Source organism: Neofelis nebulosa, chromosome X (genome assembly GCF_028018385.1).
Source record: "Neofelis nebulosa isolate mNeoNeb1 chromosome X, mNeoNeb1.pri, whole genome shotgun sequence".
NCBI classification, from domain to species: domain Eukaryota; kingdom Metazoa; phylum Chordata; class Mammalia; order Carnivora; family Felidae; genus Neofelis; species Neofelis nebulosa.
This window is the reverse complement of record NC_080800.1, coordinates 83,266,342-83,410,520: the sequence shown is the minus strand read 5'-3', so window position 1 is coordinate 83,410,520 and position 144,179 is coordinate 83,266,342. Positions and strand designations below refer to the sequence as shown.

General features: G+C 40.8%; 1 non-coding gene and 1 pseudogene across 1 annotated transcript; one reads left to right on the top strand and one right to left on the bottom strand.

Annotated features, from left to right (window-relative positions):
• Nucleotides 1-17,402: 17,402 nt before the first annotated feature.
• Nucleotides 17,403-17,509, bottom strand: LOC131503252 (U6 spliceosomal RNA). Its single transcript, XR_009257357.1, has one exon. It is a non-coding gene; the product is annotated as a U6 spliceosomal RNA (small nuclear RNA).
• Nucleotides 17,510-55,168: 37,659 nt separating this feature from the next.
• On the top strand, nt 55,169-134,093 carry LOC131502111 (NADH dehydrogenase [ubiquinone] 1 beta subcomplex subunit 5, mitochondrial-like; annotated as a pseudogene).
• Nucleotides 134,094-144,179: the final 10,086 nt, after the last annotated feature.

Sequence of the window (144,179 nt, the reverse complement as noted above, 5' to 3'; positions counted from 1 at the left end):
ATCTTGCACCCAACTTCAGCCCAAGGAACCAGAGATGTGTTTTCTGTTTCTATGGATTTGTCTATTTTTGATATTTTATATTAATGGAATTACAAAAAAAAAGTGGCCTTTTGCATATTTGGCTACTTCACATGTTTTTATGGTTCATTCATATTGTATCATGTGCCAGTAGTTCATTTTTTTATGAATGAATAATCTACTGTGGATATACTACATTTTGTTTTATCTATTCATCTACTGATAGTCATTTAGGTTACTTTTACTTTTTGGCTATTATGAATAATGATGATATGTGCATTTGTTTACAAGTTTTTATGTTGACATGTGTTTTCACTTCTCTTGGGTATATACTTTGGATTGGAATTTATTGGTCACATGGTAATTATGTTAAACTCTGAGGGACTGCCATACTATTTTCATGACCCTGACAGTCTTGGGGGGTGGGTACAGGCTTGGTTTGTTGCTTTTCCCATGATTAGACTAGGATTAAGGGTTTTCTGAAAGAATACCACAGAGTTGCAGGGCCTTTCTTGTCACAACCTACCTGGGAGGACATAATACCCACATGATGTCTCTGGAGATGTTCACATTCATTGCTAGTTTAAGGCGATGTTTGCTGAATTTCTCTATTGTACAGTAACTATTTTCCATTAGGGAAATTATTTCCATTTCCCTACTCTATTCTTTAGAAGTGAGGTATTAAGTTTGCCCTGCCCTATATATATGCATAAGGAATTAAAGAGGAAGGTGAGGAGGGAAGGAGAGAAGGGTGGAGAGAAAGAGAGAGAAAGAGAAAGATTGAGATTGGTTGATTATGAGGAATTAGCTCATGCCATAATGGACAATAAGAAGTCCCATGATCTGGTGACTCTTTGCTTGAGACCCAGCAAAGCTGATTATGTAGTTACAGTCCGAGTCCAAAGGCCTGAGAATCCAAGCACAGATGGTGTAAATCCAAGTCTGAGGGCAAGAGAAAACCAATGTCCAGTTCAGTGATTAAGGCAGAGAGAAGAAATCTTCCCTTCCTCCACGTTTTTGTTCCATTTAGGCCCTCAATGGATTGGATCATGCCCACCCACATTGGGAAAGGTGATCTGGTTTAATTAATTTACCAATTTTAATGCTAATTGCATCCAGAAACACCCTCACAGAATACCCAGAAATAATGTTTAACCAGATATCTGAGCATCCCAGGACCCAGTAAAGTTGGCACATAAAATAAAACATACACCTCATGGAGGGAGCATATCCACATATACTATTTGAAATTGTTAAATGAAGATAACTTGACACCTTTCAACCATCTTTTTATTAATTCAAGCATTTACTTAATTAGCATGGATATGTGTATATTTATTATATAGGCTGGGTTACTGAATGGACACATCCCCCAAAACGTCCAGCACTATGATTTATGTTGTGCAGTGTAAGTATTTTGGCTTAAGATCCCAGAACATGCAAAAGAGTTCCCTATCACCACCATTATTTTTCAGCACTGTCTTAGTCCATTCAGGCTGCTAGAACAAAAATAGCAGCCTGGGTGGCTTATAATGATAGGAATTTATTCTCATAGTTCTGGAGGCTAGAAGTTCAAGTCCATGATGACATCATGATTGGGTTATAGTGAAGACCCTCTTCTGGGTTGCAGACTGCCAACTTATGCTGTATCCACACATGATAGAAGGGACAAGCAAGCTTTCTGGAGCCTTTTTAATAAGGGAAGTAATCCCATTCATGAAGGCTCTGCCCTTGTGACCTGATCACCTTGTAAGGACTCCACTTCCTAATACCATCAGCTGGGGGTTATGGTATATGTATTTTGGGGAGGACACAATCGTTCAGATCATACTAAGCACTATTGCATTGTCTAAATATGGTATATTAAAGAAAGTTTTTAGATGGTGCATTTAGCCATGATATAATATAAAAACAACATTATAAATTCACTTCATTTCATTGCATACTTGGAAATCCCTTGAAAAAAGGGAAAAAAGACAAAGTTTATTGAAAGTATCATGAAAATTTATTGCTACCATTCAGTAAACCTATTAGCAAAATTCCTTATGATGGAGCCAAAGTATGTGAGGTAGAGAAAAATATTTCCTTTATTTGAAAGCCCATTGTCTTGGGCACAACCTTCCCCATTCTCTGACTCTGACTCTATGGAAAGTATTTTAAACTCTAGATATTAGGTAACTGATAGCATTGTAATATAATATTTGTTTATACACAAGCAAATGAATTCTGTCTTAGAAAGGAAATTTTTGTCTTCGTTTGAGTCTTCATTTCAACACTCATGATGTACAAATGTGACAAAGGTGGTTGCTGACCTTGTTAAGATTAATTTCAGTGGAAACATGGAGGGACACAGCCCTATTGGTTGAAGGATAAAAGGTGAGGCAAAGTTTTGAGATGGTATGTATTGTCAATGGGACAGACACAGTGCTGTACTAGACAAAGCCAGGTAGAGATGGATCCAATGAGGACAACCAGTCCAGTTACAAAGGCCCTCCATAGTTTTGTTCATCTGAGCTGAGTGCATGGTGAACAAACTTGGGCACTACTGTGCTAGTAAGTAATGGGACCAGAGCTCAAACCCAGATCTCCTTTACTCCAATGTACTTACCCCTAGCCACTGCGATTTGGTGCTTTCCTTTGTAAGTGAGGTCAGCATAAGGGAAGGGACTTTACACATCCAGAGGAAGGGGCTTCTTGTGTGTGTGTAAGGAAGTGGGAAGAGAGGCAGATTCTAGATTACCACAGCAAGTTAAGGCTGAGGCTCTGGTTGGGTTAAGTGAAGTGTGGCTGTCTGTGCTCATACAGGGCACTATCTCACACACTTGGAATTTGTACAGGGAAACATTTGTCATAAATCAAGCTTTCAACCCTTTTCTACTCAAGCTTAGTTTAGTGCTCAGTCCATTACAGAATGAGTGCATCATAGTTTTGTCGGTAGAAAGTTAATTTCCTTTCCACTGTGGATATTCACTTCTGCACTATCCCTAGCTCCTGAAAATGGAGTGGCCCACTGACAGGACAAGAACTGCTTTGTATCCAGCCACATTTGCTTTGAGAAAGTAATAGGTGGTACTTAAACTGGGTCTTGGTAGATCAATAATTTAGGCACGTTAAAGTTTTCTTTCGAGATTCCTTATGAATATGTCTGAAAGTCACTTAAGTTTTGGTTTAAATTTATATAGTCTGGCTTAAATTTAAATTTAAATTTTGGCATATATATATATATATATATATATATATGGCATTGCCTATAAGCAAACATGTCATTATATAGACTTCAATTGTAATTTGCTTTAAGAGGAAGCTCTTTAACTTGAGAAACAAGGAATTATGTTCTTTGAATGTTTCTGTTCAGGTTTTGCCTATCACACTCTTGCAATAGTTAATTCATTTTCCAAGATGAATTCAAAGATAGCTTGCTTTCTTTGTTAGAAACATCTGTGTGATACGCTTTAAAAGAGGAGAAATGAAGACAAAAGAGATGGTCCAAATAGTCACAGTAAACTGAAATTCGATTCTAAACAGTGTTCAAGTGTCAGGAAGGGAACGCCAAAAGTTAACTGTTCGTCAGTGGGCTGTGGAATTGCTGGTTATTTATGTTTTTCCCTCCATACTTGAATGTATTTTCCACACTGTCTAAACTGAGTGGGAATAGCTACGACAGTCAGAAACAAAGCCCATAATGGTATACTCAATGGGAAGAGTAAGAGAAAGACATGGGTTCTAGTCTGGGCTCTGACAATGGCAAATGGCAGGATGGGGCACTAAGTTCCCCAAGCCTCAGGCCCCCCTTCCAGGGGCTGAGCAGAGGACCCTCCCTCACAGGGTCCTTGTGGGCAATTGATGAAATCACAAAAGCAGCATAGGTCACAGAGGTGTTTTGGTCTCAGCCACGCCTGGGAGGTGAGGCTCAGCTTCTGCATCTGTAAAGAGGGGGAAACACCATGTGGACCCCTGCAGTTATGTCAAGAGATTCAACGTTATTATGTAGATTAAAAGATAAGTCAGTGTCGTATTATGCACTGTTAATAAGAATGTAGAGAATGATTATATGTAATGAGAATGTAATAGAGAATTTTGCTGGCTTCTTTAATTTTTCCTCTTTTCCAAATTCATTTATACATTTTGGAAATATATTTTCAACAGTATTCCACAAAGTAAATCGATTAAAACCTTTTAACTTGCAACTCTACCTCTAGAATATTCACGTGTTCTTTGCCATGGAAAACCGTGTGTGGTAAAAAGAAGAGTCACATCAGAGCTCTCATTGGATCTTTTAGAGGAGGAAGCATCAATCCGCAGCCTCCACAGGTTCTGTACAGTACGTGCCCCAGTTGTTCTCTATGGAACAGCTCTGCAGTTCCATTACTCAAATGGCCCGTGTCCTGGGCATCCTTCTCAAAAGTGGAAGAGGTGAATCCTGGGGCAAAGCTCCAAATAAGCCATTTGAAAGCTCTAGGGTTCTCAGCGCATTGTGTGAAGCCACAGCCCATGAGAAATTTTGAACTCACTCCCGTTGGATCCCTTGCAAATGAAAAAGCGTATCTGGCAATGGTGAGCTAGTGGAGTTACCAGATGACTAAGGATAATCAAACCACTAGGCTGAGGACACTTCCCACAAGAAGCAAGCTTTAAACTGAGACCTGAGGGGTAAGGGGGCACTAACCAGGGAAAGAGGGGAGCATGGAGCTAATCTGAGACCCTAACTGGGTATCACAGTCAGGAAATACTCTATGACTTGGTTTGTCCCTGAGGAAATCCCGTGTGGAGATCCACTACCCGGCTGTTGGGCATCTCTGGAAAACTGTGTGTCTCACAGCGCAGTGGTAGAGGTACCTGAACCCCTTCTCCCTTTGCCCTGACCCCAGGCCTGCAGTATCCACCAGTGTTCTCAGCAAGTGTGATACTAGTCCTGTGTTTTAACACCTGTGGAACCATAGAGAAGAAAACTACTGAGAAAAGGGATTTGATTATGATTTTCGTTTTACATACACTTTGACCACTCGCAATGCATTATTCCTCGCAATAACGTTTGATAGATATTTGTTTCATTTTCTCTAACAATTGTTTTGTTTGGAGGAAATTCAGAAATTGGTGGTCACTGCCATCAAGTGACCGGGTCGAGAATAGCGTCTTGGACATCATGTAGCAGGAGGCCTTGGAAGGAGGGAGAGGAGAGCCCCATCACGGAATTTTCTGGACGTTTATATGACAAACTCAGCATTAAAGGGTGACTCAGACAGAGCCCAAGGACAATAAACCCCATGTCAGGATTTTTTCGTCAGTCCCTCTCACCAATGATTCCCAGAAATCTGCACCTATGTGTCTGTGAGAATGTGAACTATAAAAATATGTGTACATACATACATATAGACATATAGACATACACACACACACACATACACATACATATGTAGTTGAGGTGCATTCAAACATTATTTTTGCAAAGAAATTTCCAACAAAGAATATACTACAATCTTCTGTAATTTTATCTGTTATTTTTCTGACTTCAAAATTAATATAAATGTCCTGAAAATAAATGCACTGCAGAATGTATATTTATTAGGGAATTTTTCTTGTATATTTGCCTATCCTTCATAATTAAATTTGTATTTTCCAGCTATGATTTTCCGTGTAGAGTCACAGGAATGTATATATTTCTTCAAAATTTGGATTGCATACTGTACTTCAATATGCTTTATACATACATACACAGACATATACATATACAATTTGTTTTATTTTTATTTTTATTTGAGAGAGAGAGAGGGAGAGCACATGAGCATACACTCACCCATGCGAGCAGAGGGAGAGAGCGAGAGCGAGAGCGAGAGCGAGAGAGAGAGAGATTCTTAAGCAGGCTCAGCACAGAGCCTGATGCGGGGCTCCATCCCATGTCCCTGGGATCATAACCTGAGCTGAAATCAAGAGTCGGAGGCTCTACCAACTGAGCCAGCCAGGCACCCCACGTTTTTATACTTTGATCTTTATATATGTGACTGTGATGGATAGTTTGAATTGCTTCACTATGGACTTTGAACAACACTTTCCTAGGTAATCAGATTTATTTACATATGATAATAATAAACATTTGTTTATAAAATATGTTTCAAATATTTTTCTAATAATTCACATTTCTTTATATGTAATGTTTTTGTTTGGGATAGACAAGGTTTTTTTTTTTTACTCCCCTTTAACTTGTCTAATTAAATTTGTAACGTAAAGTGTTTCCAGGGTTGCACATTTAGTTTTAAATTACTCTGGTGTGTATATCATGCCCACGGGGTTTTCAAACAACCCACCCTCTTGGTGCTGAAGATGACTGTGGAGGTGCAATGCTGGCCCTTCAGCCTAGAGGCCTGGATATAGGGCCCCTTTGATTGGTCTGTCTGAAGCCAGGCATGTGGCCTAGGCAGAAGCACAGGAAAAGCAAACCTCCACGGCAGGAATGAAATTATGATTGACAGAATTACTTTAATCCAGATGCACATTACATATCCCCCTTAAGCCACACAAGTGTTCAGATATCATCCCCATTTTCCGATATAAAGCTTTTTCCACTGTGCCCTGATGCCTTTATGGCTTTGAATGATTGAAACCCCAGGGGACTGGTATTTGATGAAACCCTGTGTATTATTCACTTTTGCTATATTATTTTTAAAACACAAAATCAATGAAACTGGAAAGCCAAGGTAGGCACTGTCAAAGTAAAAAAAAAAAAATAAAGTGTGAAAAGCTGGAAATAAATATGTGCAAACATTATTACAGACCTTGTGCTAATACGCATTAACCTAAAGGACTATTGGTAACCAGTCAATAGAGAAAAAGAGCCAAAAGATAGGAATAAATAATTCACCTAAAAAGGAAAATGTTTCTGTAATAAATGTTGGACAGATGCCAAACCATATTAGCTGAAGAAGTGAAAATCTGGAGAAGTCAAAACAAGTGAAAAATGCAGTTTGCATAAAACTACGTATGTGATTGATAATTTAAAAATAATGTGTGTGCATATAAAATACTTATATTTTAAGGTGCATGATCACAGTACCTAAAGAGAATACATCTGGAAAATGAGCACCAATCTACTTATAGTGGGTATTTGTGGGTCACAGTGAAGGGATCATTTAGTTGGAGGGTGCAGAGTGATTTCATTGTCTAAATGTATATTTGTAGGGTTTAATACTTTGACATTAGGTAAGATTGTTTAAACTCTTAAAGTATACAATAAATAATAGAGGGAAAAGTTCACATATATTTTTACAGTTTATAAACATGTTCACTTGACACTGTTTTATAAAATTCAAAAAACTTCCACTCTTCACTTGAAAAGTTTATCTGTGCAGGTGTGTTCACACGCTATCGTGTGCAAATTTCTTTTTAGCTCACTCAGGCTGGACTTGCCCTCTCAGGGCATAGAGACTTGGGAAAGAATTGCTGAAAGAAGGTGGGAAATTCCAGGGAGTTCTGGCTGATGCCCCAGAGCCCAGGCCCTCTCCTCCTCCTTTCCCTTTATGGTGCCCCTGATCCAAGACTTTCAGAGCTACGATTCTAGAGCTGACCACCAGAGGGCATTTGTCTACACTGACTATATTTTTATTTATTTATTTGTTGTTGCTGGTGCTTCATTTTTTAAAATTTATTTTTATTTTTTAATTTAAATTCAAGTTAGTTAACATACACTACAGTCTTGGCTTCAGGAGTAGAACTCAGTGATACATCCCTTACATATGACATCCAGTGCTCATCCCAAAAGGGCCCTCCTTAATGCCCATCACCCATATAACCCATCACCCACACCCGCCCCCCTCCAGCAACCCTCAGTTTGTTCCTATGTATATAAGAGTCACTTATGGTTTGCTTCCTTCTCTGTTTTTATCTTCTTTTTCTTTCCTTCCCCATATTCATCTATTGAGTTTCTCAAATTCCCATTATGAGTGAAATCATACGATATCTGTCTTTCTCTGACTGACTTATTTTGCTTCACATAATATCCTCTAGTTCCATCCACGTTGTTGCAACTGGCAAGATTTCAATCTTTTTCATAGCCGAGTAGTATTCCATTGAATATACATACCACATCTTCTCTATCCATTCATCAGACGATGGACATTTGGGCTCTTTTCATAATTTGGTTATTGTTGATAGCGCTGCTATAAACATTGGGGTGCATGTGCCCCTTCGAATCAACATTTTTGTATCCTGTGAATAAATTCCTAGTAGTGCAATTGCTTGGTCATAGGGTAGTTCCATTTTTAATTTTTTGAGGAATCTCCACACTGTTTTCCAGAGTGGCTGCACCAGTTTGCAGTCCCACCAACACTGCAAAAGAGTTCCCCTTTCTCCACATCCTCGCCAACCTCTGTTGTTTCCTGAGTTGTTAATTTTAACCATTCTGACAAGTGTGAGGTGGTGTCTTATTGTGTTTTGATTTGTACTTCCCTGATGATGAGTCATGTTCAGCATCTTTTCATGTGTCTGTTCGCCATCTGGATGTCTTCTGTGGAAAAGTTTCTATTCATGTCTTCTTCTCATTTCTTCACTGGATTATTATTTTTTTTTGGGTGTTGACTTCAGTAAGTTCTTTATAGATTTTGGATACTAACTCTTTATCTGATATGTCATTTTCAAATATCTTCTCCCATTCTGTTGGTTGCCTTTTAGTTTTGTTGACTGTTTCCTTTGCTGCACAGAAGCTTTTTATCTTGATGAGGTGCCAATAGTACATCTTTGCTTTTATTTCCCTTGCCTCCGGGGAGACATGTCAAGTAAGAAGTTGCTGTGGCTGAGGTGAAAGAGGTTGCTGCCTGCTTTCTCCTGTAGGATTTTGAAGGTTCCAATCTCACATGTAGGTCTTTCATCCATTTTGAATTTACTTTTCTGGATGGTGTAGGAAAGTGGTCCAGTTTCATTCTTCTGTATATCACCATCCGGTTCTCACAGTACCATCTGCTAAAGAGACTGTCTTTTTTCCATTGGATACTTTTTGCTGCTCTGTCAAAGATTAGTTGGCCATATATTTGTGTGTTCATTTCTGGGTTCTCTATAATATTCCATTGATCTATGTGTCTGTTTTTGTGCCAATACCATACTGTCTTCATGATTACAGCTTTGTAATACAGATTAAAGCCTGGAATTGTGATTCCTCCATCTTTGGTTTTCTTTTTCAACATTACTTTAGCTATTCAGAGTCTCTTCTGGATCCACGCAAATTTTAGGATGGTTTGTTCTAGCTCTGTGAAGAATACTAGTGCTATGTTGATAGGGATTGCACTGAATGTGTAGACCGCTTTGGGTAATATTGACATTTTAACAATATTTGTTCTTCCAATTCATGAGCCTAGAATGTTTTTCCTTTTCTTTGTGCCTTTTTCAGTTTCTTTCATAAGCCTTCTATAGTTTTCAATGTACACATCCTTTACGTCTTTGGTTGGGTTTCTTCCTAGGTATTTTATGGGTCTTGGTGCAATTGTAAATGGGTTTGATTCCTTGATATCTCTTTCTGCTGCTTCTTTATTGGTGTATACAAATACGACTGACTTCTGTACTTGATTTTATGTCTGCCGACTTTACTGAATTCATGTATCAGCTCTAGCAGTTTTTTGGTGGAGTTTTTAGGGTTTTCCACGTAGACTATCATGTCATCTGTGAAGAGTAAAAGCTTGACTTCTTCCTTGGCAATTTGGATGCCTTTTATTCCTTTTTGTTGTCTGATTGCTGAGGCTAGGATGTCAAGTACTATGTGAAACAGCAGTGGTGCAAATGGATATCCTTGTCGTGTTCCTGATCTTAGGGGGAAAGCTCTCAGTTTTCCCCATTGAGGATGATATTAGCTGTGGACCTTTAATAAATGGCTTTTATGATGTTAAGGTATGTTCCTTCTATCCCTAATTTCTTGAGGGTTTTTATTAAGAAACGATGCTGTATTTTGTCAAATGCTTATTCTGCGTCTATTGAAGGGATCATATGGTTCTTATCCTTTCTTTTATTAACATGGTGTAGCACGTTGGTTGATTTGTGAATATTGAACCAGCCCTTGTAGCCCAGGAATGATTCTGACTTGATCATGGTGAATAATTCATTTAATGTACCGTTGAATTCAATTTCCTAGTATCTTGTTGAGAATTTTTGCATCCAGGTTCATCTCAGATATTGACCTGTATTCTCCTTTTTAGTGGGGTCTTTGTCTGGTGTTGGAATCATGGTAATGCTGGCTTCATAGAATTAGTTTGGAAGCTTTCTTTCCTTCTTTCTTTCTTTTTTTCTTTCTTTCTTTCTTTCTTTCTTTCTTTCTTTCTTTCCTTCGTTCTTCTTTTTTTCTTTTCTTTTAACAGTTTGAGAAGAATAGGTATTAACTCTGCTTTAAATGTCTGGTAGAATTTCCCTGGGAAACCTTCCGGCCTAGGACTCTTATTTGTTGGGAGATTTTTGAGAACTGATTCAGTTTCTTTGCTGGTTTTGGGCCTGTTCAAATTTTCTATTTCTTCCCATTTGAGTTTTGGTAGTAGGTGAGTTTCTAGGAATTTGTCCATTTCTTTAAGATTGTCCAGTTTGTTGGACAATACTTTTCATAGTATTCTGGACTATATACTGTTTTCATAGTATTCTCTTATGATCGATTGTATTTCTGTGGTGTTGGTTGTGATCTCTCCTTGTTCATTCGTGATTTTATCTATTTGGGTCCTCTTTTCTTTTTGAGAAGTCTGGCTAGATGTTTATCAATTTTGTTTATTCCTCCAAAAAAATCAGCTCTTAGTTTCATCGATCTGTTCTGTTGTTTTTGTTCTTATTTTTTATTCTGTCTTTATTTCTGCTCTAATCTTTATTATTACCCTTCTTATGCTGGCTTTGGGCTTTATTTCCTGCTACTTCCCTAGCTCCTTTAGGTGTAAGGTTAGGTTGTGTATTTGGGACCTTTCTTGCTTCCTGAGATAGGCCTGAATTGCAATGCAATTTCCTTTTAGAACTGTCTTCACTGCATCCCAAAGAGTTTGAACTGTTATGTTTTCATTTTCATTTGCTTCCATGTATTTTTTAATTTCTTCTTTAATTTCATGTTTAACCCATTAATTTTTTAGTAAGATGTTCTTTAACCTCCATGTATTTGGGGATTTTCCAAATTTTTTCTTGTGGTTGATTTCAAGTTTTATAGTGTTGTGATCTGAAAAAATGCATGCTGTGATCTCATTCTTTTTGTACCTGTTGAGGGCTGTTCTGTGACCCAATATGTGATCTATTCTGGAGAATTTTCCATGTGCACTTGAGAAGAATGTTTATTCTGATGCTTTAGGAGGAAAAGTTATGAATATATCTGTTAAGTCCATCTGGTCCAATGTGTCTTTCAGAGCCATTCTTTCCTTGTTGATTTTCTGCTTAGATGATTTGCCCATTGTTGTAAGTGGAGTATTAAAGTCTGCTACAATTATGGTATTATTATCAATGAGTTTGTGATTATTATGTTTGTGATTAATTTGATTTATGTTTGGGTATTTCCAAACTAGAGGCATGAATGTTTCCAATTGTTAGATCTTCTTGACAGAGATACCCTTTAATTATGATTTAATGCTCTTCCTCATCTCTTGTTACATTATTTGTTTTATTTTATTTTCAAAAAAAAATAATGTTTATTTATTCTTGAGAAAGAGAGAGAGAGAGCATGAGCACGGGAGGGGCAGCGAGAGAGGGACACAGAATCCAAAGCAGGCTTTGGGGCTCGAACTCACAAGCTATGAGATCATGATCTCAGCTGAAGTCAGACGTTCAACCGACTGAGCCACCCAGGTGCCCCTCAGTCTTTGTTTTAAAATCTAGTTTGTCTGATATAAGTATGGATATTCCAGCTTTCTTTTGACATTCATTAGCATAATAGATGGCTCTCCATTCCTTCACTTTCAATCTGTAGGTGTCCTCAGGTCTAAAATGAGTCTCTTGTGGGCAGCATATAGATGGCTCTTATTTTTTTGTTTTTTTGTTTTTGTTTTTGTTTTTTCGTTTTTTTCTTTTCTCCACTCTGATACCCTATTTCTTTTGATTGGAGCATTTAGTCCATTTACATTCAGAGTGACTATTGAAAGATAAGAATTTAGTGCCATTGTGTTATCTATAGATCTCATGTTTGTAATGATATTCTCTCCTCCTTTGTAGCCTTTGCAGCTTTCCACTCACAGAGCTCCCCGTAGGATGTCTTTCATGGGTGGTTTAGTGGTCACAAATTCCTTTAGGTTTTGTTTGTCTAGGAAAGTCTTTATCTTTCCTTCTATTCTAAATGACCGCCTTGCTGGGTAAAGGATTCTTGGCTGCATATTTGTCCTGTTCAGCGCATGGAATATTTCCTGCCACTCCCTTCTGGACTGCAAGTTTCAGTGGAGAGGTCTGCCATTACCCTTATGTGTTCTACCCTTGTAGGTTAAGGCCTGTTGTCCCTAGCTGCTTTCAGAATTCTCTCTTTATCTTTGTATTTTGCCAGTTTTGTTATGATATGTTGTGGTGTTGAGCTATTTTTGTTGATTTTGAAGGGAGTTCTCTGTGCCTCTTTGACTTGGGTGCCTGTGTCCTTCCCCAGATTAAGGAAGTTCCCAGCTATAATTTGTTCAAATAAACCTTCTGTACCTCTTTCTTGCTCTTTTTCTTATGGGACTCCTGTGATATGAATATGGTTTTCTTTCCTGGAGTCTTAGTTCTCTAATTCTCCCCTTGTGATCTAGTAATTTCCTTTCCATCTTTTTTTTTAAACACTTCATTATTTATCATAATTTTATCTTCTATTTCACCTATTCTCTCCTCTGCTTCTTCAGTCCTCACTGTCACCGTATCTAGTTTATTTTGCATTTCAATTATAGTATTTTTTAATTCATCCTGACTAGTTCTTAGGTCTTTTATCTCTGAAGCAAGGGTTTCTCTGGTGTCTTCTATACTTTTCTCAAGCCCATAAGATGTTAGTCTTATGACTGTTATTCTAAATTCTATATATATTGTTTATATCTGTTTTGATCAATTCTCTGGCTGTGATTTTTTCTTGAACATTCTTTTTGGGATAATCCCTCCATTTGTCATTTTGGCTAAGTTTCTGCCTTTTTCGGGCTTTAAAACTTGTTATGTGTCTTGCACCTGAGGATGCTACTATATTATAAAGGGGTCATATCCTGTCCAGGGCATGGCACTTCAGGAAGTGTTTTCGGTGTATGTTGTGTGCACTCTGTTGCATTTTGGCTGCTCTATTCCACTTGTCTGTCCTCTGCAGACCTCCTCTTTTCTTGTAAGGGTGAAGTGTTTGGACCTTTAACTAGGTGTGCTTTGATTTGTTTGTTGAAGTGATATTAAACAAACAAACAAAAAATAAAAAAAAATGGGGGAAGCCTGACCCATAACAAGAGAAAAAAAAAAGAGGAAGAAAAAAACGCAGAGAATCAAAAACTTATAAAGCTAATTCCAGAGAAAGGCAAAGGAAAATAAAGAAGAAGAAAGAGAAAAGATGAAAAAAAAAACAGAATAAAAATGCCTGATGAAATATGTACATATATATATTTGACCAAAAACAAATCAGAAACTATGAGCCTGGTTCCAAAAGAAAAAAAGAAGAGGGAGGAAAGAAAAACAAACAAACATAAAAGTTCTCTGTTGGTGCGTAGGGCTGTTGTCTGTGCTGGTCCGGGAGAGAGCCTGGCTGTATTGGGTCAGTCTTGCTCTAGTAAATAAGCTGTTGTCAGGTATGGAGGGGAAGGGTTTGATATCAGTGTCTCCCACCTCCACTGGACACAGCTGTGCTACTCTCTGAAGTCCAACTGTGTTGTTGTGGAGGAAAATGGTGACATCCCAATCTCTCCTCCCTTGACTGGGTGTCTCAAACCATGCAGCCTTTTCAGGCAGGCCTCACAGAATAAAGAGGGCACTCAGCTTGCCCTGCTCTATAGTTCTCCTGTGCCTTCTTGGCGCTTGGCTTGGATTCAAAACCCAGTGTCTTAAAGGACCCAGCTCAGTGTGGCTCCTCTCCCCTGCTATGGATTAGCGCCTCTCCATCCTGCTGATAAAAGGCCTTTGGCCCCTGTAAGGTCTTTTGTCCTTGGAGAGGCAGTAAACCCTCTTCCCAATGTACTCCAGTAAGGGGATTATTCTCTCCCAGTGTGTCCCTGAGATCGCTACACCACAATATGCACTCTGGGGCTGGCTCCCTCTACCGCAGGAGCATGGCTCCTGGCTCCGCCCATGAGAAAGTCACACACTTAGGAAACCTCTGAGGTTTGGCTCCAAAGGCTGTTTGTAAACCAAACCAAACCAAACCAAACCAAAAAACCCCAAAAAACTGGCACTCTCTGTATTTCCCATTCCCTAGTCCGTGGTCCAGAGAGGTTTTCCTCTTGTGCTAACTAGATGCTGCACTTTCACAACTCCTCTCTCTTTCTCTCCCCTTTGTCCCTCCACACAAAGGGTTCCCTCCCTTCCATGGTTATGCCATTTTGTCTCCCCCAATTCACATACATGCACCTTGATCCGGCCAAACAGTCTTCCTTGAACAGTGGAGATCCTTCTGCCACTCTGCAGATCAATTTTCTGGGTGTCCCAAGTGATCTGAGCTCAATATGGCTGTGTTTGAGGGATGAGGAAAATCTCCGTCCCCCCACTTCTCTGCTATTTTTAAAGGGAAAAACTACATTTTTAAAAGGAAAAACCAATCTTATTTTCCTGTTCTCATCATAGTGACCCACCAAATGTTTGCTGTTTCCTTTACACCCTCCAGCTGTTTTGTGTGTAACCTCTTTGGAATGTGCTGGAGTTATTTCCTGCCACGTGGCTATTTCGAAATATTTCTGTTACTTTACACTTATTTCAGAAAACCTCATATACAGTTGTCCCTTGAACAATGTGGAAGTTAGGGGCTCTGACCCCCTTCCCCCCTAGAGTTGAAAATCTGTATAACTTTTACTCCCCCCAAAACTTAACTGCTAATAGCCTACTGCTGACTGGAAGCCTTACTGATAATATAACTAGTCGATCAACACATATTTTGTATATGTATTATATACTTTATTTAAAAAAAAATATTTATGGGGCGCTTGGGTGGCTCAGTCGGTTGAGCGTCCGGCTTCAGCTCAGGTCATGATCTCACAGTTCGTGAGTTCGAGCCTCGCATCGGGCTCTGTGCTGACAGCTCAGAGTCTGGAGCCTGCTTTGGATTCTGTGTGTCTCTCTCTCTGCCCCTTTCCCACTCATGCTCTGTCTCTCTCTGTCTCTCAAAAAATCAATGTGTTAAAAAATATTTAAAAAAATATGTATTATTTTCAGAGAGAGAGAGACAGAGAGACAGAGCACTGGGGAGGGGAAGGAGAGAGAGAGGGAGAGAATCGCAAGTAGGCTCTGTGCTGTCAGCACAGAGCTCAACACAGGGCTTGATCTCATGAACTGTGAGATCATGACCTGAGCTAAAATCAACTGTCAGACACTTAATTGACTGAGCTACTCAGGTGCCCCAGAAACTGTATTCTTATAAGAAAGTAAGATGGAGAAAAGAAAATGTTATGAAGAAAATCGTAAAGAAGAGAAAATACATTTACAGGACTGAAGTGTAAAAAAGAAATATTCTTATAAATGGACCTGTGCAGTTGAACCCTGTGTTCAAGGGTCAACTGTATTGCAGAAAGAGTTAGTTGCAGCTATGCATGGCAGCGTCATCGTATCTCATGGAGCTCAGTTCCGGTCTCGATTTCTCTATAGTATCTGAATGGCCCCAGAGAAACTCCTGTAACTAAAACTCAGCAACCTCAGCAAAGGCAAGGAGCTGGTGACTATGTGGTCAGAATCCCCTTTTGAGGAAAAATGAAGGAACATCATGTTATACAGTAGACCACAGAATCTCCTATATTTGCAGTTACAAGTACTTGGGTCTTAGGCTTCCTGGACTCTGGTTGGCCTCCTGTGTAAGAGTGGTGCAGTTGGAAATAGCTCCTGGGGCATTAGGCTGGTCACAAAACTCAGGGGGAAGTAAGAACTGGAAGGTGTGTGTGTGTGTGTGCGTGTGTGTGTGTGTGTGTGTGTGTGTGCATGTGTGTGTTTCTGGCTGCCAGCGCTCTCTTCCTTATGCCCCTGGGGAAGGGTTTTCCTATCAGGACTCCATCTTGTTTGTGTGGCCCTGACAAAGTGGTTTGGGGTCTGCTCTTGCCTTCCTCAGCAGCCCTCCTGGATCTTCTCCAAACCTCCAGCCTCAGACCCTCATAAGCGCCCTGTGAATACATTGGTGATGGGTCACCGCCTGCAGGTCACTCCATGGGTGGGTTGGTCAGTGCTGGTCCTCAGTCTCAGGACCCCACAGGCCAGGAGGGTTCTGGTCCCCCCCTCCAACTCCATCCAACAGGAACCCAGTAATCCCCCTTTAGATGGGAGGTGGCAAGTGCCCAGGCTGAGTGTTTTCCTTTCTTCTGAGGACATGACCCCAATGGGCCATGACACACCTATCCTAGTTCTACATGGAAAACCTCTCCTCCTATGGCTATGGTTATGACTGAGGTGAAATCTTACCCTCGGTGTATTCATCATGTTTTCTATTAACTATATTTTCTGATGGTTTGATACCACAAGAGCCTGTGGACCTGGTGAGTAACTGGGTCTCCTAGGGTGAGCTAATTCCTTGAGCTAGCAGTCAACTTGCCTATGAACATGATTTTGATATGTAAACCAGCAAATCCAGAGCCCACACCCCCAGCCACCTCCTTTATCGAACTCTCACACCCCAGTCCAATATTCTCCTTTCCCTAAATCACCCCAAGTCCAGACACTGGACAACTAGGGGCTACCCTTATCACTCAGAGCCCACCAAAATTATTCCAACTTTTCAATCCAAAGTTTTACTCAGCATACTGATCCTGCTTCTCCCGTTCGTTTCCATAAAACCAGAATAAAGACTCTGTTTCATGTTTTCCCCTCATTCTCTCTGCCACTTGACAGCTCCACCAGGAGCTTCCTCATGTGACCCTGAGTGTTATTGTATGTCCCCTCCTCCTGGGACCTGTAGGTAATAAACTCTTCTTTCAAGGACATTGGCTCCATGTCTGCCGTCTCACTGTACCTGATTACAGCAAATCTCAGGTATATTTTAAGACATCTAGTTGAGGGTAAAGGCCAGAGTCATGTGCTCCTCTCAGGTCCAGGGTTTGGTATGTGGAGAGGGTCTTTTGGAGCCAGGGGGGTGTTGGAGATTAATGTTCTTGCGATTGATGTAAAGGTAGGAGAGCGGCAGAGAACCCAACATTACCCTTGAATCTTCACACCAACCACTCAGGCTAGATTGCATTATGCTCTTGGAAGTTTCCCAAGGCTTCCTTTATGGCCCAGCATGTGGCTTATTCTGCCATGTTTCATGTCAGTTAAGTAAATAAATTGGTTAATAACATTTAAAAAAATATACAGAATGCTTCACAAATTTGAGTGTCATCCTTGTTCAGGGGCCATGCTAATCTTCTCTGTATCGTTTCAATTTTATTATATGTGCTGCTGAAGCAAGCACTTGTTACTAACATTGTTTAAATCTAATTCATCTAACTGAATTTTTGTTTCCCTGTTTTAGCTATCACTCAGTGAGATGTGTTAAAATTTCCAGTTGTGATAGTGGATTTGTCCATTTTTCCATTTACTTCTGTCAGTTTTAGGTGTTAATATACTGTACCCAAATCCAATGTGTGGGTTTCCCCCCACACATATTCAAGCAAGTCTCCTACACAAGCTGGGTGTCCTATAAGGTAACTCAACTCTGACACCATCTGCCTGGAGATGGCATCAGATTCCACAGGTTAAGGGCTCAGTCCCACAAGACTGCCCTCTACTTTAGATGCTAATCTCGAGTCCAAGTTGTTACCTGTGCTTCTGACACTCTGGCTATAAGTCAGAGGTTCCCACAACCCCTTCCTTGGGTTCGATTAATTAGCTAGAGTGGCTTACAGAACTCGGGAAACTTGTTTATTCACTACATCACTGGTTTATTACAAAGGATATTAAAGAATAGGAATCGACAGCCAGATGAAGGGATACATGGGGTGAGGCCCCAAACGCAGAGGCTTCTGTCCCCGTGAGGTTTGGGGCACGACACAGTGGCACATGGAGGCATTCCGGTTTACCAACCTGGAATCTCTGAACCTGGTCCTTTGGGGTGTTTCATGGAGGCTTAATTACATGGTCAGGATTAAATTATTGGCCATCGGTGATTGGACTCAGTCTCCAGCCCCTTGTCTTCCCTAGAGGTCAGGGAAGTAGGACTGAAAGTTCTAACCCTCTAATCTCTTGGTGGGTTCTTCTGGCAACCAACCCCCAACCTTAGGTGTTTTCCAAAAGTCATCTCACTAACATAAAAAAGACAGATTTATCATTTTCAACATAGAATATTCCAAGAATTTTCGGAGCTTTGTAGCAGGAGGGACAAAAAGACCAATTAAGATGGGTATAGTAGCATACCCAATTAAGATGGGTATACTAGATTTCTGTTGGTTAATGTTTAAGTTGCCATTTCCCCTAATTTTCTGTATCAATAAACTTTACATGTGTCTCTTTTAAGGTGCATTTGATGGAATTTTTATCTGGCCCGATGTTTGCCTTTCGATTTGGAATATTTCATCTGCTTACATGTAATGGCATTAACATACATAATTTGGCTTAAACATGTCATCCTAATATTTGCTTTATATTTATTTTTATTACATTTATTTCTGCTCTAATTTCCTTTTCCTTTCCTTTCTTTTGAGATAATCAATAAGGCCTAGGTTTGGTTTTCCTCATACCCCTGTAGGCTTGACAAACACAGAGCTTTGTGAATCTGTGACTTGATGTCTTTGGTCACTTTTTAAACTTCCCAACTATCATTTATTTAAATATATCTTCTGTACTGTTGCCTTTCCTTTTTATCTGGGACCAATTGAACATACGTTGTTATTTTCTACGACACCTTCAACTCTTGTCCTTTCTCTTTCAGGATCCTCCATCATTTTGTCTCACCAGGCTTAATGCTGGGTATTTCTTCAGACTAATTGTTTGTTTATAGAATTCTCCATCCAGGTGGGTAACTTGCCTTTGACTCTTGAAACATAGCACCACACAGTCAGGGTAGATTCTGTTATTGCTTTAGAGCTCAGGTTGGAGTAGGGGGGTTATAGACAGTAATTAACTTGTGCCAGGTCACCCAGCCTGGAAATGTCAGAGCAGGAACTAAGATCTCAGAATGGACCGTCTGCCCAACCCTTCTTTGTGTGCTTGTTCTCTCCCGGGCTGAGGATGCTCCCTACCTCTCATCTTCCAGGAAGCAGATCCACAGTGGAGGTTTCCAAACTTTAAGCATGTTGTTGTTATATTTCTTTTTAGATGAAAAAAGTCAACGATATTTCTTCATTACCCATAAAAGTTATCACAGGACTTTTCTCTGTTATTCAGGCCATTGATGTGTTTTCTACCTTGATTTGGTTTTTTTTTTTTTTTTTAGATAAAAAGTGTGTTGTGTTTATTTTTTTTTTTAATTATTTTTATTTATTTATTTATTTATTTATTTATTTTTTAATATATGAAATTTACTGTCAAATTGGTTTCCATACAACACCCAGTGCAGCCGCTCTGGAAAGCAGTGTGGAGGTTCCTCAAAAAATTAAAAATAGACCTACCCTATGACCCAGCAATAGCACTGCTAGGAATTTATCCAAGGGATACAGGAGTACTGATGCATAGGGGCACTTGTACCCCAATGTTTATAGCAGCACTCTCAACAATCGCCAAATTATGGAAAGAGCCTAAATGTCCATCAACTGATGAATGGATAAAGAAATTGTGGTTTATATACACAATGGAATACTACGTGGCAATGAGAAAGAATGAAATATGGCCTTTTGTAGCAACGTGGATGGAACTGGAGAGTGTGATACCTTGATTTGGTTTTAATTTTGTTGTTTTTATACCGTTCTTCCTGATTTCAGAGTACGTTGATAGACATAATTCCTTTCAAAGAGGACCTAGATACCTGGGTGTTTCCCAAGGAAGTATGAAAGCTGATATAAACATGGCATTTCTGGCATTCATCTTCATGAATCCATGAACAAGAGGGAGAAGCAGCAATGAATGATACTTATGTGCAACCCCAAATAAGATAGTGTTAAAAATAAATTCAAGTGAGTAAATTTTAAAGATATTATTGGATTTATTCAACAATCCATGAATTAGGCAGCATGCCATCTAGCAAATGGAAAGAAGTTCCTAAGAGCTGGTCAAAATGGAAGACCTTTATAGGCAGAGAGCAACAGGACAAGGAAATTACTAACAAATAGTGGATTGTTTCAGACAAGGTGACCTTCCTTTTGGGGGATGGCAGGGGCCTATTAAGCAGATTACCTCACTAGTACTGACCAGGAGATGCCAGACTAACTAGTTAAGATTACATTCCTGAGAGAGGCTGAAACTGCAATTAGGTTAGGTATTAAGTCAATAAGGTGACCTGTATTAAGTGTAATCACCTGAAATTAGGTGACACACGTTTATAGCATTAGTGACTCCATTTGGGGCCTGTTGTCTCTTCTTTAACAATGTTAAGTGATCAGTCATCATGGTTGACCTGTACTAGCCAGTGTAATACATAACCCTGTAGTTAACTATATCTTTTTTTTTTTCCTACAACATGACAGAGTGTAGGCATTAATTAATGGTTGAGCAATCTTAATGGTAGTCTTGGTATCCGTGGGGCTAAAGTGTAGAAATCTTTTTTAGAACTCATGGATTTCTTCTTTCTCTCCACTTCCCCACAGCATCCACTAGGCCAACGAACTGTACCATAGGAGGGGCCAGTGGCATTATTAAAGTTTTGTCCATGCTAATGTGGACATATGGAAAGAAAGAATTACTCTATGGAGATAAATGAAGGTGAATGGGCAAGATGGCACCATAGGAGTGGGTTCGAGATCACAGTTCTGGCAAGACGTATGGAATGTGCAGGAGAGACAGGTCAGGGCAGCTGTGATGGTCTTGTGTAGAGGTGCTAGATTATTTTGCTGGGAACAGGTGACATTTGTAATGTGTCCTTTCCTTTCTTTCTTCTTTCTTTCTTTCTTTCTTTCTTTCTTTCTTTCTTTCTTTCTTCTTCTTTCTTCTAGGAGTTATCTGCCTCGGTCACCTAAGGGTAGGTTCAGAGAAATGATGTAAAGGGATAAGAGTAGAGGATGGCTAAAAGCAAAGGTGAAAACTGCACCCAAGGTGATGGAGCAACTTTCCACTGGATGTCTCAGTTTGGCTCAAGATGAGTGCGGGAGATGGAGGTCGAGTCTCTGGAGACTTTATCTGAGGGGCAAGCAGGGTTTTCACGAGATAGAATCTCCTGGAAATGTATAAAAGGAAGATCACGTCTAATATCTTAAGTGTTTATTTGGAAGAGAGGTTTGAATGGAGAGAAAGGGCATTTAATAAATCCCTATTTGGGGGAGCACCTGGGTGGCTAATGTCAGTTGAGTGTCCAACTTTGGCTCAGGTCATGTTCTCACAGTTCACGAGTTCAAACCCTACGTCGGGCTTACTGCTGTCAGCACAGAGCCGGCTTTGGATCCTCTGTCCCCCTCTCTCTGCCCCTGCTCCACTTGAGCATGCTTTCTCTCTCTCTAAAAAAATAAATAAAACAATAAAAATAAAGAAATCCATATTTGGTACAAAATATGAAATTATGTCAATGATCCTTTTTTTAGCACTTTCTTTTCAAGCTCAGTAGGTGGTTGGAAAAGGATCTGTTCTCTAGTCTTAATTCCATGTTGCCACTCTTCTCTCCTATCCTCTCTTTTACCCCCTACATGCCCTATGGAAGAAAGTATGACAATACATGGCTACTGATTTCAATCCTGAGCCATTGCAGTGTACCCTTCACCCCTTTTGATGTATAAGAGAATGGTGAAGCCAGAGGAGTGGGCACAGGGAAGGGGGAGAGCTGGTTCTCCAACACTTTTTCTGTTGCTTCTGCCACCTGTAGTTCCACTATGTGAAAACACAGGCCTAGAACTTTGTCCAGGATGCTGACACTGCCTCTGCATTGAAGGGTGTCAGCTCTAAGATGTGTAACGAGGAGAACCAGAAGGTTTGTGTCGAGGACATTATCTGTACCTAGTCCTGGGGAAGGAGGACAGGTCAGGGGTTAGCTGTCTTCTTTAGAATGAGAGTTCCTAGTGCTTACCCCACCCCTCCTTTCTGTAGATATCTCTTTGTCAGTCATTCTTCTGTATCCTATTCTGTGCGGTATGAGTTGGAGCTAGAAGAAATGGAACATCTAAAGGTAATGCAGACTCAAGGCCCATTGTGTGTTCACACCCAGACCTACCTCTTCTTCCTCCAGCCCCCGATTTCCCTATCCCCACCAGAGCCTCACAGTGGCTCTCTCCATCTCTTTCTGAAGCTGACCATGAACAAACACTATGATGTCTCCCAGCAAATTCTTGACCTCCAGAGGCTCTGCTTTGACCCAGATACAGTTGACAGCAGTAATGCTAGGGCAGGGATCTGCCTGGGAGGGATACTTAAAGGATGACAATGTGGGGAGGGTTTGGTACTGGCCCTGGACCCCTCTCAGCCTTCCTATTGCCTCTTCTCAGATTGTTGAAGACTTGGTGGGCCATGATATTGATATAATCCTGAATTGAAGAAAATGCATGGCTGCTACCCTGAAGATCATTGAAAAGAGTTCCCCCTGATGTGAGGCCTTACGCCCAGTGCTGTTTTTATGGTAGAGGATGGTACGAATGGTGTGGAGGGAAGACTTGTTTCTGAGGCCCTAGATAGTAACTGTCACTCTAACTCCTTCTCACAAAAAGCTGTTGTCCTTGAACTGGAGCAACAACAAACTGTACAGGCTGGATGGCCTGTCTGACATTATACAGATGGTCCCCACAGTCAAGATCCTTCTGAAGCTCTCCAAGAATGAGGTGGGAAGAGGGAGGCAGATCAAAGTTGGGGTTGACGGTGGGTGGTAGTGTATATCAGTGATGACAGGAGGCAGGAGAAGGTACCTGTGTGGAAAAGTGGGGGCTGGAGGTGCAGGGGCCCACATGTCTCTCTTTCCCTGGGACTCGTTTCCAGCTTCCTCCCCATATTTTTCAGCAGATGTCAGCCTGAGAGTTGGACAAAGTGAGGGAGCTGTGGCTAGAAGAGAATCCGTGACACCTTTCCTGGGGACCTCTGCCCCTGGGAGCATGAGCTACCTGACAGTGCCCATCTGCAGGAGGCAGCAGCTATGAGGAGGACCATGTGCCCTGCCTTCTCTACTCTCTCTGTCTCTCACCTGTGCTTAGAGGTCTCCTTTCCTTCCTGTGACCTGCTTACCTGTTTTCCTGGTCTGGAGTCTGTTTCTTACCTTTCTGCACTTAGCTTTCCCTAACACACTGCTATGTTCTGACTGTTTGTGTCCCCCACCTCACCGCATTCATTTGTTGAAATCCTGACACCCAAAGATGATGGTATCAAGAGGTGGTTTTTTGGGAGGTGCTTAGGTCATGAGGGTGCAACCTTCCTGAATGGAATGAGTACCATTATATAAAAGGCTCCAGAGAGATCCCTAACACCTTGTACCATGTGAGGACACAGCAAAACGATGCCAGGAATGAACCAGGAAGAGGGCCCTCACAAGAAAGCGACCATGCTGGTGACTTGATCTAGACCTTCCAGCCTACAAAGTGGATAGCAGAAAATTACTGTCATTTATCAGATACCAACTTGGCAGTATTTTGTTATAGCAGACTGAGCAGACTAAGACACATGCCTTCCCATGAGTGTGTTCCAGGAAGCAGGGCTCCATCTCCTCTCCAGAACCAGAGTGACCACTTTGGGCCAGGTGCTGGTGCCTTGGACTGAGAAGGGCCCTCAACCCCCGGGCTTCATGCTGAGACAGGCCTTCCTACTCCCTGCTGAGATAGTGCTTCCCTCCCTTGTTCTGAGAGGGACCCTCTTTTCCTTGAACCAAATGTGTCCCCTCCTCCAATTCCAGGATGCCATGGTGGCTTTTCCTGCCCATGCTGAGGGCTGAGGTCCTGGGGGGCCGCCATCATGACATCCGTTCCTCTGACCCAATGCCAGGAGCTGGGCCCTCCTTGAGACAAACCAAGGTTCCCTGAGTCAGGGGGCCAGAAGTGGGAGACTGCCAGGGAGCAGAGGACTTCCTGAGGCAGGAATGGAAGTCAGAGAGCAGAGGTGTTTGAGGAGACAGATGGAGAAGCTTCTCAGAGGCACTGTTCCCTCCCCACCCCCACACATGTCACATCATCGAAACCGGCCCTTCAGAGGATCCATGGGTAGCCCGACAACGAATATAATCCCTCAGGCAAGGAACAGACTGAGACAGACACAGGTGCACTGGGGCCATCAGGAGGGAAGGCGGTGATCATAAGAGGGGACCGCAGACCCTCAGCTTCATGCTCACCTGGGACTTGACCCTCTACTCCTTCTGCGGATGGTTGCCTGCCCCTGTGGCTGCCTCGTTCCCCATGCCCAGCTCAGACTGAGTTCACACAGGTGACAAACCTTCAACCAGCACCCATCCAGTGGGCCCCCAGCCCAACACCTGCATGTTTTTCATTCCTACCTTGGGTGCCAGGGTGTTAGGGAAACAGGCTGTGGGGTTTGATGGCTCTCACCCTAAATCCTTACCTTTCAAACCTGGGCCTATTACCTAACCTCTCATTTTCCTCATTTGCAGAAGGGGCCCAATAATATCCATCTCTTGGGCAGCTGTGAAAATTGAATCAAATGAACTTGTGAAGTGGCTGTCACAGAGTCTGCACATAGTAACACTCCTGTCACTGAGGGCGGATCGCTCCTATTGTTGCTCTCCCAATTCCTGACACCTCGATTCCCAGGAACTTTTGTCCCCTTCAGCATGAGTATCATGTAAGATCCTGACTGGGGAATGCTGTGTGAGTGTGTCAAGCATGTGCAACTCTAAGGGGGTATTGTTGTTTGTTGTTGAAGTGGAAAGAAATTCTCAGGGTTCTGTTCATAACCTATTTTCCCTCTCCCCCCACCAAGTGTCATTGACATATAAGTGACATTCAACCACATTCACTTATTGTTCCTTGTATCTGTACCTTCACCCAGACTTTCACTGCCACCCCTGTCAGCAATTCCAGGTGAGTGCTGTGTTTTGGGTGGCACTCCCAGCCCAGCCTTGGTCCAGGGGTGTGGGAATGTGGTTGTGTAACCCTTGGGATTTTCTCAATATTGCAGAAAGCCAACAGGTAGATCCAAGGAGTCTAGCCTAGTGGTAAGGGCATGGGTTCTGGAATCAGAATATGGGTTTTCTTCCAGACCCCAACACCCACTAGCTTTGCGACCTTGGTCAAGTCATAGGACTCCTCTGTGACCCAGTGTCTTCCTCTGAAAGTGAGGATTATACAGTCCTCTCCTTGGGCTGTTTTACAGACTAAATGAGAGTATAAAACCATCTCTGAGGTGCGGTTAAGCCTCCTAATCTAGCGAAACTGGTAGATAATCTCTCCAAAGGTGGTCTCTGTGGCAGGGGTAGAGGTATCAGCCAAGCAATCTGGGGGGGGGGGAGCAGGCACAGTAGGGGTATGGAAGGAATGTAGTTGCTGAGTGGCAGTGGAAGCAGGGCCGTTGTTGAGGGAGTGGGGCTGCCTATGTGTCCAGCTGTGCCAGGGCTCATGTTCGCCCAGTGTATGCATCGTGAATGATAACTCTGCTTGTGAGGGACGTCAGCCCTAAGGAGACCCAGAATACATTCTCTATCCCAGTTCCCACACCTTCCTGAAGCTTCTTGACCACCTTCTCTCAGGAGCAGCAGGAATGATGCCCTTTTTCACCACCCAGTCTGGGATGAACCTCCAGTGGTCTAAGAAGTGAGTGGTCAGGCGGCATGTAGATAGGAGCTGGCAGGAGCCAAGAAGGGAATAATGGGAACTTGCAGGTAATTGTTTTGCTTGGTTATTTCACTCATTGTCACCCTGAATGTTCCTGTCTCCATACACACTAAATTACCTAGTTGTTTTGAACAGGTTTACATTACTGTTATGAATTCTGTGGGCCTCATTCCTTTATTGACAGATGTTTTGGTTTCAGGAGTTTTCCCAGTACACACTGACACAGGGCTCATTCTACTGCATATGTTGCAGTAAGTGTGGAGCCATATTTTCCTTGCATAGATTGGGAAATGGCAGCCCTAATGGATGTCATTTGACTTTTCTCTACCCCAGGGGACTTTGTGACAACCACTGGGACCACACTGGTTCTCACTTGGCCCAAGGTGAGGTCCAGGTATTCAGGCCAAGGGAGTGGAGACTGGGTGACCTGGGGATGAGACTCAGGGCTCATGGCTCTGCTGATCTCCCACCTTCCTCCCTTTACTTCCTCCAGGCCAAGCACACGATTCCAGAGGAGGCCCTCACCCAGGCTGATTCAGGATGCTGAGAACACAGCCCTGACAAGAAACTCTTGGATGTGGTCATCTTTGTTGTGTTTCTCCTCCAGTCTAAGTATAACCCTGTGAAGGAGCAGGAGGCCTGCTTGGGGTTGGGAAGCCAACAGTTAACTGACACTAATCCACCCAAAGGACTAGTTGTTCTGCATATTTGTCTCACTCAGAATTCCTGATTCTTTTGATAATAAAGAATGATGTTGCCTATTATGTCAAATCCCTGCAAAATCCATTTTGATGCAGGCATTTTTGTACTACAGGCCAAGGTAAAGTCAGAGAGGGTCAGAGACTCCTTGAGAACAGCAGGGTAGGGTCTCAAATCCTGGACCCCCTAAATCCCAGGCTGTGTGTGTGCTCCCCAGGGCCACGCAGCTGTCGAGGTGGGGAATGTTACCCTGGTAAACCTGGAGATGGTATTCTGTGCCCATAGCATATGACTAAAATGTTTTTATACAGGGAACAGTATAATTGCTTAGCCATACAAATGAACTTAGATACCTTTTGCGGGGCGGGAGGGAAATGGCATTAAAGAGCACATGAAAACCTGGGAACTACAAATTACCCATATACATGGATGACATAGGATAAATGTCCTTGATATCGAAAGAAATCAGTAAAGAGATCATAAATTGATATTAACCTAGAATTGTTATTAAAAGCAATAGAAGTCTCCAAACAATCTATGAAAAGCTATACAACCACAAACTATAAAAATGTAACTGCAAACATTAGATGAGATACTAAATGAGAAAAGAAAGCTGAAGATTGTTATTTTCAGGAAAATACACACACACACACACACACACACACACACACACACAGAGAGAGAGAGAGAAAGAGAGAGAGAGAGGAGTCTATATCGATAGGTTGTGTATAGGAAATGTATAAAGTCATTACTTATAAAAGTCAGGTCAGGTATACACATGTGGAGATGACCTATCTCTGAGAGGTAGGCATTTCTGTCTTTACCTCAGAGTCCCCTCCACTCCTTTGCTGGTGTGCAGGGCAACTTTCAGAGACTGCAGGGTTTGAAACTCATTTGTATGGGGAAAATTCTTCAGGGTTAGTTATGGGAGGTTCTACAGGTAGACCTTCCTTGATAACCCAGGAGAAAAGGGAAAAGAGATGGGTTTAGATGGAGGGTGAATGTTGGTGGCCCTTGAAGGGGGAGGGAGCTGATGAGGACTTAGCCCTTTAGCCCCATAGCTCCAGGGCAGCCCTCAGGTTGTGGCTGTCTTCAGTTGAAAACCAAGAGTGCTCTTGGGTCAGAACCTTCCCAGGGTCATGAGAGGATGGGCACAGGAAATGTTACTCAAAGAGCCTTGTGCTTCTCTACTTCACTTTTATTCTCTGTCTTGACTTTCTGTATTCCCCACCCTCAGCTGAGTTCATCTGTAACTTTGTACTGTCTGGCAGTTAATCCCCACTTCTATCATTCACACTTTGGCTGGGTGGTAGGAATAATTAAAGCAAGTATATTAACAACAATAATAAAAGATACCAACAATTATAGCACATATAGTAGATAAATTACTTGGTCAAGATCATGGAAATACTGGTTCCCAGCATCAAATCCAGGTCTTTCTGACCCAAAAGCCCCTGCCCTAACCCCTGTGTATACATTGAGTGTTCTTCTGTGTTAGGCTGGAGGCCAGCACAGGGGAGGGAAGTCACCTAAGGTCCTGTGGTCAGTGATGGGTCTGGCAACTGGGACACATGCTTGATGACTCCCATCTTCTATAGTTGACCTGTTACTATTATTATTTCTTCCATATTATTTCTTCTTCCTGAGGGCTCAGTAAAAAATTGTTTCATCCATGTCAAAGTAGAAGGAAACTAAGGAGACAGGAAAGCATGAAAGGAATAGGAAATGATGAAATGGGACCAAAGTTCACTTCTTGCTGCTACATTTCCAAATAATGTTTCAAATCTTCTACTTTATGGGCAGAGGAGGCAGTGTGGTCCAGAAGTAATATACCTCAAGTCCTGCTACATGCCAGACATTCTTTGAGGTTTTCTCCCTTTCTTCTTACAAGTCTGGAAGTAGGCACCCTTAGTCCCATTTTACAGATGACCAACCTCAGACTCGCAGAGCTGTGTAAATGTTCCAGAATCAAACATCTACCCTTTGCCATCTGCACAGGCCAACCAGAAGTCTCCCATTTGGGTGATGGATTTTGAGGGCTTAAGGACTGATAGTGGGAAACTCTCCTGATATAGAAACTGGGTGGTGTCACGTCCTCATTTGGCATGAAGATGATGGTGGGGATGAAATCCTGCACCATGAGTCATGAGCCAAGAGGCCTGGGTATGGGGGTCACATAGACCGGCTGATTCTTGGGGTGCTGAATTGGACCAGGAAGCAGCACAAATGGTTGCCTTTTGGAAAGGGAAACCCGAACTATAGGATATTAACATGGACAACTACTATATGAAAGGTGTTTTATAGTTCATCTCATTGAATCCCAACTACTCTATGCGAGACCAATACTTACCAATGATCAGGGAACAGACATTAAAAGTTAAGTAACAAAATCCAAGAAACAGTATTGTAATTAAATTCTTTAATACACAAAGATTAGGTTCTTCCCTGTTTGTCCTATGAGCCATCATTCCACATCTCGGAAGGCATTATTATTCACTTGTTCTTGTTCAAACAGTGCACGGAAATACTTTAAAATATGAAAACTCATTAAAAATAATCAAATGTTGTCTGCATAGCAAACATTAAAAGGCATGTGAAAAGCTGGGGGAGATCATTTCTAACCTACCTTCAGACACTTGTTTACGTATTCAATGTACAAAATATTCTTAAACAATAGAGATAGATCAATGATATCAAGAGTGGATGCACATAAGAAGGAACATAAATTCCTAATAATCACGTGAAAACATGCTACTCTAAATAAGTAAATAAATAGAAAATAAACCATATCAAGTGAAACAGGGATATCACAATGTATAAAGCAAAATATGACCCCATTTCTGCAAAAAGTATATATCAACATAGGTGAATAGGTATGAGTGTGATTAAATACATTAGTGCAATACATACAGAGAAAAATTTGGGAAATAGGCACCGCTAAGTTAACAGAGACTATCTTTGTGTTACAGTGGGCAAAAGGTAGGGACAGAAGGGAGCGACATAACAATTTCAGCTTTTAAATATGCATTTTATATGTTTCTCCTATGTGTCAGACAAACAGAAGTATTAATTGGCAATCTGACAAAGTATGGGGATGAAGTTTTGCGAAACAGGCATATCAGCAACGGAGTCACAAGATAATACTGTAGCTATATGTTTATTTAGCAACTTAGAAACCTGTTCATATCCTGTAGAATGCAAATAGTATGCTAAATAGATGTCTATGATAATTCACTGTGTATGCATTGTTGGGGAGAGAGATATGTTTATTTTATAAATTTTCATTTTTATAGTGTCTGAAATATGGAAACATTGAATAAAATATCAAAAGCATAAAATAATTGCGAGGTGATTACAAATATGATACATATTCATGGCCTTGGAAGCAGATCAAAACAATTTATTTGACAGTTTTCTGTATGCATATGTGTTTGTGTATGTTTCTTTGTTTCAAACTTCTTCACACCAATTATTCATACACTAAGTCATGCAACTTTCTACTTAGTTCACTGAGGGGCTGCATTTCCAGACCAGAGCTTGAGGATCCCAGGATGGGAATGAAAGTAGAAGGATTGGTGCCAGTGTGTAGAAAAGTCTAGAAATCTTGGCCTATGTTATGATATCTATTCACCTTCCTCCCTCACCACCAATACCACAGCCCTTTCCATCCCCTATCCTTTGCCAATCTCCATAGTTGAGACTTTCACACCTGCATTGCTGACTCCAGTCATCAGGTAGCACTGTTCTCCATTTTCTAAAGCTCCCCTCCCCTGCCACCCTGGGTCCTTTTTATAAACAGAAACAAAATGTTTCTTCAAAGCACATTACAGAATGACAAGTACAGTATGATACAAATTCTTTTTTTAATAATAAATTACCTCACTTTATTTATTTTTTCCCAATATATGAAATTTATTGTCAAATTGGGTTCCATACAACACCCAGTGCTCATCCCAAAAGGTGCCCTCCTCAATACCCATCCCCCACCCTCCCCTCCCTCCCACCCCCATCAACTCTCAGTTTGTTCTCAGTTTTTAACAGTCTCTTATGCTTTGACTCTCTCCCACTCTAACCTCTTTTTTTTTCCTTCCCCTCCCCCATGGGTTTCTGTTAAGTTTCTCAGGATCCACATAAGAGTGAAACCATATGGTATCTGTCTTTCTCTGTATGGCTTATTTCACTTAGCATCACACTCTCCACAAATTCTTTATGAAAACTTTATATGTGCATAAAAAGACCAAAAGGACACATGCATAGTTTCGCTTCCTGTTTATGCCTACATCTACATCTAATTAATTAATTAATTAACCAATTAATTAATTAATTAATTCTATATTGGGTGTCTACTATGTGCCAGACACTATCAGTCTAAGACTACATCTGCATCGCAACCTTACCTCTCTTCATCTCCAGACCTGCATTGTTGGAAATGCCCACAGGAAGCAGCATGGATGTTAGTGCCCACCACATAAGGTATGACCTCCATTCCAAGCAAGATCAGTACAAGCTTGACCCCCGAGTCCTAGAAACCAGCATCCAAATGGGAAATTATAGGGTTGAGTGGGAGAGGTTGTAACTTGACAAAAGTTGCCACCTTACAACTCACACATCTGTACTCTTGCATAGGACTAGCAGACTATTACTTTCTCCTGATTAAACCTCACTCATAGAGAGTAAAGGATGAGTTGGAGGGTTTACTTCCCCTTTAGTCCTTTGCTCTGTTAGAATGGTACATTTTGGAATTGGCTTTATGTCTGTCACATACCTAGGAGGGTGGTTCCACCCATTTAGTCATCTGACAGGTCGATCTGAGGTGACATGGAGTTTCTGCTTCATGTAAGACCTTCTCTGTCAGTTATGGGGGTCTGGATCCATATCCACGGAACACAGAAAATAATAGATACCAAGTTCTCAAAGACAAGCACAGGACAAAGATTCTGGTCTGAACGTCTAACTCTCCTGATTTAGTAAAATGGTTTTTACAGATTTCTCACATGATGGTTCCTCAGAGTTCCTCTTACACCTGACACTCATGTGACTCTTTTCCATCTCCTCTCCCTCCTGTCCACAAAGGCACACACACAGTGAAATTCCTCTATAAGCTAGCAGTGAAGAAAACTTTTTAAAATACGATTTCAAATCCAGAAGCAATAAGAGAAAACAGTGATACACTTGATTTCATTAAAAGTTGCACAGGAGAAAAAAAAGTTAGAGAGGGAGGGAGCCAAACCATAAGAGACTCTTAATAACTGAGAATAGGGGAGAAGGTGGTGGCACAGGAGGATACTGGGCTCACCACGTCCTGCTGATCACTTAGATTCCACCCACATCTGCCTAAATAACCCAGAAAACTGCCAGAAGACTAGCAGAAAGGACTCTCCAGAGCCAAGTGTACACAAGAGGCCCACAGAAGAGGGTAGGAAGGGCAGAGAGGTGTTGCGCGCTACACAGACTGGCGGGAGGGAGCCAGGGAGTGGAGGGGCAGCCCGCCAGGCAAGGCAGAGCCCCCAAAGTCTGGCTTGCAAAAGTGGAGGGGCCAGACTCTGTGAGTTCTTACGGCCAGCAGGGCTTAACATCTGGAATGTTAAAAGACAACAGCTCTGCTCGGAGAGCGGGAGGGTGAGAAGAAACCGGGAGGGAGAGGTGTTGAGCCCCAGAAGACAGAGCTCAGCTGGGCGGGGAACAAAGGCATTGGCCAGCACCATCTCCCTCTCTTATCCCCCTGCTGAAATCCCAAAGGGAACCAGTTCCTGTCACTGAACTTGGTTGCACCATGAAAACACCCAGCACTATGCCTCTGTGGATCCATCCCTCTGACGGATCTGCCTCCATCCTGGTGCTGAAGGGCCCCTCCCACAGGGGACCACTGATGGCAAAGTGAGCTAAGCCTGTCCCTCATGCCCCTGTGCACCTTTCGGATCCACCCTGGCTAATAGGCCAGACTGCACCAAAGCAGCACCACAAGCCTGGCAGTGTGCAAGTAGCCCAGATGGGGCCACATCATTACACAGTAATTCCTGCCCCTAGGAGAGGGGAAGTGAAGGTACACATCAGTCTGTGGCCCAGCAGTGGGCTGGGGACAGACATCTGGTGTGACTGCGGCCACACCCACCGACACAAGTTACTCCAGAGAGCACAGGGGAAGTGCCCCGCAGTTCTGAGACACTCCAAGGACTGTCCAAAGTGATGAAACGGAAGAATTCTCCTCAAAAGAAACTCCAGGAAGTAGTGACAGCTAACAAATTGATCAAAAATGATTTAAGCCCTATAACGAACCATGAATTTAGAAAAATAGTCACAAAATTAATCGCTGGGATTGAAATAAGTATATAGGACAGCAGAGTATCTATTACTACAGATATCAAGGGACTAGGAAACAGTCATGAGGAGCTGAAAAATGCTATAAATGAGGTGCAGAATAAAATTGAGGCGAGGGGAAGATGGGGTCGTAGGAGGACGCTGAGATCACAGCGTCCTGCGGATCACTTAGACTCCACCCACACCTGCCTAAATAACCCAGAAAATCACCAGAAGACTAGCAGAATGGATTCCCAGAGGCAAGCATAGATGAGAGGTCCAAGGAAGAAGGTAGGAAGGGTGGAGAGGCAGTGCACACTACACGGACTGGCGGGAGGGAGCTGAGGCAGACGGGCAGCCTGCCGGCCAAGCAGAGACCCCGAGTCTGGCTTGCAAAAGCGGAGGGGCCGGACAGAGTGTGTTCTGAGAGCAAGCGGGACTTAACATCTGGAAGGTTATAAGTTAACAGCTCTGCTCAGAGAACGGGAGGGCTGGAGGACAACGGGAGGGAGAGTTTTTGAGCCCCTGACGACAGAGCGCAGCTTGGCGGGGAACAAAGGCACTCGCCAGCTCCATCTCCCTCACCCATCCCCCAGCCAAAATCCCAAAGGGAACCAGTTCCTGCCGAGGAACTTGGTTGCACCACGCAAACACCGAACACTGTGCTTCTGTGGATCCATCCCTCCGACGGGTCTGACTCCCTCCCGGTGCCACAGGGCCGGCCCCTCCCGAAGCGGATCTCCGAAGGAAAAGCGAGCTGAGCCTGCCCCTCCCGCCCCCGTGCACCTTGCTGATCCACCCCAGCTAATACGCCAGATCCCCAGAACCACAAGCCTGGCAGTGTGCAAGTAGCCCAGACAGGCCACGCCACCCCACACTGAATCCCGCCCCTAGGAGAGGGGAAGAGAAGGCACACACCAGTCTGACTGTGGCCCCAGCTGTGGGCTGGGGGCAGACACCAGGTCTGACTGGGGCCCCGCCCACCAACAGAAGTTATTCAAGACAGCACAGGGGAAGTGCCATGCAGTCCCGCACCACTCCAGGGACTATCCAAAATGACAAAACAGGAGAATTCCCCTCAAAAAAACGTCCCGGAAATAATGACAGCTAATGAACTGATCAAAAACGACTTAAAGAATATAACAGAAAGTGATTTTAGAATAATAGTCATAAAATTAATCGCTGGGCCTGAAAACAGCATAAAGAACAGCAGAGAATCTATTGCTACAGAGATCAAGGGACTAAGGAACAGCCAGGAGGAGCTAAAAAATGCTATTAATGATCTGCAACATAAAATGGAGACAACCACGGCTCAGACTGAATAGGCAGAGGAGAGAATGGGTGAACTAGAAGATAAAATTATGGAAAAAGAAGAAGGTGAGAAAAAGAGAGATAAAATTCCAGGAGTATGAGGGGAAAATTAGAGAATTAAGTGATGCACTAAAGAGAATAATCTACGCATAATTGGTATTCCAGAGGAGAAAGAGAGAGGGAAAGGTGCTGAAGGTGTACTTGAAGAAATAATAGCTGAGAACTTCCCTGATCTGGGGAAAGAAAAAGACATTGAAGTCCAAGAGGCACAGAGAACTCCCTTCAGACGTAACTTGAATCGATCTGCACAACATATCATAGTGAAACTGGCAAAATACAAGGATAAAGAGAAAATTCTGAAAGCAGCTAGGGATAAACGTGCTCTAACATATACAGGGAGACCTATAAGACTCGTGACCGATCTCTCTACTGAAACTCAGCAGGCCAGAAAGGAATGGCAGGAGATCTTCAATGTGATGAACAGAAAAAAAAATATGCAGCCGAGAATCCTTTATCCAGCAAGTCTGTCATTTAGAATAGAAGGAGAGATAAACGTCTTCCCAAACACACAAAAACTGAAGGAATTCATCACCACTAAACCATCCCTACAAGAGATTCTAAGGGGGATCCTGTGAGACAAAGTACCGGAGACATTGCTACAAGCATGAAACCTACGGACATCACATTGACTCTAAACCCATATCTCTCTATAATAACACTGAATGTAAATGGACTAAATGCGCCAACCAAAAGACATAGGGTATCAGAATGGATAAAAAACAAGACCCAACTATTGGCTGTGCACAAGAGACTCATTATAGACCTGAGGACACCTTCAGATTGAGAGTGAGGGGATGGAGAACTATTTATCATGCTACTGGAAGACAAAAGAAAGCTGGAGTAGCCATACTTATATCAGACAAACTAGACTTTCAGTCAAAGACTGTAACAAGAGGTGAAGAAAGGCATTATATAATAATCACAGGGTCTATCCATCAGGAAGAGCTAACAATTATAAATGTCTGTGTGCTGAATATGGGAGCCCCCAAATACATAAAACAATTACTGACCAACATAAGCAGCCTTATTGATAAGAATGTGGTAATCACAGGGGAGTTTAACACTCCACTTACAGCAATGGATAGATCATCTAGACACTCGGTCAATAAAGAAACAAGGGCCCTGAATGATACATTGGATACGATGGACTTGACAGATATATTTAGAACTCTGCATCCCAAAGCAACAGAATATACTTTCTTCTCGAGTGCACACGGAACATTCTCCAAGATAGATCACCTACTGGGTCACAAAACAGTCCTTCATAAGTAGAAAAGAATTGATATCATACCATGCATACTTTCAGACCACAATGCTATGAAGCTTGAAGTCAACCACAGGAAAAAGTCTGGAAACCCTCCAAAAGCATGGAGGTTAAAGAACACCCTACTAAAGAATGAGTGGGTCAACCAGGCAATTAGAGAAGAAATTTAAAAATATATGGAAACAAACGAAAATGAAAATACAACAATCCAAACGCTTTGGGACGCAGCGAAGGCAGTCCTGAGAGGAAAATACATTGCAATCCAGGCCTATCTCAAGAAACAAGAAAAATCCCAAATACAAAATCTAACAGCACACCTAAAGGAAATAGAAGCAGAACAGCAAAGGCAGCCTAAACCCAGCAGAAGAAGAGAAATGATAAAGATCAGAGCAGAAATAAACAATATAGAATCTAAAAAAACTGTAGAGCAGATCAACGAAACCAAGAGTTGGTTTCTTGAAAAAAGAAACAGAATTGATACACCTCTATACAGGCTTCTCAGAAAGAAACAGGAGATGACCCAAATAGATAAACTCAAGAATGAAAATGGAATTATTACAACGAATCCCTCAGAGATAAAAGCAATTATCAGGGAATACTATGAAAAATTATATGCCAACAAACTGGACAACCTGGAAGAAATGGACAAATTCCTAAACACCCACACTCTTCCAAAACTCAATCAGGAGGAAATAGAAAGCTTGAACAGACCCATCACCAGCGAAGAAATTGAATCAGTCATCAAAAATCTCCCAACAAATAAGAGTCCAGGACCAGATGGCTTCCCAGGGGAGTTCTACCAGACGTTTAAAGCAGAGTTAATACCTATCCTTCTCAAGCTATTCCAAAAAAATAGAAAGGGAAGGAAAACTTCCAGACTCATTCTATGAAGCCAGTATTACTTTGATTCCTAAACCAGACAGAGACCCAGTAAAAAAAGAGAACTACAGGCCAATATCCCTGATGAATATGGATGCAAAAATTCTCAATAGGATACTAGCAAATCGAATTCAACAGCATATAAAAAGAATTATTCACCATGATCAAGTGGGGTTCATTCATGGGCTTCAGGGCTGGTTCAGTAGTCGCAAATCAATCAACGTGATACATCACATTAATAAAAGAAAAGATAAGAACTTTATAATACTGTCAATCGATGCAGAAAAGGCATTTGACAAAATTCAGCACGCTTTATTCATAAAAACCCTCGAGAAAGTCGGGATAGAAGGAACATACTTACACATCATAAAAGCCATTTATGAAAAGCCCACAGCTAACATCATCCTCAATGGGGAACAACTGAGAGCTTTCCCCCTGACATCAGGAACACGACAGGGATGTCCACTCCCACTGCTGTTGTTTCACATAGTTTTGGAAGTGCTAGCATCAGCAATCAGACAACAAAAGGAAATCAAAGGCATCAAAATTGGCAAAGATGAAGTCACGCTGTCACTTTTTTCAGATGACATGATATTATACATGGAAAATCCGATAGACTCCACCAAAAGTCTGCTAGAATGTATACATGAATTCAGGAAAGTCGCAAGATACAAAATCAATGTGCAGAAATCAGTTGCATTCTTATACACTAATAAAGAAGCAACAGAAAGACAAATGAAGAAACTGATCCCATTCACAATTGCACCAAGAAGTATAAAATACCTAGGAATAAACCTAACCAAATATGTAAAAGATCTGTATGCTGAAACTATAGGAAGCTCATGAAGGAAATTGAAGAAGATATAAAAAAATGGAAAAACATTCCATGCTCATGGATTGGAAGAATAAATATTGTTAAAATGTCAATACTACCCAAAGCTATCTACACATTCAGTGCAATCCCAATCAAAATTGCACCAGCATTCTTCTCAAAGCTAGAACAAGCAATCCTAAAATTTGTATGGAACCACAAAAGACTCCGAATACCCAAAGTAATTTTGACGAAGACGATCAAAGCAGGAGGCATCACAATCCCAGACATTAGCCTCTACTACAAAGCTGTAATCATCAAGGCAGCATGGTATTGGCATAAAAACAGGCACATAGACCAGTGGAAGAGAATAGAGACTCTGGAATTGGGCCCACAAAAGTATGGCCAACTAATCTTTGAAAGAGCAGGAAAGAATATCCAATGGAAAAAAGACAGTCTCTTTAACAAATGGTGCTGGGAGAACTTGACAGCAACATTCAGAAAGATGAAACTAGACCACTTTCTCACACCATTCACAAAATAAACTGAAAATGGATAAAGGACCTGAATGTGAGACAGGAAACCACCAAAATCCTAGAGGAGAAAGCAGGAAAAAACCTCTCTGACCTCAGCCGTAGCAATCTCTTACTTGACACATCCCCAAGGCAAGAGAATTAAAAGCAAACATGACCTATTGGGACCTCATGAAGATAAAAAGCTTCTGCACTGCAAAGGAAACAACCTACAAAACTAAAAGGCAACCAACGGAATGGGAAAATGTATTTGCAAATGACATATCGGACAAAGGGCTAGTATCCAAAATCCATAAAGAGCTCACCAAACTCCACACTCGAGAAACAAATAACCCAGTGAAGAAATGGGAAGAAAACATGAATAGACACTACTGTAAAGAAGACATCCAGGGGCGCCTGGGTGGCGCAGTCGGTTAAGCGTCCGACTTCAGCCAGGTCACGATCTCGCGGTCCGTGAGTTCGAGCCCCGCGTCAGGCTCTGGGCTGATGGCTCGGAGCCTGGAGCCTGTTTCCGATTCTGTGTCTCCCTCTCTCTCTGCCCCTCCCCCGTTCATGCTCTGTCTCTCTCTGTCCCAAAAATAAAAAAAAAAAAAAAAAAACGTTGAAAAAAAAGAAGACATCCAGATGGCCAACACGCACATGAAAAGATGTTCAACGTCGCTCCTCATCAGGGAAATACAAACCAAAACCACACTCAGATATCACCTCACGCCAGTCAGAGTGGCTAAAATGAACAAATCATGAGACTATAGATGCTGGTGAGGATGTGGAGAAATGGGAACCCTCTTTCACTGTTGGTGGGAATGCAAACTGGTGCAGCCGCTCTGGAAAGCAGTGTGGAGGTTCCTGAAAAAATTAAAAATAGATCTACGCTATGACCCAGCAATTATTGCACTGCTAGGAATTTACCCAAAGGATACAGGAGTGCTCATGCATAGGGGCACTTGTTTCCCAATGTTTATAGCAGCACTTTAAACAATGGCCATGCTATGGAAAGAGCCCAAATGTCCCTCAACTAAGGAATGGATAAAGAAATTGTGGTTTATATACACAATGGAATACTATGTGGTGGCAATGAGAAAGAATGAAATATGGCCTTTTGTAGCAATGTGGATGGAACTGGAGAGTGTTATGCTAGGTGAAATAAGTCATACAGAGAAAGACAGATATCATATGTTTTCACACTTATATGGATCCTGAGAAACTTAACAGAAGACCATGGGGGATGGGAAGAAAAAAACAAAAAAGAGGTTAAAGAGGGAGGGAGCCAAAACATAAGAGACTCTTAAAAACTGAGAACAAACTGAGGGTTGATGGGGGGGTGGGAGGGAGGAGAGTGTGGGTGATGGGCATTGAGGAGGGCACCTGTTGGGATGAGCACTGGGTGCTGTGTGGAAACCAATTTGGCAATACATTTCATATTAAAAAAATTGCACGGCAAAAAAAAAATCCCATGAGCAAACTAATGTGAAAAATTGCAAACTGGGCACAATACTTACAAGTTAGGTCAGAAGGTTTGCATACCTTGTAACAGAGATTATCGAAAAGCAAGGGCAAATCACAACATGTGAGGCAGCAAAGGCACTAGATACAAACAGGTATTTCACCAAGAAAATGTTTCTTAAACATATAAAAGAATGCTAAATCTTACTCTTTTTTTAAGTTTCTATTTTAATCACCCAGTGCTCATCAGGACAAGTATACTCCTTAATCTCCATCACCTATTTCACCCATCCCCTCCACCTCCCCTCTGGTAGCCATCAGTTTGTTCTCTATAGTTATGAGTCTGTTTCTTGGTTTATCTCTCCCTTTGTCTTTTTACCCTTTGCTTGTTTGTTTTGTTTCTTAAATTCCACATATGAATGAAATCATGGTACTTGTCTTTCTGTGATGACTTATTTCACTTAGCATTATACTCTAACTCCATCCATGTTATTGCCAATGGGAAGATTTCATTCTTGTTTTTATGGCTGAATAATATTCCATTGCATATATATCCCACTTCTTTACCCATTCATCAATTGATGAGCACTTGGGCTGCTTCCATAACTTAGCTATAGTAAGTAATGCTACAATAAACATAGGGGTGAATGTATCACTTTGAATTGGTTTTCTCATATTCTTTGGGTAAAAACCCAGTATTGCAATTACTGGATTGTAGGATAGTTCAATTTTTAACTTTTTGAGGAGCCTCCATACTGTCTTCCACAGTGATTGCATCATTTTGCATTCCCACCAACAGTGCATGAGTGTTGCTTTTTCTCCACATTGTCCCCAACACTTGTCATTTCTTCTTTGATTTTAGCCATTCTGACAGGTGTGAGGTGATATCTCATTGTGGTTTTGATTTGCACGTATCTGATGATAAGTGATGCTGAGAACATTTTCATGTGTCTGTTGGCCATCTCTCTGGATGTCTTCTTTGGAGAAAGGTCTGTTCATGTCTTCTGCCTATTTTTTAATTGGATTATTTGGTTTTTGGGTGCTGAGTTGTATGAGTTCTTTATAGATTTTGGGTACTAACCCTTTATTGGACATGCCATTTGTAAATATCTTCTCCCATTCAGTAGGTTGCCTTTTAGTTCTGGTGTTTCCTTCGCTGTGCAGAAGCTTCATAGTTTGTTTGATGTAGTCCAATAGTTTATTTTTGCTTTAGGTTCCATTGCCTCAGGTGACCTATTTAGAAACAAAAAGTTGCTACGCTGACCTCAGAGAAATTACTGCCTTCTAGGATTTTTATGGTTTCAGGTCTCACATTAAGTCTTTAACCCATTTTGAATTTATTTTGTGTATGGTGACAGAAAGTGGTTCCAGTTTCATTCTTTTGCATGTAGGTGACCAGTTTCACCAACACCATTTGTTGAAATGACTGTCTTTTTCCCATTGCATGTTCTTTCCTGCTTTGTTGGAGAGTAATTGACCTTATAATTGTGGGTTTATTTCTGGGTTTTCTATTCTGTTCCACTGATCTCTGTGTCTATTTTTGTGCCGGTACCATACTGTTTTAATCAACACAGCTTTGTTTCATAAGTTGAAGTCTGGAATTTTGATGCCTCCAGGTTTGCTTTTCTTCTTCAAGGTTGTTTTGGCTATTCAGGGTATTTTGTGGTTTCATATAAATTTTAGGATTGTTTTTTTCTTGTTCCGTGAAAAATGCTGTTGGTATTTTGATAAGGATTTCATTAAAGGTGTAAATTGCTTTGTGTAGTATAGACATTTTAACAATATTTGTTTTTTCCAATCCGTGAGCATGGAATGTCTTTCCATTTCTTTGTGTTGTCTTCAATTTCTTTTTTTTTAAATTTTGGTAATATTTATTTATTTTTGAGAGAAGGAGAGAGAGAGAGAGAGAGAGAGAGAGAGAGAATGAGTGGGGGAGGGGCAAAGAGAGAAGGAGACAGAGAATCTGAAGCAGACTCCAGGCTCCAAACTGTCACAACAGAGCCTGATGTAGGACTCGAACCCACAAATCGTGAGATCATTACCTGAGCCAAAGTCAGATGCTTAAATGACTGGGCCACCCAGGTGCCCCATCAATTTCTTTCATCAGTGTTTTGCAGTTTTCAGAGTACAGGTCTTTCACCTCTTTGTAAATCTTACTCTTGATAGGAGATGCAAAGAAAAATAAACTGTGATGCCTCTTTTCATTATTTACCTCGTCTGTGAAGAAAGAGGCAGTCTCAAGCATTGTTTGCAGTAATGGTACATGGTACAAGCCCCATTCAGGGGATTTGATATTATATTATAAAATTACTAGGGTACTTACACTTGGAACCAGCAATTTGTCTTCTATGAATTTATCCCCCCAAAAAATGCAAAAAAAAAAAAGGCATAAGCAGCCATTCCTGGCATAACAATCCAGAAAGAAGACAAGAAAAAGAGGCATGTCCACCAATAGGGGGCTGGTTGAATAAACCATGGTATATATACATCCTGGGGTACTATGCAGCCATAAAAACCAACGACTCTACCTATAGTGCTTTGAAGTAATCTCTAAGATGTATCGTTAAGTGAAAAAATCCAGGTGCAGAAAAGTGTGTAGAGCTGCTACTGTCCAGTATGGTAGCCACCAGTCACGAACAAGTATTTACATTAAATTAAATTAAAGTACACGGAATTTTGAAAATCAGTTACTCAGTCTCAGTTGTGACATTTTGGGTGCTAAATGTTTAATTCCCAAATAAAACATTCAGGTAGCTAGTTGCCACTGTGTTGGACAGTGCAGATACAGAATATTTCTCTCTGCGGAAATTTCTACTGCACAGCACTGGTGTACAATATAACAACTTTTACCTGTGAAAGGTATAGAAAATTAAAACACATGATGTATTTCCTTATATTAAAAAAAACCTGTATGGTTAAAACAAAAGATGATAAAAAATGCTTGCCTATAAAGGGACAGGGGGACAGCCCAGGGCGTAAGTTGATGATGTATATTCTCTAAAAAATATAACATAGATTCACAGGCTCCATGCCCTGGAAAAGGCAAGAAACAATGAGCAACCCAGTAGCAAAGAGCAATTCTAGTCCCCAGACTGAATCCTTTAAGCACATTTCCCACTAAATGACTGATTCCTGGTCTAAGTTGGGGTTGTACCAGGTGAGTCTGGACTGAACTCTCATGCCAGAAAGCATGTCAAAAAGAGTAAGAAGCCAATTTGAAGGGGCTCCCACCGGCCAAAGATACTAAAGCACATCAAATACAGAAACATCCCTGAACTCATGATAAGAATCTGAAAAAAAAGAAAAAAAAACCCAAAAATCCAACTCATTGCTCACCTTTGAGGATCCTAGGAAAATAACTCATCTTCTTAGATTGTGGAAATGTTGCAAAAGAACTAAGCATTCGCCTTACCCTCCTGTGGTTCCTATACGTAAGCTTAACCTAACAGTTGATGAGGGGAAGTTTCTTTTATAAAAGGATGTCAGCTAATAACATGCAGAAGAAATGAAAGAATTAGTACATCGTGCTTTTGTAACCTTACTGAAATGCAGTTCTAGGCCATAATCATTAGAAACGGTGAAAAACATGAGGTGAAAAGCAGGCGGAAGACTTTATACTGGCTGGATCAGGCTGACAGTTGAGCCCAGTGATCGATCTCATCATCGCAGGAGGAGATACCACCAGACACTACTAGGCTCCTGGTGTAAGGCTATGGGAAGTCCACCACCACATCTGAGGCACTCTTGCCAAAAGATACATATCTAAGCAAGGCTCTAAATCTAATTACTGATTTAAAGGAAAGAAGAAAGCCATAGGAGCATAATAAACACAATAAGGATACAATTGGCAAAAACCCAGAATGCAAACTCCACAGGAAAAAGATCTAGTTTCGTAAGTCAATAAATCGGGAGGTTAGAAAAAAAAGAGGGTGGAATTTCTTTAGAGTAAAAGAGACTAAAAACTTCAGAGAGAGTTAAGTTCAAGAGAAATTAAAACAGATAAATTAAAATTAACACCACAATGGGATACCACCAAAACAACAAAAATGAAAAAGATGGAAAATACCAAGCGTTGGTGAGGATGTGGAGCAGTGCAACTCTCACACACTGCTGGTGGGCATGCAGATTAGAACAAACATTTTGAAAAACTGCTTGGTAGTATCTTCTGAGCTCAATGTGAACACACTCTATGACTTGGAAATACCACACTTTGAGACATGCCCAAGAGAAAGAAATGTCCACCCGAAAGACATGTACAAGAATGTTCAGAGCCTCATTATGATAATAAGTCAAATATGGAAAATACCCAAATCCCCCTAACAAACATATAGGTTGTGAAATAGCCACACAATGCAATACTCTACTGTTGTGTCAGTCCCAGCCTAATGATAGTGATAGCGTCACTATCAATATCACAAGGGCCAGCCTATTGATAGTGGCTAGGAATGCCTGATGCACTCATCTACACCCATATTGCTCCTAGGAAGACCCCACAGACTTTTCCCCCACAGGGGCCAATGTTGTGGCTGGACTGGTCCTTGTGGTTCTTCCTTGTGGTTTATTATGATTGCATTATTATTGCAGGATGTGCTTCAGCAAAAAGCCATCAGGGAACTTTGAGGAACGAAATCTATTACAGATCCAGGAGGACACATGGAACACCTGAGGGCTACACAGCATGTTGTTGTGGGGGGCGAGGTAAAGGGGGGGGAAGTGAGCAGGGACCTGGGATTTGCCTTTATTAGGGTTGAAGACTGGCTTGTCTAGGGTTTTGTGTGTTCACTCTTTATTGGCTAATTTAAATCATGACAGCAGGAATTAAGACATAGGAAGGGAAAAGTGGGGTCATTCAAGGTCTCAGTTATCTAGGTTTACCCAGGCCTTTCTGAAAGAGGGATCTTCATGGGTGGAGGTAGCCCAGCTCCTTACCTGGTTGTTTTGCTAGTAGTTGTGTCATACAGCTGGAAACTGTTTATTTTAGATGGTTGGAGAAAGAGAAGAAAACAAGTACTCTGTTTCCTTTTATTTCAAGGTACTTAGAACATCTATGATGGTTAATTTTATGTGTCAGCTTGCCTTGGCCACACTACCCAGGTATTTGGTCAAACATTGTGGATGTTTCTGTCAGTGTTTTTGAATGGGAATAACATGCAAATTGGTGGCTTTACATAAATCATTATGTGAGTGGGCCTCATCCAATCAGTCGAAGGTCTGAATAGAACAAAAGATTCACCTCCCCCAAGCAAGGGTGAACTAGGCAGCAGATGGCCTTCAGCCTCCATAACCATGTGAGCCAATTCCTTCAAACCTATGTCTACCTATATCTATCTATCTACCTATCATCTATCTATCTATCTATCTATCTACTATCATCTATCTATCTATCTATCTCTACACACGTACAACACATCCTATGGGTTCTATTTCGCTGGGGAATGATGACTGATACAGTGTCTTCTTATATTACCTGCAGGGTAATCTCAAATATGTATCCTTTGAATCCTTGAAAAGTGACTTACTAAACATAGGAACAAAGTTAATGCTGTCTGATGGACAGGCAACTGGGTGCATGACAGGAGACATACCTGGCCACAGTGGCAGACCTAACCTACTACCTCTAGATGACACTCCATCTGACTTCATTTGCCAAAGAGGATCAGACCAGCCCTGCCTGCCAACCAGCAAGGTCTCAGAGATAGAGAAATGCGATCCCCATCTGGAAATTGGCACTCTGAGTTAATAACAGGGGGCAAAAAATTAGCCATGGGAGTCCAAAGAATTATCTTAATAGCCAAGTTGTGTAATGTGTAGTGACTGTGATTATTATTAACTTTTCTGTTTTTATGATTGTTACCTTTCTGTTTTATTAAATAATTACCACCTAGCACATGGCAAAATGCTTCCCAAATATAGTATCCACCCAAACGGACCCTGTGAGCCACCTCAGAGAGTTGGTTTTGTTTATTTATTTATTTGTTTGTTTGTTTGCTTTTTAGAGTACCAAGAGACCCCAGCCTAACATCAACCACCATGGGTTGACATAGTTCAGCACATGTCTTTTTCATCTTGCTAAGTGTACTAGTTAGGAATGTGGGCTCTGAAGATAGACTAGGTCTAAACCCTAGTTCTGCCACATATAAACTGCGTGAGTGTGAATACTTCATTTCTTCTTACAGTCACTGGATTGGCTCTTGTTTTCCTATTTGACTTCATCTCCTATCTTCATCTGTATTGTGTCTGACAAGCTCCAGCCCATTGAAGTTTTTCATGTGTCTATTTGTGTCTGCTCCTAGAAAACTTGTACTCACACACTTTGCTCATGCATACACAAAAAGGCCTGCCCAAGCCTGTTTTTTTTTTTTCTTGTTGTTCAGGATTCAATTCAAATGTACTTTCTGAGAAAGAGCTTCACTGACAGTCCCATTTATAGTTGTCTCTGACCGGTCATTTTCTACTCGATTCATGTGTTCATGTTTCTTAAAGCACAAATCCCCATATAGAATTCTCCCACTTATTGATTTTTCTGCTTATTTCAAGTGTTCCAAAACTAGACTGAAAGCTCCTGGGACCCTTTTTATCTTGTTCTCTGTGCTGTGTCCCCGATTCTGGTTCAGTGCCTCACATATGAATCACTGAATGAATATTACTTACAAGAAGGGATTGATTCTTATGGGACACACTGGAGAAGACACAGATATTTAGAACTGAATGGCAGGAGAAGTTGACAAGGAGATTAAACATCAAGGAATTCAAATTTTTAAATGAGTGTTTATTGCAAATCCTCAGCAGTGCTTTTTAAACTTGGATGGGTGCCAGAAACAGCTGTAGATATCACTCAAAATGTAGAGACTTCCCATGCCACCTCTCTGGTTTTGATTCAGGAGACCTAGGGTGGCCCCAGGAATTTGGAAATTTAACAAGCACTCCCTATTGATCAAAGAAGTGCTCTGAGAACTGCACTTGGAGAAATCCTGACCTAAACAGCTGAAATTTGTGTAGCATTAATGTGATGGCTACCATGCAGACGTCTGTGATATCGGGGGGGGGGGGTGTCTGAGTGTCTGCTAATATGATTACTAAAAGGGCACTGGTCTTTCCTTCCTACCTATGACCAAAGATTTCTTTTCCACATGGGATCACACTTAAAGTCTGCAATATTCCTGAGTGGTTGGATTGGGTATTGTTATCCCATCGTATAGATGAGGCTAGTGGAAGGATAGTGATTTAACTAAAGTGCACCAATGATGGGACCCTGATCTCTTCACTCTTGCTCCAGAAAATTGTCTAGGACACTGGAAATCACACCTTTTTCTTCTCTATCACCTCCTGTTTCTGGGGCTCAGAGTTCACACACTTTCTCTGATGTCCCACTAGAAGGGAGAGTCAAGAGATCAGACAGCACATAGAATAGAGGGAAGGGGAGAGGAAAGGAGAATGCGTGAAAGGCAGAGGAAAGGGGTGAGGACGTGCTTGCCTGTCTCCACTCAGGTCACTGGAAGCTGTGCAATGACACTGTGCCTCCTTGCCAGCTCCATTCCACAGCCTCTTCCTGCACACAGCAGTGGCACTGAAGTTCTCACATCATGGAAATGCGGGCTCATCTCTGCTTGCAGCTCCATATCCAAGTATTTTCCTTAGGAAGTCATGCTATGATGTTTATGTCAGAGGCATCACACTGACAGAATGAAGGAGCCAAAGCTTGAATGGGAAACTAATCATATTTGCTGAGGGCTTTCTAGATGCTACACATAGTGGGTTGTTATTTTCAGACTTTGTCACTTCAAGTCCTCAAAGTAGTCTGCTGAGGTGGCATCACTACTTCTTTTCTACACACGGAGAAATAGGCCCAGAGAACAAAGTACATATTCAAAGAAATCTAGGGAGGTGTCGAATGGATGCAGAGGCCAACTTGAAGAGCTAACACTGCCCAATTCTGGGACAATTCCAGAATCAAAGTAAATAGAGTAACAAATGCTAACAGTCTGGGACAAATAAGAATCTATGGGTCATTCTGACATAAATAAATACTTGAATGAACACATAACTAAATAAACCTTAGAGCAGAAGGGAAGGTCTCCCATACAGTCAGATGCCAACTAATAAATCCAGAAGGAATGACAGAATTAGAAAAACAACACTTGACCAGCTATCATAGTAACAAGTGATTCAGGCAAGAGCCCTGAATGGAAGCTCAGTCTTTGCCAAATCCCACAGCAGGCACAGTCACCATGGCAGCCATGCTCACCCAAGAATTCTGGAAAAACAACAAGCCACCACCACTCTCTTTTCGTTCCTAATATGTACTAAGATCTGTATAGCACAGACACGATGTGAAGCAATTAACACCACCTATTTCTCAAAATAAATACTCCTCGCAGTTTTACCGATTTAAGCATACATGCATGCAAACATACATAATTACAAACATGCATACAGACCCCAATATATGCATGCTTTGTCCCACTTTCTCTTTTACTATTCAAGTTTCCAGGAATTCACTGAAGTGGATTTACAGAAGGGTAATGAAGAAAAAAATCCACAATTCAACAAACTCAATTCTAATCACACCTACCAAGTGGAAAGTACCATAACAACTTTATTTTAGTGATTTATTTTTCTGTAGTAGATCTAAAGTCTATCTCTGGGACATTTTTCCATATCCTTGGGTTGGAAAGCTCACTATTGTTAAGACAAAAATTGTTAGGATGAGAAATCCCCACACTCATCTATGGATTCAATACAATCCAAATCAAAATCTTAGTGGGCCTTATCATCATCATCATCATTATTATTAATTATTATTATTATTATTGGAAATCAACAGCTGAATTTAAAATTCACGTATGGATAACAAAACGACCTAGACTATAAAAACAAATAGAAACTGTGATCCATATAATCACCCCATATAGAAGTCTAATGAGAATGGACCATAGACCTCAATATAAAACCTAAAGCTATGAAAACATAGGAGAAAACACAGGAGAGGAAAACATGGAAGAAAATCCTTCTGACCTTGGCTTAGGTGAAGATTTATTAGATACCACACCCAAAACACAATCCACAAATAAACGAATTGATAAATTGGACCACCTCTGTGGGGGGCCGGGCCCCGGTGCCAGGCTGAGACCGGGTCGAGCAATGTTCCCCGTTGACTCAAGCCAACCCGGTGGTTCCCCCTCCCATTCCCCCACTCTCAAGGGCATACGAAAGCCTCGTCAAGGCTGAGAAAGTTAATTCCTGAAGCCTGTGGTCTGCAGGTGTTGGCAGTAATGCTACCTCCCTTTTTCTACCCCGAGTCAGATAGACACAAACATGGGAACTGTGTTTTGCTAGCAATCTATCAACAAGGTCTTGTGACTTGTTCAGAAAGTTCACAAGGTACACAGAACTAAATGTTTTGGCTGGCAGTGATCATGGGAAACCTGTTTATTCTTAGAATGACCTGATCCATAAGAGTCTTATGTTATAAAAGATTGTGTATAGCAACAATAAAGTCGTCACTTGGGCCATCAGCCCAGGGGACCCTCCTGTTCCCAAACTTTCTCTTCTCTCTTTTTTTCTTGCATTCCCCTACCCTCAGGACCCTGACCTCGGTGTTTGTCGCGCCGGCTGTGACACACCTCAAAATGAAAAGAAAAAAAAAAAGTCTACTCTTCCAAAGACACTGCTGAGAGAATGAAAAGCAAGCCACTGACTGGGAGAAAAATATTTGCAAGTCATTTATCTGGTAAAGGACCTGTATCCAAAATATAGAAAATATAGACCTGAATCCAAAATATGGAAAATCCCTGGGGTGTTAAGTCAGTAATAGACATGCCAATAAATAAATGAGCAAACAATTAAAAAAACACTTCATCCAAGAGATTATACAAGTGACAAATAGGGTCATGAAAAGATGATCAACATCGTTAGTTAATAAGGAAATGTAAATTAAAACTACAATGAAATATCACTACACCCCTGTGAGAATGGGCAACATTAAAAATACTGACCATACTAAGCATTGTGGAGGATGGAACCCTCATAGACTGCTGGTGGGAATTAAAGATGATACAAACACTCTAGAACTAGTTTGGTAGCTTCTTACATTGTTCATCTAACATCTACCATATGATCCAGCCATTGAACTCTTATGTATTTACCCTACAGAAGAAATCTTGTCCATGTAAAGATTTGTATACAAATATTCACAACAGTTTTACTGAAAAGAGCTTCAAGCCGAAAACAATCCACATGTCCATCACCAGGTGAATGGCTAAAACAAATTGTCATATATACATATAATGGAATATTATTTAGCAATACTAAGGAACTATCCAACCATGCAACAAATGGATAGCTTGACACATAGTGAAGTTGAATGAAAGAAGCAAGAAAACAAAAGTGTATTCTGTACAGTTTTATTGACAGAAAGGTTTTTTTTTTTTAAGAGAAATTAATGGTGACAGAAGTTTAGTGGTTACCTGGGAACAGGGAGAGGTCCCAGGGGAGGCAGTCGGAGGCTACAGGAGGGTGGATGAAGAGATTACAAAAGAGCATGAGGAATCCAAGAATAGAGTCCAGGGCCTGGCCTGTGTGACATGACCTTAACATTACTACTTTCTTCACTGCTCTGTGGACTTTCTCATGTGGCTCCTCTTTGAGGGGACTATTCAGGAGCTATATTTCTGGATGTCGGTATGGTGGGACTTCTCAAAAGGCTACAGAGGTGTACATCCTTCACACCAACAATTTCCCTGATAGAAGTTTAACTTAAGGGCAGAGTTAAGGATGGAAGTAGGATTTGGCTCTAAGGATAGCCATCTTGATAATTCCCTACCAGTTTTTCTCATGAACTAGAACTCTCCCAAGACAGTGTGCTGTGCTCAAAGAGAACACATTTAGCTCACCAGTGCAAAAGCCACATGAACTGTGCTCTTCAGCACAGTCAGGTGCCATCCACGAAGTGTTGATAATTGGGAATATGAGAAACACTCTGAATTCCAAATAACATAGGGCTGTGACACTTGATTATGTCCCATTGAAAAGGTACAATTCAGGGCGCCTGGGTGGCTTGGTCGGTTAAGCGTCCGACTTCGGCTCAGGTCATGATCTCACGGTCTGTGAGTTCGAGCCCCGCGTCGGGCTCTGTGCTGACAGCTCAGAGCCTGGAGCCTGTTTCAGATTCTGTGTCTCCCTCTCTCTCTGCCCCTCCCCTGTTCATGCTCTGTCTCTCTCTGTCTCAAAAATAAATAAACGTTAAAAAAATTAAAAAGAAAAGAAAAGGTACAATTCTATGCAGGGAGCAAACATGAGTTGTAATGAAAACAACCAGGAGGGACGATTTGTTGCCTATCAGATTAGCAATGATTCACATTTGTAATGTGTGGGGAAACAGGCACTATCATACAGCATTGTTAGAAACATAAAATAGTTTCTCTCAAAGTTGTGTTCATATAAAATACAGTTTTCATGGTTTTGAGAAAAACACTTTCAAGAACTTATTAAGAGAAATGCTTACTAAAACATCTGAATGCCTATGAAGAAGAATGTTAAGAGACTCCCCGGGAAGATGGTGGAGTCAGAAAACTCTAAGCTCACCTTGGCTCATTGATACTACCAGATAGCATTCATATCAGTGTAAATAGCCCATAAGAAAACCCAAAGGCTTGCAGAAGAAACTCTCCACAGATAAATATAGAGAAGAAGCTGATGAAAGAAAGTAGGAAGAGTGAAGATGCAGTGGGGTACTAAATGGACCCACGAGACTGCCCTCAGGAGAGAGGGCTGCCCAAGGTGTGGAGAGGGGAGAGAAATAGACTCTCACACTATGTAGCCCGCACAGGAAAGACAAATTCTCATCACATTGGCTGCAAAAACCAGAAGGGCCAAATTTCACGAGTTTGTACAACCAGTGGGACTTAAACCCAACATGGTGAGGGGAAACTGAGTTCCCACCCTTAAAGAGACAGGACAACAAACAGCCCTGTGGAGATACAGCATAGAAGGGGCAGTTTGAAAATCACATGGGGACATGGGAGGGATATTTATTTACTGATCTTGGAGCATGTGTTGAAAGGGCAGGGATGTGTGGGGGACTTGCCCACAAACAAAGGAGCTGGTGGGAGCCAGTTTCCTCCCCCCAACCGCAGCATGAACACACAGCCACCTGGGGGAACAAACAAGGAACCAGTGAGGTGCTGACGTTCCCTACTTAACTTGCTGACAGGACACCCAGCCCTCGTGTTTCACTGTGGACATGCCCCCTCCAATCGGGCCTTGGCTCCAGGTCTTCTCCCACAGCAGACCCATGCAAACCTTGCTAACACTGCAAGTCCATTCTCCTCCCCAGCCCCCCACGCTTCCATGGATCCACCCCCTCCAATCCTCTCTTGGACGGACCTTATGTAAAGCAGTGTCACAAGCCTGGAAGTTTGCAAGCAGCCCCAAGAAGGGCCAGTGCCACCCCAAAGTGACTTCTGCCCTGGGGAGAGAGAAACATAACCACACACAACAATCAGACTGTGGCCCCAGCAGTGGGCTGTGGGCAGACAGGGGGTCTGACTGCAGGCCTTGCCCATCAAGGAAAGCTTCTCAGGGGACAAAACAGGGAAAGTACCCTGTAGTTCAGTGCTAGTGTATCCTTGGGAGATGCCTGGTCTGACTCAAATCAAGCCCAAGGTGGTCCCAGACTGGCCCACCAGCAACACAGGGACCAAACTCTGCCCACCACAGGCAAAGAGCGCCATTGTGGATGGCTGAACTGAAGGAAAAAGCAGCTCAGCCACAAGAGCAGGGTGCACACAACAAACATACGAGAAACCCCGAAGCGCTAAATTCTGGTAAATAGGGGACACTGCACTGCAGGCACTACAGGCTTGCTTCTTCATAAGGCCACTGGTTTTAAGAGCAGGGGATGTGGTTAACTTTCCTAACACATAGAAACAGGTGCAGAGAGTTAGACAAAATAAGGAGACAGAGGAATATGTCCCAAATGGAGGAACAAGACAAAATCACAGCAAGAGACCTAAGTGAAATGGGGATTGAGTAGTATGTCTGACAGAGAATTGACAGTAATGGTCATAAAGATACCATGAGATGCGAGAAAAGTTTGGAGGACCTCAGTGAGACCCTGAACAAAGAGATAGAAATCATAAAAAAGGAACAATCAGGGATGAAGAACCCAATAACTGAAATTAAAAATACACCAGATATAAAGAATAGTAGACTAGATGAAGCAGATCGTATCAGCAACCTGGGGGGCAGGGTAATGGAAAGCAACCAAGCTGGACGGTTGAGAGGAAACAAAACACAAAATGAAAACAGACTTTGGGACCTCAGTGACACCATCAAGCGTAATAATGTTCACATTATAGGGGCTCCAGAAGGAAAAGAGAGAGAAAAGGGGGCAGAAAATTAATTTGAAAAAATAATAGCTGAAGAAAACATCCCAAATCTAGGGAAGGAAAGAGAAATCCAGATCCAGGAAGCACAGGCGGCCCCCCCAAAAATCAACCTAAAGTGGTCAACACCAACACATAATACTTAAAATGGTAAAAAGCAGTGGCAATGAGATAATTTTAAAAGCAGCAAGAGGAAAGAAAACAATTCCATACAAGGTAAACCCCATAAAGCTATCAGTGGATTTTTCAACAGAAGCTTTGGAGGCCAGAAGGGAGTGGCATGATATATTCAAAGTGGCGAAACTAAAAAATCTGCAGCCAAGAATATTCTATCCAGGAAGGCTGCCATTCAGAATATAAGGACAGATAAAGAGTTTCCCAGACAAACAAAAGCTAAAGGAATCCATGATCACTAAACCATCCCTACAAGAGATGTTAAAGGGGATTCTTTGAGTGGAAAGGAAATACCATAAGCAGAAATAAGAAATGTAGGAAGCATCAAAGCGGTAAAAATAAGTACATCTATAAAAAACAGTCGAAGGGTCTCTCAAAACAAACAGATGTAAAGTATGGCAACATACACCTAAAACGTGGGGTGAGGGGAGAGGAGTAAAGAATGAGTTCAAACTTAAGCAACCATCAACTATTTGCACAAGATATTATATACAAGCTGAACGGTAAAAGAAAAAAAAAACAGTAACAGATAAGGAAAAACTAAAGAGAAAGGAATCCAAGTTTATCAATAAAAAAGCCAACTAACTGTGAAGAAAGAGAGCAAGAAAAGTAAGGAACAGAGAAAAACCACAAAAACCACCATAAATTGGGTAACAGAATGGTAATGATTACCTACCTATCTCTAATTTTAATGTAAATGGACCAACCGCTCTGATCAAAAGACATAGGGTGACAGAAATGTGAAAAAGCAAGACACATTTATATGTTGCTTGCAAGAGACTCACTACAGACCTAAAGACACATGCAGATTGCAAATGAAGTGATGGAGAAACATTTATCATGCAAATAGATATGAAAAGAAAGCCAAGGTAGCAATACTTATATTGGGCAAAAGAGATTTTAAACAAGAACTGTAAGAGGGGACAAAGAAGCACATTACATAATCATAAAGGGGACAATGCAACAAGAAGATATAACAATTGTAAATATTTATGCAGAGAGCATCCAAATACATAAAGCCGTTCATAACAAACATAAAGAAGGCAATTCATAATAATACGATAATAGTAGGGGGCTTTAACAGCCCACTGACATCAATGGGTGGATCTCCTAAACAGAAAATCAACAAGGAAGCAATGTCTTTGAATGACACTTTGGACCAGACGGATTTAACACATATATTCAGAACATTCCATCCAGAAACAGCAGAATACACATTTTTCTCCGAGTGCACATGGAACATTCTCCAGAATATATCACATATTAGGCCACAAGACAGTCTCAACAAATTCAAAAGGATCAAAGTCATACCACCATGCACCTTTTCTGACCACAATGCTGTGAAACAGGAAAAGAACCACAAGAGAAAAATCTGGAACTAGCACAAATACATAGAAGTTAAATAACATGCTACTAAACAATGAATGGGCTAACAAATAAATAAACGGGGAATTAAAATAAAAATACATGGAGATGAAAGAAGAAGAAAACACAGCAATCCAAAATCTTTGGGATGCAGCAAAAGGTGTCCTAAGGAGGAAGTTTACAGCAATGCAGTCCTACCTGAAGAAGCAAGAAAAATCTAAAAGTAAACAATCTAACCTTACACCTCCAGGAACTAGAAAAAGAACAAACAAAATCCAAAAACAATAGAAGGAAGGAAATAATAAAGATTAGAGAAGAGATAAATGAAAAAGAAACAAAACAAAACAAAACAAAAAACAAAAGAACAGATCAATGAACCTAGGAGTTGGTTCCTTGGAAAGATCAACAGAAGTGATCAATCATTAGCCAGACTCATCATAAAAAGAGAGAGGAGTCAAATAAACAAAATCACAAATGAAAGAAGATAAATAACAACTGACATCACAGAGATGCAAAGGATTATAAGAGAATAGTATGAAAAATTATATCCCAACAAACTGGGCAAACTGGAAGAGATGGATAAATACCTAGAAACATGTAACCTCCCCAAACTGAATCGGGAGAAATAGAAAATTTGAACAAAACAACTAACAGCAATGAAACAGAATCAGTAATGAAACGAAAGAAAACAAAACAAAAATATCCCAAGAAACAAAAGTCCAGGACCAGATGACTTCACAGGTGAATTCTACCAATCATTTAAAGAAGAGTTAATACCTAATCTTCTCAAACTATTCCAAAAAAGGAATAGAAGAGGAAGGAAATCTTCCAAATTCATTCTAGCAGGCCAGTAGTAGCCTGATACTAAAGCCAGATAAAGACATTACAGAGAGACAGAGAGAGAGAGAGGGAGAGAGAGAGAGAGAGAGAGAGAGAGAAGTACAGGCCAATCACTTTGATGAACATAGGTGTGAAAATCCTCAAGAAAATATTATCAAACCGAATCCAACAATACACTTAAAAAATAATTCACCACAATCAAGGGGGTTTAGTCATTGGATACAAGAGTGGTTCAATATTTGCAAATCAACCAACGTGATTTACCACTTTAATAAAAGAAAGGATAAGAACCATATGATCCGAATTGCTTGCAGTAGCCATGGTGGTCATGAGTTCATTACAGTGGGTTTCTGTCACTGCAGTGTCCGCTCTCTCTGGCCACTATCTCGGCACTCAGCTTGGATTCAGGGGCTTCCTCTTCCATGGCTTTCTGAAGACTGCAGCTCAGTGCGACACAGTGGAAACAATGAGAAAAGACTGTTTATCACCAAACCTTCTGGATTCTATGACAGGTGTTATTTGAGTTTAATGAAATTCTACATTTTTGTTGAGTGGGATTCCAGTAGCAATTGGCATAACTCTGGTGAATATATTCATTGGTGAAGCCTGAGTTAGCAGAAATTCCAGAAGGCCAAATCCTGGAACACTGGGAATGTTTCAAGCATCCTATATCAAGATGGATTTCCAGAACTTTCTTCGATGGCCCTGAAAAGAATTATGAAAAGACAATGGCTATTTTTCAAATTGAAGCTGAAAAGTCTGATTTATGGTTAAAGTAACTGGAAGTACCAAGGTTAGTTAATGTATCCCAGAGGCGATGGTCCCTTGTATCAGTATCCTTCCATTGATAAGGCGCTGATTGATCATTCTCCAAAAGCAACTCCCAACATCGAATCTCTTATTTATCTAAATACAAAGTATATTCTCTTTAGGTATAAGTATATTAATTTAAAATATATTCTGTATTTTTGCTCATGCGATGAATAAAAGGCCTTCTATTGCTCTATTTCTCAGCATTGGTTCAGATTAAGACTTTAGTGTGGGATTTCATTTTTTTCAGCTTTATTGTATTGGGGCATAGTGGACAATATTGTAAGATATTTAAAGTGTACATTATGATGATTTGGTACCCATTGTGAAGGGCAGATTAAAACTTTTGATTTGTGGGTTTTGGCTTCCTCCTATAAGAAGGTATATAGGTAAATATAGAAACTTGAACAAATAGGAATTTGTGAACTCCCAACGGTGTAACTTTGAAAGTTTAATGTTTTATTTGACTCATAATTGGAAGTTAGAGAAGTCCAATTATGTTAAATACCAAGAAATATAGTAGTTTACACAAATGTCTGTATTGTAGATATCTAGATTACTCACAGGTAATTCATAATTTTAAATTACATAAATATTGAACTAACTATATAAACCTTTAACCCCTGAATAAACAATTTTCCAGTGACAAAAAAAAAGAACCATGTCATCATTTAGAAAGATGCAGAGAAAGCATTTACAAAGTATAAGATCCATTTATGGTAAAAACGTTCAACAAAGTTGGTTCAGAGGAAACATACCTCAACATAATAAAAGCCATATACGAAAATCCCACAGTGAACATCATACTCAACGTGGAGAAACTGAAAGATTTCCCCTCCTAGTGTCAGCAACAAGACAAGGATGTCCACTCTCACCACTTTTATTCAACATAGTACCAGAAGTCCTAGGCGCAGCCATCAGACAAGAAAAAGGAATACAAGGCATCCAAATTGGTACGAAAGAAGTAAAACGTTCACTATTGGCAGAAAAACATGATACCATATATAGAAAACCCTAAAGACTCTACCCCAAAAACTATTAGTAATGATAAATGAATTCAGTAAGGTCTCAGGATACAAAATCAACGTACAGAAAGCTGTTGCATGTCTACACACTAATAATGAAGCAGCAGAAAGAGAAATTAAGAAAACAATCCCATTTACAATGGCATCAAAAATAATAAAATGCCTAGGAATAAACGTAACCAAGGATATAAAAGACCTGTACTCTGAAAACTATAAAACATTGATGAGAGAAATTGAAGACAGCACAAATGGAAAGACATCCCATGCTCATGGATAGGAAGAACAAACACTGTTAAAATGTCCATGCTATCCTGAAGAGTCTACAGATTTAATGGAATCGCTGTGAAAAAATACCAACAGCATTTTTCACAGAACGCGAACAAGCAATCCTAAAATTTGTATGGAACCATAAGAGACGCCGAACAGCCAAAGCAATATTGGAAAGGAAAACAAAGCTGGAGGTATCAAAATTACAGACTTCAACTTATATCACAAAACTGTAGTACTCAAAACAGTATGGCACTGGCACAAAAATGGACACACAGATCAGTGGCACAGAATAGAGATCCCAGAAATAAGCCCATGACTATTTGGTCAATTGATCTTTGACAAAGGAGGCAAGAATATCCAGTGGGAAATAGACTGTCTCTTCAACAAATGATGTTGGTAAAGCTGGACAGCTACATGCCAAAGAATAAAACCGGACCACAATCCTACACCACACACAAAAATGAACTTAAAATAGATTAAGGAACTAAATGTGAGTCCTGAAAATATAAAACATCTTAGAAAGGAGCACTGGCAGTAATTTCTCTGACACCGACTGTAACAACTCCTTTTTTTTTTTCTTTTTTGGATATGACTCCTGAGGCAAGAGAAACACAAGCAAAAATAAACTATTGGGACTACATCGAAATAACAAGTTTCTACACAGCAAAGGAAAAAATCGAAACTAAAGGACAAACTACTCAATGGGAGAAGATATTTCCAAACGATATATCTGATAAAGTCTTAGCATCCACAACCGACACATGAAAAAATGCACAACATCACTCATCATCAGGGATACACACACACACACACACACACACACACACACACACAATGGAGTATTACTCGGCACTCAAAAAGAATGAAATCTTGTCATTTGAAACTACGTGGATGGAACTAGAGGGTATTATGCTAAGCAAAATTAGTCAGAGAAAGACAAATATCATATGACTTCACACATATGAGGACTTTAAGATACAAGCCAGATGGACATAACGGAAGGGAGGGAAAAATAACATAAAAACAGGGAGGGGGACAAAACGTAAGAGACTCTTAAGTATGGAGAACAAACAGAGGGTTACTGGAGGCGTTGTGAGAGGGGGTATGAGCTAAATGGGTAAGGGGCATTAAGGTATCTACTCCTGAAATCATTGATGCACTATGTGCTAACTAACTTGAATGTAAATTTTAAAAGTAAATTAAATAATAAAAGGGTTTAGCATCCAAAATTTATGAAGAATGTATACAAATCAACACCCGAAAGACAAATAATCCAATTAAAAAATGGGCAGAAGACATGAACAGACATTTCTCCAAAGAAGACATCCAGATGGCCAAAAGACACATGAAAAGATGCTCAACATCACTCATCATCAGGGAAATGCAAATCAAAACCACAGTGAGATATCACCTCACACCTGTCGTAATGACCCCAGTCAAAAACACAAGAAACTACAAATGTTGGAGAGGATGTGCAGAAAAAGGAACCCCCTTGCACTGTTGATGGGAATACAAGCTGGCTCAGTCACTCTGGAAAACAGTATGGAGCTTCCTCAAGAAGTTAAAATGTAACTACCGTACGATCCAGTAATTTTACTGCTGGGTATTTACCCAAAGAATACAAAAACACTAATTCGAGAAGGTACATGCACCTCTCTGCTTATTGTGGTATTATTTACCATAGACAAATTATGGAGGCAGCCCAAGTTCCACCGATTGATTCATGGATAAAAAGTAGTATATATATACAATGGAATATCGCTCAGCCATAAAAAAAAAATGAAATCTTGCCATTTGTAGCAACATGGATGGAGCTAGAGAGTATAATGCCAAGCAAAATAAGTCAGTCAGACAAAGACAGATACCATACGATTTCACTCCTATGTGGAATTTGAGAAACAAAACAAATGAGCAAAGGAAAAGAGGGAGAGAGAGAAAGACCACAAAACACTATGAAATAGACTCTTTAGCTACAGAGAACTGATAGTACCAGGGAGGAGGTGGGTGATGTAGGTGAAGGGGATTAAGAGAAGACTTATCATGATAGGCACTAAGTAATGTATAGAATTGTTGAATCAGTATATTGTACACCTGAAACTAACAGAACACTGCATGTTAACTGTACTGGATTTAAAATTAAGACAAGAGAGGGCTGCCTGGGTGGCTCAGCCAGTTAAGGATCCGACTTCAGGTCAGGTCATGATCTTGCAGTCCATGCGTTACAGTCCCACACTGGGCTCTCTGCTGTCAGCACCCAGCCCGCTTTGGACTTTCTGACCCCCTCCCTTTCTGCCCCTTCCCCACTCGTTTTCTCTCTCTCTCTCTCTCAAAATAAATAAATAAACTTTAAGAAGAGAGAATGTTAGCATACTATTGTTTGTAATAGAAAATGTGGTAAAAGAACTATATTTACATTACTAGTATTGGAGAAATAAATGTTGGGCCATTCATATGATGCCACAACTGGTCTTTATTTAAAAAATAAGTGAAATTTTGTTGTAAAGTAATTGAAAATATTATCATTGAAATATGTGTTTATATAGAAAGATGGTAAAAAAAATGTGCTAAAACAGGTTACAATGATCATAAAGGGCACAGATCCATTTTTTGTTTATATAGGCATATACCTATTTATCCAGAGGTCTCAAGGCATAAAATCAAAGTGATCTTGTTGTTCCAGTGGCCTAGAGCTTTTATTCAGCATGGAAAGAGTCTGGACACCTCACACAGGCACCCTTGAGAATGTCTCTGTACCCTTGGGAATGTCCCCTTTCTACTCAGATGTCCTGAAAGCTGTCTGGTGGGTTTTCACCACAGCCCCTCCCTCCCACCTTCCTGCTCAGCCATGCTCAAACTGCAGCTCAGGCTCCTGTCACGAGGTGGCACCAACGTACTTCCACCATCAATTTCTCTACAGGAGGTTTGTTTATTCAAGGGGCAAAAACCAAAAACCAACCAAGCAACCAACCAAACAAACAAAAACACCTTCCCTTAAGACCTAGCATGTGAACCAATTGTATACAATAATTTATATAATTTAAATTCTGTCTGATAGAACTGATGGGTTAGATAGATAGATAGATAGATAGATATATGTATAGATATATGTATAGATGATATATATATATACCCCAGGACATTCTTAAAATGATACACAGGCGATAGTGTTGCACCATGGCAGTAGGAGGTAAGGCAGGTGGGCTTAGGGCAGGGCAGAACAGGACAGGTAGGAGGTGCCTGAGACAGAATGGGGCACTGGACTGAGACTGGGAAGCCTGTATGGGGGTGAGGTGGTGGAGGGAGAAAATTTGTCTCTGGGAGGGACATGCTACATTGTGGACATGGTCAACCTGCACTGAAGAGGGAAAAAAATATATCACTAAATGCGATATAGGTTTGGGGCCAACAGCAAATGGAACTGCTTTAATATACATATGAATTTTCCAAACATAATCTTAGTAAACAAATGATCCCAAGACTTTTCTTATTCTTTGCTTGGTTTATTTGAAAAAGAAAATGGAGATGGATGCCACTTGATAGCCAGAGCCAGAATTGCAGGTCTGGGGCACAGACCAGGAGGCTCAGCAAGGAAGAAGGAAAGGTGGAGTTTGTGATCTTGGTTGAATGGTTTCAGCCAGAGTTTTTGGGAATTTTTCACTTCATGGCAGTAATTCCTTGGTGTCCAACATTTTCTAGGATATCTAAATCTGAGTTCAGAATCCACCCCTTGTATGAACTGAATCTAGAGCTACACTTGAGATGGGGTGGTTGAGCCAGAGGAAACACACACACACACACACACACACACACAGAATCAATTCAATTTTGAAATCTACTTGGTTCTCCTATAAAATTGAATATAATGAGTGTTTATGAAATGAAGAATGTACATGTACATGAACATACATGTGCATTATTACCATCATTGTTAAAAGGGGCTTTTGGATGAATACCCATGGTGCCACAATATCAGGGGAGTGTGAAATGCTCATTTATCAAGGCTTAGAAACCCATCTTCTAAACACAAGCCTGCTCTGTGTCCTCAAGAGAGGGTGAAGGATGGAACCTCATTCCCATCCTGCCATTTAACTGGAGAGGTGAATTTGGTTTTGTGAGCATGAGCTTTGCCATCTGTGAAATGGGACTCAGGATACTTTTGCCACACAAGTGTCCCAAGGGAAAAATGAGAAAACCTACTCAGAATATATGGCATGTAGTGGGACTTCAAGGGCCCTTTAAAAGTTGAGACGCAGCAATAGAGGCTGGCTGAGCTTCAGGGCTAAGGCAGGCATAGTGAAAAGGTATTTCTCACTGTTTCTCCTAATGAAAATATAGATATCCTTATGAAAGAAGCATATATTTCTCTTATACACCTTGTGTTTAAAATCTTGTAGACAGAAGGATCCCTAGTTTCTTGGGTGAATCAGAAGCTTATAAGCAATGCTCAACATCATGCTTCTGAGCAGACCCTAATCCAGTTCCCCACCCTGGGCAGACAGGGCTGCTTATTCGTTTACTTTTTGTTTGCTTTTTTTTATTGAAGTGCAGGTGACACAGAATATTATATTAGTTTTAGGTGTACAAAGTGTGTTTCAACAATTATATACATTACAAAACGCTCACTACTATTAGCGTAGGCACCCTTTGTCACCACACAAAGTTATTAAAATATTATTGACTATGTTGTCTGTGGTGTATTTTTCATCCCCACGACTTATTTATCTTATAACTTCCGTTTTGTATCTCTTAATCCCCTCCATCTATTTCACCCATCCCCCCTTCATCTCCTACCATCTGGCAACCACGTTTGTTCTCTGTATTTATGAGCTTGTTTCTGTTATGTTTTGTTTGTTCATTTGTTTTGTTTACTAGATTCCAAAAATAAGTGAAATCATATGGTATTTGCCTGTTTGACTTGTTTTACTGAGTATAATGCCCTCTAAGTCCATCCATGTTATTGTGAATGGCAAGATTTCATTCTTTTTATGGCTGGGTAATATTCCACTGTGGTGTGTGTGTGTGTGTGTGTGTGTGTGTGTGTGTGTGTGTGTATCACATATTCTTTATCCATTTGCCTATTGATAGACACTTGGGTTGCTTCCATATCTTGTCTATTATAATTAATGATGCAATAAGACAGCTCTGTTTTTTTTTTTTCTTTTTCAAAATTCTATTTAAATTCTACTTAGCTAACATATAATGTAATATTGGTTTCAGGAGTAGAATTTAGTGATTCATCACTTACATATAACATTCAGTGCTCAACACAACAAGTGACCTCCTTAATACCCAATCATCCATTTAGTCCATCCCTGGCCTACCTCCCCTCCAGCAACCCTTAGTTTGTTATCTACAGTTAAGTGTCTCTGACGGTTTGCTTCCTTCTCTCTTTTTTTGCCCTTTCCCTATGTTCACCTGTTCTGGTTCTTAAATTCCACATATGGTTAAAAGGACGGGCCTGTTTTTAACTCACCTCAGTGATAGAGCACATCATGGTAGCAAGGTGTGGTACTTGCCTAACTGCTGCTCTTGGACTGCTCCATAGGTTAATACATTTACAGGAATATTCTAGACCAGTCCTGGAGTCACCATTGCAGGAGCCTTCAGACCATGCGTTATCCAACCATATCACACCAGAATTTCAGCCAACTGCTGTCTCCCTGAGATGCAGAAAACCAAGATTTACTAGCATTTCTTTGACATACAATTGTCAGTTCTTTCATTCACTAATAACTAAATATATATTGGCTTAAAACCCATACTGTCCATTGAAAGTGTTCCATTAATTATGTAGTGTAAATAAGAGGATAAGGAGGAAAATGAATATACTGGAAAATTCAACGGTTAAATCTGAGATGAAATAACTCTTAAACATTAACTTTTAAACTTGTTCAAACTTCAAGGTATCAAATATTTTTTTTAATTCCCTTTGGGAATGCAAGCTGGTGTAGCCACTCTGGAAAACAGTATGGAGGTTCCCCCCAAAAAACTAAAAATAGAACTACCCTACGACCCAGCAATTGCACTACTAGGCATCTATCCAAGGGATACAGGTGTGCTGTTTCGAAGGGACACATGCACCCCCATGTTTATAGCAGCACTATCAACAATAGCCAAAGTGTGGAAAGAGCCCAAATGTCCATCGATGGATGAATGGATAAAGAAGATGTGGTATCTATATACAATGGAGTATTACTCAGCAATAAAAAAGAATGAAATCTTGCCATGTGCAACTACGTGGATAGAACTGGAGGGTATTATGCTAAGTGAAACTAGTCAGTCAGAGAAAGACAAAAGTCATATGACTTCACTCATATGAGGACTTTAAGAGACAAAACAGATGAACATAAGGGAAGGGAAGCAAAAATAATATCAAAACAGGGAGGGGGACAAAACAGAAGAGACTCATAAATATGGAGAACAAACTGAGGGTTACGGGAGGGGTTGGGGGGGATGAGCTAAATGGGTAAGGGACACTAAGGAATCTACTCCTAAAATCATTGTAGCACACTATATGCTAACTAATTTGGATGTAAATTAAAAAGAATAAAAAATAAAACAAGTTAAAAAAAAACATAAAAAGAAAGAAAAAAATTCCCTTCTCTGACCCCTAATTCCCATGCAGGCATAAGCCTCTCACTCTGTCTCTCCGTCTTTCTGACCCCCCCTTCCCCTTCAAAATCAAAGTTCCAGAGATTTTGACCTTCACTTCCCACCAAATCTTTATCTAACTGCTTCTGTCTCCATGATTGCAATGATACATTCTCACCAAGGTCACAAGCCACTTTATTCTCACTAGGTTCAGATATTGTCTAAGAATTATTCACAGTGATATATGGAATATGTTGTAGTGAGTGTGTTAATTGCCTAGGATGCCATAACAAGTCTCCACAAATTCTGTCGTTTGAAATATCAAAAATGTATTCTTTCATAGTTCTGAATGTCAGAAGCCCAAAATCAAGGTGTCAGACAGGGCCATGCTTCCTCTGAAGGCTCTAGGGCAAAATTCATTCTTGACTCTTCCAGTGTCTGGTGGTTCCTGGTCTTCTGTGGTTTGTGCCAGCATAACTCTAACCTCTGCCCCATCTTCACATGGCCTTCTTCCTTGTGTGTGATGCCTCCTTTTGTTTCTCTTATAAGAACAACACTCATTAGATTTAGGGACTACCCTAGATCTCAAGGTCCTTAACTATGTGTGCATAGACCTTGTTTCCAAATAAGGTTCCATCACAAGTTCAGAGGTTGAGGTTTGGACATATCTTGTTCAGGACATAAATTAATCCATTACCATGACATTTAGGTTAGAAAACTAACACGAGATCTTACCTTCCCTATATAAATATACAACCATATGCATACATGAACAAGCATAAAATACCTGCATAAGCAAGAATGTAATGCATTCTTGAAGAATATAATGCAGATTAAAACTTTCAGGGGCCGTCTTTTGGTTGTATGTTTTGGGGTAATGCTTTTTTCCCTCTCTTCTATATTATCTATTTTACCTAAGAGAAATACATATTGCTTTTTTTAAATTTTTTAATTTTTTTTAAATTTTTTAATATATGATATTTATTGTCAAATTAGTTTCCATACAACACCCAGTGCTTATCCCAAAAGATGCCCTCTTCAATGCCCATCACCTACCCTCCCCTCCTTCCCACCCCCCATCAACCTTCAGTTTGTTTTCAGTTTTTAAGAGTCTCTTATGCTTTGGCTCTCTCTCCCACTCTAACTTCTTTTTGTTTTTTTTTTCCTTCCCCTCCCCCATGAGTTTCTGTCAAGTTTCTGAGGATCCACATAAGAGTGAAAACATATGGTATCTGTCTTTCTCTGTATGACTTACTTGACTTAGCAGAACACTCTCCAGTTCCATCCACGTTGCTACAAAGGGCCATATTTCATTCTTTCTCATTGCCACGTAGTACTCCATTGTGTATCTAAACCACAATTTCTTTATCCATTCATCAGTTGATGGACATTTAGGCTTTTTCCACAATTTGGCTGTTGTTGAGAGTGCTGCTATAAACATTGGGGTACAAGTGCCCCTATGCATCAGTACTCCTGTATCCCTTGGATAAATTCCTAGCAGCGCTACTGCTGGGTCATAGGGTAGCTCTATTTTTAATTTTTTGAGGAACCTCCACACTGTTTTCCAGAGTGGCTGCACCAGTTTGCATTCCCACCAACAGTGCAAGAGGGTTCCTGTTTCTCCACAACCTCTCCAGCATCTATAGTTTCCTGGTTTGTTCATTTTGGCCACTCTGACTGGCGTGAGGTGATATCTGAGTGTGGTTTTGATTTGTATTTCCCGGATGAAGAGCGATGCTGAGCATCTTTTCAACTAGACCCACAAAAGTATGGCCAACTAATCTTTGGCAAAGCAGGAAAGAATATCCAATGGAAAAAAGACAGTCTCTTTAACAAATGGTGCCGGGAGAACTGGACAGCAACATGCGGAAAAATGAAACTAGACCACTTTCTTACATGATTCACAAAAATAAACTCAAAGTGGATAAAGGACCTGAATGTGAGACAGGAAACCATCAAAACACTAGAGGAGAAAGCAGGAAAAGAACTCTCTGACCTCAGCCACAGCAATTTCTTACTTGACACATGCCCAAAGGCAAGGGAATTAAAAGCAAACATGACCTATTGGGACCTCATGAAGATAAAATGCTTCTGCACAGCAAAAGAAACAATCAAAAGTAAATGGCAACCAACGGAATTGGAAAAGATATTTGTAAATGACATACAGGACAAAGGGCTAGTATCCAAAATCTATAAAGAGCTCACCAAACTCCACACACAAAAAACGAATAATCCAGTGAAGAAATGGGCAGGAAACATGAATAGACACTTCTCTAAAGAAGACATCCAGATGACCTATTGCTTTTGAAACTACAGTTTAGATCTCAGGAGGGAAGATGGAGGTGTAGGAGGACGCTGGGCTCACTACGTCCTGTTGATCACTTAGATTCTACCTACACCTGCCTAAATAACCCAGAAAACCGCCAGAAGACTAGCAGAACGGATTCTCTGGAGCCAAGTGCAGACAAGAGGCCCACGGAACAGGGTAGGAAGGGCGGAGAGGAGGTGCGCCCTACACGGACTGGCAGGAGGGAGCCGGGATGGAGGGGCAGCCCGTCGGCAAAGCTGAGCCCCCGAGTCTGGCTTGCAAAAGCGGAGGGGCCAGACGGAGTGTGCTCTGACAGCAAGCAGGACTTAACACCTGGAAGGTATAAGTTAACAGCACTGTTCAGAGAGCAGGAAGGCTGGAGGACAACGGGAGGGAGAGTTGTTGAGGCCTGGATGACAGAACTCAGCTTGGAGGGGAACAAAGGTGCTTGCCAGTGCCATCTCCCTCATCCATCCCCCAGCCAAAATCCCAAAGGGAACCAGTTCCTGCCAAGGAACTTGCCTGCACCGAACAAACACCCAACGCTGTGCTTCTGAGGATCCATCCCTCCAGAGGAGGATCTGACTCCCTCCCAGTGCTGCAGGGCCCTTCCCGAAGCGGATCGGCAAAGGATAAGTGAGCTGAGCCTGCCCCTCCCGCCCCTGTGCACCTTGCTGATCCACCCCTGCTAATATGCCAGATCCCCAGCACCACAAGCCTGGCAGTGTGCAAGTACCCCAGATGGACCATGCCACCCCACAGTGAATCCCGCCCCTAGGGGAGGGGAAGAGAAGGTACACACAAATGTGACTGTGGCCCCAGCTGTGGGCTGGGAGCAGACATCATGTCTGACTGCGGCCCCGCCCACCAACTCCAGTTATTCAAGACAGCACAGAGGAAGTGCCCTGCAGTTCTGCACCACTCCAGGGACTATCCAAAATGACGAAACAGAAGAATTCCTCTCAAAAGAATCTCCAGGAAATAACAACAGCTAACAAACTGATCAAAAACGATTTAAACAATAAAACAGAAAATGAATTTAGAATAATAGTCATAAAATTAATTGCTGGGCTTGGAAACAGTATAGAGGACAGCAGAGAATCTATTGCTACAGAGATCAAGGGACTAAGGAACAGTCAGGAGGAGCTAAAAAATGCTATAAATGGAGGATTCCGAAGATGGCGGCTTAGGAGGACGCTGGGCTCGCCGCGCGCCCTGCTGATCACTTAGATTCCACCTACACCTGCCTAACTAACCCAGAAAACCACCAGAAGACTAGCAGAACGGAGTCTCTGGAGCCAAGCGCAGACGAGAGGCCCACGGAAGAGGGTAGGAAGGGCGACGAGGCAGTGCGTGCTCCACGGACTGGCGGGAGGGAGCCGGGGCGGAGGGGTGGCCCGCCGGCCAAGCAGAGCGCCCGAGTCTGGCTGGCAAAAGCAGAGGGGCCTGACGGACTGTGTTCCGACAGCAAGCGCGACTTAGCATCTGAGAGGTCATAAGTGAACAGCTCTGCTCAGAAAGCGGGAAGCCTGGAGGACAAAGAGAGGGAGAGATGCTGAGCCCCCGGACGACAGAGCTAAGGTGGTTGGGGAACAAAGGCGCTCGCCAGCGCCATCTCCCTCGCCCAACCCCCAGCCAAAATCCCAAAGGGAACCAGTTCCTGCCAGGGAATTTGCTTGCTACACGCAAACACCCAACGCTGTGCTTCTGTAGAGCCACCCCTCCGGCAGCGGGTCTGACTCCCTCCCGCTGCCACAGGGCCCCTCCTGAAGTGGATCACCTAAGGAGAAGTGAGCTAAGCCTGCCCCTCCTGCCCCCATGCACCTTGCCTACCCACCCCAGCTAATACGCCAGATCCCCAACACCACAAGCCTGGCAGTGTGCAAGTAGCCCAGACAGGCCACCCCACCTCGCGCCCCTAGGAGAGGGGAAGAGAAGGCACACACCAGTCTGACTGTGGCCACAGCGGTGGGCTGGGGGCAGACACCAGGTCTGACTGCTGCCCCGCCCACCAACTCCAGTTATACACCACAGCACAGGGGAAGTGCCCTGCAGGTCCACACCACTCCAGGGACTATCCAAAATGACCAAACGGAAGAATTCCCCTCAGAAGAATCTCCAGGAAATAACAACAGCCAATGAACTGATCAAAAAGGATTTAAATAATATAACAGAAAGTGAATTTAGAATAATACTCATAAAATTAATCGCTGGGCTTGAAAACAGTATAGAGGACAGCAGAGAATCTCTTGCCACGGAGATCAAGGGACTAAGGAGCAGTCACGAGGAGCTGAAAAACGCTTTAAACGAAATGGAAAACAAAATGGAAACAACGACAGCTCGGACTGAAGAAACAGTGGAGAGAATAGGTGAAACCAGAAGATAAAGTTATGGAAAAAGAGGAAGCTGAGAAAAAGAGAGATAAAAAAATCCAGGAGTATAAGGGGAAAATTAGAGAACTAAGTGATACACTAAAAAGAAATAATATACATATAATTGGTATCCCAGAGGAAGAAGAGAGAGGGAAAGGTGGTGAAGGTGTACTTGAAGAAATAATAGCTGAGAACTTCCCTGAACTGGGGAAGGAAAAAGGCATTGAAATCCAAGAGGCACAGAGAACTCCCTTCAGACGTAACTTGAATCGATCCTCTGCACGACATATCATAGTGAAACTGGCAAAATACAAGGATAAAGAGAAAATTCTGAAAGCAACAAGGGATAAACTTGCCCTAACTTATAAAGGGAGACCTATAAGACTCGTGACCGATCTCTCTACTGAAACTTGGCAGGCCAGAAAAGATTGGCAAGAGATCTTCAATGTATTGAACAGAAAAAATATGCAGCCGAGAATCCTTTATCCAGCAAGTCTGTCATTTAGAATAGAAGGAGAGATAAAGGTCTTCCCAAACAAACAGAAACTGAAGGAATTCATCACCACTAAATTAGCGCTACAAGAGATCCTAAGGGGGATCCTGTGAGAAGAAGTACCAGAGAAATCGCTACAAGCATGAAACCTACAGACATCACAATGACTCTAAACCCATATCTTTCTATAATGACACTGAACGTAAATGGACTAAATACTCCAACCAAAAGACACAGGGTATCAGAATGGATGAAAAAATAAGACCCATCTATTTGCTGTCTACAAGAGACTCATTTTAGACTTGAGGACACCTTCAGATTGAGAGTGAGGGGATGGAGAACTATTTATCATGCCACTGGAAGTCAAAAGAAAGCTGGAGTATCCATACTTATAGCAGACAAACTAGACTTTCAGTCAAAGGCTGTAACAAGAGATGAAGAAGGACATTATATAATAATCGCAGGGTCTATCCATCAGGAAGAGCTAACAATTATAAATGTCTATGCGCTGAATACGGGAGCCCCCAAATGTATAAAACAATTACTCACAAACATAAGCAACCTTATTGATAAGAATGTGGTAATCACAGGGGACTTTAACACTCCACTTACAGAAATGGATAGATCATCCAAACACACAGTCAATAAAGAAACAAGGGCCCTGAATGACACATTGGATCAGATGGACTTGACAGATATATTTAGAACTCTGCATCCCAAAGCAACAGAATATACTTTCTTCTCGAGTGCACATGGAACATTCTCCAAGATAGATCACATACTGCGTCACACAACAGCCCTTCATAAGTATACAAGAATTGAGATCATACCATGCATGCTTTCGGACCACAATGTTATGAAGCTTGAAATCAACCACAGGAAAAAGTCTGGAAAACCTCCAAAAACATGGAGGTTAAAGAACACCCTACTAAAGAATGAGTGGGTCAACCAGGCAATTAGAGAAGAAATTTAAAAAATATATGGAAACAAACGAAAATGAAAATACAACAATCCAAACGCTTTAGGATACAGCAAAGGCAGGTCTGAGAGGGAAATACATTGCAATCCAGGCCTATCTCAAGAAACAAGAAAAATCCCAAATACAAAATCTAACAGCACACCTAAAGGAAATAGAAGCAGAACAGCAAAGGCAGACTAAACCCAGCAGAAGAAGAGAAATAATAAAGATCAGAGCAGAAATAAACAATATGGAATCTAAGAAAACTGTAGAGCAGATCAACGAAACCAAGAGTTGGTTTTTTGAAAAAATACACAAAATTGACAAACCTCTAGCCAGGCTTCTCAAAAAGAAACGGGAGATGACCCAAATAGATAAAATCATGAATGAAAATGGAATGATGAAAACCAATCCCTCAGAGATACAAACAATTATCAGGGAATACTATGAAAAATTATATGCCAACAAATTGGACAACCTGGAAGAAATGGACAAATTCCTAAACACCCACACTCTTCCAAAACTCAATCAGGAGGAAATAGAAAGCTTGAACAGACCCATCACCAGCGAAGAAATTGAATCGGTCATCAAAAATCTCCCAACAAATAAGAGTCCAGGACCAGATGGCTTCCCAGGGGAGTTCTACCAGATGTTTAAAGCAGAGATAATACCTATCCTTCTCAAGCTATTGCAAGAAATAGAAAGGGAAGGAAAACTTCCAGACTCATTCTAGGAAGCCAGTATGACTTTGATTCCTAAACCAGACAGAGACCCAGTAAAAAAAGAGAACTACAGGCCAATATCCCTGATGAATATGGATGCAAAAATTCTCAATAGGATACTAGCCAATCGAATTCAACAACATATAAAGAGCATTATTCACCATGATCAAGTGGGGTTCATTCCTGGGATTCAAGGCTGGTTCAACATTCAGAAATCAATGAACGTGCTGCATCACATTAATAGAAGAAAATATAAGAACCATATGACCCTGTCAATCAATACAGAAAAGGCATTTGACAAAATTCAGCATCGTTCCTTAATACAAACCCTCGAGAAAGTCAGGATAGAAAGAACATACTTATACATCATAAAAGCCATGTATGAAAAGCCCACAGCCAACATTATCCTCAATGGGGAAAAACTGAGAGCTTTTCCCCTGACATCAGGAACACGACAGGGATGCCCACTCTCACCGCTGTTGTTTAACATAGTGTTGGAAGTGCTACCATCAGCAATCAGACAACAAAAGGAAATCAAAGGCATCAAAACTGGCAAAGCTGAAGTCAAGCTGTCACTTTTTGCAGATGACATGATAGTATACGTGGAAAATCCGATAGACTCCACCAAAAGTCTTCTAGAACTGATACATGAATTCAGCAAAGTCGCAGGATACAAAATTAATGTACAGAAATCAGTTGCATTCTTATACACTAATAATGAAGCAACATAAAGACAAATAAAGAAACTGATCCAATTCACGATTGCACCAGGAGGCATTAAATACCAAAGATAAATCTAACCAAAGATGTAAAAGATCTGTATGCTGAAAACTATAGAAAGCTTATGAAGGAAATTGAAGAGGATATAAAGAAAAGGAAAAACATTCCGTGCTCGTGGATTGTAAGAATAAATATTGTCAAAATGTCAATACTACCCAAAGCTATCTACACATTCCATGCAATCCGAATGAAAATTGCACCAGCATTCTTCTCGAAACTAGAACACGCAATTCTAAAATTCATATGGAACCACAAAAGGCCCCGAATAGCCAAAGTAATTTTGAAGAAGACCAAAGCAGGAGGCATCACAATTCCAGACTTTAGCCTCTACTACAAAGCTGTAATCATCAAGACAGCATTGTAGTGGCACAAAAACAGACACATAGACCAATGGAATAGAATAGAAACCCCAGAACTAGACCCACAAACGTATGGCCAACTAATCTTTGACAAAGCAGGAAAGAATAGCCAATGGAAAAAGACAGCCTTTTTAACAAATGGTGCTGGGAGAACTGGACAGCAACATGCAGAAGGTTGAAACTAGACCACTTTCCCCCACGATTCACAAAAGTAAACTCAAAATGGATAAAGGACCTGAATGTGAGACAGGAAACCATCAAAACCTTAGAGGAGAAAGCAGGAAAAGACCTCTCTGACCTCAGCCGCAGCAATTTCTTACTTGACACATGCCCAAAGGCAAGGGAATTAAAAGCAAAAATGAATTACTGGGGCCTTATGAAGATAAAAAGCTTCTGTACAGCAAAGGAAACAACCAACAAAACTAAAAGGCAAGCAACGGAATGGGAAAAGATATTTGCAAATGACATATCAGACCAAGGGCTAGTATCCAAAATCTATAAAGAGCTCACCAAACTCCACACCCAAAAACAAATAACCCAGTGAAGAAATGGGCAGAAAACATGAATAGACACTTCTCTAAAGAAGACATCCAGATGGCCAACAGGCACATGAAAAGATGCTCAACGTCGCTCCTCATCAGGGAAAGACAAATCATAACCTCACTCAGATATCACCTCACGCCAGTCAGAGTGGCCAAAATGAAGAAATCAGGAGACTATAGATGCTGGTGAGGATCTGGAGAAATGGGAACCCTCTTGCACTGTTGGTGGGAATGCAAATTGGTGCAGCCACTCTGGAAAACAGTGTGGAGGTTCCTCAAAAAATTAAAAATAGACCTACCCTATGAGCCAGCAGTAGCACTGCTAGGAGTTTATCCAAGGGATACAGGAGTACTGATGCATAGGGACACTTGTACCCCAATGTTTATAGCAGCACTCTCAACAATAGCCAAAATATGGAAAGAACCTACGTGTCCATCAGCTGATGAATGGATAAAGAAATTGTGGTTAAATACACAATGGAGTACTACGTGGCAATGAGAAAGAATTAAATATGGCCCTTTGTAGCAACGTGGATGGAACTGGAGAGTGATGCTAAGTGAAATAAGCCATACAGAGAAAGACAGATACCATACGGTTTCACTTTTATGTGGATCCTGAGAAACTTAACAGAAACCCATGGGGGAGGGTAAGGAAAAAAAAAAAGGTTACAGTGGGAGAGAGCCAAAGCATAGGAGACTCTTAAAAACTGAAGACAAACTGAGGGTTGATAGGCGTTGAGAGGGAGGGGAGGGTGGGTGATGGGTATTGAGGAGGGCACCTTTTGGGATGAGCACTGGGTGTTGTATGGAAACCAATTTGACAATAAATTTCATGTATTGAAAAAAAAGAAACTGCATTTTAAAAAATAATAATAAGTGACAGGGAAGAAAGTGTATTCTTAGACCATCCACAGGAAAGCCTTTAGAATGGGAACGTACTTACGGGACAGGAAAGAAGACAAGATGTGAAGGAAACCCTTTCCTCAATATAACAAGATAATTTCCCTCCATATTGCAGACCACAGCGATTGTTGTCAATATTTTAAATTCCTGCCTATTAAACTGTGGGAAAAAAGTTGTAATTCAGTTTTTCTTTCTTTTATTTTCTTGTGTTTTGAGGGCCTTATCAGATGAGAAGCAATAGTGTACACTGGAGAGATATGGGGCTCAGCAGCCACACAGAATCTGTTCAAATCTGTCTTGTGACTTGCTAGCTCTGCCTTCACTGTGCCTCAGTTTCCTGGTGTTTAAATTCAGGGAACAATAGCTCTTCCTCATAGGCTCTGCTGAGGATGAAATGAGTAAGTTTAGCCTTAGCACATACAACACGGTGGGGCACAGCAATATTAACTATTCTTATGATTAGCATCATGCCAGAATGCACCATTAGTGTTTCTACTTGTGAGTCACCACCTTGGATATTTAGCAGGGGCGATTTCTAGGCAAAATTTTGAAGTGTGGGCTGGTTTCCCCTTACTACTGATAATAAAATGTGAGAGGAGAGATAAATCCAATGAACTAGCAAGCAAAAAAGAAATGGGCCTTGAAGGTATGGAACATTCTGAGCCTACGTATAGTATAAAAATGTGAGAAAGCTTGTTCAGGAGAAAACACCAACGATATGGCTGGGAAATCACTCCAGGAAGAGATTACCTCTGGATTTAATCAGCCATCTCAGCTGAATTCAGAAATAGAGATGGGATTCTACCAGCAGAGACACTGCCACCTGGGATTGAAATGGACAGAAAAAAAATGGGGATAGAAGGGGAAAAAGGCTGTGGGAATTGTGGGGACTTTGGGGGAGGGAGCGGAGTGCAGTTATTTTTTTGCAAACATGTTCTATCCTTCAGGAAAAGGGAAGAATCACCCTCCAAAGACTATTCCAAGACATCAGTGCTTCTATCTCCTCCCACTACAAGTCAACGGGGGCAAGTCTGTGGGTTTATCCTGGGTTTCACTGGTGGGGCCACCTCCTCAGTTTCAGAGGCCAGTGCCTCAGGGACCACACTGCCTTGTAGGGCTATTTTATGCGGGTGGGGATGCTGTCTCGGCTCTTAGAGTGAAACTGCTGTCCCAGTGAGTCTTGAGAGATCATCCAGCGTAAGAGCATTATTCTTGAGCTCAAAGAATAATGGAATTTGCCTTGCTGTGTATTTGACTTGTTTGGAATCTGTTTATCCATGTTTTCCCTCTGATATCTCTTTTCTTCAAATGAGAGTGTCTTTTCTATGCCTGCCCCCCTCATTTTGTATTTTGGAAGCACACAGCTTGTCTGGTTTCACAGGTTCACAGCTGGGAGGAATTATGGCTCAGGTTGATTCATACCTCCAAGTCATCCATATGCCATTTAGATGATATTTACATGAGGCTTTACACTTGGAATTCATGCTGGAGTGAGTTAAGGCTCTTGGCGCTGTTGAGATGGCAGTGGATGTATTTTTGCATGCGAGAACATGCATTTTGGGGGTTCAGAGGGCAGAACATTATGGAATTAATTTTATGCTCACATTCACATATTAAAGTCCTGATCCTCAACGTGGCTCTCTTTGGATATAGGGACTTTAAGGAGGTAGTTGAGGTTAAATGTGGTCATAAGGATGGAACCCTAGTCCTATAGGACTGGTGTCCTCATAAGAAGAGGAAGAAAAACTAGAACTGATTCTCTCCCTGCACACACGCAGAGAGGAAGGGCTATGTAAGGACCCAGTGAGAATGTGGCCATTTGCAAACCAGGGAGACAGGTCTCACCAGAAATCAACCTTGCCAGAACCTTGATCTTCGACTTCTAGCCTCCAAAACTTCAACAAGTCAATTTGTGCTGTTTAAGCCATCCAGTCTGGTAATTTGTTAAGACTAACACAGTTGGGAAGGAAACAAACACTGGCATTGACGATGGGTCAAACACGGTTTTGGGATCTTGAAAAAGGGTTCACCTTGATTTGTTTACAAAGCTCTCTCTCTCTCTCTTGCACACTCCCTCTTACACACACACACACACACACACACAGTTAAATAAATTAGCAAGATGGGGGATAAGGGTGCCTGCCGTGTGTGTGTTGTGAATGTGTGTGTGTGTGTGTGTGTGTGAGTGTGCAGTGAGAATGTGAACAACAATACTGTATTTTGTTTAAGTACGTTCTTATATGGCATAAAAGGATAAAGCGATGTGTTAACATGACACTTATTTCACTCTGGATAGTGATTATCTCTAGAGGAAGACAAAGAAGATGTAATTACAGAGGAACAAAATTTTTCCTTAACCTCAATTAAATTTATAGCTTTCTATGCTTTTTACTTGAACTGTTGTTCATAAGTAGTAGAGCTTGTAAGAGCTACACTTTTTATCATAAATAAAAGCCATACTCATCTTAGCAAATGTTTCATACTGAGACAAAGGCAGAGGTTAAACATCTCAGTTCATACCAATCCCATCATCTTTGAAATTCACATTTTGCTATTTTGTTCCATCATTTTTTTTTCCGTGCATACGAATGTAACATGTATATGTTTCATAGAACTATTATCATACCAAATATAGAGGTAAGTATTCTGGGTGGTTTTTTATTTGCTTTCCTTTTTATCTTAATTTGTACCTTAAGTACCAGCAAGTAGAAGAGTTCTGATTAAATGTCAGGGTATAAGAGGTGATCTAATTGTATTTATTAATGAACACTTAGTGAAGTGACAGAGATCCAAACCTCGAGCACTGAATTTGATTGGAAATGCCAAATTCATTATATATTAAATAATGTTGTACATCCTGGTCTGTTCATGAGCTTCCTAAAGTTCTTTTACATTGTACACCAACCACTTTATCCAACAGTGATAAAATAATAGATTCTTGGGAAATTGTAACAGCTGGCAAGGGAATCCTTACCCCTCTTTATTCACCCTTTGGACTGATGGTGGGAATAATAAGAATCAACAATCACAAAAGACATCGATAGTCATAGAGCAGATAGTAGATTAACAGATAAAACTCTTGGTTAGCATCATACGACCAACAAGTAATGATTCCCAGGGTCAAATCCTGGTCATTTCTGATCCCACATTTGATGCCTCTAACCCCTGTTTGTATATTGAATGTTCTTCTGTGTTAGGCTGGAGGCCAGCACAGGGAAAGGGACTTGCCCAATATCCTGTGGTCAGTTAATGAGTCTGGCAACTGAGATGCATGTTTGATGACTCCCATCTTCTGTGTAGCTGACCTGTTCCTATTCTATGCTCTTCCATACTATTTCTCCTTCCTGGAGCACAATAAGAAATTGCTTCTAGTCAAGCTAGAAAGAAAATGGAGAGATAGGAAAGTACTTGGAAAAAAGGAAATGGTGAGATGGGACCAAAGTTTACTTCTTGCTGCTACATTTCCAGATGTGGTCTTGTTTCAAATCTTCTATCTTGTGGGACAGAAGAGGTGGGGTGGGCTGAGAGTAACATTTATCAAAGTCCTGCTATGTACCAGACATTCTTTGAGAGTTTCTCTGTTTTTTTTTCTTACAACAAATCTGTGAGGAAGGCACCATTCTTAGTCCCATTTTTAGAGATGACCAAACTCACATTTACAGAGCTGTATAAATTTTCCAGAGTCAAACAGGCCAACCGGCAGCCTCCTGTTTAGGTGATTGATTTCCTGGGCTTAAGACCCAATTGTGGGAAACTCCTTCAAATGTAAACTGGGTTGTGTCATGCCTCCATTGGGCATGAAGATGATGGTGGGCATGAAATCCTGCCCCATGGGTCAATAGGCCTCGGTATGGGGACACATAGAGTGGCTGATTCCTGAGATGTTTTAATGGACCCAAGGAAGAAGCACTGACTGTTGACTTTTGGAAAGGGAACCTGAATGGTAAGATATTTACAGGTACAAAAGTATCTTATGCAGGTTTTTTTTCTTTTTCTGTTCAATCTCATGTAATACTAATAGCTCCATTCAAGAACAATAATTATCCCTATTACTCAGACAATGGAACTGAAGTTAAAAGAATAAGTAACATGACCTAAGAAAACACCTTATAAATTAATGCTCCGGGACTCAAAACCTGAAATTGCACAAAAGACTAAGCTTTTTGCTACTCTGTCCTATAAGCTGACATTTGATATACCTCAACGCATTATTAGTCAGTTGTTCTTTTTAAAACAATGTGCGGGATAAAGAAATTGTGGTTTAGATACACAATGGAATACTACGTGGCAATGAGAAAGAATGAAATATGGCCTTTTATAGCAACGTGGATGGGACTGGAGTGTGTTATGCTAAGTGAAATAAGTCATACAGAGAAAGATAGATACCATATGTTTTCACTCTTATGTGGATCCTGAGAAACTTAAAAGAGGTCCATGGGGGAGCGGAAGAAAAAAAAAATGAGAGGTTAGAGAGGGAGAGAGCCAAAGCATAAGAGACTCTTAAAAACTGAGAACAAACTGAGGGTTGATGGGGGTGGGGGGGAGGGTGGGCGATGGGTATTGAGGGCACCTTTTGGGATGAGCACTGGGTGTTGTATGGAAACCAATTTGGCAAGAAATTTCATATTATAAATAAATAAATAAATAAATAAATAAATACAAACAATGTGCTGAGGTACTTTCTAAATGCTAAACATCATTATAAAGTGTAGAATGCCATCCATGTACCAAAAATTAAAAATCAAAAGGCATGTGAAAAGTGATGAGAAATTATTTACAACTTCTATTCAGCTACAGTGTTTATATCCTTGATGTATGAAATACTCAACAGTAGAGATGAGTCAATAATATCAAGGAAGAATGTACATATAGAGAAGTATAAACCTCCAATAAACACTTGGACATATGCCCCCAAACACAAATTAATTAAAATGAAAATGAATCATATTATGCAAAACAGAAGTTGTTGAATATTATGAAGACTATGATTGCATTATGCAAAATAATATATACCAACATGAGTGTACAAGAGTGTGCGTGATTGTTAAGAGGTGCATTACACACAGAGGAAAATTCCAGGAAACAGGCACAAATAAATTAACAGAGACTGTCTTTGTATTACGGGGAGCAGAAAGTGGGAGAGTAGGGAAGGATAGAATAATTTCAGTTTCTAAATAAACATTTATATATTGTTTCATACTCGATAAACAATGAAAGGTATTAATTGGTAATCTGACAATGGTAAAGAGGTAAAGTTTAGTAAAATGGGAAAATCTGTAAATTGAGTCACAAAATGGTAATGCAAGAATACATTTATTGACTTCGACATATGTTCATATACTGTTGCAAAAAAATAACACAGTAAAAGTTTCATTTGAAAATAATTCGATGTGTGCATGCTGGTGAGAGAGGATATTTTTTATTTTAAATTTCAATTTCTGTAGGGTTTAAAATACGAAAATTTTATTGAATAAAAGGTTGGAAATATAGGATGATTTTGAACTGATAATGAATATGATGCTTTTATATTCATTGCTTTGGAAAAATATTCCCAGTATAGGTTTTATGGGTAAAGGAGCAGATTAGAACAATTTATTTGATAGCGTTTGCATGCATGTATGTATGCACACATGCATGTCAGTGTGCATGTGGGCGTATGTGTGTTTCTAAGTCTCAAGCATCTTCACAATAATTGTACATGCTAACTCATGCAGCTTTCTCTTCAGTTTGCTTAGAAGCAGGACTTCCAGGCCCCAGACTTGAAGATCCCATGATGGACATATATATATATAGAAGGAAGGATAAGTGCTTCTGTGTGGAAAAGTGCAGAACGCTTTGGCTTACACAATGGAATCAGTGTATTTCCCACACTCCCCCCACATGCCCTATGATCATTTGGTGACATCTATGTCCATTTTCTAGGAGTCTTCCCCCCCCCCCCCACTGAAAAGGCATAGTTTTTTTTAGAAGCAGAAGCAAAATATTTCCTTCAAAGGAGATTATGAAACAGTAAGTACAGTCTGGTCCTAATTCTCTTTGAAAAAGTCATATGTGTATGAAAAGTTTGAGAGGACAGATACGTAGTAGTTTTGTTTCCTGCTTGCTCCTGCATCTACGTTTCATTATTTTGTTAATTTGTATTGGGTGTTTACTGTCTGTCAGGCACTGTTGTCCATTCCTTGTCTGCATTCCAACCCTCCCTCTCTTGATCTCTAAATCTGCATAACTGGAAATGTTCACAGGGAGCAAGATAGATGTTAGTGCCCACCCCATAGGATAGTGAACTATGATCTCAAGTGGACGCCATTCCAAGCAAGTTTAGTCCAAGCTTGACCTTGACTCTTGGAATCCTAGCATCAAAGCACAAAACGGTACAATTGAGTGGGGGAGAAGTTGCGAGCTTGGGAAACTGAGGCAACTTGTAACCCAAACATTTGTCTTCTTGCATAGAGCTAACAGACTATTACCTTTTCCTGATAGAATCTCTCTTAATAGAGACTGAAGGACAAGGCAACCATTGTGTAGTTTCAATGTTGGTTCTTCTCCTGGGCCTGTATTACAGGTTTTACTTTCTCCATTACCTCTTTGTTATTCAAAGTGGTAGATTTTTGATCTGTCTGCCTTATTCCCAGGAGGGTGGTCTCTCCGATGTAGTCTATGAAAGGGTCCATCTGAGATGACAGGAGGCTTCTGCTACATGTAAGGCCTTCTCTCCCAGTTAAGGGGGCCTGCCTATGCCTGCCTTCTTCTTCTGTTCAGGACTCATTTAACATGTCACTTCCTGAGAAAGAGCTTCACTGAAAACCCCATCCATAATAATCTCCGTTCCAGTCATTTTCTACTCAGGTGTTTATTTTCTTCAAAGCACAATTCCTCATATGACATTAATATGCTTATTAATTTCTTTGCCTACTAACTTCCAGTGTTCCCAAACCAGAATGAAAACTCCAGGGAGCCTGCCTGTCACATTCTCTGTGCTGTGTGCCCAGCGACATATAAATCACTAGAAAAATATTACTTAAATGAAAGAAGTGTTACTGATCTAACACGCTGGAGCAGATAGGCATTTAAAGTTGAGTAGCAGGAGTAGTTGACAACGAAATTAGACATCAGAGGATTCAAAAAATTTTAAGTTTTTGTTGTAAATCTAACAGCAATGCTTTTCATTTTTTTTTAAATTTTTTTAACGTTTATTTGTTTTTGAGACAGAGAGAGATAGAGCATGAACGGGGGAGGGTCAGAGAGAGGGAGACACAGAATCTGAAACAGGCTCCAGGCTCTGAGCTGTCAGCACAGAGCCCAACGCGGGGCTCGAACCCACGAACTGCGAGATCATGACCTGAGCTGAAGTCGGACGCTTAGCCGACTGAGCCACCCAGGCGCCCCCTATTTTACCAATCACTTAAAGGAGAATTTACATCAGTCTTTCCAAAACTCTTTCCAAAAATTGAAGGAGAAAGGACGCATCAAAACTCATTTTTTAAAAAAAAATTAGTTTTCTTAAAATTTACATCAAATTAGTTAGCATGTAGTGTAACAATGATTTCATGAGTAGATTCCTTAATGTCCCTTCCCTGTTTAGCTGACCCCCCTCCCACAACCCCTCCAGCAACCCTCTGTTTGTTCTCCATATTTGAGTCTCTTAAGTTTTGTCCCTATCCCTGTTTTTATATTATTTTTGCTTCCCTTCCCTTATGTTCATCTGTTCTCTGTCTTAAAGTCCTCATATGAGTGAAGTCATATGATATTTTTCTTTCTCTGACTAATTTCACTTAGCATTATACCCTCTCATTCCATCCACATAGTCGCAAGTGACAAGATTTCATTCTTTTTGATTGCCGAGTAATACTCCACTGTGTGTGTGTGTGTGTGTATATGTATATATATATATATATATATATATATATATATATATATATGCGACATCTTCTATATCCATTAATCCATACATGGACATTGGGGCTCTTTCCATACTTTGGCTATTGTTGATAGTGCTGCTATAAACATGTGTTCCTTCGAAACAGCATACCTGTATCCCTTGGACAAATGCCTACTAGTGCAATTGCTGGGTCGTAGGGTAGTTCTATTTTTAATTTTTTGAGGAACCTCCTTACTGTTTTCCAGAAGGGCTGCACCAGCTTACATTCTCACCAAAAATGCAAAAGAGATCCTTTTTTCTCCGCATCCTCGCCACCACCTGTTGTTGCCTGAGTTGTTAATGTTAGCCATTCTGACAGGTGTAAGGTGGTATCTCATTGTGGTTTTGATTTGTATTTCCCTGATGATGAGTGATGTTGAGCATTTTTTCATGTGTCCATTGGCCATCTGGGTGTTTTCTTTGGAGAAGTGTCTATTCATGTCTTTTTCCCATTCCTTCATTGGATTATTTGTTTTTTGGGTGTTGAGTTCGATAAGTTCTTTATAGATTTTGGATACTAACCCTTTATCTGATATGTCGTTTGCAAATATCTTCTCCCATTCCATCGATTGCCTTTAAGTTTTTCTGATTGTTCCCTATGCCATGCAGCAGTTTATTAATTTATTTTTTTAATCTTGATGAGGTCCCAATAGTTCATTTTTGCTTTTGCTTCCCTTGCCTCGGAGACATGTTAAGTAAGAAGTTGCTGTGGCCAAGATCAAAGAGATTTTTGCCTGCTTTCTCCTCGAGGCTTTTGATGGCTTCCTGTCTTATATTTAGGTCTTCCATCCATTTTTTTTAATTTTTTTAATTTTTTTTAATTTACATCCAAATGAATTAGCATACAGTGTAACAATGATTTCAGGTGTAGATTCCTTAAGGCCCCTTACCCATTTAGCCCATCCCCCCTCCCACAAACCTTTCAGTAACCCTCTGATTGTTCTCCATAGTTAAGAGTCTCTTATCTTTTCTCCCCCTCCCTGTTTTTATATTATTTTTGTTTTCTTTCCCTTATGTTCATCTGTTTTGGGTCTTTCCCCCATTTTGAGTTTATTTTTGTGTATGATGTAAGAAAGTGGTCCCGGTTCATTTTTCTGCATGTCACTGTCCAGTTTTCCCAACACCACTTGCTGAAGAGACTGTCTTTATTCCACTGGGTATTCTTTCCTGCCTTGTCAAAGATTAGTTGGACATACGTTTGTGAGCCCATTTCTGTGTTCTCTATTCTGTTCCATTGATCTAAGTGTCTCTTTTTGTGCCAGTACCATACTGTCTTGATGATTACAGCTTTGTAGTATAGCTTGAAGTCCGGGCTTGTGATGCCTCCTGCTTTGGTTTTCGTTTTTGAGATTGCTTTGGCTATTCGGGGTCTTTTCTAGATCCATACAAATTTTAGGATTATTTGTTGTAGTTCTGTGAAGAAAGCGGTTGTTATTTTGACAGGGATTGCATTGAATATGTCGATTGTTTTGGGTAGTATTGACATTATAACAATATTTTTTCTTCCCATCCAGGAGCATGGCATCTTTTTCCATTTTTTTGTGTCTTCTTCAATTTCTTTCATCAGCTTTCTATAGTTTTCAGTGTATTGATTTTTCTCCCCTTTGGTTAGATTTATTCCAGGCTTTTTTTGTGTGTGGTTTTTGGTGCAATTGAAAATGGGATCAATTCCTTGATTTCTCTTTCTGTTGCTTCATTGTTGGTGTATAAGAATGCAACCGATTTCTGTGTGTTGATTTTATATCCTGCAACTTTGCTGAATTCATTAATCAGCTCTAGTAGTTTTCCAGTGGAATCTTTTGGGTTTTCCATATAGAGTATCATGTCATCTGTGAAGAGTGAAAGTTTGGCCTCCTCCTGGCCCATTTGGATGCCTTTTATTTCTTTGTGTTGTCTGATTGCAGAGGCTAAGACTTCCAATACTATGTTGAATAACAGTGGCGAGAGTAGACATCCCTGTCTTCTTCTTGACCTTAAGGGGAAAGCTTTCAGTTTTTCCCCATTGAGAATGATATTAGCGTTGGGTCTTTCATATACAGCTTTTATGATCTTGAGGTATGATCCTTCTATCCTTACTTTCTTGAGGGTTTTTATCAAGAAAGAATGCTGTAGTTTGTCAAATGCTTTCTCTGCCTCTACTGAGAGGATCCTATGGTTCTTGTCCTTTCTTTTATTGATGTGATAAATCACGCTAATTGTTTTGCGGATATTGACCCAGCCCTGCATCCCAGGTATAAATCCCACTTGGTTGTGTGAATAATGTTTTTAATGTACTGATGGAGCCGGTTGGCTAGTATCTTGTTGAGGATTTTTGCATCCATATTCATCAGGGAAATTGGTCTATAATTCTCTTTTTTAGTGGGGTCTCTGTCTGGTTTTGGAATCAAGGTAATGCTGGCTTCATAGAAAGAGTTTGGAAGTTTTCCTTCCTTTTCAATTCTTTTTTTTTGGAACAACTTCAAGAGAATAGGTGTTAACTCTTCCTTAAATGTTTGGTAGAAATCCCCGGTAAAGCCGTCTGACCCTGGACTTCTTGTCTTTTGGGGGGACTTTTGAATACTAATTCGACTTCATTACTGGTAATGGGTCTGTTCAAATTGTCTTTTTATTCCTGTTTCAGTTTTGGTAGTGTATATGTTTCTAGGAATCTGTCCATTTCTTCCAGATTGCCCATTTAATTTCCATATAATTGCTCATAATATTCCCTTATTGTTTTTATTTCTGTTGTGTTGGTTGTGATCTCTCCTCTCTCATTCTCGATTTTATTTATTTGGGTCTTTTCCTTTTTCCTTTTGATCAAACTAGCTAGTGGTTTATCAATTTTGTTAATTCTTTCAAAGAACCAGTTTCTGGTTTTATTGGTCTGTTCTAGTGTGTTTTTGGTTTCGATAGCATTGATTTATGCTGTAATCTTTATTATTTCCTGTCTTCTGCTGTTTTTGCGTTTTGTTTGCTGTTCTTTTTCCAGCTGTTTAAGGTGTAAGGTTAGGTTGTATATCTGAGATCTTTCTTCCTTCTTCAGGAAGGCCTGGATTGGTATATATTTCCCTCTTATGACCACCTTTGCTGCCTCCCAGAGATTTTGGACTGTGGTGTTATCATTTTCATTGGCTCCTATATACTTTTCAATTTCCTCTTTAACTTCATGGTTAGCCCATTCATTCTTTGGTAGGATGTTCTTCAGTCTCCAAGTATTTGTTATCTTTCCACATTTTTTCTTGTGGTTGATTTAGAGTTTCATAGCATTATGGTCTGAAAATATGCATGGTATGATCTTGAACTTTTTGTACTTGTTGAGGGCTGATTTGTGTCCCAGTGTGTGGTCTATTCTGGAGAACGTGCCATGTGCACTGGAGAAGAATGTATATTCCATTGCTTTTGGATGAAATTTCCTGAATATATCTGTTAAGTCCATCTGGTCCAGTGTGTCATTCAAAGCCATTGTTTTCTTGTTGATTTTTTTTTTTTAAATTTTTTTTTTCAACGTTTTTTATTTATTTTTGGGACAGAGAGAGACAGAGCATGAACGGGGGAGGGGCAGAGAGAGAGGGAGACACAGAATCGGAAACAGGCTCCAGGCTCCGAGCCATCAGCCCAGAGCCTGACGCGGGGCTCGAACTCACGGACCGTACCGCGAGATCGTGACCTGGCTGAAGTCGGCCGCTTAACCGACTGCGCCACCCAGGCGCCCCATCTTGTTGATTTTTTGATTAGATGATCTGTCCGCTGCTGTGAGTGGGGTGTTGAAGTCTCCTACTATTATGATATTACTATCGATGAGTTTCTTGATGTTTGTGATTAATTGATTTATATATTTGGGTGTCTTCACATTTGGCACATAAATGTTTACAATTGTTAGGTCTTCTTGGTGGATAGACCCCTTGATTATGATATAATGCCCTTCTGCATCTCTTGATACAATCTTTATTTTAAAGCCTAGATTGTCTGATATAAGTATGTCTACTATGGCTTTCTTTTGTTGACCATTAGCATGATAGATAGTTATCCATCCCCTTACTTTCGATCTCAAAGTGTCTTTAGGTCTAAAGTGGGTCTCTTGTAAACAGCATATAGATGGATCTTGTTTTCTGTTCCATTCTGTTACCCTATGTCTTCTGATTGGAGCACTGAGTCGACTGACATTTAGAGTGAGTACTGAAAGATATGAATTTATTACCATTATGTTGCTTGTAGATTTGGAGTTTCTGGTGGTGTTCTCTGGTCCTTTGTAATCTTTGTTGTTTTTGGTGTCTTTCTTTCTTTCTTTCTTTCTCTCTTTCTTTCTACTTTCATCTTTTCTCCCCTCAGAGAGTTCCCCTTAAAATTTCTTCCAGGACTGGTTTATTGCTCACAAACTCCTTTAAGTTTTGTTTGTCTGGGAAACTTTTTATTTCTCCTTCTATTTTGTTTTTTTTTTTAATTTTTTTAACGTTTATTTATTTTTGAGACAGAGAGAGACAGAACATGAACAGGGGAGGGGCAGAGAGAGAGGGAGACACAGAATCTGAAACAGGCTCCAGGCTCTGAGCTGTCAGCACAGAGCCTGACGCGGGGCTCGAACTCACGGACCATGAGATCATGACCTGAGCCGAAGTCAGACGCTTAATCGACCAAGCCACCCAGGTGCCCCTCTCCTTCTATTTTGAATGACAGCCTTGCTGGCTAAAGAGTTCTTGGCCGTATATTTTTCTGATTCAGCACATGGAATATATCCTGCCACTCCTTTCTGGCCTGCCAGCTTTCTGTGGATAGGTCTCCTGCAAACCTGCTCTGTCTTTCCTTGTAGGTTAGGGACTTTTTTTTCCCTTGCTGCTTTCATGATTCTCTCCTTGCCTGAATATTTTGTGAATTTGACTATGGTATGGCTTGTTGATGGTCTAATGGTTTTTGTTGCATCTAATGGGAGTCCTCTGTGCTTCCTAGGTTTTGATGTCTGTGTCTTTCCCCAGATTAGGGACGTTTTCCACTATGATTTGCTCACATAACCCTTCTACCCCTATTTGTCTCTCTTCCTTTTCTGGGACCCCCCCTATGATTCTGATGTTGTTCCTTTTTAATTAGTCACTGATTTTTCCAATTCTTAAATTGTGCTCTTTTGCCTTAATCTCCCTGTTTTTTCTGCTTCATTATTCTCCATAAGTTTGTCCTCTATATCGCTGATTCTCTGTTCTGCCTCTCCATTCCTTGCCACTGTGGCATCCGTTAGAGAGTGCAGCTCATATATAGCATTTTTATTTCATCCTGACAAGATTTACTTCTTTTATCTCCGCAGAAAGGGATTCTAATCTATTTTCGACTCCAGCTAGTATTCTTATTATCGTGATTCTAAATTCTGGTTCAGACATCTTGCTTGTATCTGTGTTGGTTAAGTCCATGGCTGTCGTTTCTTCCTGCTTTTGTCTTCATGTCGCCATTTTGAAGGGAGAAAAGGAATTAATGAGGTAAGGAAATTAAAATGAACAATGTTAAAATTAAAAAAACATATGAAAATTAAAAAAAAAAGAGCAAACACATGCACACACACACACACACACAAATGGAATAAATGATGCTAGATACTAGGTGTGTTTTGGTCTGGGTGTTGAAAGGTGCTTGATAGATTAGAGAAAAAGGGGGAAAGGAAAAAAAAAGAAAGAAAAAGGAAATTGTTTGAAAATTTGAAAAAAAAAATGAATACATGAAGTAGACTAAAATGAAATGATGGAAGTAAAATAGAATTTGAAAAAATTTGCACAAAAGCAGAAAATGTAGTTGAAAAATATATTTTTAATAAAAACTGAAAGTAAAAATGAATTGCTTCTCTTTATGTATTCATGAAAAAGACAAGAAACAAAAAAGAGAAAAAAGAAAAAAAGAAAATGAAAAAGAAAGAAAGAAAATTGAATAGATGGTCCGGTGAACAGACTGAAATACGAATGAAGTTACTTCGTTTTCCCCTAGAAGTCAAACTATGAAGAATTTTATAGTCCATAAAGTAAGCAGGTGGAGAGATTTGTGTTCCTAAAGATCGAAGTTGGCCAAGTTGGGTGGGGCTTAGTGTAATGGCTCAATTCTCCACTAGACGGCGCTGCTTAGCCTACTGGGGTGGATTGTTGTGGCACTTGTAGGTGTATATGAACGTGCACGGAAGCGGTGAAAATGGCATCACCCAGCTACCCAGTCTCTAGTATAGGAACTCTGCTCTCCCTGATCAGCAGTTGCACACCCATCCTTTGTCTTCAGCTTCTGTCCACTCCCTGCTTTTACACTGTCCGTGACCAAGCCCCAGGCAGCACCTCCCTCCTGAGCTTTGTCTCAGATGGGGCTGCTTTTCCTGACCCCTTCTGAGGGACTGCGGCTTTGACTTTTTCTGCCCCTCTGCGGAGTGTCTTACTGAGCAATGGCCAGGTGCTGGCTGCACCCAGAAACGTTTGCGGGTCTGCACTGCTGCTGCTGCCCAGAGACTGCGGCCGGGTGCCAACCCACCTCAGAAAAAGTTCACGAGATAATGTAGCAGCAGCGCTTCAGGGCTTATGAAAAATCACAACACACATCTGGCACCAGGCTTCACCCTTAATGACCTTGTTCCAGCCCCAGTGAATGTGGTTGTTCTCCTGGGTCCATTGGGGCCTTGCTTTCGGAGGACTCACACAGCCTCTACCAGGTGTCTTCCCAGATGGGGAACCACCTCTCCCCATGTGGCCTGAAGAACCCTGGACTCCACTCTGCTCCTGGGGATTTGCCCTTCCCACCAGAGCACCGCCTGGTATCGAGCTGTGGAGTTTCAGACTCTGCACTCCCTCTGTTTATATTCTTAATGTAACTTAAACCCTCCCCTTTCTCCTTTCTCCCTTTTTAGTTCTGTCCCTGTGGCTGTTTCCACTTTTCCACTTTCTCCCCAGCTGTTTTGTGGGGGGCGTTTTTCCTGTATTCTCCCCCACACACCTTCTCCGTCCTCTCTCCACACGCAAAAGTGGCTCCTTGCCCTACGCTGCTTCCCTCTCCCCCAGTTCACCTCTCTGTGCCACGTACCTGCTGAATTCTTTGGTTCAGGTTGTGCATATTGTTGTGTTAATCCTCAGATCAGTTTTCTAGGTGTGCAGGATGGTTTAGTGTTGGTCTGGCTGTATTTCATGGATGCAAGACACAAAAAAAAATTCCATGCTTTTCTGCCATCTTGGCTCCTCTCTCAAAACTCATTTTTATGAGGTTGGCATGATCTTGATGCCAAAATTAGACAAAGATTCTACAAGAAAAGAAAACTAGAGACCAATATACCTGAGGAATTTTGATGGGATAATCCTCAACAAAATATTAGGAAACTCAATTCAACAACCCACTAAAAGTATTATATTGTATGACAAAGTAGGATTTATTCCTGGAATGCAGTGATAGTTTAAGGTAGGGAAACCAATCAGTGTAATACATCATATTAAACTGAATGAGGGACAAAAATCACATGATCTTCTGGAGGCAGGAAAAGCATTTTCAAAACTCAACACACTTTCATGTCAAAAACACTGCACACTAAAATTGTGAATAGAAGGAAGTTACAGAAATATAACAAAGACCATGTATGAAATGACCATAGCTAACATTATTCTCAACAGTGAAAAACTCAAAGTGTTCCCTAGGAACAAAGACAGGATACCCTCTTTTGTTACTTCTATTCAACAGAGGACTGGAAGTCCTAGCCAAAGCAATTAGGAAGGAAAATGAAATAAAATACATCCAATTTGGAAAGGAAGTAGTGAAATTATCTGTGTTCACAGATGACAGTATCTTGTATGTAGAAAACCCTAAACATTCCACAACTACCAAATACATTCAGCTAAGTTGCCCAACACAAAAGCAACACTGTTGTGTTTCTATGTACTAACAGTGAACAATTCAAAGAGTAATCCCATGTTATATAGCATCAAAAAGAATAAGATCCTTAGAATTAAACTTAACCAAGTGGTCAAAAGACTCGTACAGTGAAAACTTCTAAACCATGCTGAAAAGAATTAAAGAAAACATAAACAAATGGAAAGACATCCATGTTCGTGGATTGGAAGCTATGAATTGCTGAAATGTCCTTTCTACCTAACATGATCTACAGATTCAGTGCAATCCGTATCAAAAGACTTATGCCATACTGTTTTGATTACTGCAGCTTTGTAGCATACCTTGATATCTGGAATTGTGATACCTCCAACTTTGTTCTTTGCCAAAATTGTTTTGGCTATTTGGGGTCTTTTGTGGTTCTATACTAATTTTAGGATTGATTTTTCTGGTTCTGTAAAAAATGTTGTTGATATTTTGATAGGGATTGCATTAAGTCTATAGATTGCTTTGGGTAGTATGGACGTTTTAACAATATTGATTCTTCCAATATATGTGCATGAAAAGATGCTCAACATCAGTAATCATCATGGAAATGAAACTTAAAACCCGAATGGGATATCCACTTTATACCTGTCAGAATGGCTAAAATCAAGAACACAAGAAACAACAAGCGCTGGTGAGGATGTGGAGAAAAAGGAACCACTGTGGCAGGAACGCAAACTGGTGCAGCCACTGTGCAAAACAGTATGGACATTGCTCAAAAAAATTAAAAATAGAATTGCTATATGACCCAGAAATTCCACTACTGGGTATTTACCCAGAGAATACAAAAAACACTAACTGGAAAAGATATATGCATGTGTATATTTGTTGCAGCATTATGTACAATAGCCAAGATATGAAAGCAAGTCAAGTGTCCATTGATAGATGTATGGATAAAGAAGAGCTACACTATGAGAAAGAATGAAATATGGCCCTTTGTAGCAACGTGGATGGAACTGGAGAGTGTGATGTAAAGTGAAATAAGCCATACAGAGAAAGACAGATACCATATGGTTTCACTCTTATGTGGATCCTGAGAAACTTAACAGAAACCCATGGGGGAGGGGAAGGAAAAAAAAAGAGGTTAGAGTGGGAGAGAGTCAAAGCATAAGACACTCTTAAAAACTGAGAACAAACTGGGGGTTGATAGGGGGTGGGAGGGAGGGGAGGGTGGGTGATGGGTAGTGAAGAGGGCACCTTTTGGGATGAGCACTGAGTGTTGTATGGAAACCAATTTGACAATAAATTTCATATATTGATAAACAAAGAAGTGCTACACACACACACACACACACACACACACACACCATGCAAAGGAATACTATTCAGCCATAAAAAAGAATGAAGTCTTGCCATTTCCAGTGACATGGGTGGACCTAGAGGGTATAATGCTAATCGAAATAAGCTAGTCCAGAGAAAGAAAAATAACATGATTTCACTCATAGGTGGAATTTAAGAAGCAAAACAAAGGAACAAACAAATAAAAAAAGAGACAAACAAACAAACAACAGACCCTTAAATAGAGAGAAAAAACAGATGGTTGCTCTAGGGGAGGTGGGAGGGGGGATGGGTGAAATAGGTCATGGGGATTAAGAGTACACTTGTCTTGATGAGCACTGAGAAACATACAGAATTGTTAAATCATTACATTGTATAGCGGATACTGTATAACACTGCATGATAATTGTATGTCAGTTTTTAATATGGCATTTTTTTGCAGAAATAGAAAAAATATTTTCCTAAGACTCATATGGAATTTCAAAGACTCCTCTCTGATAGTGAAAACAGTCTTGAAACAGGTGTACAAAGCTGTAGGCCTCACACTTCCTGCTTACAAATATATGACAAAGGCACAGTAATCAAAATAGTATGGTAATGGCATGAAGACAAATATATAAACCAATAGAACAGATTAGATAACCCAGAAATAAACCCTCATGTGTATGATTAAATGATCTCTGACAAGGTTGCCAAGGCTATGGAAAGCAGAAAGTATAGTCTCTTCGATATATGGTGTTGAGCAAACTGGGTATCCGCATGCAAAAGACTGAAGTTGGAGCTGTATCGTCCTTCCACCATATACAAAAGGTAATTTAAAATGGACTAAAGATTGAAATCTAAGATTTGAAACTATAAAAATCTTAGAAGAATACATGGGGGAGAATCTTCATGACATTTGATTTGGTAATGATTTCTTGAGTATGACGCCAAAATCATTGGCAACAAAAGCAAAAGTAGTCAAATATGACTACATCAAAATTTAAAACTTCTGCACAGCAAAAGAAACACTGAAGGGGTTGAAGAGGCAAGCTATGGAATAGGAGAAAATATTGGCAGAAAATATTGGTAGACCATTTATAAAAGGTAAATATCTAGTATATCTGATATATATATATATATATATATATATTATATGTACTATGCTATATATACTATATATATATATATATATATATATATATATATATATATATATACACAGATGTCCTACCAGTCAACGACAGGAACAGCAGCAACAAAAACTCTAAATGATCCAATTAAAGCATGGGAAAAAGATTTGTATAGACTTTTCTCTTAAGCAGATATACAAATGGATAGCAAGTATATGAAAATATGTGCAACATCTCTGACAACCAGGGAGATGCAAATCAAAACTGAATGTGATGTTACTTCACAACCGTTAGGATGGCCAATCTCAAATAAAACAGAAAACAACAGGTGTAGGCTAGGATGTAAAGAAAATGGAACCTCTGTGCACTGTCGATGGAAATGTAAACTGGTGAAGCCGCTATGGAAAACCTCATTGAGGCACCTCAGCAAACTAAAAATAGAATGATCACGTGATCCAGCAATCCCACTTCTGGTATATATCCAAAAGAACTGAAAATGGGTTCTCAAAGAGATACTTGCAAACTCATATTCATCACGGCATTGTTCCCAGTAACAAAGAGGTGGAAGCAACCCAAAATGTCCATCATAGAATGAATGGATTTCAAAAGCGGTATATACCTACAATGGATTATTATTCAGCCTTAAAACAAAAGGAAGTTCTGTCATATGCTACAACATGGATGGACCTTGAGGACATTATTTAAGTTAAACATGTCAGTCACAAAAAGGCACATGCATGATCCCAGTAGTATGATATATCTAGAGTAGTCAAACTCGTAGAAACAGAAAGTAGAATGGCAGTTGCCAGGGGCTTAGGGAGGGAGAAAAGAGAAATTGTTGTTCAATGGCCATATAGTTGTAGTTTTGCAAGTTGAAACATTTAAGAGGCCTTCTGCACAACAAGATTCATAAGGAAACAGTATTGTAAAGCTAAAAGGATAAGATACTAAATTTTAAGTTATGTTTTTATACCACAATTTAAAAAAGAAATGTCTATAAGAAAGACGCAGTCCAATAAATAAACAGGCAAAAGATTTGAACATAACTCCATCAAAGAAGACATGAGAATAGCAAATAAGCACACAAAAATATACTCAATACCATCAATCATTAGGGAAATGTAAATTAAAACTGCAGTGAGGTACCTTTGCAACCTCTTGTAAATAGCCACAATTGAAAAGCCTGACCATAGCAAACATCAGCAAAGTTGTGGAGGGTGGACCTCTCATACGCTACTGGTAGGACAAAAATGGTAGAACCACTTTGAAAAACTGTTGGGCAGTTTCTTACAATGTTAACCTTACATCTACCATATCATCAAGCCATTGCAGTTCTAGCATTTGTCCTAGAGAAAGAAAGTATGTGTCCATGTAAAGACCCACACACAAGCGTTCCTAGTAGCTTTTTTTACCAGAGCCCCCAAATGGAAACCACCAAATATCTATCAACAAGTGAATGGATATAACATTTTGTGGTATATTCATATACCAGAATACTACTCAGCTATAAAAGTGAAGGAACTCCTGACATATACAATAATATGGAAAAATCTATAAATAAATAGGCTGAAGGAAAGTAGGAAGACCTCCCCTAATAACATAATACAACCTTTATGGTTCCATTGACTCCATTTAAACAGAATTCTAGGAAATAAAAAATAATCTATAGTGGCAGAATATCAGTGGTTGCCTGGGGACAGAGCAAGTTGTGAGTTGTGGCAGAGGAGTAAGGAGAGAAAGCCTTACAGTACAGAACTGAAAATGTTATATCCTGGGAAAATAACCATAGTGCTCTTTAAGAATGCCTGGTTGTTTTAGGGAATGTGGCTGGGTATTACTACAGCAGCGAAAATTCTATGGTAATTATTATTTTAGAAATTATCATATTCTCATAACTGACAATTTCTAAGTAACACTTGCAAGCTTTCTGGATTTAAAAAGTTGATTGCAAAATGGATAAAATGTGGCTGTCAGGGAGAAATCCATGCTAAAATCTCCACTTGCCATGCAGAGCTTCTAACCAACTGCATATATCAAATCCATCTGAGAGAAACATAGGAATCTCTGAATAATATTTATAAAATGAGGACAATGTAGGTACATTCATTCCAAATGCATATTGAAGATCAAATTCCTTCTTCAAGTAGGACAATTCATTCCTTTCAGCAAAAGCTGGAATCTCTAAGATGGGGCTCAAGGGCTGCTACACAGCACATAGCTGCTGGTGGAATGAAATTTCACCTGCTAAACTTCTTCTCCATGATGAGATTAAAGTACCTTCTCTACTTTAAGGCTCATGTGTGAACCTCACAGGAGAAATTCCACAACATGCTTTTTTTTTTCAGATCTATGAACTCATTTGATCCAGGCATCATATCCTAATAAAAATGTGAGGACCGCTGCCCTTGAATCTGGAGAAGCTTCAGCAGCCATCAGGACACAGAAACTCAGGACCTGTCTCCATCAGGCTCTTTATATGAGCTCTTCCACTGGCATGAAGAGATGTACATGGAGGGAGAGAGAGAGAGACAGAGAGAGAGAGAGAGAGAGAGAGAGAGAGAGAGAGAGAGATCCAGCAATCACCACGCTTTGCTGATGTAACTTGGTACTGGGAGCTGTGTGAGGCACTGGATTAGTGACAATGATACAATGATACAACATAACAGGGACATGTTATAATGGACTTCTCACGAGGCCTTTTTCTTCATCTTCCCTCATCTACCTCCTAACTACAAAGTTGAAAAGGAATAGGGAGTGGCCTAAATTCATACAGGCATTCATGATCCTGCAATAACCACAAGGGCAGAAGCTTGCTCATGTGTATCACTGAACGTTCTCAGCGATCGTGTGGGTGCAGCATTCTCATCCCTGTTTTGCAGAAGGAGAAGCTGAGGTTCATAAAGAGTCAGTCACCCTGCCTTTTAAAAAAGAAAATAGTTCCAGGACACCCCTGTAATTGGACACTACACTTACTGGAGCCAGGTGGGACCCCAAAAGCCATTTCATCTCCCTAAGAGATGGCCAGGACATTGAGTCCCAAAGGAAGAAAGAGGTGAATGGATCTAAGATCCCTTTGTCTCCCCACACCCCAAGTCGACTCATCCACCACAGTAAGACACTCACAGTTTCTTCTGAGACCCAAATAACTGAAGACAGGACCTGCTCTTCTCCATGGCCATGTCTGTCTGTAAAGTCATGATGAAAAGTCCTCATGTTCACCATAATAACATTAGGTTTCTATGGCAACCATGATTCACTGACTTGTTCTCTGTATCAGAAGTATCTTGGCATTGCCCTAGGTCCCTAACCCTTTGCTGAAAACACAACACCTTGGCTCTTCACACCACTGACTGCAAGAGCATACTAGAGGCACTAGATTTGGACCCAGGCAATTGGCAGAACTCTGCTCAGTGTTGTGAAGCAAAACATTTCCCTGTTGTCAAGGATTTTGTGTGGTTTAAAAAAACAGACACTATGATATGCTAAATGAAATAAGTCAAATAAGACAAATACCATATGATTTTACTTACATGTGGCATCTAAAACAAACAAACAAACAAACACTTGAACTCCTAAGTATGAAGGACAGATTAGTGGTTAGCAAAAGCAGTGGTGGTACAGGGGGAGGGGAAGGAGGAGTTGGGTGAAAATGGTCAAAAAAATACAAACTTCCAGCTATAAAATAAAGAAGTCTTGGGATGTAATGTATAGCATCGTGACTATAGTTTACAATGCTGTATGATATATATGAAAGTTGCTAAGACAGTAAATCCTAAAGGTTTTCATCACACGGAAAAAATTTTTTGTAACTATGTGAGTTGATGGATGTTAACTTTATGTGATGATCATTTTGAAGTATATTTGTATGTTAAGTCGCTATGCTGCATGCTGTAAACTTATACAGTGTTGTGTGAAAAAAAAACCCCAAAAAACAAAAAAGAGACACTATGAGAGTATTATCAGTACACAGAGACCCAGTGAGGTAATCTACGGTTTTTGCCCTCTGACAGCAAACTTGAACTTCCTATGGAGTTGCACCAGAAGGTTCATTGTGTCTTGTCTCTTCTCTGACGTTAAAGTTGATGGCTGGGTTTGAGTGTTCTCAGCCTGATACATCTAGTATAACATTTCCATCTCCTTTTTACCACATGATTTTTGCAGTCTGAAGATAGTTGCCAGAACTGCATTTCATTAAAGGTTGCAAAAGGGCGCTATTCTAGTTCTATAATTACCTCTTCATTTATTAGCTGGAATCCATATATACAAGAAACTTCCTTTCATCGGCTATTAGATCACGCTGCATATGGTATGCACAAGAAGGGTAAGATGACTGCTTAATTCTCTGGCAACATTTCCACTTTTCACAATAATGAGTTGTTTCTCTAGGAGCCTCTAAAGATGAGCAATGAGCTTGTTTTGTTTTGTTTTGTTTTGCTTTGCTTTTAGACTGTCATGCGGAGTTCGTAAATATTTGTATGTGTGTTGTGTTTTGATCCATTGTAGTCATTATTTTATTTGATGCTCAAATTGTTCTATGTTTGGCCAGTGGGAGCCTCTTTAGGTTGGCCTCTGATTGGTTTTGACATGTTTTCAGGAATGATAGTTTGGTCCAGACTCTCCTGTGAAAAACTCTACCCCAGACCTGGAACCCACCATTTCTCCAAGGAATCCTGGCTTTCTTTCAGTGGGAAATTATTTTAGAGGAATCAGCCTGGGTACTAGAATTGCTCAGTACTACTGGATTGATCACTGTTTCTGACCTTCTCAGTTCATGGAGCCAGTAAATATGTATTATATTTTTCAGAAAATATACATCATAAGCTTCCATCTTTGCTATTCCTCTAACCCTGGAATAACTAAATTTTGAGTGTCTTTTAAATTTAATAAATTTAAATATAAATAGCCATGCATGACTAGTAGATACCGTATTGGAATGCAGCATCTCTACACACATTTCTGCACCTTTCTTTTTTCACTTAACAGTATAACCTAGAGAACACTGCATAACAGTAAAGAGATGGAGTCTCTATTGTTTTCATAGTGACATAGTACTCTCTAGTATGGATGTATGTTGGATTATTCAACTATCTACCTATTGGTGGACATTAGTCTTGTTTCTAGTCTTCTGCTGTCAGGAATTGTTCTATGTGGAATGGCCTTATGCTTATGGGCATCAAGTTATCACAATACCATTTTGTAAATAATCTGTGATATATCTGCTGATTGGAAATACTGTCTTAATTATATTTTAAATTCTCAAATGTAGTTGGTTGTAAGTATTCTTTGTACTGTTTTATTAATCTTTCTGTCTATTCATGGAAAATGCCACACTCTTTTATAGTGCATATTCTATGCTTTAGTATCTGTTAGGACTACCTGTTATCCCCTCCCATGATACTTCTTTTCCAGAATGTATTGATTATGCTTGATGCTTATTCTGCCCAATGTATTTGGTAATTAACTTGTCTAAACCCATTTCAAAAAACAAAAACAAAAACAAAAACAAAAACAAAAACAAAAACTAATGAATGCTAAAGTTTATATGGAGAAGCAAAAGCCCAGAATAGCCAACACAATATTGAAGGAGAACTACAAAGTTAGAGGGCTGAAGATACCCAACTTCAAGACTTACTATAAATCTACAGCAATCTAGACAGTGTAATTTTGACAAAGTCATAGAAAATTATATCAAATGGAGGGGCACAGAAGTAGACCTACATGAATGTAGTCAACCAATCTTTGACAAAGGAGCAAAGGCAATACAATGGGTAAAAATTGTCTCTTCAAAAATAGTGCAGGAACAAAAAGACATCCACATACAAAACAATAAAAATCTAGATACAGACCTTATGCTCTTCATAAAAGTTAACTTAAAATGGATCACAGACATAAATGTAAAATGCAAAACTATAAGCCTTCTTGAAGATAACATAGGAGAATAACTAGATGACCTTAGGTATGGTGATGGCTTTTCAGATAAAATTCAGAAGTCACTATTCATGAAATAAATAACCGATATGTTGGACTTTATTAAAATGAAAACGTCCGCTCTGTGAAAAACAATGTCAAGAAAATTAGAAAACATGCCACCGTCTGGGAGAAAGTATTTGCAAAAGACACATGTGACAAAGGACTGCTATCAAAAATATACAAAGAACTCTTAAAGCTCAACCATAAGAAACAAATAGCCTGATTACAAAAATGGGCCAAAGATCTTAACAGACACCTCATCAAAGAAGATAGGTAGATGGTAGATGAGCCTATGAAAGATGAGTCACATCATATGTCATCAGGAAAATGCAAATTAAGACAACAGTGAAGTACCACTATGCACTTACTAGAATGGCCAAAATCCGGAACACCGAAAACACCAAACGTTGGCAAGGATGTAGAGCAAAAATAACTCTTCTTCATTGCTGGTGGGAATGCAAAATAGTACAGCCACTTTGTAAGACAGTTTGGTGGTTTCTTACAAAACTAGACATCCTCTAACCATACTACCTAACGATCATGTACCTTGTTTATTTATCCAAAGAAGTTAAAAACTTATGTCTACGCAAAAACCTGTACACAGATGTTTGTAGAATTTTTATTCACAATTGCCAAAACTTGGAAGCAATCAAGTTTCTGAAGATGTCCTTCAGTTTGTGAGTAGATAAACTATGATACATCCAGACAATGGCATATTTATTTATTCGGTGCTAAAAAGAAATGAGATATCAAGCCATGAAAAATCATGGAAGAACCTTAAATATATATTACTAAGTGAAAGTAGCCATCTGAAAAGTGTAGGATTACAATTATGTGACAGTGTGGAAAAGGCAAAACTATGGACTCAATGTAAAGGCTGACAGTGTGTGTGTGGAGGGAGTGAGAAATGAATAGACAGAGCACAGAGGACTTTTACAGCAATAAAAATTCTGTGTGTGATATTATAGTGATAGAAATGTGTCATTATATATTAGTCTAAATCCACGTAATGTACAACACCAATGGTGAGCCTGAGGTCAAATTATGGGTACTGGGTGATTATGGTGTGCCAATGTAGGTTCATCAGTGGTTAAAAAAAAAAGTATCATTCTGGTGAAAGATGATAATGAGGGTGATTATGCATGTGTGAGGGCAGAAAGTATTTGGAAAATCTCTACCTTCCTCCAGATTTTGTTGTAAGCCTAAAATTACTTTTTTTAAAAAAAATATGCGTTTAAAAAATGAAGTCAAGAAATTTCTCAGGGAGGAGAGCTTGTGTTTTTACTAACTAAAGTAATACCCCCCCCCCGATAAAATAAATAAATAAAACAAAATAAGTGCAGATTTATGTGTGGAAGCTGGCCTTGTAGGGAGTGCAGTCTTTCTTACGAGTTGAAGTCATGAACACCAGTTGCAATATTTATTTCAGGTTTTGACCTTCGGCCAACACATTACCTATAAGCAGGGGAGGTCAGGGGTTTTTCTTACTGGGATTATAAACAAGGGCCTGGGAATGTGTAAAGCTTTCCTCATAAGTCCCCATCTCCTTACAAGCCACTGATGGTTGGTGTCTATTAAATCAAAATACATATGCTGTTTTAATGAGGACTTGAGGCAACTCTTACTCAATAAGAGGTCAGAGTGTACAGCTGCTTCCACTGCCACCTTTGTAGGCTGAGTCATCACTAGAGCATGAGGAGGAAAGCAGTAGCCACAGTGGAGTGCCCAGACCCAAAGCTGACATCACAAAGTGTTTCTCTATCTTGGGAGCTCAGAGAGGAGCCAACAAGAGCAATGTTACAATTGTTTTTTATTTATTTATTTATTTTTTAATATATGAAATTTACTGTCAAATTGGTTTCCATACAACACCCAGTGCTCATCCCAAAAGGTGCCCTCCTCAATACCCATCACCCACCCTGCCCTCCCTCCCACCCCCCATCAACCCTCAGTTTGTTCTCAGTTTTTAACAGTCTCTTATGCTTTGGCTCTCTCCCACTCTAACCTCTTTTTTTTTTTTTTCCCTTCCCCTCCCTCATGGGTTTTTGTTACGTTTCTCAGGATCCACATAAGAGTGAAACCATATGGTATCTGTCTTTCTCTGTATGGCTTATTTCACTTAGCATCACACTCTCCAGTTCCATCCACGTTGCTACAAAAGGCCATATTTCATTCTTTCTCATTGCCACGTAGTATTCCATTGTGTATATAAACCACAATTTCTTTATCCATTCATCAGTTGATGGACATTTAGGCTCTTTCCATAATTTGGCGATTGTTGAGAGTGCTGCTATAAACATTGGGGTACAAGTGCCCCTATGCATCAGTACTCCTGTATCCCTTGGATAAATTCCTAGCAGTGCTATTGCTGGGTCATAGGGTAGGTCTATTTTTAATTTTCTGAGGAACCTCCACCAAAACCTTAGAGGAGAAAGCAGGAAAAGACCTCTCTGATCTCAGCCGTAGCAATCTCTTACTCGGCACATCCCCAAAGGCAAGGGAATTAAAAGCAAAAGTGAATTACTGGGACCTTATGAAGATAAAAAGCTTCTGCACAGCAAAGGAAACAACCAACAAAACTAAAAGGCAACCAACGGAATGGGAAAAGATATTTGCAAATGACACATCGGACAAAGGGCTAGTATCCAAAATCTATAAAGAGCTCATCAAACTCCACACCCGAAAAACAAATAACCCAGTGAAGAAATGGGCAGAAAACATGAATAGACACTTCTCTAAAGCAATGTTACAATTGTGAAAGAAGGTCGGGCTCAGAAAAAGGAGGAGGATTTCTGGCTATGGCCACTGAGAGGACTGGCAGCTCCTGTCTCCAAAAAAGCAACTATGATGCTGGACAACATTTTATTAACCAGCCATTTCCATGCCTTGGAAAGTGACCAGAGGTGTACAATAATCTGAATGCTTTGAAAACTGCTGAACTTTACATAAAATAGTGGGATTCTGTGATGTTTGGGTGGGGCTGCTCCCATTCCATCTCATTCCATCCTCCAGCTTGATAGGTATGGAATTCTACAGTGTGGCAGGTCAGGAGGAACAGGAGGTTTTCTGCTGTGCTTAAAGGGATTGGCTGAATTTGGGAAGCTGTTGGTGGCATTGATTATCTCTGAAGTGGATAGGTGGGACCTGTAATGACTCTGCTAGCCTGAGCTTCTGGTCATGGTTGCAGTGAGCATATTCCTGGCTGCAGCTACATGAATGCATAGCAGAGATAAGAAAGGGCCCAGTTATCCAAACACTCCTGACTAGTGGTGAGTTGACCTTGATGTTTCCAGGGCCTGAATGGAGCCTCAGAGGAGGATCTGGGGCCCAAACTTGAGCATCGGACACACAATCGGTCGTCCATTGCCCCAAACCCTATGCCTGTCCCACACCCTAACAGACTCCCTCAACTCAGCCCTCCAGTCACTGGACTGGTGTCGGTTCAGCTCCTGAACCTTCCTGGGATCTAACCATATCCCTAGCCAAGGCTCTTTCCTTATGGGGGCCCAATTCCTAGGTCTGAGAACAGAATGGATTTGGAGCCCAGAACCGGTGCAAGATTATTGAGCTGGAACCTGGAAAGTCATCATGCCATCTCTAAAGCAGGGATGGAGCTGCACAAGGGGGATGCTGAGGTCAAAGCTAAGCTTGGCCCACACCAGAGGCTGGCACTTGAACCCAAATACTGAGCCTGACCTGCATCCTAACCTGAACCCAAAGACTGAGCCTGACCCGCATCCTAACCTGTGCCCTCAACTCAGCCCTCTGGGGAGACCACTGCACTGCTGGGGGTCCAGGTCATGTCCCCTCTTGAGACCTAACCCAAACCTTAGCCATGGCCCCAGCCCTGAGAGCGCCAAGCATTCACAGACAGAGGAGATGTGACAAGAACCCAGAAATTTGAATGTGCTCCCCTACCCACACACAGATATAATGACAGAGCACAGAAGCCTTACTGGCTGGAGTTGTTGGAGCACATACTCTATCCAATCATTTATTCATCCTTAGACTACACAGAACCAGTGGATGCCCTTAATAAGACAGACCTATAAATAGAAGCAAGAACAAAACTGAGCAAGACATGCTCTTATATGTGCACAAAAGTACACACACACACACACACACACACACACACACACACTAAACAAGGCATCATCTGCTGTATTTAACAAAGGAGGAAGCAAATTTCAAAGGTTTCTTCCAGACATATGGCTAAACAAACAAACGATATAGATCTAGCAACAGCAAAATTGTTGAAAAATATCAGAAGCCAGAGTTGCAAACATGTATTATGTAGAAGGTCTAGTTTTCAAAAATATTGCAAGACATACAAATGAGGAAAAGGTGAACACATTAATCAGCTTGGGCACTCATCACAACATACCATAGGCTGGGTGACTTAAACAACAAACATGCATTTTTTTTTTTTGCAGTTATGGAGGCTGGAAGTCCAAGACCAGGATTCCAGCACAGTTGGTATGTGGGGAGAGCTCTCTTCCTGGCTTATACATGGCTGTCTTCTTGTTGAGCCCTCAGTTGGCAGAGAGGGAGAGAGAGAGAGAGGGCAAGATCTCTAGTATTTCCTCTTCTAAAGACACTAATCCCATCATAAGGGTCATACCCCTATGACCTCATTCAATCCTAATGAGCTCCTGAAAGCCCCACTCCAAATTCCATCATCTTAGGGGATAGAACTTACACATGAATTTGGCGAGGGTGTGGGGGCATGGGGGCATGGGGGCATGGGGAGGTGAACAGAAGCATTCAGTCCATAACCGTGACCCACACTCAGTTATAAAAAATAATAATCGGGGCGCCTGGGTGGCTCAGTCGGTTAAGCATCCAGTCTTAGCGTTGGGCTGAGGTCATGGTCTTGGGGTCAGCGTGTTTGAGACTCGTGTCGGGCTCTGTGCTGACAGCTTAGAGCCTGGAGCCTGCTTCAGATTCTGTGTCTCCCTCTCTCTCTGTCCCTCCCCAGCTCATGGTTCTCTCTCTCTCTCTCTCTCTCTCTCTCTCTCTCTCTCTTTCTCTCTCTCTGTCAAAAATAAACATTAAAAAAAATAAGTCAATAAAATTGCCTTTGAGTGCCCTTGATATTGGGCACTCAATATATAGTAGAGGGAAGGTTCTCTACTTTCTTCAGTGACTCAGAAGCCCCAAAGGGCTGTTTAATACCATCCTGCCTCTGAGCAGAACCTAATGCAGTTCCCCACGCTGGGAAGACAGGCTCGTTTTTGACTCACCTGATGAGCTCAGTGAGAAATGACACCAGGGAAGCAGTGTGGTACTAGCTTAACTGCTGCTCCTGGACTGCTCAGAATGCTAATACATTTATAGGAAAAATTTGGACCTTTTGTGCAGTCATCAGTATAGGGGTCTTCAGAGCATATGTTATCTCACCACATCCACCAGGATTTCAGCTGTCTGATGCCTCCCTGAGAGGCAAAAACCTACAAATTGCTAACATTTCTTTGATACACAATTATCCATTTATTTCATTCACTGATAATTAAATATATGTGGTACTCAACTTAAAACTCATACTGTTCCATTAGAGTCATTTCATTAACTCTATAATTAAAACAAGAGACTAAGAAGAGAAATAAATATGTGGGCAAAATCTGAGATGAGATGGCTCCTTCACACGAACTTTTAAATTAGCCCTTTCAAGCCATTAAAGATTAAAAACAAGAAAAATAGTCTCTCCTTGGACCCCTCATCTCCTTTAAGCCAGAGGTGGTGCGCTCTCCCTCTCTCTCTCTCTCTCCCTCTCTCTCTCTCTCTCTCTCTCTCTCTCTCTCTCTTCTTTTCTTTCTCTCTCTCTCACCTTTCCTCTCTCTTTCTCCCTTTCTCTCTCTCTCTCCCTCTCTCTGTCTCTTCCTCTCTCCTTGATTCCTTCAAAGACAAAGTTACAGAAGTTATTTCCTGCATTTCCTGTTATCATTCTTCACTTCCCATTGACTCCTTACCTCACTGCACTGTGTCTTCCTTCCCCATAATTGCAATGAATGTGCTTTCACCAAGATCACAAGCCATCTTTTGTCACCAGGTCCAACTTTTTTCATGTAAGTATATTGACACATACTGAATATTCATTTAAATAACCTCCTAAAATAATAATATTTGTGCACACTGCTTCTGTTAATGAACAGCAAATCTTTGACAGTTTCCTAGGCATGGGGCATGCTCTGGAGCATGAAGTACTGGGTACAAACCCAAGCTGTCCTGCTCCTTAAATGTGCAGTCCTGGCCAAGTCCTTGTTCTTTGTGTCCCTCAACTTTTTGCCTACAAAATAGGAATTGGCAGCAGTATCTACCTCATAGGAGTGCTGTGACCATTAAATGAGACAATCCATAAAATATTAGCACATAAGAAATTTTCAGCCATATCTATTTTTATATATCATAATTTATATTACCATTCCCACAGGAATTTAAAAAAAAGTATATAGACTGACATGAATTCACAACCGATGACACTGAAGTATGTTGCTAATAGGTGTATTAGTTTCCTAGGGCTTCAGTTAAAAAAATATGAAAAAAATTGTGACCTAAAACAAGGGGAATTTAGTGGCTCACAGTTATGGAGACAAGAAGTCTAAAATAAGGTGTTGGCAAGGCCGCACTCTCCCTGAAGCCTCAAGAAGAGAATCTTTCCTTACCTCTTCCAACTTCGGGTAGCTCCTGGCTTTCCTTGGTTTGTGGCAGTGCGACTGATCTTCTTCCCTGTGTGTGTGCAATCTCTCTTTTGTTTCTCTTAGGAGGACAGCAGTCATTGAATCTAGGAACCACCTTAAATTCAGGGTAATCTCATCTCGGGATGTTTAACTTAATTACATTTGCAAAGACTCTATTTTGAAATGAGGTCATGTTGACAGATATGGGGGTTAGGATTTCGACATACCTTTTGTGGGACACAAATAAATCCACTAGAGTGATATAAGTTTATAAGACTACATGAAACCTGAGACCTCATCTTTTGAATATAAACATATAAATACATGCATGCAGAAATATCTAAATACCTGAATAAGAAAACTTTTGGAAGAATACAATGCAGGTGAAAACATTAGCAGGAATGATCTATGAGTGGCATATTTGTGGCAAGTAGGATAACACACATCAAATAAAAAGTAGTTAGGGGATGATTTGCTTCCTCTCCCACACCATGTGTAGGTATCTCCTCCTACAAAGAAATGACAGCAAAGCTCATTTATCACATAAGTGTGTATACATTTTATTTCTTGCTGCCTCTGATCCAAGTACCTCTATGAGATATCCATGCTTAAGTGAGCCCTTTTGTGAGAGGAAGAACACAGGGGAGAACAAACTTTAATTTGTTGAAGCATTATGGGTCACACATTTTCTATAGGTTTTCTCTTCTCTACTCATAACAGCTTTGTGAGGTAAGTATTACTATGACCATTTTACAGACAACTGAGGTCAGTCAGGCTTATGAAAGGAACTCAGGAACTCAGTACTCACGATCCCATACATCTACCTACTTAGAGATGTGTGTGTGTGTGTGTGTGTGTGTGTACACATTCACCTACTTAGAGATGTGTGTGTATGCATGTGTGTTGAAATACACAAAACATATTCACATACATATATGCTTTTGCAAAATTGAGATAGCATTATATATTTTTTTCAGCAACGTGCCTGTTGCACTTAGCATGATAGCCCAGGGTACTAATTTGTATTTCTCTAATTATTTTAATTAAGCATATGTTAAAAGGGCAGTGGGTATGCAGTTGGTTTTTTCCTCAGCCGTATTGAAGTATAATTGAGAAATTAAAATTGTATATATTTTGAAGTGTACAATTTGATGATTCGATATACGTACACATTGCAAAATGATTGCCACAATCAAGCTAATTAACACATCCATTACGTCACATGGTTGCTTTTCTTTAATGAGAACTCTTGAGATCTAGCCTCTTAACAAATTTCAAGTATGCGATATAATACTATTAACTATGGTCACCATGCTGTACACTAGATCTCCAGAACTAATTCAATCATATAACTGACAGTTTGTATGTGTATTGTTTTTATGTGAATTGTGTATTGATATCCTTTGCCCACCTATTTATTTACAAATAAGTGTCCATTCCATATCAAGAATATTAGGTAGGCTATTAAGGAGTAATGGAAGTAACTACTGGAAAACAAATAATAACCATTCTGAACACCAACAAAAAGGAGAGAGTGAAGTGGACAACCTAGTGAAAGACCTACTGAGGTTACATATATAGTTTATATGTGTGTATAAACATTATAACAGATCAGAGCCAAATGACCAAACATAGTGATCCCATCAAAAAGTGTAAATGGTAGAAATATTTCAAGGTTGCCATTGAAGCAACATCCAAAACCATTCTCTTTCAAGAGATACACCTAAAACAATGTCATTCACATGGTTAAGGCAATTGCAAATAAAAAAAGAAAGCAGGGTTTACAATCCTGATATTCAAGAAGATAGAATTGACATCAAAATGATTTAGATGAGAAAAAAGAGCACCATTGATAAAGCTAAAGGATAAAATTTACAAGGAAGATGTGAGTTATGAATAATTATGTACCCAGTCACACAGCAAAACTATTCATAGAGCAAAAGCTGTAGGAAGTATAAGGAGAAATAGGAAGAAAGACACTGATGATCAATGATTTTAACACAAGTCCCTCATTCCAAGAATGACCAATTTGCCCCCCAAAAATGTAATAATCATACAGAAGATCTAAACATCAGAATGCAAAAGACAAACCTTATAGATAGACATCTGAATTCTGAAGCTTTACATTAGGTAATACATCTACTCTTCAGACAAACATGGAACATTCGTGAAAACTGACTCTTTCTGAGGCTGTTAAACAAATCTTAGAAATAAGTGGAAAATTCAGGTTAAAACTACAGAATTTGATGGGAGTAATGATAATGAAAATGCAATATATCAGAATTGGAAGCTAGAACAATTGTCAGAGTAAATTTTATGGTAAAAATACCTGTGTCAATAAAAATAAGCATAAGTAAATAAAACATTCAGTCAAAAAGCCAGATAAAGGACCACAATGGAAACTAAAAGAATGTAGACAGAGAGAATCATTAAAAGTAAAATTAGAAATAAAAGGGTTAGAAAACAAAACTACAATAGAACTTATGCATAAAGATATTGGCAGGCTTGTTCAGGAGGGATCAACAAGATGCACAAATCAATGGTATAGTAATCAAGAAAACAGGCAGGAAAGGACAGACACAGAACATTTCAAGTAACAAGTGGGAAATTGTCATCAAAACAAAGGAAGATCTCAAGACTCTCAAGTGAAGAACTTGCACAACTCTATTCAACTACACTTGAACACATAGATGAAATGGACGTATTTCTAGAAAATTACAACTTAACCCAGTTGACCCCAGTTGAGACAGAAGGTCTAAACAAACCCATTACTTGGAAGAAATAGAGGAACTGGCTCAAGACTTCTCCCGTAGAAAAGCGACTGGATTCCCACCAACAGGGCAGGAGGGTTCCCGTTTCTCCACATCCTTGCCAGCATCTGTAGTTTCCTGAGTTGTTCATTTTAGCCACTCTGACTGGTGTGAGGTGGTAGCTCAGTGTGGTTTTGATTTGTATTTCCCTGATGATGAGTGATGTTGAGCATCTTTTCATGTGTCTGTTGGGGGAAGAGGGGAAAATGGGTGATGGGCATTGAGGAGGGCACTTGATGGGATGAACACTGGGTATTGTATGTAAGCGATGAACCACGGGAATCTACCCCCAAAACCAAGAGCACACTTTACACACTCTATGTAAGCCAATTTGACAATAAATTATATTAAACAAAAAGAAAGAAAGAAAAGTGGCTGGAGTGGTACTTTCCTCAGGCAAATTCTACCAAACTTTTAATGATAAGATGATGAAACAAGTACATAACTGATTCCAAAATCTAGCAAATTTTCACCAAAAATGAAAATTACAGTCTAATTGCACAGAAGAATATGACGAAGGGAGTTTCTTAAATATCATCAAACACAATCCTATGGCACAAGCATACACACACACACACACACACACACACACACACACACCAGTTCATGACACGGTGCAGTTTATCCTAAGACTGCAAAGGTGTAATGTCATGAAATCTAATAATATGACTGTTGTATTAATAGAGCTGAAGAGAAAAATTACATGACCACCTCCACAGATGCAGAAAAGGCATTTGACAGCATCAATACCCATTCACATTCATCCATTGATCCATCCATGTTATAGAACTCAAGAAGATAGAAAGCAGAGGATAATATGTATATATATTTGTGTATATACATATATACATACATACACATACACACATACACACAAAGCCCCAGCATCCTGCTTAATGGAGAATCACTAGAGGCTTTCCTTATGAAGCCAAAAGCAAGACACAATGCCTACTTTTCTCCTCCAATATTCGACACCGTGTGAGAGGTGTTATGAATACAACTGACAAGGGCAAGCAATTAGAAGCAAAGGACGAGGTAAAATTCTCTGTATTTGTTGATAATATGATTACATGTTGGAAACCCCCCCCCCCCCAATGCTAGGAAAAGTACAACAAACAAAAAGAGAATCTAGGAAAGTAGCAGGTTATGCTGTCAACATCAAAACTCAATAACCTTCATATGTACAAACAAACAAACAAACAAACAAAAGTATTATACGGTATAATGGGCGAGAAGGAAAGGATTGGTCATAAACTCAGCTAGCAATGGACAATGCATAAAGAAAAACCCCACAAAATTAAACTTGAGGCAGTAGAAACACATATAATATTCTTAGGTAAGAACTCAATATCATAATGGTCCCAATGACCCTAAGTTAATTTACTAACTTAATGCAATCCCATTAAAATGCCATTAGCTGTTTTGATAGGCTTAGATAAGTTGATTGTCAGATTGTTTGGTAGAATAAACAGCAATTGTCAAATAAATCTGGAAAATAAGTGTAATGGGAGGATGTGACATTTGGTCCTATCAGATACTAAAGCACACAATACATAGTGTACAATATAAGAAGATGATGTTGACTCTTGAATTGACAGCATGACTAATGAAACAGAAAATATGATACTAATACAACCTAATTATATTTTCAAGATTAGGATGTGATTAAAGCAGCATTTCAAATCATTGGAGATGTGACTGATGATTTAGAAGTGCTGTTGTGACATTCAAAAGTCAAATAATCCAATTTAAAAATGGGGAGAGGACACGAACAGACATTTACCCACGGAAGACATACAGATGTCCAACAGACAGAGCCTGGAGCCTGCTTCGGATTCTGTGTCTCCCTCTCTCTCTGCACTTCCCCTGCTCACTCTCTGTCTCTTCCTCTCTCTGTCTCTCAAAAATAAATAAACATTAAAAAATTAAAAAAAGAAAAGGTGCCCAACATCACTTATCATCAGGGAAATACAAATCAAAACCACAATGAGGTATCGCCTCACCCCTATGAGAATGGGTACAATCCAAACCACAAGAAATGACAAGTGTTGCCGACAATGTGGAGAAAAAGGAAACTTCTTGCACTGTTGGTGGGAATGCAAACGGGTGCAGCCACTGTAAAAAACAGTATGGAGTTTCCTCAGAAAGTTAAAAATGGAACTACCCTACAATCCAGTAATCGCACTACTGGGTATTTATGCAAAAATACAAGAACACTAATTCAAAAGGATACATGCACCCCTATGCTTATTGCAGCATTATTTACAATAGTCAAATTATGGAAGCAGTCCAAGTGCCCACTGGGAGATGAATAGATAAAGAAGAAGTGATACACACACACACACACACACACGCGCGCGCGCGTACACAGGAATATCATTCAGCCATAAAAAGGATGAAACCTTGCCATTTGAAACAACATGAATGGAGCTAGAGAGCATAATGTTAAGTGAAATAAGTCAGTCAGAGAAAGACAAATATCATATCACCTCACTCATATGTGGCATTTAAGAAACAAATGAGGCTCACAACATGGCAGAGAAGTAGGGGGTCTGTATTTCCCATGTCTCCCAAACAAAGAAGGACTGAAGCGAAAGGACTCTGAACCACAAGAGTCTGGGAGGAAAAGAAACTGAGTCTACAAGGGAGAAACTGGGACAGCTTGAGAGACCATAGGTGGGTGATTGCAAACTGGGGGAGATAAAATGGGCTGTGTAGGCACGGAGGGGAGGGATGCCCTTCTGCCGAGAGACAAAGAGCAGCTGGGGAAGTGTAGGACTGTATCTGGACAAGAGGAAGAACCTCGGACCAGGACGGAGAGGGATCCCATCTCTAACTGCAGATCCCATCTTTGGGCTGGGGTCCGCTGCCCTGTTAGCACACCTGGGGAGGAGGGGAGCCACCCCCGGGTTCACTGGGAGATCAGGGGCGCTGTCCACAGTAGGAGAAACCGGTCCCCTCCCCTGAAGGGCTGTGGCACAGGACAAAAGCAGCCGGGACTTCATATGGGGAGGCGCTTCCCCAGTACTGGGGCACACGGAGGCTGAGTTTAACTCCCAGCCAAGCCTCCAGGGCAAAAGAGTTGGAGGAGCAAGACAGACAGCCTTGTCTGCGCCTGCAGCACAGGGAGGATGGCTCCAAAGGAGTGATTCGGGACACTGGGTCATGGAGAAGAGACTGGGGGTTTGCCATTTTTCTCCCCACCACCACCACCAAGGTGGGGCCTCAGGGATCGGTCTGCAGGGCCCACAGTGGAGGCGGGACCAGCCTACGCCAAACCAGGTCCTTCCACGCTGGGTAACTGTGTATCTACTGGAGCTGGGTAGACACTGTAGGACCAGACAGACCCCTCCTCCTGATCAGTGCTGCTGCATTACCAGGATTAATTCTGGGACACTTCTTGCTATATAGATATATTCCCCCCCCCTCCCGTCCATTTCTCCCTCTTATCTCTTCCCTCCTCTAGGCTGATTCCTCTGGTTATTGGTTGGTTTACACAGACATATTTAATCCATTCTCTTGATACATGTTCTACACCTCGTTCTTTACATTCCTTTCTCTCTCTCTGGAATAATCAAGCCATATAGTTTCTTTGTCTGAGTAATTTTATTCTCATTTCTTTTCCCCGCCTCCTTCCTTATTTTCCTTGCTCTTTCTCTGGATTAAGTTTTTTAGTCTCTCTGCCTGGTTAACGTTTATTTTTTTTCTTTTTCCCCGCCCCTGTCCTTTCTCTCTTTGTATGTGCTCTTCCATCAGCACTGCCTCCACCCTGTTCTTTACTTTTAGCTGGTGTTTCTGGGCTTTTGCTGTTGGATTGTGTTTTTTTTTGTTTGTTTGTTTGTTTTATATGTTTGTGTGTTTGCATGTTTTTGTCTCCTGTTTGACTGTCTGTTTGTTTTCCTTTACAGGGGTATGTCAAGGAAAAAATCAAAGCACACCTGGTGGAGGGTCCAAGACATGACTATGAGTAGGGAACTAAACTAACCAAAGTCACAACAGAGAGCAAGTAACACTTTCCAAAAAAATACCTCCTGAGGGGCCAGGCCCTGGACAGTGTATGACCACCCTTTAATATAGCAGTGCTCACAGGTGCAGAGCACACAACAAATTTTAAAACTCATAAGGGACAGAAAACTAGCTAAAACGATGAAACGAAAGAATTCACCTGAAAAGAAATTCCAGGGAGTAGCGACTGCTAAAGAATTGATCAAAACAGATTTAAGCAACATAACTGAACAATAATTTAGAATAATAATCATAAAATTAATTGCTGGGCTTGAAAAAAGCATACAGGACAGCAGAGAATCTATTGCTACAGAGATCAAGGGACTAAGAAATAGTCATGATGAATTAAAAAATGCTATAAATGAGGTGCAAAATAAAATGGAGGCGGCCACAGTGCAGATTGAAGAGGCAGCGGGGAGAATAGGTAGATTAGAAGATAAAATTATGTAAAAACAGGAAGCTGAGAAAAATAGAGGTTAAAAAAATCCAGGATTACGAGGGGAGAATTAGAAAATTAAGTGATTCAATCAAACGGAACAATATCCGTATCATAGGAATTCCAGAAGCAGAAGAAGAAGAGAGAGAGAGAGAGAAAGGGGCTGAAGGTGTACTTGAACAAATCATAGCTGAGAACTTCCCCAATCTGGGGAAGGAAACAGTCATTGAAATCCAAGAGGCACAGAGAACTCCCTTCAGGCATAACTTGAATCGATCCTCTGCACAACATATCATAGTGAAACTGGCAAAATACAAGGATAAAGAGAAAACTCTGAAAGAAGCTAGGGATAAATGGGACTTAACCTACAAGGGTAGACAAATGAGGGTAGTAGCAGACCTATCTACTGAACCTTGGCAGGCCAGAAAGGAATGGCAGGAAATCTTCAATGTGATGAACAGGAGAAATATGCCCCCAAGGATCCTTTATCCAGCAAGCCTGCCATTGAGACTAGAAGGAGAGATAAAGCTGTTCTCGAACACACAAAAACGGAAAGAATTCATCACCAGTAAACCAGCCCAACAAGAGATCCTAAGGAGGACTCTGTGAGTGAAAAGTTGCAAGGACCAAAATGTACCAGAGACATCACTACAAGCATGAAACCTACAGATAACACAACAAGTCTAAACTCGTATATTTCAATAATAACACTGAATGTAAACGGACTAACTGGCCCCATCAAAAGACATAAGGTATCAGAATGGATAAAAAACAAGACTTATCTATTTGCTGTCCACAAGAGACTCATTTTAGACCCCAGGTCACCTTCAGATTGAAAGTGAGGGGATGGAGAACCATCGATCATGCTCCTGGAAGTCAAAATAAAGCTGGAGTAGCCATACTTATATCGGACAAACTAGACTTTATTTTTTTTATTTTTTTTTTTTTAAATTTTTTTTTTATTATTTTTTTTTTAATTTATTTTTTAATATATGAAATTTACTGTCAAATTGGTTTCCATACAACACCCAGTGCTCATCCCAAAAGGTGCCCTCCTCAATACCCATCACCCACCCTGCCCTCCCTCCCACCCCCCATCAACCCTCAGTTTGTTCTCAGTTTTTAACAGTCTCTTATGCTTTGGCTCTCTCCCACTCTAACCTCTTTTTTTTTTTTTTTTCCCTTCCCCTCCCCCATGGGTTTCTGTTAAGTTTCTCAGGATCCACATAAGAGTGAAACCATATGGTATCTGTCTTTCTCTGTATGGCTTATTTCACTTAGCATCACACTCTCCAGTTCCATCCACGTTGCTACAAAAGGCCATATTTCATTTTTTCTCATTGCCATGTAGTATTCCATTGTGTATATAAACCACAATTTCTTTATCCATTCATCAGTTGATGGACATTTAGGCTCTTTCCATAATTTGGCTATTGTTGAGAGTGCTGCTATAAACATTGGGGTACAAGTGCCTCTATGCATCAGTACTCCTGTATCCCTTGGATAAATTCCTAGCAGTGCTATTGCTGGGTCATAGGGTAGGTCTATTTTTAATTTTCTGAGGAACCTCCACACTGCTTTCCAGAGCGGCTGCACCAATTTGCATTCCCACCAACAGTGCAAGAGGGTTCCCGTCTCTCCACATCCTCTCCAGCATCTATAGTCTCCTGATTTCTTCATTTTGGCCACTCTGACTGGCGTGAGGTGGTATCTGAGTGTGGTTTTGATTTGTATTTCCCTGATGAGGAGCGACGTTGAACATCTTTTCATGTGCCTGTTGGCCATCCGGATGTCTTCTTTAGAGAAGTGTCTATTCATGTTTTCTGCCCATTTCTTCACTGGGTTATTTGTTTTTCGGGTGTGGAGTTTGATGAGCTCTTTATAGATTTTGGATACTAGCCCTTTGTCCGATGTGTCATTTGCAAATATCTTTTCCCATTCCGTTGGTTGCCTTTTAGTTTTGTTGGTTGTTTCCTTTGCTGTGCAGAAGCTTTTTATCTTCATAAGGTCCCAGTAATTCACTTTTGCTTTTAATTCCCTTGCCTTTGGGGATGTGCCGAGTAAGAGATTGCTACGGCTGAGGTCAGAGAGGTCTTTTCCTGCTTTCTCCTCTAAGGTTTTGATGGTTTCCTGTCTCACATTCAGGTCCTTTATCCATTTTGAGTTTATTTTTGTGAATGGTGTGAGAAAGTGGTCTAGTTTCAACCTTCTGCATGTTGCTGTCCAGTTCTCCCAGCACCATTTGTTAAAGAGACTGTCTTTTTTCCATTGGATGTTCTTTCCTGCTTTGTCAAAAATGAGTTGGCCATACGTTTGTGGGTCTAGTTCTGGGGTTTCTATTCGATTCCATTGGTCTATGTGTCTGTTTTTATGCCAATACCATGCTGTCTTGATGATGACAGCTTTGTAGTAGAGGCTAAAGTCTGGGATTGTGATGCCTCCTGCTTTGGTCTTCTTCTTCAAAATTACTTTGGCTATTCGGGGCCTTTTGTGGTTCCATATGAATTTTAGGATTGCTTGTTCTAGTTTCAAGAAGAATGCTGGTGCAATTTTGATTGGGATTGCATTGAATGTGTAGATAGCTTTGGGTAGTATTGACATTTTGACAATATTTATTCTTCCAATCCATGAGCAGGGAATGTCTTTCCATTTCTTTATATCTTCTTCAATTACCTGCATAAGCTTTCTATAGTTTTCAGCATACAGATCTTTTACATCTTTGGTTAGATTTATTCCTAGGTATTTTATGCTTCTTCGTGCAATTGTGAATGGGATCAGTTTCTTTATTTGTCTTTCTGTTGCTTCATTGTTAGTGTATAAGAATGCAACTGATTTCTGTACATTGATTTTGTATCCTGCAACTTTGCTGAATTCATGTATCAGTTCTAGCAGACTTTTGGTGGAGTCTATCGGATTTTCCATGTATAATATCATGTCATCTGCAAAAAGCGAAAGCTTGACTTCATCTTTGCCAATTTTGATGCCTTTGATTTCCTTTTGTTGTCTGATTGCTGATGCTAGAACTTCCAGCACTATATTAAACAACAGCGGTGAGAGTGGGCATCCCTGTCGTGTTCCTGATCTCAGGGAAAAAGCTCTCAGTTTTTCCCCATTGAGGATGATGTTAGCTGTGGGCTTTTCATAAATGGCTTTTATGATCTTTAAGTATGTTCCTTCTATCCCGACTTTCTCCAGGGTTTTTATTAAGAAAGGGTGCTGGATTTTGTCAAAGGCCTTTTCTGCATCGATTGACAGGATCATATGGTTCTTCTCTTTTTTTTTGTTAATGTGATGTATCACGTTGATCGATTTGCGAATGTTGAACCAGCCCTGCATCCCAGGAATGAATCCCACTTGATCATGGTGAATAATTCTTTTTATATGCTGTTGAATTCGATTTGCTAGTATCTTATTGAGAATTTTTGCATCCATATTCATCAGGGATATTGGCCTGTAGTTCTCTTTTTTTACTGGGTCTCTGTCTGGTTTAGGAATCAAAGTAATACTGGCTTCATAGAATGAGTCTGGAAGTTTTCCTTCCCTTTCTATTTCTTGGAATAGCTTGAGAAGGATAGGTATTATCTCTGCTTTAAACGTCTGGTAGAACTCCCCTGGGAAGCCATCTGGTCCTGGACTCTTATTTGTTGGGAGATTTTTGATAACCGATTCAATTTCTTCACTGGTTATGGGTCTGTTCAAGCTTTATATTTCCTCCTGATTGAGTTTTGGAAGAGTGTGGGTGTTTAGGAATTTGTCCATTTCTTCAAAGTTGTCCAATTTGTTGGCATATAATTTTTCATAGTATTCCCTGATAATTGTTTGTATCTCTGAGGGATTGGTTGTAATAATTCCATTTTCATTCATGATTTTATCTATTTGGGTCATCTCCCTTTTCTTTTTGAGAAGCCTGGCTAGAGGTTTGTCAATTTTGTTTATTTTTTCAAAAAACCAACTCTTGGTTTCGTTGATCTGCTCTACCGTTTTTTTAGATTCTATATTGTTTATTTCTTCTCTGATCTTTATGATTTCTCTTCTTCTGCTGGGTTTAGGCTGCCTTTGCTGTTCTGCTTCTATTTCCTTTAGGTGTGCTGTTAGATTTTGTATTTGGGATTTTTCTTGTTTCTTGAGATAGGCCTGGATTGCAATGTATTTTCCTCTCAGGACTGCCTTCGCTGCGTCCCAAAGAGTTTGGATCGTTGTATTTTCATTTTCGTTTGTTTCCATATATTTTTTAATTTCTTCTCTAATTGCCTGGTTGACCCACTCATTCGTTAGTAGGGTGTTCTTTAACCTCCATGCTTTTGGAGGTTTTCCAGACTTTTTCCTGTGGTTGATTTCAAGCTTCATAGCATTGTGGTCTGAAAGTATGCATGGTATAATTTCAATTCTTGTAAACTTATGAAGGGCTGTTTTGTGACCCAGTATATGATCTATCTTGGAGAATGTTCCATGTGCACTCGAGAAGAAAGTATATTCTGTTGCTTTGGGATGCAGAGTTCTAAATATATCTGTCAAGTCCATCTGATCCAATGTATCATTCAGGGCCCTTGTTTCTTTATTGACTGTGTGTCTAGATGATCTATCCATTTCTGTAAGTGGGGTGTTAAAGTCCCCTGCAATGACCACATTCTTATCAATAAGGTTGCTTATGTTTATGAGTAACTGATTTATATATCTGGGGGCTCCGGTATTTGGCGCATAGACATTTATAATTGTTAGCTCTTCCTGATGGATAGACCCTGTAATTATTATATAATGCCCTTCTTCATCTCTTGTTACAGCCTTTAATTTAAAGTCTAGTTTGTCTGATATAAGTATGGCTACTCCAGCTTTCTTTTGGCTTCCAGTAGCATGATAAATAGTTCTCCATCCCCTCACTCTCAATCTAAAGGTGTCCTCAGATCTCAAATGAGTCTCTTGTAGACAGCAAATAGATGGGTCTTGTTTTTTTATCCATTCTGATACCCTATGTCTTTTGGTTGGTGCATTTAATCCATTTACATTCAGTGTTATTATAGAAAGATACGGGTTTAGAGTCATTGTGATGTCTGTATGTTTTATGCTTGTAGTGATGTCTCTGGTACTTTGTCTCACAGGATCCCCCTTAGGATCTCTTGTAGGGCTGGTTTCGTGGTGACAAATTCCTTCAGTTTTTGTTTGTTTGGGAAGACCTTTATCTCTCCTTCTATTCTAAATGACAGACTTGCTGGATAAAGGATTCTCGGCTGCATATTTTTTCTGTTTAGCACACTGAAGATATCGTGCCAAGCCTTTCTGGCCTGCCAAGTTTCAAAGGAGAGATCAGTCACGAGTCTTATAGGTCTCCCTTTATATGTGAGGGCACGTTTATCCCTTGCTGCTTTCAGAATTTTCTCTTTATCCTTGTATTTTGCCAGTTTCACTATGATATGTCGTGCAGAAGATCGATTCAAGTTATGTCTGAAGGGAGTTCTCTGTGCCTCTTGGATTTCAATGCCTTTTTCCTTCCCCAGTTCAGGGAAGTTCTCAGCTATAATTTCTTCAAGTACCCCTTCAGCACCTTTCCCTCTCTCTTCCTCCTCTGGGATACCAATTATGCGTATATTATTTCTTTTTAGTGTATCACTTAGTTCTCTAATTTTCCCCTCATACTCCTGGATTTTTTTTATCTCTCTTTCTTTCAGCTTCCTCTTTCTCCATAACTTTATCTTCTAGTTCACCTATTCTCTCCTCTGCCTCTTCAATCCGAGCCGTCGTGGTTTCCATTTTGTTTTGCATTTCGTTTAAAGCGTTTTTCAGCTCCTCGTGACTGTTCCTTAGTCCCTTGATCTCTGTAGCAAGAGATTCTCTGCTGTCCTGTATACTGTTTTCAAGCCCAGCGATTAATTTTATGACTATTATTCTAAATTCACTTTCTGTTATATTATTTAAATCCTTTTTGATCAGTTCATTAGCTGTTGTTATTTCCTGGAGATTCTTCTGAGGGGAATTCTTCCGTTTGGTCATTTTGGATAGTCCCTGGAGCGGTGAGGACCTGCAGGGCACTTCCCCTGTGCTGTGGTGTATAACTGGAGTTGGTGGGCAGGGCCGCAGTCCGACCTGATGTCTGCCCCCAGCCCACCGCTGGGGCCACAGTCAGACTGGTGAGTGCCTTCTCTTCCCCTCTCCTAGGGGCGGGATTCACTGTGGGGTGGCGTGGTCCATCTGGGCTACTTGCACACTGCCAGGCTTGTGGTGCTGGGGATCTGGCGTATTAGCTGGGGTGGGTAGGCAAGGTGCACGGGGGCAGGAGGGGCAGGCTTAGCTCGCTTCTCCTTAGGTGATCCACTTCAGGAGGGGCCCTGTGGCAGCGGGAGGGAGTCAGATCCGCTGCCGGAGGTTTGGCTCCGCAGAAGCACAGAGTTGGGTGTTTGCGCGGAGCGAGCAAGTTCCCTGGCAGGAACTGGTTCTCTTTGGGATTTTGGCTGGGGGATGGGCGGGGGAGATGGCGCTGGCGAGCGCCTTTGTTCCCCGCCAAGCTGAGCTCTGTCGTCCGGGGGCTCAGCAGCTCTCCCTCCCTTTGTCCTCCAGCCTTCCCGCTTTCTGAGCAGAGCTGTTAACTTCTGACCTCCCAGACGCTAAGTCGCGCTTGCTGTCGGAACACAGTCCGTCCGGCCCCTCCGCTTTTGCCAGCCCGACTCGGGGGCTCTGCTTGGCCGGCGAGCCGCCCCTCCGCCCCGGCTCCCTCCCGCCAGTCCGTGGAGCGCGCACCGCCTCGCCGCCCTTCCTACCCTCTTCCGTGGGCCTCTCGTCTGCGCTTGGCTCCGGAGACTCCGTTCTGCTAATCCTCTGGCGGTTTTCTGGGTTCTTTAGGCAGGTGTAGGTGGAATCTAAGTGATTAGCAGGACGCGCAGTGAGCCCAGCGTCCTCCTACGCCGCCATCTTCCGGAACTTAGACTTTAAATTAAAGACTATCACAAGAGGTGAAGGGGGGGCATTATATAATAATTACATGGTCTATCCATCAGGAAGAGTTAACAATTATAAATGTCTATGCACCGAATACGGTAGCCCCCAAATATATAAAACACTTAATCACAGACATAAGCGCCCTTATTGATAAGAATATGGTAATTGCATGGGACTTTAATACTCCACTTGCAGCAATGGACAGATCATCTAGACGGAGAATCAGTAAAGAAACAATGGCCCTGAAGGATACATTGGACCAGATGGACTTGACAGATATATTTAGAACTCTGCTTCCCAAAGCAACAGAACACGCTTTCTTCTTGAGTGAACATGGAACATTCTCCAAGATAGATCACATACTGGGAAACAAAACAGCCCTCAATAAATATAAAAGAATTGAGATCATCCCATGCACACTTTCAGATCACAATGCTATGAAACTTGAAATCAAGCACAGGAAAAAGTCTGGAAAAACTCCAAAAGCATGGATGTTAAGGAACATCTTACTAAGGAATGAATCAGTAAACAAGGAAATTAGAGAAGAAATTCAAAAAATGTATGAAAATAAATGAAAATGAAAATGCAACAATCCCAAACCTTTGGGGTGCAGCAAAGGCACTCCTAAGAGGAAAATACATTGCAATCCAGGCCTATCTCAAGAAACAAGAAAAATTGCAAATACAAAGTCTAACAGCACACCTAAAGGAACTAGAAGGAGAACAGAAAACACACCCCAAACCCAGCAGATGAAGAGAAATAATAAAGATCAGAGTAGTAATCAACAATACAGAATTAAAAAACCACACAGTAGAACAGATCAATGAAACCAAGAGCTGTTTTGGTGAAAAAATAAACAAAATTGATAAACCTCTAGCCAGGCTTCTCAAAAAGAAAAGAGAGAAGACTCAGACAGATAAAATCATGAATGAAAATGGAATTCTTACAACCTATCCCTCAGAAATACAAGCAATTATCAGCAACTAGTATGAAAAATTATATACCAACAAACTGGACAACAAGGAAGAAATGGAAAAATTCCTACACATCCACACACTACCAAAACTCAAAGGTTAAAAAATAGAAAATTTTAGCAGACACATAACTAGTGAAGAAACTTAATAAGTTATATATATAAAAAAAAAAAAAACAAATAACAGTACTGTGCCAGATGGCTTCCCAGGGGAATTCTATCAGACATTTAAAACAGAGTTAATACCTATCCTTCTCAAGCTGTTCCAAAAAACAGAAACGGAAGGAGGACTTTTGGACTCATTCTATGAAATCAGCATTACCTTTATTCCCAAAGCAGACAGAAACCCCACAATAAAGGAGAACTATAGGCCATTATCCCCAATGAATAGGGATGCAAATATTCTCAAGAAGATACTAGCAAATCAAAATCAACAGCATATAAATAGTATTCACCATGATCAAGTGACATTCATTCCTGGACTGCAGAGCTGGTTCAATATTCACAAATCAATCAATGTAGTACATCACATTAATAAAAAAAAAAGATAAGAAGCATATGATCCTGTCAACAGATGCAGAAAAAGCATTTGGCAAAACACAACATCGTTTCTTAGTAAAAACGCTCGAGAAAGTCAGGATAGTAGGAACATACTTAACATCATAAAAGTCATTTATGAAAAGCCCACAGCTGATATCATCCTCAGTGGGGAAAAACTGAGAGCTTTTCCCCTGAGATCAGGAACATGACAGGGAAGTCCACTCTCACCACTGTTGTTTAACATAGTGTTGGAAGCCCTAGCGTCAGCAATCAGACAACAAAATGAAATCAAGGGCATCAAAATGAGCAAAGATGAAGTCAAACTTTCACTTTTCACAGATGACATGATACTCTACCTGGGAAACCAGACAGACTTTACCAAAACTCTGCTAGAACTAATACATGAATTCAGCAAAATCGCATGGTAGAAAATCAATGTACAGAAATCGGTTGCATTTTTATACACCAATAATGAAGCAACAGAAAGAGAAATAAAGAAACTGATCCCATGCACAATTGCACAGAGAACCATAAAATACCTAGGAATAAACGTATCCAAGCATGTAAAAGATCTGTATGCCGAAAACTCTAGAAAGCTTAGGAAGGACATTGAAGAAGACACAAAGAAATGGAAAAACATTCCACGTTCATGGTTTGGAAGAATAAATATTGTCAAAAGGCCAACACTGCCCAAAGCTATCTACACATTCAATGCAATCCCAATCAAAATTGCACCAGCATTCTTCTCAAAGCTAGAACAAGCAACCCTAAATTTGTATGGAACCACAAAAGACCCCAAATAGCCAAAGCAATATTGAAGAAGAAACCAAAGCGGGAGGCCTCACAATCCCAGGCTTTAGCCTCTACTACAAAGCTGTGATCATCAAGACAGTATGGTATTGGCCCAAAAACAGACACACAGACCGATGGAATAGAATGCAGAACCCAGAATTGGACCCACAGATGTGTGGCCAACTAATCTTTGCCAAAGCAGGAAAGAGTATCCAATGGAAAAAAAGACAGTCTCTTTAACAAAGGGTGCTGGGAGAACTGGACAGCAACATGCAGAAGAATGAAACTAGACCACTTCCTTACACCATTCACAAAAATAAACTCAAAATGGATAAATGACCTGAATGTGAGATAGGAAACCATCAAAACCCTAGAGGAGAAAGCAGGAAAAAAACCTCTCTGACCTCAGCTGCAGCAATTTCTTACTTCACACATCTCCAAAGGCAAGGGAATTCAGAGCAAAAATGAACTTTTGGGACCTCATGAAGATAAGAAGCTTCTGCACTGCAAAGGAAACAATCAAGAAAACTAAAAGGCAACCGACGGAGTGGGAAAAGATATTTGGAAATGGCATATCGGATGAAGGGCTAGTATCCAAAACCTACAGAGAACTCACCAAACTCGACACCCAAAAAACAAATAATCCAGTGAAGAATTGGGCAGGAGACATGAATAGACATTTTTCCAAAGAAGACTTCCAGATGGCCAGCAAACACACGAAACGATGCTCAACGTCACTCCTCATGAGGGAACACAAATCAAACCGCACTGAGATACCACCTCACGCCAGTTAGAGTGGCTAAAATGAACAAATCAGGAGACTATAGATACTGGCCAGGATGTGGAGAAATGGGAACACTCTTGTACTGTTGGTGGGAATGCAAACTGGTGCAGCTGCTCTGGAAAACAGTGTGGAGGTTCCTCAAAAAAATTAAAAATAGAATTACCTTATGACCCAGCAATAGCACTGCTAGAAATTTACCCAAGGAGTGCACACGCGTAGGGGCACATGTACCCCCATGTTTATAACAGCACTTTCAACAATAGCCGAATTATGGAAAGAGCCTAAATGTCCATCAACTGACGAATGGATAAAGAAGATGTGGCTTATATATACAATGGAGTACTACTTGGCAATGAGAAAGAATGAAATCTGGCCATTTGCAGCAACTTGGATGGCACCAGAAGGTATTATGTTAAGCCAAATAAGTCAGTCAGAGAAAGACCGATACCATATGTTTTCACTCATATGTGTATCTTGAGAAACTTAACAGAAGGCCATGGTGGAAGGGAAGGGGAAAAATGTTACAGTGATGGAGGGAGGCAAACCATGAGAGTCTCTTGGACACTGAGAACAAAGTAACCGTTGATGAGGGGTGGGGGAGATGGGAAAGTGTGTGAAGGGCATTGGGGAGGGCACTTGTTGGGATGAGCACTGGGTATTGTATGGAAAGCAGTTTGTCAATAAATTATATTAAAAAAAAGAAAAAAATAAGAAACAAAACAAGTGAACAAAGAAAATCGAGCGAGGGAAGGAGGGAAAGAGAGAGATAGAGACAGAGAGAGAGGAGAGAGAGACACTTTAGATAACAACCCGATGGTTACCAGAGGGAAGTTGTGTGTGGGGTAATGGTTGAAAAAGGTGATAGAGATTAAAGACTATACTTATCATGATGAGTACTGAGTAATATATAGAATTATTGAATCGTTATATTACACACGTGAAACAAATGGAACACTATATGTTAGCTATACTGGAATTTAAATTTAAAAACAATTAAGAAAAATGAAGTGGCGTGGTGATAACAAGATATCCATTCACTCAGGTAAATAGGTAAAAATGGACCCATTTCTCTGTCTTAAATCAGGAAGAATTTCAAATGCTTCAAATACTTGTAAGTTTAAAAATGAAATAATACAAGTATTCAAAGAAAGCACTAGAAGCATTAAGTGATAGGGTGCAGAATGAGCCCCAGTTTTGGAGGGAATTTGGTGTGTTACTCCTATTTCTGGTGTCTGACTCCATTATTTCCACCCAGTGACTCATCTCCCTATTCTGTGGTCCACTTACCAACAAGTAGGTGTCTACTCAATATCTAACATGCTCCTCACGCAGTGATCTTGTGCTGTGAAAGAGCAAGGTAAGTGCCCATAAGGTCCTGACAGCAATAGTGAGCTTTATAGGCCATTCTGATACACATGAAACAATTGCAAAGAAGGGTGTAAAGCAGGGCTCTTGGAAATACTTAACAGCTTTCTACCATCAGTCTCTCCGTCCCTTGTTAGAACATGGAATGTTCAGCGATTATTTATTTTTTTATTAATCTTTAATTTTTTTTGGACAAATTTCATTATCCAGATGCAAAATCAACAAGAATGTTTTTTTTTTTTTAACTTGGAACATACTTGGAGGATACTTCAGAATACATGGTTCTTTTTTCAATTTATTTTTTCAGAAAGAGGGAGAGAGAGAGTGAGAAGGAACATGCAGCGGAGGGGCAGAGGAAGAATGAGAGAATCTTAAGTAGGCACCACACCCAGTGTGGATCCCAATGCAAGGCTTGATCTCACGACCATGAGATCATGACCTGAGTTGAAATCAAGAGTTGGACACTAAACCAGCTGAGCCACCCAGGTGCCCCCAGAATACATGGTTCTAATATATATATATATATATATATATATATATATATATATATATATGGCACATTCCATCCAAGCAAAATAGAATACACATTTTCCTCAAGTACACACAGAAGAGTCCCCTGATTAAATCATGTAAAAAGAGACATAACAAATATTAACTTCATGTCCTAAGAATAAAAGGAGAGAAGACTCAGAAACAAAAGTGAGAAATGGAAGAGAAAACAATACAACAGATACTTCATAAATACATAGTGTTATAGGAGATCAGTATAAACAATTACACACTAACAAATCAGATAACGTAGGAAAAAAACAGGTAACTCCTAAGAATGCACAAGTTACCAGGATGGAATCATGAATCTTGAATCCAAGAAATAGGAAATCTTCTTAGACCAATAACAATAATGAAAATCGAATTAGGAGTCAAAAATCTCCCAGAACAGAAAAGCCCAAGACTACATGGCTTCACTGGTGAATTCTACCAAACATTTAAAAAAATATAATTAATGACAATCTTTGCCAAAATCTTACAAATAATGTAATAGAGGGAACACATTCAAAATCATTCTATGAGGCCCATTTTATCGTGATACCAAAGCAGGATAAAAACAAGAACAAAAAAGTCTAGTTTGTCCAATGTAAGTACTGATACTCTGGCTTTCTTTTGACATCCGTTTGTGTGATAAATGTTACTCCACACCCTCACTTTCAATCTGCAGGTGTCTTTAGGTCTAAAATGAGTCTCTTGCAGGCAGCATACAGATGGATTTTTTTTTAATCCATTCTGACACCCTATATGTTTTGATTGGACCATTTAGTCTGTTTACACTCAAAGTAATTATTGATAGATAGGTATTTATTGCCATTTTGTTACCTGCTTTGTCATTGTTTCTAGAGATTTTCTCTTATCCTTTCTTGTCTTTGTGACTTTTGGTCTCTCCTTTCCACTCAGAGTCCCCTTTAATATTTCTTGCAGGGCTGGCTTAGTGGTCAGCCTTTAATTAACTCCTTTAATTTTTGTTTGTCTAGGAAACTCTTTATCTGTCCTTCTATTCTAAATGATAGCCTTGCTGGATAGAGTATTCTTGGCTGCAGACTTTTCCCATTCAGCACTTTGAATATATCATGTCAATCCCTTCTGACTTGCCAAGTTTCTATTGAGAAATCTGCAGCTAGCCTTATGGGTTTTTCCCTTGTAAGTTAAGGTCTTCTTTGGTCTTGCTGCTTTTAAGACTTTTTCTTTATAATTACACTTTGCAAAATTAATTAATTGGTGTTGGCCTGCTTTTGCTGATTTTGATGGGAGTTCTCTGTGGCTCCTGGATCTGGATGTCTGTTTCCTTCCCCAGATTAGTAAAGTTTTCTGCCCTTATTTCCTGAAATAGATTTTCTGCCCCCTTTTCTCTCCCTTCTTCTGGGACTCCTATATTACGAATGGTATTATGTTTGATGGAATCACTGAGTTCCCTAAGTCTATTCTCATGTTGCATAATTCTTTCTCCATTTTGTTCAGCTTCATTATTTTCCATTATTTTGTCTTCTAGGTCACTAATTCATTCCACTGCTTTTTTCATCCTGCTGTTCACTGCATCAGGCCTGTTTCCAATCTCTCATTTATTGTATTCTTCATCTCTGATTGATCCTTCTTTAACTCTTTTATCTCTGTGGTAAGGGTCTCGCTGATGTCTTCATTTTTTTTTTCTCAAGCCTAGTGAGTATCCTTATGATTGCTACTGTAACAGAGATTTTTGCCCTCTGCAAAGAGAAGTAAAAAACACTGCTTAATAAAATATGTCTCTCTACCTTCAGGACCAGGTTTAAATGACACAGGAGGCAAAGGCTCTCCTTGTCTCTTACGCTGCATGTTGGCGAGGACTAGGATCAAGGCTGACTAATAGGATTCTGGCCTGGGACTCATTTGCTGCATAAGAATAGCTGGTGTCTCCAGAGCCAAGACCTTGACCATGCCTTCGCATACACTTGGGGAGACTAGAACAGAAATCCAGGCCTGCTGACCTCAAGTCCTGTGCTTTCCCTTCAATCTGCCCCCCTCATACTGAATAGAGCTCTCGTCAACTCCCCCTCCCTTCTACACCAGAGTTAGTTCACTCACTTTGGGCCCCAATCTCAGGAGGGCAGTGCTCCTCCCTGACTCAGAAATTCAGGCAGTCATCTCAATCCAAGTTCATGGAATGTTAACTGCCAAACCTTTCCACGTGTTTGCTTGGCAATAAACATGGGAAATCTTTCAAAGATTACACGTCCTTGGGCCTGCCATCACCTGTCTGGTAATGCCTCCTCAGGAAGCGGTTAAGCACATGCGTGTGTCCCTAGACACAGAATGCCTATGCTTGCAGCTCACTCATTTCAATGCTCTGGCAGGGGCTGAGTTTAGATAGAGAGTGAGAGATCTCAGGGGAAAAGGAGTTAGGGAGGGGAGTGAGGGAAAGAGGTTCACATAATCATACTCTTTTTTCACAGCCCTGGGATTCCACCAAGGGTTTTGGTCATGGATGAAGAGGGAAATCCTCCAGTTCCAGTGAATGTTTCTCATTCCTTAAGATACTGCCTTCTGACACACGGTTTAAGTCCCTGCATATCCCACATCCTTCTTTCTCCTCAGCAGAGACAATGGTTCTATTTCCTTGATTCAAGCCCTGGAGGCCCCCGCAATAGCCGAGTACTAATGGTTTATATTAGGAAAGACGGTTGGAGCTGTTTCAGAACTGCAGAAGGAGTGGTCTTCTAGAGCTGTGGGTCTCCAACATTCCCGACACTTTCAAAGATGCATTCAGATCTGTCCTGACAGCCACCTACTTCCTGCAGCCCCCAAGTTCCAAATAGGGGCACCATTTGGTAATAATAAGAAATTGCCAATCACAGTGTTTAAAAAATGTCAAAAACATAATAATTTAAAAGTACTACAGGTCACTAAGTCACAGGAATAGACGGCGCATCATAGGGAATATAGTCAATGGTATTTTAAGAGCGTTGTATGGTGGCAGATGACAGCTACACTTGTGGTGACCATAGCATAACATATGGAGTTGTTGAATCACTATGCCTTACACCTGAAACTAATGTAACATTGTGTGTCAACTATATTCAAAGAAAAAACAAAGTACTACAGGTCAGTATAAAAAATTAACCATTGGCTTGGGAAGTGTCAAATGTCAGTGCCAAAATACACTTAGGGCAATTGGAGCCCTGGTGGCTTCAAGGCACAGTGAAGAAACTAGAATAATTCCAGGTTTCATGACTGAGCAGACATTCACATAGCAGTTTCTCCAAATTCCTTAGCCTTTCCTAACTTCAAATACCCTGACTTAAACCATGAACTGAATAATAGTTTACTTGAATAAGAGTTTGGATAAAAGGAGATACAATTTTCAGTACTATTTGCTTATATTAGCTTTGCCAGTGTTGATTTTCCCACCTTCTAGATCATCTTTCCTGGAGGAAATGCCTGTTCCTCTGACTCCTCCGTGTCTGTCTATTGCCTTGAAAAACAGTCAATTCACATGGTTCCCATTCCCAGGTCTCTCGGCCCCAGGGGCAAAATTTCACTTGGACCACCATTATTATCGTCGTCGTCGTCGTCATCGTCATCATCATCATCATCATCATCACCTCCAAGAGTGGTTGCTGAGTGAGCACCCATGGTGGAGTGTAAAATGACCAATCATAAATCCTTGGTGGCCTATCATCTACATAACAGGTTGCTGGATATATGAAATATTCCTGACTCTTCTTTCATTTTGTCCCCTCTCACCCACAGAGGGCTTTTACACTTTTCCCGTTATCAATCCCTTTTTGCTTAGGACGTGAAGTTTTAATACCACAGGTGAAATGCCAAGTGTTTAAGTACTGTGGTCCTTTGCAGTGTCACGAACTGTTGTAACATAAAGGATAGCAACTTCCTACCCTCAAAACCTCATTTTTAGGCCATTTGGGGTTAATATCTGTTAAGAATGGATTGATTATTGTGATGAGCACAAAAGCTGGAACCCAATTATATGGTTTATGATATGTGGAAATCTTACTTAGGCTCTACTGGCTTACCCTTGGTCATCTGTAAAAGGAGACCCACAATGCTTTCCTTACAGAACTGTAGGGGGAGGTAAATGGGAAACCTGGTACAGAGTACATGACACATAGGAAAACTTCAAGAAATGTGCGTCCTGTCCTGTCTTTCTCCTCCTTCCCAGAGAGTGATGACTATTACCTAAAACCGAACAACATAACTCCCACAGAGACCACCCGGAAATGTGGTAGTAAGTATCCCCTACTCACATAATGAATGAACCTTTAGGACCATTTCTGTGTTGCAGGATGGCTTTGCTGAGGGATTTGGGGGTGAGAAAAGAAGATCATCAAGCTGTGCCCTTTAATTCATTGTCATATCCCTTTTCTATGTTTATCTTCTACATTGATATTGGAAAAGCAGTTTCCTGTGGAGCCCCCAAATGAAGAGAGAGTGCAGATAAAGAGGAGGCAGGAATCACAAGCCCTTGACCCAGACACCAGACCCATTACACACTACAGGACCATGCACCGGAATTCCATCAGCTTCACCATCAGCTTCTTCAAAGAGAAGGGCTGGGGAGTGTGTATCCACGTGGGCACAATACTGGAAATGTGTAAAACTGCAAGTTTTCAAGCCCTAGAAGGTTTTCATCTATCAAGGAGACTGTTGGTTGTCTCTTGGGGAGTGTAAGAGGTAGAATCTCATTCCTGTTCCTGCCTAGGTGACTCTGGAAGATGGACTTCCCTTTGTGATGAGTCTGAGTTTATCATCTGTCAAATGGGTATAATGATGCCATCCTCAGAGAATTTTTGTGAGAGAATGCTGCACATATATAATTGTGTGCATGTTTCAGCTACAAACATATAAGTGTTATCGTGGTGTAAGTGGCCTTTGGCATCCTCTTTTCTCTGAAAATAGTGTTTCTGAGACTTCTCTAATAAGGTGACGGTGGGGCTGTTTTGATATGACCAGCCATGTTTCCATGGCCCTTCTTACACATGCTTCCTCGGGCACAGGTTCCTAAGTTCTCTGCAGGTCAGAAATAAGAGTGGGGCTGCTGATGGGACCCCACTTTCCTCTCTGACATAAGTTGCCTAATGTCTCTGCAAAGAAGTTGCAAAGAACCAAATTAGCTCTCCTCCAGCAGTATATGGAGTTCTCATTATCCTGTTCCAGCCAATTTCCATCTAAACAGGATGCTGAATAAACAGAAACTCACTGAGCAGGTTTGCTTGTCAAACTCTAGAATTATTGTAGGACATACTATGAGGCATAAAATGGGACCATTAGCTAAACACTTAGAAATGTGTATGAAAAATATGTCATTAAAAGAGAAGTGAGATAGGGAAAAATGAAAGCATTCTAATATTCTAACGGGGTGATATTACATTAGGGATTAATATTAATAATGTGGTAAGACCCACTCTTTGCAGCGATCTGGAGAAAGAGGCATAACCTCCTTGCCATGTGTGTCTGTGCTTTGGAGTCACACACACCCATGAAGGAAGGATAGCCATACCTCAGTACCAGGGTTATCCTGAGATTTAACCCAGCCACTGAATGAAAAACAGGAGTCAGAGCCTTGTAAGCAGTTTCCTCTGTAAAGTTTAGCTGTCTTTCTTCCCTGGAGCCGGGAACTCCTGTGGCAACTTGTCCTGCCCTCTCAGCCAGGGCCCCTTAACTTGGGTGCTTCAGAATCACCTTGCTGATTCTTTTCTTAACCCTTCTCTGAATCTCCCCAAAAGGTGGAAATCGGGCTTTTGTATCAAAGGCCACTTAGGTTATTAAGCCATGATCAAATGGGCCCCAGAAAACAAATAAAGCATCATTTGGCACCAACAACCTGTGGGAATGACTTTTCCCCTTCATTCCAGCAACGCCAGGTATTACTAGCTTTTGTTTTTATTGCTCATCCAATCTTCTCATATTCCCTAGACATGCCTCACGGGAGAGTCTTCTGAGAGTGTCGTCAAACTTACAGATTCACAGCTCTTGTCCCTCTGCAGTATCTCCAGGAGCTCAAAAAGAATACATGCTTCTTTGATGTTAACCCGCAGGTAAACTGAGAGGACACAAAATTCCTTACTTAAGTGGAAATGGTGTGTTGATTTTAATCCCTGACCCCAAACTTCACGGATCAAGAGAAGAGATCGCAAATGACTGATGATGCCCTACTTGTAAAAAGATACCATCAACTGGGGATGGTGACCCCAGCGTGGGGCCAGGGTCTGCCTCTACTTCTCTCATTCCCTGAGCTATTTTGTGTGGACAAAGATGTGTTCCATGACGCTCTGAGGGCATGTGCGTCTTGGGCATTAAGGAGAGGGAGGAATGCTAGGGAGGTGTTAGCTGTTAAGGAAACCCTTAGCATAAAGGATGCTGATGGAAGAAATGAGTGCAAATCAGGGGCCTTCGATCAGGTTGGCCAGTTATGAATGTGATGCCTAATAATAGGGGTGGCGCATGCTCCTTTCTCAGAGGCATGAGAAATCCCTGTGTGGGGATGACACTTCCATGTTTGTGTTCCTTGGAACCTAGTTCTGTAGGCAGCTCCTGGTATGTGAGTGTAGGGCCTCACATGGTGTGGAAGGGGTGTTGTTGGGAGGGTAGACTCTTTTGAAGAACATAGACGGTCAGAGCTACTTTTGAGACCCCGCTACCTGTGGCCAGGACAGCGTCCTCCAGCTGAGAGAGGGACAGGAGAGAAAGCTACATCAGCATAAGTTTCTCTCTTTTTCTCTGTCTCTCTCTGTTTTCCCCCCTATGGGCAACTAACGTTTATTGCTCATCTCTTTCCAATTAGACTTGCATATTCATGTTGTAATACTCCTCAACACATTAATCTAATCTTGACATCTCGTATACACTAATAAAAGTAAAAGAAAATCTAATATGTAATTCTAGTAGGAGAATAAAATCACACAATTAATTTCAGAGATAAGATAATGACAGGATAAAATTCTACTCCTATTTCTAGTTTATAAAACAGAGCTAGAGCTTAATAAAAATACTGGTTTAGCATGGATGTAGGAATTTTGTATTGTTTGGTAGGTGTCTCTCTCTCTTTTTAAAATGTTTGTTATTGAGAAAGAGAGACAGAGAGAGCATGCACATGCGAGTGGGGAAGGGGAAGAAAGAGAGGGAGAGAGAGAATCCCAAGCAGGCTCCCCACTGTCAGCCCAGAGTCTGACGTGGGACTCAGTCTCACGAACCATGGGATCATGGCCTGAGCCAAAACCAAGAGTATGGTGCTTAAATGACTGAGCCACCCAGGCGCCCCATTGGTAGCTGTCTCCTAAAGAAAGAAGCACCCACTGGTAAAATGAGAATGAAGATCATCAACTTTGGCTGAGCGAGAGGTTGGACTGAGGCATTTTGAGCCATTTACATGTTTCATAAACTTGAACTAGAGCTTAGGTTGGCTGAATCCCAGCTCTATGTTCTCCTCATGAAGCACTGCACTCCTTGCCCTTCAAAGGACAGGCAAGATTTCCTTCTTATCTTAAGGTTGAATAGTATTCCACTGTGTGTGTGTGTGTGTGTGTGTGTGTACACATACACACATACATATATACATACAAATATATATACACACTCACTTACTTGTGGAAACCTTTAAAAAAAAGTCAAAGTCTTAGTAATAGAGAGTAGAATGGTGGTTACCAGGGTCTGGAAATGGGAAGAAGGGGAGATATTGACCAAAGGGTACAAACTTTCAGTTACAAGATGAATAAGTTCTAGAGATCTAATGTACAGCATGGCGACTATAACTAACAATAATGTATTGTATACTTGACATTTGTTAAGAGAATAGACCTCAAGCGTAATCACCAAACATGCAGAAAGGTGGTAAATATGGGGGTAGATGGATAGGTTAACTAGTTTTATTGTGGTAATCATTTCACAATGCACACATATACCAAAACATCAGTTTGCACACCCTAAATACATGTAGTTTTTATGTATATGTCAAATATAAAGAAATAAAAAAAATTAAAAAAAACACAAAGGCCAGTGCCAGGTTTTACTGGTTTGAAGACACAGTTTCATCACCAAAAAGGGGGGACTGACAATACTCCCTTATGGGGTGGTTCTGAAGATGTAACCCCACCCTGTGTGTGCATAAACAAGGCCCATGCAAATATAACCCCTTAGACACTGGAGTGATTGGAATATGGAGGGATTGGTCAATGGTGCAGTTTGCCCAGGGCACAGAAGGCTTGGCACACAAGGGCTAGACATACAGGCTGGGTCCATAGGATGTGGGGCCTTGGCAGGGAGAGGAGGTGGGCTGCCTTTGAGGGTGTTTGTAAGAGTGATTGTCTTTATCCACTTTCCTAATATCACCAGCATTAACCGGGACTGCTGCTCCTTCCAGGGGATATATTTGACTCTCAGACTCTGCTTCTATGCAACAGTCTCCCTCTGAGACCACAGCAGGACTCAGAGACACTGCTCTGGTCAGCTGTGTCCACAGCATCCTGGAGAGGGGCAGATGAGAAGGGGGTGGGAATAGGTCTGGGAAGCCCTTCCAGGGGTGGGGTCCTGGGTTCTGGAGCAGCCTGCTCTCCCAGAGGGGCTCGTTCCACAGTGTGGACATGTTAGGTGACACTGATGAGGGAAGACAGTGAGTAAATGGGATAGATTAATGAGCCAAATACAGATATGGGGTCAAAACACTAAATAAAGCTTGTGTTTAGTCTTTCCACATACACAGGACTGTTTCCAAACAGAATTGGTGGCATGCTCTCCATACTGTTTCATGAATTATTCTAATGAATAACACATCTTTTTTTTTCTCCTTTCAAAAATTAGGAATTTTAATATTAAAGAAAGCAAAAAGCACAATGGAGACAGATGCCCCTTTGCTGGTCACATCGAGAATTGCAGTTCTAAAAATCTTGGATGGGGACACAGCCAGAGTGGTGGGAAGGAAGCAGAAAAGGACCTGGGTTTGGTGGGACCAGAAAGAGCCTTCCAGGGGCCCCTGGGTGGCTCAGTTAGGTGTCTGACTTTGGCTCAGGTCATGACTTCGTGGTTCGTGAGTTTGAGTCCCACATTGGGCTCTGTGCTGAGAGCTCAGAACCTGGAGCCTGTTTCGTATTCTGTGTTGCCCTCGCTCTCTACCCCTCCCCCTGCTTCAACTCTCTCTCTCTCTCTCTCTCTCTCTCTCTCTCTCTCTCTCTCTCTCAAAAATAAACATTAAAACAAATTAAAATAGCCTTCTGGAAGTTTCTACCCACTGGCAGAAGTCCCTCTGCATCCATCACTTTTTGTTATCTGTAATTCTCAAAACAGAAAGCTCATCCCTATCTGAGTTGGAGAGGAAGCTGCACTTTGAGCATGTGTATGGGATGATAGAGCTTGCTACATAAAAACACAGACTCGCAGAATATTGTGTTTCAGCCATAGAAACACACACACACACACACACACACACACACACACACACAATTTACCATGTCTAAGCAATTAGTTTTGAACTTGCTTTCCCTCCCACGAGCACTCTATTTTGTACATGTTTCAAAAATAGTAAGTACATATGTACTTTTTCCTTTGTCAATCCATTTCTAAATTCCTTGTCTCCACATTTTTACCTTGATGATTCTCCTGATGTAACATTTCAAACAATATGTGAATGTGTATTTATAAATTAACGTTACTTGGTATCTGTCATTTTCTAATCCCCATCCTCTGACCGAAAGGGGCCTCTGTCAATAGATGGGTACATACTCTCCAGAGGCGGTTATTTGTAGGTAGAGATTTAACTTGCATGTACAGATTATATGTGTGTGTGTATATATATATATATTATATATATATATATATATAATATATATTTATATACATATTCTTATTTACGTGTTCTTCAAAATTATAGTATGTTACACATACACGTCTTTAGCTTCCTTTCCCATCTATTGTTATTCATATTAATTATTCCATGAATTTCACTGGTGGTTGTGGCTTTGGAATTCAAAATTGTTTTTGTGCGTGTACAGTTTTTCAGTGAGTTTTCTGTAGCGGTCCTATATCCATCTCTTCGTTGGTTAATACATGTGCTTCATATTGCAAGCTGGTCGCTTTCAGCTTTCCCACACACTTAGTGGGTGTTGCCATATTGCCCCCCAGAGTGGCTGTACACTCACCAGTGGCACCTGTCAGTTCTCCTTGCCCATATCACACATCTGAAGGGGCAGGTTGTGTTCCTGATTCTAAAGATGGGCCTTGGAGTCAGGCAAACAGACCAGATGATACTGGCTCTATCTCTAAAAAGCTGTGTGAACCTAGAAACATAAGTAACCTCATTGAGCCTCACCTTTCTGCTGTGTGAATGGAAATCCTGGTTTCTACCTTAAGGGAGCATTGTGAGGAGTTCAAGGGGAAACCACCCTCAAGATCCCAGCATGAGCCTTGGCATATCATCCACAATGCCAATGTTTGCTGTCTTCCCATCCCAACTGCTCCAATCTTTGATTGCGATGGGGTTTCTTACCTTAATAGCATCACCACATTTTGGCAAGTATTTGAGACTGTAAGAAGAAGGGAACCGCACATATCCATCCACTTGACATAGGTATTTCAGTGCCATCTCTGTGACATGCAGTGTAATGGAGATGTGTTGGCACAAAGTCCTTATTCTCTCCATGAAACAATTACGTTTTTCCTATCCTCAGTTGTTACTCTCTATGTTCGCATCAGGACTGCACATGACCTGGGTGTCTGGGAAGATCTTTATACCCAGGAAGAGGTGACTGGGGATCTGCTGGGAGGGACACTGGAATGCGGGTCAGCAGCTCTTCCTGGGTCTCAGTGCCTGAGCCATCCCAGGGTAAGTTCCTTCCCCTGCATGTCCTACATTGTCACATGGGTGTTCACTGGAGTGCATCTGTCACTCCTCACACCTCCAGTGGCCCAGGGGTTGCAGAGACCATGGTAATGGCTTCACATGGTCCAGGTCTTTGTGGAGGTAACCTCTGTAGAATCTTCTTAATGTATACAGAGGAGGAAGAGCTCACTTGAGTCGTCAGAGACTCCCCCCAAAGATGAGCTGGGCCTGGCACAGTGAGCACGACTAATGGGGGCTGGATGGAAGGGAGGGGATGGGAAGTCCAGCCTGACTTGGTGAAGAGTGGGGGCTCCCAGGTGAGCAGACATGGCTCAGAGGTAACTGACTGGACACTCCAAGGGGTTGAGGCCATCCTGGTTTAAGGAGCAATTGCAGGATCATTATGTATTTGTTTCCTTGTGATATTACATGACCTTCCAGGAAGTCTTGGTGAGATCCAAGCCTTGCCTGACCTAGGAGATACTTGGTTAGAAGCATGCCCCCCTACCATTACCTCACCACCACCTTTTTTGATGCAGGCTAGGGTGCTAAGAACAGCCAGGCATCACTTCTTCGTACTTTATTGTATTTTGAAGGGGTGGGGACAGTGCCTAACCTTGTCTGCTCTAGGTCTGAGGTTCCCATCTTTGGATATGGCCACTGAGGGGGTGAAGTGTTCACATACAACCACTGACTTTCTTCAGCACAGGAGTTATAGGATGGTGGTATGACAAGGGGCTGTGAATGGAGGGGGATTTTGAGGTCATTAAAGGCATGATACCACTAAAGGCTTATGAGAAGCCTTGTGGGATCAATGGAATCCATGTTTTGGGAAGATAAGTAGAAGTTATGAAGTGGGGCTGGGGGTGGGGACCACAGGCAGGGCTCCCAGGGTTAAGGGTATCTGATCAGTCAGAGATCACTTCTGGGACAAAGTACTGGGGGCAGAGAGTAACACATTGGCACACAAGTTAGTTGGAGATGAGGTATGGAAAAGGACACCATCAGGCCACTCTCCCTGGAGTTTCTGCACCTGCTTCTAGGCCCCTCCTTCCTCACAGAGGCTCCTGGGCCCTGATGGGGGACAGGGAGGAGGGGTCCCACTACCCATCCCCACCAGCAGCCTTTGTGAGAAGTGCACCTCATTGGAAATGGTCCAGGTACTTGATGTCTTTGTAATTGATGGGCAGGAAGAGAAGTACATATGGGAAATAACGCCTCTTTTATTATTTCATAAGCTGAGCCCACATGGAATTCCACAGCCCCAGCCTCTCTGCCACCCTATCTGTAAGCCGAGAGTGCCTCAACATAGGGAAAAGAATAGAGCAGCTGCTGCTGGACCTTCGTGTCCAGACTCCCATCTGCTACCCTCTGCCACAAACAGTCTTCCCACCTCACACTCTATACCATATCATAGACAATCCACATACTCCTTGGTACAGGCATCTACAATGGACTCTGCTCTTCACAGATAGTTGACCAGCCTGGAGACCAGATACTGTGGAAACAAAGAATGATAGGACTTTAAAACAATCCGCATTGTCCCCCTTGGGGTGGCCAACCAATTCAAGATCACTCCACAGTCAATGTTCTCTAGCCAAAAGACCACCGGAAACACATCTGTAACCAAACAAAAGTTGGGCTTGTTACTCATTGCAGTGAGGCAGAAGGCACACCATGGACACCCATGGGGTGTCTCAATAAGAGAACACTAGGAATGAAATATTATAAGGAGAGAGGAGGGACCAACATGGCGGAGAAGTAGGGGGATTGGGAAGTCCCTTGTCTCTCAAAGAAAGCAGTGTTGAAGCTAAAGGACTTTGAACTCTGAGAGTCTGGGAGACAAAGAGACAGTCACATCTAGGGACCCACTGGGACAACCTGATGGGCCATAGGTGCATGATTGCAAACTGGGAGAGATAAAATGAATGGAGGGGAGAGATCCCCTTCTGTGGAGAGACAAAGAGAAGAGAAAGAGAGGCTAAGGAAGCATAGGACTGTATCTGGACAAGAGAAAAACCACGGACCGGGGTGGAGAAAGATTCAATCTCTAACCGAGGGGTTTTCTCCTGACTGGGGCCGGCTGCTCCAATAGCACACCTGGGATGGAGGGAAGCCAGCCCTGGGCTCAGTGGCGAGGTCAGGGGTGCGGTCCGCAGTAGGAAAAAGCGATCCCCTCCCTGGAGTGCTGTGGGACAGGACAAAGCTTGCTTGCATCCTCCAGCCAGAGACCACATATGGGGCAGTGCAGAGCAGCGCTTCCCTGGTACCAGGGCAGGCAGAGTGAGAGTTTGAATCGCAGCCAAGCGCCAGGGCACGGGACTCGGCAGAACTAGACAAACTGCTTCATTGGTGCCTGTGGCAAAGTGAGGATGGCTCAAACAGAGTGGTTTGCGACACCTGGTCCATGGAGGAGAGACTGGGGTGTCGCCATTTTCCTCCCCACCACCACTAAGGCGGGGTCTCAGGGATTGGAGAGCAGGGCCCACAGTGGAGGTGGGACAGGCCTGCACCAAACCATGACCCTCCTCGCCTGGTAACTGCATATCTACTGGAGCGGGATTGATGCTGACAAACCAGACAGCCCCTCCCCCAGACCAGCGTTGTTGCATTGTCTGATTTAATTCTCAGACAATTTTTATTATATAGATATATTCTTCCTTCTTTTTCTCCTTCTTATCTCTTCCCTCCTCTAGTCTGGTTACTCTGGTTGTTGATTTGGTTTAAGCAGACATATTTAATCCATTCTCTTGATACATGTTCCACATCTCCTTTCTCTCTCTCTGGATTGCACCCTGTCATTTCTCTGTCTGGACAATGTTATTTTCTTTTCTTTTTTTCCCGCCTCCTTTTTTATTTCCCTTTCTCTCTCTCTGGATTAAGCCGTATAGTTTTTATGTCTGGTCAATTTTTATTTTTTTTCTTTTTCCCCACCCATGTCATTTCTCTCTTTATATGGGATAAGTCCTCTTCCATAAGCACTGCCTCCACCCTGTTGTTTACTTGTAGCTGGTGTTTCATGTTTTGTTTTGTTTTTGGATTGTGTGTGTGTGTGTGTGCCTGTTTCAGCTTTCTGTTTGTTTGTTTGTTTTCCTTTCCAGCTCTACTTCAATGAACAAATAAAAGCACACCTAAGGGAGGGTTCAAAACATCACTATGAGTAGGGAGATAAAGTAACCAAAGTCACAACAACAGACAGCAAATAACACTCTCCACAAAACGCATCCTGAATGGCCAGGCCCTGGGCAGTGTATGACCCTTCTTTAATATAGTAGTGCTCGCAGGTGCAGGGCACATAACAAACTTTTAAAACACATGAAGGACAGAAAACTAGCCAAAATGATGAAACGGTAGAATTCCCCTCAAAAGAAATTCCAGGAAGAAATGACAGCTAAAGAATTGCTCAAAACAGACATAAACAATATAACTTAATAAGAATTTAGAATAATAGTCACAAGATTAATTGCTGGACTTGAAAAAAAGCATAGAAGACTGCATAGAATCTATTGCTGCAGAGATCAGGGAACTAAAAAATAGTCAGAGTGGGTTAAAAAGTGCTGTAAATGAGGTGCAAAATAAACCAGAGGTGGTGACACGGAGAATTGAAGAGGCAAAGAGGAGAATAGGTGAAACAGGAGATAAAATTATGGAAAAGAGGAAGTTGAGAAAGAGAGAGAGAAAAAAAAAATTCTGGATCATGAGGGGAGAATTAGAGAGTTAAGTGATTCAATGAAACAAAACAATATCCGTATCATAGGAATTCCAGAAGAAGGAGGAGGAGGAGGAAGAGGAGGAGGAGGAGGAGGAGGAGGAGGAGGAGGAGGAGGAGAAGAAGAAGAAGAAGAAAAGGGGGCCACAGGTGTGCTTGAAAAAATCATAGCTGAGAACTTCTCCAATCTGGGGAAGGAAAAAGACATTGAAATCCAGGAGGCACAGAGAACTCCCTTCAGAAGTAACTTGAACCGATCTTCTGCATGACATATCATAGCGAAACTGGCAAACTACAAAGATAAAGAGAGAATTCTGAAAACAGCTAGGGATAAACGGGCCTTAACCTACAAGGGTAGACACATAAGGGTCGTAGCAGACCCATCTACTGAAACTTGGCAGGCCATAAAGGAGTGGCCTGAAATTTTCAATGTGATGAAAAGAAGAAAAAAAAAACTGCAGCCAGGACTCCTTTATCCATCAAGTCTGTCATTCAGAATAGAAGGAGAGATAAAGGTATTACCAAACAAACAAAAACTGAAAGAATTCATCACCACTAAACCAGCCCTACAAGACATCCTAAAGGGGACTCTGTGAGTGTTGCAAAGACCACAAAGTACCAGAGACATCACTACAAGCATGAAACCTAGGGACAACAAAACGACTCTAACTAAACCCATATCTTACAATAATAACACTGAATGTAAATGGACTCAATGCTTTAATCAAAAGACATAAGGTATCAGAATGTATTAAAAAAAAAACCAAGACCCATCTATTTTCTGTCTCCAAGAGACCCATTTTAGACGTGAGGACACCTACAGATTGAAAGTAATGGGATGGAGAACCATATATCGTGCTACTGGAAGTCAAAAGAAAGCTGGAGTAGCCATACTTACATCAGACAAACTAGACTTTAAATTAAAGGCTCTAACAAGAGATGAAGATGGGCATTATATAATAATTACAGGGTCTATCCATCCGGTAGAGCTAACAATTATACATGTTTATGCACCAGATACAAAAGCACCCAAATATATAAAACAATTAATCACAAACATAAGCAACCTTATTGGTAAGAATGTCGTAGCTGCAGGGGACTGTAATACTCCACTTACAACAATGGACAGATCATCTAGACGGAGAATCAGTAAAGAAACAATGGCCCTGAATGATACACTGGACCGGATGGACTTGACAGATATATTCAGAACTTTTCTTCCTAAAGCAGCAGAATGTACTTTCTTTTCGAGTGCACATGGAACATTCTCCACGATAGATCACATACTGGGTCACGAAACAAACCACAATAAATATAAGATAATTCAGATCATACCATGCACACTTTCAGATCACAATGCTATGAAACTTGAAATCAAACACAAGAAAATGTTTGGAAAATCTCCAAATGCAAATGGGTCAACGAGGCAATGAAAGCAGGAATTAAAAAAAAAACATGGAAACAAATGAAAATGTAAACACAACAATCCAAACCCTTTGGGATGCAGTGAAGACACTCCTAAGAGAAAAATTTGCCATCCAGGCCTAGCTCAAGAAACAAGAATAATCCCAAATACAAAATCTAACAGCACACCTAAAGGAACTAGACACAGAACAACAAAGAAACCCCAAACCCAGCAGAAGAAGAGAAATAATCAATATCAGAGCAGAAATAAACAATATAGAATTGAAAAAAAAACACAGTAGAACAGAACAATGAAAGTAGAGTTAGTTTTTTGAAAAAAATTAAAAAAAGACAAACCCTTGGCCAGATTTCTCAAAAAGAAAAGAGGACCCAAATAGATAAAATCACCAATGAAAATGTATTTATCACAACCAATTCCTCAGATGTAGAAGGAATCACCAGAGAATACTATGAAAAACTATATGCCAACAAACAGGACAACCTGGAAGAAACGGACAATTTTCTAGACACCCTCACACTAGCAAAACTCAAACAGGAAGAAATAGAAAGTTTGAACAGACCTATAATTAGTGAAGAAATCAAATCAGTTATCAAAAATCTCCCAACAAATAAGAGTCTTGAGCCAGATGGCTTCGCGGGGGGAATTCTACCAGACATGTAAAGCAGAGTTAATACCAATTCTTCTCAAGCTGTTCCAAAAAAAAAAAAAAATAGAAACAGAAGGAAAACTTGTGGACTCATTTTATGAAGCTAGCATTACCTTGATTCCCAAACCAGACAAAGACCCCACAAAAAAGGAGAAATACATGCCAATATCCCTGATGAACATGGATGCAAAAATTCTCAACAAGATACTAGCAAATCAAATTCAACAGCATATAAAAGGATTATTCACCATGATCAAGTGGAATTCATTCCTGGGCTGCGGGGCTGGTTCAATATTCACAAAAACAATCAATATGGTACATCACATTAATAAAAGAAAGGATACGAACTGTATGATGCTGTCAATAGATGCAGAAAAAGCATTTGACAAAATACAACATCCTTTCTTAATAAAAATCCTCAAGAAAGTCGGGATAGAAGGAACATACTTAAACTTCATAAAAGCCACTTATGAAAAGCCCACAGCTGGGGCGCCTGGGTGGCTCACTCGGTTGAGCATCCAACTTTGGCTCAGATCATGATCTCACGGGTCGTGAGTTCGAGCCCCGTGTCAGGCTCTGTGCTGACAGCTGGGAGCCTGGAGCCTGCATCAGATTCTGTGTCTCCCTCTCTCTCTGCCCCATCCCCACTCATGCTCTGTCTCTGTCTGTCTTAAAAATAAATAAAACATTAAAAAAATTAAAAAAAGACAAAGAAAAAGAAGAGCCCACAGCTAATATCATCCTCAATGGGGAAAAACTGAGAGCTTTTCCCCTGAGATCAGGAACACGACAGGGATGTCCACTGTCACCGCTGTTTTTTAACATAGTGTTGGAAGTCCTAGCATCAGCAGTCAGACAACAAAATGAAATCAAGGGCATCAAAATGGGCAGCAATGAAGTCGAACTTTCACTTTTCGCAGATGACATGATACTCTACATGGAAAACCAGACAGAGTCCACCAAAAGCCTTCTAGAACTGATACATGAATTCAGCAAAGTCACAGCATACAAAATCAATGTACAGAAAATGGTTGCATTTTTATACACCAATAATGAAGCAACAGAAAGAGAAATAAAGAAACTGATCCCATTTACAATTGCACCGAGAACCTTAACATACCTAGGAATAAACGTAACCAAACATGTAAAAGTTCTGTACGTGGAAAACTATAGAAAGCTTATGAAGGAAATTGAAAAAGACACAAAGAAATGGAAAAACATTCCACGTTCATGGTTTGGAAGAACAAATATTGTCAAAATGTCAATACTACCCAAAGCAATCTATACATTCAATGCAATCCCAATCAAAATTTCACTGGCATTCTTCTCAAAGCTAGAACAGGCAATCCTAAAATTTGTATGGAACCACAAAAGACCCCAAATAACCAACGTAATGTTGAAGAAGAAGACCAAAGCGGGAGGCATCACAATCCCAGACGTTTAGCCTCTACTCCAAAGCTGAAATCATTCAGACAGTACGGTATTGGCACAAAAACAGACACATAGACCAATGGAATAGAATAGAGAACCCAAAACTGGATCCACAAGTGTTTGGCCAACTAATTTTTGACAAAGCAGGGAAGAGTATCCAATGGAAAAAAGACAGTCTCTTTAGCACATGGTGCTGGCAGAACTGGACAGCAATATGCAGAGGAGTGAAACTCGAACACTTTCTTGCACCATACACAAAAGTAAGCTCAAAAAAGATGAAAGACCTGAATGCGAGACAGGAAACCATCAAAACCCCAGAAGAGAAAGCTGGCAACAACTTCTTTGACCTCCGCCACAGCAATTTCTTACTCGACACATCTCCAAAGGCAAGGGAATTAAACGCACAAATGAACTATTGGGACCTCATCAAGATAAAAAGCTTCTGTGCTGCAAAGGAAACAGTCAACAAAACTGAAAGGCAACCGACGGAATGGGAAAAGATATTTGCAAATGACATATCAGATAAAGGGCTAGTATACATCAATATGGAGAACAAACTGAGGGTTGCTGGAGGGGTTGTGGGAGGGGGATGGGCTAAATGGGTAAGGGGCATTAAGGAATCTACTCCTGAAATCATTGTTTCACTAGATACTAACTAATTTGGATGTAAATTTAAAAAAAATAATAAAATAAAAAAGGGCTAGTATCCAATATCTATAAAGAACTCACCAAACTCCACACCCGAAAAACAAATAATCCAGTGAAGAAATGGGCAGAAGACATGAATAGACACTTTTCCAAAGAAGACATCCAGATGGCCAGCAAACACATGAAAAGATGCTCAATGTCACTCATCATCAGGGAAATACAAATCAAAGCCACACTGTGTTGCCACCTCACGCCCGTCAGAGTGGGTAAAATGAACAAATCAGGAAACTACCGATGCTGGCGAGGATGTGGAGAAATGGGAACCCTCTTGCACTGTTGGTGGGAATGCAAACTGGTGCAGTCGCTCTGGAAAACACTGTGGAGGTTCCTCAAAAAACTAAATATAGAACTACCCTGTGACCCATCAATTGTACTGCTAGGAATTTGCCCAAGGGATACAGGAGTGCTGATGCATGGGGGTATGTGTACCCCAATGTTTATAGCAGTGCTCTCAACTATAGCCAAATCATGGGAAGAGCCTAAATGTCCATCAACTGATGAATGGATAAAGATGTGGTTTATATACACAATGGAATACTACTTGGAAATGAGAAAGAATGAACTCATGACACTTGCAGCAACGTGGATGGAACTGGAAGGCATTATGCTGAGCGAAATAAGCCAGTCAGAGAAGGAGAGATATCATATGTTTTCACTCATATGTGGATCCTGAGAAACTTAACAGAAGGCCATGGGGGAAGGGAAATGGGAAAATTAGTTACAAACAGAGAGGGAGGGAGGCAAACCACAAGAGACTCTTAAATATGGAGAACAAACTGAGGGTGGATGGGGGGTGGGGGAGAGGGGAAAGTGGGTGATGGGCATTGAGGAGGGCACTTGTTGGGATGAGCACTGGGTGTTTTATGTAAGCCAACTTGACAATAAATTATATTCATTAAAAAAGGAATGAAGTATTATAAGATTTGGACTTGTGTTCAGTGATTGTGGAGGAGGTTCAAGGAAGTGGGGAGCTGGTCCATATTGAATGCTGTCAGGAAGTGGGAGTGATTCTTTGATTGGGTACAGCGATAAATTTTATCTGAAAGGAGAGAAGCATAGAGCAAGATTAAAGCTGTAATTGGTAAAGAAGCATTGGTTACTTATTTTAACCAGGAGAAGAGGGTGCTTAGTCATTTTTGTGGTTCGCATGGTGATTTTGTGTTGTTTTTACCCCCAGCTTTATTGAGATATAATCGACATGACGTTGTGCGAGTTTAAGGTGTACAACGTGACAATTTGATATATGTGCATATTACAAAAGGATTCCCACAATAAGGTTAGTTGGCACACACGTCATCTCACATAGTTATCATTTTGCGTGTGCGTGTGGTGAGAACATTGAAAATCTACTCTCTTAGCAACTTCCATGTATACAGTACAGTATTAGGAACCGTAGTCAGCAGGCTGTACATTAGGTCTCCAGAACCTATTAATCTTAAAACTGGAAGTTTGTACCCTTTGGCTACCATCACCCATTCTCCCCACCTCCAGCCCCTGGCAACCACCACTCGTCTCTCTGTTTCTACAGATTTGGCTTTTTTAGATTCCATGTACAAGTGAGATCATACAGTAGTTGTCTTTGCCTTATTTCACTTATCAGAATGCCTTAAAGTTTCGCCCATGCTGTTGCAAATGGCAGGAGTTCCTTCTTTCTTATGAATTATATTCCATTGTGTATATATACATCACATTTTCTGTATCCATTCATCCATTGATGGACAATTAGTTTGAGTCCATGTTGTGGCTGTTGCGAATAATGCTGCAGTGTGCATGCAGATGCAGACATCTTTTCAAGATCGTGATATCACTTCCTTCAGATATATACCCAGAGGAGGAATTGCTGAATCTTATGGTAGTTCTATTTTAAACTTTTCGAGGAACTCCCATACTGTCTTCCACAGTGGCTGTACCAAGTTTCATTTCCTTCAACAGAGCACAAGGATGTCCTTTTCTCCACATCTTTGTCACCACCGCTTATCTCTTGTGTTTTTAATAATAGCCATCCTAACAGGCATGAGGCAAAATCTAATCTCATCGTGTGTGTGTGTGTGTGTGTGTGTGTGTGTGTGCGCGCGCGCGCGCGCGCGCGTGTGTGTGTGTGTTTTGAAGGACAGTTTATACTCGGTATATTTTCAAGTAGTTAATCACACAGCTTTTCCCAAATGCCTCTACACCTATGCTGAAAAGCACTTATATCTTACAGAAAGTTGTTGGGTTGATGCATTATACACAGTATAGTTTCTATTCCCATATGCTCCTACACAGCTATTCCCATATGCTCCTACACATAAGTTTAATTTCTATCTTAATAAAGAAGATGTTGCTTGAGAGATGGTTTATACACAGTGTAGTTCCTTTTTTAATTAACTTTTTATTCTAATTCCAGTATAGTTAACCTGGTGTTCT